Source organism: Pleurodeles waltl, chromosome 5 (genome assembly GCF_031143425.1).
Source record: "Pleurodeles waltl isolate 20211129_DDA chromosome 5, aPleWal1.hap1.20221129, whole genome shotgun sequence".
In the NCBI taxonomy this organism is placed as follows: domain Eukaryota; kingdom Metazoa; phylum Chordata; class Amphibia; order Caudata; family Salamandridae; genus Pleurodeles; species Pleurodeles waltl.
This window is the reverse complement of record NC_090444.1, coordinates 325,740,448-325,884,626: the sequence shown is the minus strand read 5'-3', so window position 1 is coordinate 325,884,626 and position 144,179 is coordinate 325,740,448.

The following is a 144,179-nucleotide window of genomic DNA, read 5'->3' as shown; positions in this document are numbered from 1 at the left end:
TGACTGGAGTCATCATATGGTCAGTGCATTGTGAATGTGTCTGCTGCAATACCCTTCTGGTTATGCATCTTGATGTCTTTGGGATCATTGTTTTGCACACTGAGCCCTATACTTATACTTTTTTAGCGCTGCATTTGTGTAAATTTTGATGCAAAAGCGGCACAAACTTGGTATTTTATAATTTTGCGCCGTTTTTGCATCAAAAAGCTGCGCAAATGCAGCGCAAAAAAAGTAGAAATATGGGCCTGAGTGAGCTGCCCTTCTGTCCTCAATAATTTCATTTTGGGTTAGCAGGTCACGTTGGAGCTAGGTAGGCAGACAAATCTCAGAGTTGAGCATGATCTGCATCTTCACCACTCCACATGAGTAAACCACAATTGAGAGTTAGCAGGCAAGGGTATTTGGATAAGTGTCCATAGGTCTGGTGTTTGGAGTTCCTGAAACAGTGCCTCCTGGGTGTTGCAGTCAGGTCACTCTCCATACTACACACACTTGACAAATGTTATCCTCCCAGCTGAGTAAACATCAATTGAGAGTTCATAATAGATGGATTTGGACAAGTGAACATTGCTTTTGTGGTTGGAGTTTGAAACACAGGGCCTATTGGACTTTGAATACAGGTCGCTCCCTCTACTTCCCACTACCACACAAATGTTATCCTCCCTGTAGGAGGGTAGCCTCTTTCTAGCCTTGTTACCCCCACTTTTGGCCTGTTTGTGAGTATATGTCAGGGTGTTTTTACTGTCTCACTGGGATCCTGCTAGCCGGGACCCCAGTGCTCATAGTGGAAACCCTATTTGTCACTGTGTGTTTATATGTCTCACTGGGACCCTGCAGTGTCCGCCAGGGTTGTAATGAGTGCTCATAGGTTGTGGCCTAAATTTGTTCCCTGTGTGGTGCCTAACTGTGTCACTGAGGCTCTGCTAACCAGAAGCACAGTGCTTATGCTCTCTATGTTTTTAACATGGTTACTGCAGCCTAGTGACCATTATCACCAATTCTGATTTGCACACTGGAACACCCTTATAACTCCCTAGTATATGGTACCTAGGTACCCAGGGTATTGGGGTTGCAGGAGATCCCTATGGGCTGCACAATTATTTTTCCACCCATAGAGAGCTCAGACAATTCTTACACAAGACTGCTACTGCAGCCTGAGTGAAATAACATCCACGTTATTTCACAGCCATTTAACACTGCACGTAAGTAACTTATAAGTCACCTATATGTCTAACCCTCACTTAGTGAAGGTTGGTGCAAAGTTACTAAGTGTGAGGGCACCCTAGCACTAGCCAAGGTGCCCCCACATTGTTCAGGGCAATTTCCCTGGACTTTGTGAGTGCGGGGACACCATTACACACGTGCACAACATATAGGTCGATACCTATATGTAGCTTCACAATGGTACCTCCAAATATGGCCATGTAACATGTCTAAGATCATGGAATTGTCACCCCCATGCCAATTCTGGTATTGGGGTGCCAATCCCATGCATCCCCGGGGCTCCAGCATGGACCCCGGGTACTGCTAAACTAGCTCTCTGTGGTTTTCACTGCAGCTACCGTTGCTGCTAACCCACAGACATGCTCCTGCCCTCCTGGGGTCTAGGCAGCCCAGTCCCAGGAAGGCAGAACAAAGGATTTCCTCTGAGAGAGGGTGTTATACCCTCTCCCTTTAAAAATAGGTGTTAAGGGCTGGGGAGGAGTAGCCTCCCCCAGCCTCTGGAAATCCTTTGAAGGGCACAGGTGGTGCCCTCCTTGCATAAGCCAGTCTACACCAGTTCAGAGATCCACCAGCCCCTGCTCTGGCGCGGAACTGGACAAAGGAAAGGGGAGTGATCACTCCCCTATCCATCACCACCCCAGGGGTGGTGTCCCGAGCTCCTCCAGTGTGTCCCAGACCTCTTCCATCTTGAATGCAGAGGTGCGAGGGCACAATGGAGGCCTCTGAGTGGCCAGTGCCAGTAGGTGACGTCAGAGACCCCTCCTGATAGGTGTTTACCTGGTTAGGTGGCCAATCCTCCCCTGAGGGCTATTTAGGGTCTCTCCTGTGGGTTTCTCTTCAGATAACGAATGCAAGAGCTCACCAGAGTTTCTCTGCATCTCTCTCTTTGACTTCTGCCAAGGATCGACCACTGACTGCTCCAGGACACCTGCAAAACCGCAACAACTTAGCACAATGACTACCAGCAACGTTGAAGCACCTAATCCTGCCTGCTTTCTCGACTGTTTCCTGGTGATGCATGCTCTGAAGGCTGTCTACATTCACCCTGCACTGGAAGCCAAGAAGAAATCTCCAGTGGGTCAACGGAATCTTCCCCCTGCTAATGCAGGCACCAAACTTCTGCATCACCGGTCCTCTGGGTCCCCTCTCATCTTGACAAGTTTGGTCCCTGGAACACAAGAGCTGGATCCAAGTGACCCCAACAGTCCAGTGATCCTTCTGTCCAAATTTGGTGGAGGTAAGTCCTTACCTCCCCACTCCAGACAGTAATCCTGTATATTGCATAAACTGCAGCTTCTAGGGCTTCTGTGCACTTTTGCAAGGAACCCTTCATGCACAGCCCATGTCCCCAGCACTCTTTCCTGCATTGCTCAACTCGCTGAGTTGACCACTAGCTTCGTGGGACCCTCCTTTGTAGAGTTGAGATGACCGCCATGCTCAGATCTCTTAAACACCTCTTCAAGTACTTCTGCGGGTGCTGCCTGCTTCTGTGTGGGCTCTCTGTGCTGCTGAGTGCCCCCTCTGTCTCCTCTTCCAAGGGGCAACCTCCTAGCCCTTCCTGGGCCCGGGCAGCACCGATTTTCCTCAAACACAACCTTTGCAGCTAGCAAGGCTTTTTTTTAGTCTTTATCCAAAGAAACAACTCTGCATCCTCCAGCACACAGTGGGACATCTTCTGTGCAAAGGAGAAGTTCCTGGCATCTTCCATTGTTGCAGAATCTTCAGCTTCTTCCACCCAGAGGCATCCCTTTTGCACCATCATCTGGGGTTTAGTGGGCTCCTGCCCCCCTGGACGCTTGCGTGACTCTTGGACTTGGTCCCCTTCCTTTACAGGTCCTCAGGCCCTGGAATCCATCTTCAGTGCTTTGCAGTCAGTTGTTGCCTTTGCAGAATCTCTTATCACAACTTTAGAGTGTTTCTGGGAAAGTGGAGTAACTTTACTCCTACTTTTCAGGGTCTTGGGGTGGGATATCTTGGACACCCTTAGTGTTTTCTTACAGTCCCAGCAACCCTCTACACACTACACTAGGCCTGCGGTCCATTTGTGGTTCGCATTCCACTTTCTTAGTATATGGTTTGTGTTGCCCCTGGGCCTGTTGCATCCTATTGTATTCTACAGTGTTTGCACTACTTTTCTAACTGTTTACTTACCTGATTTTGGTTTGTGTGTATATTTTGTGTATTTTACTTACCTCCTAAGGGAGTATATCCTCTGAGATATTTCTGACACATTGTCACTAAAATAAAGTACCTTTGTTTTTAGTTACTCTGAGTATTGTGATTCTTATGATATAGTGCTATATGATATGAGTGGTATAGTAGGAGCTTTGCATGTCTCCTAGTTCAGCCTAAGCTGCTCTGCTATAGCTACCTCTATCAGCCTAAAGCTGCTAGAACACTACTAATCTACTAATAAGGGATAACTGGACCTGGCACAAGGTGTAAGTACCATCGGGTACCCACTATAAGCCAGGCCAGTCTCCTACACTCCTTGGTGAGTAAACATCATTTGAGAGTTAAGACACAGGGGGATTTGGGCATAAGGACACTGGACTTGTGTTTGGTGTTAGAGAGACAGAGCCTCCTGGCCTTATCACTCTACTTTATACACTTGATAAATCACATCCCCACAGGTGAGTACACTTCATTTGTGAGCTTCCAAAGAAGGACATTTAGAGAACTGAGCACAGAACTGGTGTTTAGAGTTATTAAAGCAGTGCTTCCTGAGAGTATCACCCTATTATGACCGAGGTAGAAAAGCCACAGTGGAAACGCTGCCACCGCTAGACTGCTGCCACCAGGCAGCCTGACGGTGGTGGTGTTTCAAATCCGACAGGGCAGTGCTGCAAGAAGGGCTGCCCTGGGGATTATGAGCCCATTCTGCCAGCCTTTCCATGGTGGCCCCCCCTTGAGGCCCCTGCCCTGTCCATGCACTTGGCATGGGCAGGGCAGGGCAGGGAACCCCATGCACAGCCCCATTGTGCATTTCACTGAATTATGGGCAGTGAAATGCACAAAGGGTGCTGCTGCACCTGCCGCACTGCGACAGTTGCACCAGCTCCATTTGGAGCTGGCATCAATGTAAAGGCCCAGCAGGAACATCATTATACGGCCGGCGGGGGCTTCGCTGGGCAGACAGTCGATGGAAGACTAGGGTATCCGACCGTCATCAAAATGAGGGCCTATATATTAGAAATGGGGTTCAAATATGGTACACAGTCCTAGTCAGGGTAAATGACACACAATCCAAATTATCCGGTGCCCACCCTCTGGTAGTTTGGCACTGAGCAGTCAGCTTAGAAGACAATGGCCCTCATTTCAACCTCAGCGGTCTTTTTTAAAGAGTGCCGAGGTCCTGCCAGACAGAAGAATATCTGGTGGCGACCCTCCGCCATTATTTGGATGGAGAGCCACTAGCAGCCATACTGGTGGTCGGCGGTGTAGTGGAGGCTGCTCCTCTGTCACCGCCACAGCATCAGATCAGCGCCCACCAAATTACGTACCAGTATTCGGCATTGTGGTGTTCTGGTGATGGGGTGCTGGTGGAGGAGCAGCCCCCATGCATCCCGTTCCCTCCCGGAGGACCACCAAAGCAGGTAGATTGATCCTCTGACAGGGGAGGGCGGTGGGGGGTGTTGTGTGGTGTGTGCGTGAATGGGGGTTTGTTTGTGCATGTATGTTTGTGGGGGTGTGATGTGTGCAGTGGGGATATAACGTGTAGGTATGTGCATGTGTGCTTGTATGTGTGTGTATATGTGTGTGAGTGGTGTGTGCATGCTTGAGTGGGGGTGTGTTTAGGGTGGCCTATGGAGGTCGGGGGGAATGGGTGGGAAGGGGGCCCTAATACCTTTGGGGGGCATTAGAGGGGTCGTGGGTGTTGGGGGAGGACTCAGGGGAGAGGGAGGGGGAGAGGGAGACCCCAATCAGTGCCAGGGAACTAATTCCCTGGCACTGATAGTGCCTACCACCATGGATTTCATGGCGGTTCAAAATCCACGAAATCCATGGCAGTATGCGGGGTCATGATCCCGCAGGCGGCCTAGGGATGGCCGCTGAGCTGAAGACCGTTGTCTCCAGCCTGGCAGTCATTACTGCTGTGGCGGATGGTGTGGGACATTGTGTCATAATGGGGCGGTAATTACCGCCAGCCTGTTTGCGGTCCTACCACCAACATTGCAGTGTCCGCCAGGGTTGTAATGAGGGCCAATGTGTATTTCTGCAATAAGCTATACAGTAACACAGTGAAAATACCACAAAAACACACCTCACAGGTTTAGAAAAATATTTATCTGGTTAAATTAAGGTCAAAACGATAAAGATTCAATAAGCACAAGCTGAGATATCACTTTTGCAAGTTTAAAGAGTGTTAAATCTTAGAAATCAACAGTAGTCCCTTGTTTGCACAAAGTACCTGGTTTACATAAAAAATAACATGCACAGAGACCGCACAGGAGGAGCTGCATGGAAAAATAGGGTGTGCGTCAGATTTTCCGACGCGGCACAAACAATACGTCATTTATTTCCATGCTGCAAGGGGCTTTGCATCGATTTCTGGCATGCAGTCTTGGTTCCTCAATGCAATGTGCTCACCGCCAACAGACAGGTGGAAGACAATGTACCTCCCACCCTATCACAACCCGCCAATCCGCCAGCTTTTCCGGGGAAGAACCAACGCCATCAAAAGCACAGTGGAAAAAGGGAAACCACTCACCTTTCGACACTCAACGAAGAACCAGGACCCCATGAAGCCCGAGCTGCAGGTCCTGCCGATGCTGGCGTATCTGATAATACACCAGGAACACCAAAGACGGTGGGGGCGACGACCACGGTGAGTACTGCACCTAGCACACAGGGGAGGGGGGAAGAAAAAGAGAGTGACACACACAAGCAACACCCCTACCCCCACCCTCACCCACAACACCATACACACAAACACATGCAGCAACAGTACATATACACCCCGTAACCCCCTGGAAGAACGCAAGGACAAAAGGAATTGAGTGCAAATAGTGATATTTAGAAACATGCAGACAAACAATTGGAAAAAACAGTATATACAAATATTTACAATATGTACAGAAGGCCGTACACTGTCCTTTGCAAATGTTTATGGCCCAGTGGGCAAAAAAATCATGGGCGAAGCCCACACTTGACTCCTGCCTCAAAATGGAGAGAACACTGCAGGGGCATCAGGTTGAAAACACACAGGCACCTCAGGGGAAAGGGGGGGGCACCTCAGCCAGAAGATGGCACTACACTACTGTTCCTGTAGGGGGCAACATGCCCACAGCGATGTCCTGGGGAGTTAAAAGCCACAGTCTCTCAAGTGGGTGGTTTGCCCACTGCTTGGTCCTGGGGAGTGCAAAGCCACAGTCTCTCAAGTCTGTCCAGTGGGTGGGTTGCCCACTGCTTGGTCCTGGGGAGTGCAAAGCCACAGTCTCTCAAGTGGGTGATTTGCCCACTGCTTGGTCCTGGGGAGCGCAAAGCCACAGTCTCTTAAGTGGGTGGTTTGCCCAATGTTTGGTCCTGGGGAGTGCAAAGCCACATTCTCTCAATTCTCTCCAGTGGGTGGGATGCCCACTGCTTGGTCCAGGGGAGTTCAAAGCCACAGTCTTTCAAGTGGGTGGTTTGCCCACCGGTTCTGGAGGGGGCCTTGTGCCCAGTCTGCTTCATCCTGCTAAGGAAAGTGATAGTGGATGCATATCGCCACCGGTTATGGAGGGGGACTTGTGCCCAGTCTGCTTCATCCTGCCAAGGAAAGTGATAGTGGATGCATATCGCCACCGGTTCTGGAGGGGGACTTGTGCCCAGTCTGCTTCATCCTGCCAAGGAAAGTGATAGTGGATGCATATCGCCACCGGTTCTGGAGGGGGCCTTGTGCCCAGTCTGCTTCATCCTGCCAAGGAAAGTGATAGTGGATGCATTTCTCCACTGGTTCTGGAGGGGGCCTTGTGCACAGTGATGCTGCACCTGGGTTGTGGCAGATCCCATTCCCTCACCTGGTTGTCTGAAGCATGAGATGTGCAGGGAACAGGTAGCATGATACTCCCTCCCGCCACCCCCTCTACTACCTATCTCCCTATCCTCTCACTCTACCTCTCTCCCTCACCCATCTCTACAACCCCCCCTCCCCTATCTTCACAACCCTACTCCTATCTCTCTCCCTAATCTCCAAACCTCCTAACACTCACCCTCCTCCACCCTAAACCCCCTCCCCCAGCTCCTCTCACTCTACCTGTCCCCCCCCTCCCTCGCGCTTTCCCGCCGCGACCTCCTGCACGCCCCGCCCCCCAGCTCCCATTCGCCCCCAGCTGACCCCTCCCCCCCCCTCCTACCTCTTATGGCGTCCGCTGCGCGACAGTGGTAGCGACCCTTGACCCAAGGGTAGGTCGCTCCCCCTGCCGCTGCAGCTCCTCCAAGTTCCCGAGTTCCTGTGTTCCTGAGACCCACCTAACTGTAAGTACCCCCCTCCTCCCAGCCCCTCGCCCTGCCCCGCGCCACTCACCTTCTCTCCTGCTCCTGCTTCTTTTCCTCCTCTCTGTCTCTTCCTCCTCGCTCCCCCTCTGCAATCTTCTTCTGTGTTCTTCTCTTCTTCTCTTCTGTTCTTCTGTTCTTCCCTTCTGTTCTTCTGTGTTCTTCCGGTCTTCTGTGTTCTTCTTCTCTGTTCTTCTCGGTGCTTCTGTGTTCTTCTTCTCGGTTCTTCTGTGTTCTTCTCTGTTCTTCTCTGTTCTTCTCTGTTCTTCTCCTCTTCCGATCTTCTGTTCTTCTGTTCTTCTGTTCTTCTGTCTTCTGTTCTTCTGTCTTCTGCTCTTCCGGTCTTCTGTTCTTCTGTCTTCTGTTCTTCTGTCTTCTGTTCTCCTGTCTTCGGCTCTTCTACCTCCTCCGTCTTCGTCCCCCGAGCCTGCCCTCCTGCTCCTTCCTCATCCCCCTCCCTCACTCACCTCCCCCTCTCTCACCCCTAGCTAACCCGTTCGCTATCTACCTCCCTCACTCCTCCTATCTTCCTATCTCTCTAGCTCCCTATCTCACTATCTAACTCCCCCACTCTCCACCTCCTCCTACCTACCTATCTGTCTATCTATCTATTTCCCTATCTATCGACTTCTCTATCTATTTTCTCTATCTATTTCTCTATCTCTCCCCCCCTCCCGCCACCCCCTCTACTACCTATCTCCCTATCCTCTCACTCTACCTCTCTCCCTCACCCATCTCTACAACCCCCCCTCCCCTATCTTCACAACCCTACTCCTATCTCTCTCCCGAATCTCCAAACCTCCTAACACTCACCCTCCTCCACCCTAAACCCCCTCCCCCAGCTCCTCTCACTCTACCTGTCCCCCCCCCTCCCTCGCGCTTTCCCGCCGCGACCTCCTGCACGCCCCGCCCCCCAGCTCCCATTCGCCCCCAGCTGAACCCTCCCCCCCCTCCTACCTCTTATGGCGGCCGCTGCGCGACAGTGGTAGCGACCCTTGACCCAAGGGTAGGTCGCTCCCCCTGCCGCTGCAGCTCCTCCAAGTTCCCGAGTTCCTGTGTTCCTGAGACCCACCTAACTGTAAGTACCCCCCTCCTCCCAGCCCCTCGCCCTGCCCCGCGCCACTCACCTTCTCTCCTGCTCCTGCTTCTTTTCCTCCTCTCTGTCTCTTCCTCCTCGCTCCCCCTCTGCAATCTTCTTCTGTGTTCTTCTGTTCTTCTCTTCTGTTCTTCTGTTCTTCCCTTCTGTTCTTCTGTGTTCTTCCGGTCTTCTGTGTTCTTCTTCTCTGTTCTTCTCGGTGCTTCTGTGTTCTTCTTCTCGGTTCTTCTGTGTTCTTCTCTGTTCTTCTCTGTTCTTCTCTGTTCTTCTCCTCTTCCGATCTTCTGTTCTTCTGTTCTTCTGTTCTTCTGTCTTCTGTTCTTCTGTCTTCTGCTCTTCCGGTCTTCTGTTCTTCTGTCTTCTGTTCTTCTGTCTTCTGTTCTCCTGTCTTCGGCTCTTCTACCTCCTCCGTCTTCGTCCCCCGAGCCTGCCCTCCTGCTCCTTCCTCATCCCCCTCCCTCACTCGCCTCCCCCTCTCTCACCCCTAGCTAACCCGTTCGCTATCTACCTCCCTCACTCCTCCTATCTTCCTATCTCTCTAGCTCCCTATCTCACTATCTAACTCCCCCACTCTCCACCTCCTCCTACCTACCTATCTGTCTATCTATCTATTTCCCTATCTATCGACTTCTCTATCTATTTTCTCTATCTATTTCTCTATCTCTCCCCCCCTCCCGCCACCCCCTCTACTACCTATCTCCCTATCCTCTCACTCTACCTCTCTCCCTCACCCATCTCTACAACCCCCCCTCCCCTATCTTCACAACCCTACTCCTATCTCTCTCCCTAATCTCCAAACCTCCTAACACTCACCCTCCTCCACCCTAAACCCCCTCCCCCAGCTCCTCTCACTCTACCTGTCCCCCCCTCCCTCGCGCTTTCCCGCCGCGACCTCCTGCACGCCCCCGCCTCCCAGCTCCCATTCGCCCCCAGCTGACCCCTCCCCCCCCCTCCTACCTCTTATGGCGCCCGTCCGCGCCTGGCCCGCGCCCAGCGCCACGACCCCTGGTCCCCAGCTCCCCCAAGCCCCGCTGATCCGCTACGACCCCACCACCCTCCACGCCCTCAACCCAGGGCGCTCCAAAACCTGCTTCCTAGCTCACCCCAAACGCACCCATGGACCCTTCGCCTGCAACTCCTGCAAACGCATCTTCCACCACGCAACTACCACGACCACAAGCCCACGCGCCATCAACCACCTCAAGTGCATCCTGATCAACGCTCGTTCCGTCCACAAGCACGCCGTTGAACTTTGGGACCTCCTGGACTCCACAGCCCCGGACGTCGCCTTCATCACGGAGACATGGATGAACGCCTCCTCTGCTCCAGACATCGCTACCCGCCATCCCCGAAGGCTACAAGATCTCCAGAAAAGACCGCACCAACCAAGTAGGAGGAGGTGTCGCCATCATCTTCAAAGACTCCATCAGCGTCACCACCTCCACCGAAGACCCCCCCCTCGCCGCTGAACACCTGCATTTTCAGATTCGCACCGACCCAAGGACCACCCTCAGAGGATCCCTCGTCTACCGTCCTCCCGGACCTCGCGCCTCTTTCAGCGACACCATTGCCGACTTCATCTCCCCGCACGCCCTCGCCTCACCGGACTACATCCTCCTAGGCGACCTCAACTTCCATCTGGAACAAAACAACGACCCCAACACCACCACCCTGCTCGACAACCTCGCCAACCTCGGCCTCAAACAACTGGTGAACACCGCCACCCACATCGCCGGACACACGCTCGACCCTATCTTCTCCACCAGCAAACACGTCTTCTTCAGCCACACCTCTGCCCTACACTGGACCGACCACAGCTGCGTCCACTTCACATTCCGACGCGAGACCTCCCACCTCCGCACTCAACCCATCCCTCATCGACAGTGGAACAAGATCCCTGAAGAGCAACTCTTCTCCGCTCTCGCCGCCAACCAACCCACCCTCACCACCGACCCCAACGACGCAGCTCTCAACCTCACAAACTGGATCTCCAACTGCGCTGACAACCTTGCTCCCCTCAAACGCACGCATCGACAGACCAACACCAAAAAACCTCTCTGGTTCTCCGACACCCTCAAAGAATCAAAGAAAACTTGTCGTGCCCTTGAGAAGGCCTGGCGCAAGGACCACACCGCTGACAACATGACCGCCCTCAAGAACGCTACACGAGAACACCACCACCTGATCCGCACTGCCAAAAGGAACTTTTTCACCGACAGACTAGACAAAAACAGCCACAACAGCAGAGAACTCTTCAGCATCGTCAAAGAGTTCTCCAACCCCAGCGCCAGCGCCAACGCCGTCACGCTCTCACAGGATTTGTGCGAATCCCTCGCCACTTTCTTCCATCGCAAGATCAGCGACCTCCACGACAGCTTCGGACACCAGACCCAACCATACACCACTGAACCCGCTTCCCCGGACATCACCCTCAACAACTGGACCCACATCAACACGGAAGAAACCAAATCCATCATGAACTCTATCCACTCCGGCGCCCCTTCGGACCCCTGCCCGCACTTCATCTTTAACAAAGCCGACGACATCATCGCCCCGCACCTCCAGACCGTCATCAACTCTTCTTTTTCTTCTGCTACCTTCCCCGAATGCTGGAAGCACGCTGAAGTCAACGCCCTACTAAAGAAACCTACGGCTGACCCAAGCGACCTGAAAAACTTCCGCCCTATCTCTCTTCTACCTTTCCCAGCCAAGGTAATAGAAAAGACCGTCAACAAACAGCTGACCACCTTCCTGGAAGACAACAACCTGCTCGACCCTTCACAAACCGGATTCCGAACCAACCACAGCACGGAAACCGCCCTCATCTCAGTCACAGACGACATCAGAACCCTGATGGACAACGGTGAAACAGTCGCCCTCATTCTCCTCGACCTCTCGGCTGCCTTTGACACCGTCTGTCACCGCACCCTAATCACCCGCCTACGCTCCACCGGGATCCAAGGCCAGGCCCTGGACTGGATCGCCTCCTTCCTCGCTAACCGCTCCCAAAGAGTTTACCTCCCTCCGTTTCGCTCAGAACCCACCAAGATCATCTGCGGCGTACCTCAAGGCTCATCGCTCAGCCCGACACTCTTCAATGTCTACATGAGCCCCCTCGCCGACATCGTACGCAAGCACGACATCATCATCACCTCCTACGCCGACGACACCCAACTTGTACTCTCCCTCACCAAGGACCCCGCCAGCGCCAAGACCAACCTACAAGAGGGTATGAAGGACGTCGCAGATTGGATGAGGCTCAGCCGCCTAAAGCTGAACTCTGAAAAAACGGAAGTCCTCATCCTCGGCAACACCCCGTCCGCCTGGGACGACTCCTGGTGGCCCACGGCCCTCGGCACCGCACCGACCCCCGCAGACCACGCCCGCAACCTCGGCTTCATCTTGGACCCTCTTCTCACCATGACCAAGCAAGTCAACGCCGTGTCCTCCGCCTGCTTCCTCACTCTCCGCATGCTCCGTAAGATCTTCCGCTGGATCCCCGCCGACACCAGAAAAACCGTGACCCACGCCCTCGTCACGAGCCGCCTGGACTACGGCAACACCCTCTACGCCGGGACCACAGCCAAACTCCAAAACCGCCTGCAACGCATCCAAAACGCCTCGGCCCGCCTCATCCTCGACGTACCCCGCAACAGCCACATCTCCGCACACCTGAGACACCTGCATTGGCTCCCAGTCAGCAAAAGGATCACCTTCCGTCTTCTCACCCACGCACACAAAGCCCTCCACAACAAGGGACCGGAATACCTCAACAGACGCCTCAGCTTCTACGTCCCCACCCGCCCCCTCCGCTCCGCTGGCCTCGCACTTGCTGCCGTCCCTCGCACCCGCCGCTCCACGGCGGGTGGGAGATCTTTCTCCTTTCTGGCGGCCAAGACCTGGAACTCCCTCCCCACCAGCCTCAGGACCACCCAGGACCACTCCGCTTTCCGGAGACTCCTAAAGACTTGGCTGTTCGAGCAGCGATAACCCCCCCTTTCCCCCCTAGCGCCTTGAGACCCGCACGGGTGAGTAGCGCGCTTTATAAATGTTAATGATTTGATTTGATTTGATTTGATACTCCATGGAGGCAGAGCCAGACTCCATCCTGCGGTGACTAAGGCTGCAAACTGCTGGTAGTGCCGGTGCTTATGGTGGTGCTTCAAGTGGTGGGGCGAGGGTCCAGGCCCCCTCCTGCATCGCCGGACGGCTGCCCACTGGGGATGCTGCTGTTGACAGATGTAGTGGCACCAGCTGGAGATGGCGGTGCAGGTGGCGGTGCTTGCTGCGGTGTCTGCGGCAGAGATGCTGCCATTGCTGGCCATGGTGCAGGCGCTGGTAGTGGTGGAGGAAGACACAAGGCCGTCTCCCGCAGCCTCGGACAGCTGCCCACTTGGGATGATGCTGCTGACAGTTGTTGTGGCAGCTGCGGTGCAGGGAGCGGTGCAGGTGGTTGTGCGGATGGCGGTGCAGGTGGCTGTGCCTGTGGCAGTGCTTCCGCTGCACAGGTTGCAGGGCTGTCGGTACTGATGGTGGGCACCAGTCCCTCACCTGTAGGCTCCGCAGCCTGAAATTCCTTGCCTTGGGTTTTCTTCCCCTTCCCCACCTTGCCAGACACTGCTGGGACCTTGGCACTGGCAGATGCAGTTTTGGAGGAGGCCTTGCTAGGTGGGTCGTGTTTCTTGGCCGTGTTGCATGCTGTCCCCTTCTTCACCTTGGCAGGTGGTGGAATGGGTTGGTCCTTTGCAGGGGACAGTGGCACACTGGCAGCCCTGACGGGTGCTCCCTTTGATCCCCTGGGACTTGCAGGTACCAGAGCGGACGCCGACTTGGTGGGTGAGGTGCTGGCCTGGGATCTGGACACCCTGGCCTGAGGGGAAGGACAGGGGGGAGGCATAGGGAAGAGGTCAAAGTTTGCCAGGAAAAGTTTTTTAGACACACTGGGACGGGAAGATGGAGGGGGTTTGGGAAGAGGGAGTGGTTGTAGGAGTTGTACATCTGCTGAGTTTGGGTGAAGGTGCATGGGCTGGATGCTGTTGTGAGGTGGATGGCTGTTGGGTGGGTGGGTGCTTGCGTTTGTGTACTTTGGGAGGAGGGGTCACAGACACACTGGGAGAGGACACAGGGGACGTGTGCATGGTTTTGGGGTGGTGACTGCTCGTGAGCTGTGTGTTGTGATGGGCATGGTGGATAAAGATGTAGTGCATGCAGGTGTGAGTGGAGACTCTACTGGGAGGGAGGTGGACGATGAGGAGGGGGACACAGTGGAGGCAGTGGATGTTGGTGTGTTTGCATGGGTTTGGTGCTTGTGTGAGCACCTGTGAGATGAAGTGTGGTGCTTATGTTTGACTGAGCCACTTTTGTGTGTTGATTTGGGTGCATGCTGGTCTGAAGGTGTACTTGGGTTAGGGTGAGGTAGAGGGGATTGGGTCTGGGTAGTGGAAGTTGGACGGGGGAGGCTGGACACAGGGACAATGGCTGACATCAGTGCTGGGGCCAGAGCCTGAAATGCTCTCTGTTGGGCCTCCACGCCAGAATGAATGCCCTCCAGGTATGCATTTGTTCGTAGCAAATGCCTCTCGACACCCTGGATGGCATTCAGAATGGTTGACTGCCCAACAGTGAGGGATCGCAGGAGATCAATATCCTCTTCACTGAGGGCAGCAGGGCTGACTGGGGCAGGGCCTGAGGTGCCTGGGGCGAAGGAGATGCCCACCCCCCTCGGTGAGCGGGCATGGGAAACACACTGAGAGGCTGCTGTGAGGGCAGTGCTGGTAGGGGGGGTGGAGGCTGTACCTGTTGTTGGGGTGGGCACAGAGGTGTCCGTCACCACCAGGGAGCTTCCATCGGAGGAGGAGTCGCTGTCAGTGGTCTCCCCTCCTGTCCCTGTTGTGGAGCTCCCTTCACCTTACATCCAACTGTTGCCTTCACCCTCAGGGAATTCGGCCTCCAGGCCCATGTGGGATGCAGCTCCCTCCATCGCCGGTGCCTCTGATCCTCCGCCAGATGATGATAATGCACACAAGGACAGGGTGACAAAAAAAAAAAAAGGGGGGGAGACAGAGGATACACTTCGTCAATGCCAGCAACAACACTACCGTTGTCGTACACAACACACAGGGAACTGTCCTATGCACTAGGCCATGCCCAACCAGTCACTAAGGTAGTCACCAGCCCATGGGGTACAATGCCTAACACCAGCATCTGCACACCTGACCCCCACACGACCCTGCCGAGTAGGTGTTACCCACTTGTTCTATTGGGGTAGGAATGCTTCAGAGCCTGCAAACAAGGGACCTACCCTGCCATGATCGCCCTTGCCTAGGAGCACCCACAGCCCACCCCCCCCACTCATCTAGCTCCTAAAGCGCGCAAAGTCAGGATTCAGAATCTGTATTCACCCCCTTGAGGCTGCTGTGATGCCCTCAAGTGCCCATCCAACTCCGGCTAGGCCACCTCCAGGATGTGTCATGGTGCAACGGGCACCCCTTCCACGTTGGGAGGCCAGCCCCAGCTGGGCCTCCGCCGTTTTCTTGGTCCATCGGCGCAGGTCCTCCTATCTCTTGCAGCATTGGGTGCTCCGCCTGTGATAGACCCCCAGGGTCCGCACCTCCTTGGCAATGGCACACCAAATACCCTTTTTCTGGTGGATGCTGACCTAGAGGGAAAAGACAGCAGGAAAGAAAATGACTCCCCCGTCCGGACCGGCATACTCATTGCCCACCAGTTCCCACCCATGCCCTGATGCACATACACTGACCACCTCTCTTGCAGCACTCAGGCCAGGACGTCTCAGCACCCCCCAACATGTGGCTTACATCCACACCACTCAAAACATGCATTACCCACACATCATGCTTACAGTGTACTCACCTGTTTGTCTGGACGACCGTAGAGTAATGTGTACTGGGGTAGGACCCCATCCACCAGTTTCTCCAACTCCTCCGCAGTGAAGGCAGGGGCCCTTTCCTCAGACACTCTAGCCATTGTCAGTTCCAGACTCAGTTCACAGCAGCGCTTGCAGTGTAGGTCCTCTCCTGTTGACGGTCAGGCTGCAAGTGAGTGAATAGTTAGAAAATGGCAGTGACATCCGTGGTGGTGCATACCGTCACTGCCGGCGTACATCACCATTGTCTCCTGGAACCCATAGGGCCTAATGATAACCAATGCGAAGTTGTGTGGCAGTCATCGACCTCCTACTGCGACGGAGCACAACGCCAGCGTACTTACCCTATTTCCACTTGTCCCTCCTCACAGGTCAGACAGCTGCCATTTCAGGGGGGCACATGGCATGGCACCTAGCTGCGTCACAACAGACATTGGCCCATCAACTGACTCTCGACTTCACATACTGCTTCTGTGACCTAAATTCAGCAACAGTTGTGCATTCTATGTGGAAATATGACCTTCTGCTCACCGTTCTCCTCCATAGGCTACAACTGCTGAGGCAGATGATGAGATGGCGGCATCCTCCGGTGTACAGACCCCTGGTGGACCTGTCGACAATGGAGGACAGACACATTATCATCACATACAGACTTGCTCGTGCCACAATCCTCAAACTGGGTGCCCAATTGGAGCCAGACCTGATGTCAGCTATCCGCCAGCCCACTGGAATTCCCCCTTTAGTGCAGGTTCTGTCAGTGCTGCATTTCCTGGCAAGTGGTTCCTTTCAAACTACATTGGCCATGGCATCAGGAATGTCTCAGCCAATGTTTTCCAAAGGGTTGTCCAAAGTGTTGTCTGCCCTGCTGAAGCACATGCACAGCTACATCGTGTTCCCCCAGATGGATGATTTGGCCACAGTGAAAGCTGACTTTTATGCCCTGGGACATATCCCCAACATCATTGGTGCCATTGATGGTACACATGAGGCATTTGTCCCCCCCCCCCGGAGAAATGAACAGGTTTACAGAAATAGAAAAAGCTATCACTCTGTGGATGTGCAGATAGTGTTGTGCAGACTTGTACATCTCCCATGTGAATGCCATATATCCTGGCTCTGTGCATGACGACTATATCTTGAGGAATAGAAGCATCCCTATTGTGATGAGCCAACTCCATTGGCACTGGGTGTGGCTAATAGGTGAGCCCAAGGTCCCCTCACAGTATAAGTAGGTGTCTGGGTATGGGGTTGTTCCCAAGGGTTAGTGTGTGTCTAACAGTTGTCCCTCGATATTTACAGGTGACTCTGGTTACCCCAACCTCTCATGGCTACTGACCCCTAAGAGGAATCCCACAACAAGGTCAGAGAAACGTTACAATGAGGGACATGGGCGTACAAGGAGGATAATTGAGAGAACCTTCAGCCTCCTGAAGGCCAGGTTCCGGTGCATCCCTCTGACAGGTGGCTCCCTGTACTACTCACCCAAGAAGGTGTGCCAGATCAACGAGGTATGCTGTGTGTTGCACAACCTGGCCTTGATACACCAGGTGCCTTTTCTGCAGGAGGATGACCCTGGAGATGGTCTTGTGGCAGCAGTGGAGCCTGTGGACAGTGAGGAAGAGAAGGCAGATGAAGAAGATGTGGACAACAGAACAAACATTATACAGCAGTACTTCCAGTAACACACAGGTAAGAGACTGTGACACAACTTTACATTTCAGTAATGTTTTGGACATTGTACATGGCCTCCTCTTACCCTCTGTCTATGGACACTCACTGTTCCCTTTGGATTCTCTATTTTCAGATCTGTGTGCCCCATTCTGGCTCCTGCTATATGTACTGCTGCCCACCACAGGTCATCCTGTAGTATATTTCACTGAACAAATATGTTGCTTTGCTAATGTTGTACTAATAAATTTTTCTATTCATTACACTGACTACAGTATGGTATTTGTTTCAAGGGTGTTTATTTTTGTTGCAATAAGTATAGGTGTGTGTGCAAGGGGCTGGGGTGATGGTGGAGGAATGTCCAGTTAGAGTCCAGTCTATTGGTATCACAGGTGTATTGTCCAAGGGGGCATAGGATGTGGAGCAATGGCAGTTCAAGGTGGACAGGGTGACATAGTGGGACAGAAGGGTGACAATCAGGAGAGTCTTATTTCCTGGCGGGGGTCTTGGCAATGTTCTCTGTCTTCTGCCTGGATTGCAGGGACCGTTTGCGAGGTAGTTCTCCTTCTGCAGGGGGTGGGGTGTTGTTGGCCTGTTGGTCCTGTGGTGGGGCCTCCTGTCTACAAGCACCGGTGGAGGTGGAAGGCTGTTCCTCAGTTTGGCTAGTGTCAGGTGCCCTTTGTTGTGCCACTGCCTCCCTCATGGTCTTGCCCATGTCAGAAAGCACCCCTGCAATGGTGACCAGGATGGTGTGTATTTTTGTTAGGTCCTCCCTGATCCCTAGATATTGTCCCTCCTGCAGCCGCTGGGTCTCCTGTAACTTGGCCAGTACCTGGTCCATGGTCTCCTGGGAATGGTGGTATGCTCTCATGATGTTTGAGAGTGCCTTGTGCAGAGTTGGTTCCCTGGGCCTGTCCTCCCCCTGTCGCACAGCAATCCTCCCAGCTTCCCTGTTGTCCAATGCCACTGACCCCAGGTCCCTGATCGTCCTGTGTTTGTGGGGTTGCCTGGGGTCCCTGTAGTGGAGGGCACACTGCTGATTGAAGTGTCCTAGGGACAGTGACATGGGCCCGCTGGGTGGGTGCTGTGCTTGTGTTTCCTGAGGGGGGATTCTCTGTGGTGGTTGGGACTGTGGCAGGGTAGCCCACAGTCCAGAGGTCCCTGATGGGCCAGGTTGGTCTTCCAGATCCAGGCGTGCAGAGCTGCTGTCATCACTGTGGGCCTCTTCTGGGGTGGCTGGATGTAGCTGGCACCTTCCCCCGTAGGTCGTTCCACCTCTTCCTGATGTCATCCCTGGTTCTTGGGTGCTGTCCCATGGTGTTGACCCTGTCCACGATTCTCCCCCATAGCTCCATCTACCTTGCAATGGATGTCTGCTGCACCTGTGATCCGAATAGCTGTGGCTTCACCCGGATGATTTCCTCCACCATGACCCTTATTTCCTCGTCTGAAAACCTGGGGTGTCTTTGGGGTGCCATGGATGTGGTGCGAGTGATATATGTGATGATGTGTGGGGTGATGTGTTGGTGTGTATACTGTGATGTGTGTGGATGGTGTATGGGTGATGGTGTTCTGTGGCTCAGATTGAGTGGGTGCTCCTGGCTTGTGTCTCTCTCTATTGGCAATATTTTTTTTCATTGGAAGAGTTGTGGGTAATGTGGGTGTGTGTTCTATAGTGGTGTGAGTGTGTGGGTGTGGTGTGTGTATGTGTGTCAGGTGTGTGAAGTTTGAATTGTCCAATGTGGTGGTGTTTTGTAAGTGTGTGTGTATTTCGAGCGCAGTGGTGTGTTCCGCCAATGGTTTACCGCGGTTGAAAGACTGCCCCTTCGATTTGTGGGTCGTGATACTGTGGGTGTATTGCTGTTGGCGTAACGGTGTGGGTTTTGCTATTGCCAGTTTATCACTGACCTTTGGTCTGGCAGACTTGTGTGGGTATCTGTATTGTGGCAGTATTCTATATGTGGGTCATGATACCCGTGTCGGATTACTGCTGCGGTCACGGTATGTTTGCGGCCATCAGCACGGCGGTAGGCGGCGTTTACTGCCAGGGTTGTAATGCGGGCCAAAGTCTTTTTGGCCCTGAGACTTCAGAAAACAGGAAGCAAGCTCAATCCAAGCCCTTGGAGAGCACTTCTCAGCAAAGTTAAAGGGCAGCAGGGCAACAACAAGGCAGCAGTCCTTCACAGCAAACAGTCCAGATGAGTTCTTTGGACAGTCAGGCAGTTCTTCTTGACAGGTTGCAGTTTCAGGTCCGGAAGTGTCTGATTTGTGGGGGTCAGAAATGCCTTTGAAGTGGGGGAGACATCAAACAGTGGTTTCGAAGTGCAATAGATCACCTTTCAGTACTGGTCTGTTTGCCAGGGTCTCAGTAGGGGGTTTTGCAGTCCATTGTGTGAGGGTAGGCCACTAGCCTTTGAAATGTAAGTGTCAGGCCCTCTACCCTCCCAGTCCAGGAAGACCCATTCAGTATGCAAATGAGTGCAGGTGTGACTGAGTATTGTGTGTTTGTGGTTGTCTGGGAAAAATGCACAGGGAAGCTGTCAACCAGCCCAGCCCAGATGTGGATTGGAGACAGGCTGTAAGGCACAGGTGGATTTTAAGTAAAGAGAAATGCTCACTTTCTAAAAGTGGCATTTTTAAAATAGTAATATAAAATCCAACCTCACCAATAAGCAGGATTTTCTATTACCATTCTGGCCATACTAAACATGACTTGGTTACCCCTTTCTGATCAGAATCTACCACTCAAACATTATATGAGGGTAGCCCTAATGCTTTGCTATGAAAGGGGCAGGCCTCACAGTAGTGGAAAACAAATTTAGGAGTTTTCCACCACCAGGACATATAAAACACAAATGTACACGTCCTGCCTTTTACCTACATAGCACTCTGCCTTATAAGTTACCAAGGGCTTCCTTGGGTGTTACTTATATATAGAAAAAGGGAAGTGTAGGGCTTGGCAAATACTTTTAAATGCCAAGTTGAACTGGCAGTAAAACTGCACACACAGAACTTGCAATGGCAGGCCTGAGACATGGGTAAGGGGCTACTTCTGTGGGTGGCACAACCAGTGCTGCAGGCCCATGAGTAGCATTCAATTTACAGGCCCTTGGCACATGTAGTACACTTTACTAGGGACTTACAAGTAAATCAAATATGCCATCTGGGTATGAACCAATGTCACCTTGTTTGTAGGGAGGGAACATATGCACTCTAGCACTGGTTAGTAGTGATAACGTGCACAGAGTCCTAAACCCAGCAAAAACAGTGTCAGAAAAGTGGAGGGAGGCAGGCACAAAGTTGGGGGATGACCACCCTAAGGCTGTCAGGTCAAACACTATACAAATGTTATCCTCCCAAGTGAGTACACTTCAATTGAGAATTAAGACACAGGGGTATTTGGATAAGAGAACACTGGGCTGATGGGAGTTGCAGTCATGTCTATCTCTCTAGTACACATACTATACAAATTTTATCACCCAAGGTGAGTACATTTCATTTGTAGGTTAGCAAACAGGAAATAACATTTATGGACCTTCCTGGCTTTAGCAGTCATGTCAGTCCCTCTACTTCACACACTAATCAAATGGTATCCTCCCAGCTGAGTTAACTCACATTGAGAGTTGCCAAAGAGGGGTCTTTTGACCAATGAACACTGTTCTGGGATTTTGAGTTGCTGAAACAGTGCCTCCTGCGAGTTGCAGTCAGGGTATTCCATCTAGTTCACACACTTTTCCAATGGTCTCCCCTCAGGTGAGTGTACTTCATTTGGAGGCTGACACACAGTGGTATATGGGCTAGTAGCCACTGTGCTGGTTTTTGGAGTTAGCGATACTGTGCCTCCTGTGAGTTGCAGTCAGGTCATTCTGTCTAGTACACAGACTATACAAATATTCCCCCAGGTGAGTATACTTCATTTGTTAATTGATAAACAGGTGTAACTGGGCAAGTGTGCTAGTGTTTGGAGTTATAGAAAAAGGACCTGCTGGGAGTTGGAGTCTTGTCACTCACTGTATTACAAATATACAAATATTATCCCCCCAGGTGAGTACAATTAGGGGGTCATTCCGACCCTGGCGGTCCACGACCGCCAGGGCCGGGGACCGCGGAAGCACCGCCAACAGGCTGGCGGTGCTTCCTGGGCTATTCTGACTGCGGCGGTAAAGCCGCGGTCAGAAAAGGGGAACCGGCGGTTTCCTGCCGGTTTTCCCCTGGCCCAGGGAATCCTCCATGGCAGCGCTGCTTGCAGCGCCGCCATGGGGATTCCGACCCCCTTCCCGCCACCCTGTTTCTGGTGGTTCTTACCGCCAGGAACAGGATGGCGGGAACGGGTGTCGTGGGCAGTGCAGGGGCCCCCTAACAGGGCCCCACAAAGATTTTCACTGTCTGCTTAGCAGACAGTGAAAATTGCGACGGGTGCCACTGCACCCGTCGCACCCCTGCAACTCCGCCGGCTCCATTCGGAGCCGGCTTCCTCGTTGCAGGGGCTTTCCCGCTGGGCCGGCGGGTGGCCTTTTGGCGGTCGCCCGCCGGCCCAGCGGGAAAGTTGGAATGGCCGCAGCGGTCTTTTGACCGCGGGGCGGTCATTCGGCGGTGACCGCATGGCGGGCGCCGACCACCGCCCGCCGCGGTCAGAATGACCGGCTTAATGTGTGAGTTATTGAACAAGAGTCTTTGGAGGAGAGGGCACTGGACTGGTGGTTGAAATGACAGTAGCAGAACCTCCTGGGAGTTGCAGTCATTTAACATCCTGTCCTACATATACTATACACAGGTTATCCTCCGGAGTGAGTACACTTCAATTGAGAGTTAAGACACAGAGGTCCCTGGACAAGAGTAAATAGGGCTGGTGTTTGGAGTTGCAGTTACAGGGCCTGCTGGGAGTTGCAGTCATGTAACTTCCTGTACTACACGCACTATACAAATGGTGTCCTCCCAAGTGAGTCCATGTAAATTGAGAGTTACCAAACAAGGGTATTTGGACAATAGAACACGAGGCCGGTGGTTGGTTTTACAGACACAGGGCCTTCCTGGCCTTAGTAGTCATATCACTCCCTCTACTTCCCACATATGACGAATGGCACTTTCAGCTGAGTAAACATCAGTTTATTAGATGCCAGACAGTGGTCTTTGACCAAGTTAAGAGATGCAGTCAGGCCACTCTCTATACTACACACAATTGACAAATTGTATCCTCCCAGATGAGTGAAGTTCATTTGTGATTTGCCAAACAGGAGTATGTAGCAAGTGACCCAATGTGCTGTTGTCTATTACTTTGGTGACCGTGGACCGCTGTGATTCGGACTGCCATTGGCTGACCACTATGGGGGTCTGCCATGGTGACTGTGTGCTTGTAGTAAGGTCAGTATTTGGTAATAGTGCTGACGCCGCTGGAGGTCAGACCGCCTATTTCCAGGCCTCTGCACTGCTGGCGGTCTGCTTTTTTTGGTTGGTGGCCGGCAGTCCTGCCTGTGTAACTCGTAATAGTGTGGTGTAGAACACCGCGAACATGGCAGTCTTTTGATAGGCCTGGGCAGATTTCATGGAGTTCTGTGAAGTGACCAAAAAACTCCACCACACTATGCAGAGTTCCGCAAAGTGGTGGAGTGTGTTAGATCGCGCCGTTCACACTGATTTTTAGCACCGGGTGTTTGAAAAATCTGCGCGCATTTGCATCATGCACAGTGCAAGAGGGCGCAGATTCTTTTTTGCCGCTTGAGTAGATTTTCTACTCAACCGGCAGCTTCCTCAAGGCGGACAAATGTTTCTCAACACAAGTGGAATCGATCATCCGCACCCAACTGCTTAGAGAAATCTCACCAGGAGGTGGTCTGGAGTAAGATTTAACTTAACGTTAGCGAGCGCGAGCAAGGAAAACTTTCAAGCGGAGAGGAGTTCACTACCCACCCTTACTTTTTAGGACAGCTAACATGCTATCTAGTGGTCCGATCACCAAACTTGTAATGAGGACCTATGTTTCAAATTTGAATTGTAACTTATTAATATTAAAGATAGGCAAATAAATAGTATAGAATTTACAATCTATTTTATTACATCAATATTTACAATATTTTTTAATTTGATGTTAATGAAGATATAAATGAATGGCATTATTTTTCTATAATAAAATATAGCGTTATAATTAGAACTATTTTTAGGTTAAAATGAAAATATTATGTTATTTTAGGAATTTTTTTATAATTGGATAAAGTGAATTTTAATTTAAATAACACATTTTAGAAATCATTTTAAATTATAATATCTACAAATGTTTGATTGTACATTTTGTATTAGGAATTGTATTTACTTGTATTTTCTAAAGTTTATAAGTGGGATTATGTCTTTTCAACAATATATTAATTTCTTATTGTAACTAAAAACATATTTTAAAAATTACTAGTAAAAAGGGACTGCAGGCTTCTCTATTTTATAATAATATAAAGGCATAAACAGTAGGATACTTCTATGTAGGCTTTTGTTCATATGGTGTGGGAAAAAATATCTGCTAACATTAGAGGTCAGTGGGCAACTCTGAGGAGAAGTTTTGAGCTTCCCATTCTCCCCTCTTGTGTTGAGCTCTGAAGTGTAGTGGAAGCAACAATGGTATGTCAGCATATCGAGAACAAAAATAGCATCCTACAAACATATCCAAATATTTGACTATTGTAATATGTTGATGGTAAGTGTTGAGAGGTAAGTATAGATTTACATTCTCTTATTCTTCAATGTGCCTAGGTGCTTGTAATAACAAGGCAATAAGGCAAGGTGTGTTCTTAAATTGTAAATGAAGAACACCCACAATCAGGATCACCTGGTGTCTGCAATGCGAGTCCAGCAAGTGAGAGTGTTGCCAGGCTCAGCAGAACCCTTCCACTCCCAGGCATGGAACATTTACAAATGTAATCGTTGTTCATTCTGAGCAAGCTCAATTTCATTATAACAACTTTTCCTTCCTTTTATGAAAACAAATAAGGTTCAACATTTATGTCATGCTTCAACTCAATAAAATGAAATTAAAATTAAAATGTAAGAAAATCAAAAGAATACATAATCATTGAATTTACTAGCTGCCCTCCTTTAATGACAACCAAGCTCCCCTTTATAAGTATTGTCAATATTGTTGTTATTCTGTACCTCAGGAGGCAAAGAGACAGGAGCCTGTTGATGTGACTGCAACCAACTAGATCATTCACAATGATCTGCCTCACTCTGATGTATTTTCATCTTTAAATCTGCTTGTGAAGAAGTTAAACACACAAGATTCCTTATGTTCCACCATCTTTTGGCCTCCAAAAGGCGGAACCTTTGGTAACTCTCCTTACTAATAAAGGAGCAGAAAATTTTGAGAAACGTTTGCAAACCTTCCTTGGGTTTTCTATCAGTACTCAATAACCAGCTTGTAAAATATATTTTCCAAGTTGTTACCAGTGTCAAAATGTTCCTTCATTTCACCTTGTTTCTTCAATACCTGTAAATCAACTAAAGTGTCTCTAGAAACACTATTTTCACAATTTCCACTATATTTGACCAACCCTCTACATCTTAACCATTCAGAAAAAAGGGTTGATGGTTACTTTCCTACCTCTGAGTAAAGTGATCAGAAAAACACCTGTAGCTCCAAATGTTCTCGCTTATAAGTTCCTACACATCTTTTCCTGAAGTAATTGCTGTCCGGATCCCTTCATTGACTATTCTATTCATTCTCTCAACTAGAAAATTAGATGCTGATAAATACAAGGCTGTCTTAAGATATTGCATATCATTATTGTCCAAGAAGTAACACATTTAGTTGGATACAAAATGTGTACTGTTATCTGTAACAATAAACTTTGGTGAACCCTTCACTACAAACATGTTTAAGAAAGGGTATAACATTGTATGGTAATACATCAACAGGGTTAAAAGTTTGCAGGTATTTGGTAGTACTTCATATGGTCCAGAGGAATCAAAAACAACTTTATCCCATGGTTTATTAGGAAAGAGAACAGAATGAAGAGGTGTAAACATAGTTTTCCATTTTTTGACAGACGCAAGCATTCCAGGCAATTGCCAATCATGGAATTCACTTGTGTCTCTAGAAAGGGCCACCAGTAGTATTGTTTAATATGTTTGCATGTTTTATTAACTCCCAGATGACCTTGATGTGCATTATTAATAATTTCCTACCTCAATGCTCCAGGAGGAACACACAGGTCAGGACTCCAAACAATATTGTTTACCACTGATGACTCACAGGTTTCTGGGAAAAACGTTTTAGATCATCTGAAAGTTTCCTATTCTCTGGTCTTCCATTCAAAATAAAACATTTCACTAGAGTAAGCTACTTGCCACATTCATCTTGCCACACTTGTTCAGAAATACAAACACTGCATTCAACCACATCATCAAGTGCAACCACAGCACGCCATGTTTCCTACAGCAATCAGCTCTGACATTTTTACCTCCTGGTAAATGCTTGACAGTAAAAGTGCACTCTTGTAATTTGGAGAGTAAACATACAAGCCTCACTGAGGCTTTGTTTGACCCAGTACCATTGAGTAAATGCATTAGTGGCTTGTGGTCTCTGAATAACTAAACATGTTAATGGCCCAGACACAAGCTAATGTGTCTCACTCAATTGCACTATAGTGTGTTTCAAAAGATTTTAACATCCTAGAAGCTAAAGCGACTGACTGGGCCTTGCCACCTACTCATTGTCCTAGGTCAGCACCAAGACCTGTCGCGTTGGCATCTACATTGATAAAAGATTTTCAATTGTCTCGAAAAGGATGTAATGTTAGTGTTTCCACAATTAGCTATTTTTTTAAAGACTTCAGTCAGTTGTTCAGCCCAAACAAACTTTGTACCTTTTCTTAGCAAAGCTCGTAGGGGTTCTATGGTTTGAAGGTACCCATGTATAAAACCGGCATAATATTCTGCCAAACCTTAAAATGAATGTACGGCATCTTTATCCACTGGGGCAGAGCATCCTCTATGGCTTTGATCAACGAAAACTTTGGCTTGATTCCTTCTGAGGAAATTGTGTGACCTTAATGTTCTAATTCTTGTGTGCCAAATTTACATTTGTCTTTTCTAACCATCATTCCTGCATTAGACAATTTAGCAAGGACTTTGTGAAGTGCTACACTGTGCTCTTAATGATTACTACTAAAGACTAAAATGTCATCTTGGTAGGTTTGAACACCGGGTATGTCTTCCAGTAGAATATCCAACAGCTTCTGAAAGACACTAGCCATAGAGACTAGACCAAAAGGTAGTTTAAGATACTTATGTGCACCGAATGGGATAGTAAATTAGGTGAGTTCCTTTGACTCAGCCAAAAGCGGGATTTGGTGATATGCAGACCATAAGTCAATGAAGGGAAATACTTTGGCTTCACCCAGCTTTGACAACAACTCCTGTATATTGGGGAGGGGATGACAGTCTTTCAGAATACTCTTATTCAGTGAGTGCAAGTCAGCACACAGCCATCTTTCTACATATTTTTTCCTGACTATGACAATGGGTGAAAAACATTCAGCAGAATCACATCAGAACACAAAGATTTAAGTACAGCTTTAACTCTATTTATCATGCTCAATGGTAGGGGATGCACATTGTGAACTACTGGTTGAGCTCCTGATTTGAGCCGCATCCGGTGAATGAATTCCTATTGAACCCAATTTAGTCAGTAAAAACATCTGGGTACTGGTTGATTAAATGCTCAATGTCTAGTGTGTGAGAGTCTTCAGCAATACATGCAATTTTAGGTTCCTCATCAACATATTATGCAGGTGCTTAGCCTACTACCATGGGATTCCCTGCTCCAGGTATCAGGTACAGACCTATCTTGGCTAAACCTTGCCAAATGATGATGTTGCCTCCTCTGACAGCAACATATCCTTTAGTTGTTATGCGCAGTTAAATATTCCAGTCTACACTTGAAATACACTAACAGTTTCATATCAAATTCACCAAAAGCCTTAGTAGAGTTGTCAGTCTGTTTCAAGTCAACTACTTTACCCCATTTTTCATAAAAAGTTAAATCAGAAAGAATGGTAATTGGCGAACCGGAATCAGCGATAACCTGAATCTGAGCATTTCCAAATAGTGGAAGGCAAACTGGACTTTTGACCTTGTGATTAGCCACAATAGTATTGCATTCAATAGATAATATAACATTAAACAATCTTTTTTCACAAACATCCACACTTTCTAGAACATCAATGCTATTAACATGGGAGGATGTTTTACTGGTTATGCACATCACCTGGAAGTGACCCATTTTTTTCAATTTAAACATTTTTTCCTGACAGCCGGACAGTTAGGACTATTGCTGATTTTTTTAACCCTGACCTAAAGCAAATTACACTGTTTCCTCACCTTACCCCACATTTTCACAACATTAACATAGTAATAAATCTCATCAGTAGGGGTGTGTAAGGGATTAAGAGAGAGATCATCATAGATGGCTTTGGTGGATATTATAGACCTCTCGAAGCTCTTTGTCAAATCAATAGTTTCAAAAAAAGTGGATTTTCTGCTGCTGAGTAAGTGTTTCTAAATTATTTTAGAGAAACAGGTAAACATGACTTGATCCCTTAAATATATATGACAGTTAACTACACATGGCTGCTAGAACCTCAGTGCAGCCACATATTCCTTTACTCCTTCATCTGCACCTTGTTTCCTTTTAAAGAAAATGTACCTCTCCAACATTATACTTGGTTTCAAGCGTATTGTTTGCCTAAATGCACCGACGCTTCCTTATACGGGTTTCAGTCATCATTATTGTCACCTCCCACTAGTGGTGCTGGAATGGGAGATAAATTGTCAAATACCTGCTCTGCAGTGTACCCAATGCAACTAAATAAAATTGGCACTTTCTGTTCCACTGCAATTTAGCTGAGTCAATATCTACCAAGTAATTTTTAAAAAATCTGAGCCATTGACGTCATTTGATGTTTAGTTTGTCTGATTCTTGCATGAAAGGAGGAAGTACAACAAAGTGGTGAGAAGTTGCCATATGGAGAAACCAAGGCCCGTATTTATACTTTTTGACGCTAAACTGCGCTAACGCAGTTTAGCGTCAAAAAGTTTTGCGCCAGCTAACGCCATTCTGAAGCGCCATGCGGGCGCCGTATTTATTGAATGGCGTTAGCCGGGGCTAACAGACCGGCGCTGCCTGGTGTGCGTGGAAAAAAACCACGTACACCAGGCAGCGCCGGCGTTGGGGAAAATGGCGTTAGGGCGTCTTAAAATGGTGCAAGTCAGGTTGACGCCAAAAAATCGCCTCCACCCGATTTGCGCCATTTTTAACGACGCCCAGACGCCATTTACATGACTCCTGTCTTAGTAAAGACAGGAGTCATGCCCCCTTGCCCAATGGCCATGCCCAGGGGACTTATGTCCCCTGGGCATGGTCATTGGGCATTGTGGCATGTAGGGGGGCACAAATCAGGCCCCCCTATGCCAAAAAAAAAATATATATATATATATATATATATACTTACCTGAACTTACCTGAATGTCCCTGGAATGGGTCCCTCCATCCTTGGGTGTCCTCCTGCGGTGGGCAAGGGTGGCAGGGGGGTCCCTGGGGGCATGGGAGGGCAGCTGTGGGCTCATTTTGAGCCCACAGGTCCCTTAACGCCTGCCCTGACCCAGGCGTTAAAAAGAGGCGCAAATGCGGGGTTTTTTGCCCCGCCCACTCCCGGGCGTGATTTTTGCCCGGGAGTATAAATACCACGCATTTGCGTCACAGTCATTTTTCTAGACGGGAACGCCTACCTTGCATTTCATTAACGCAAGGAAGGCGTTCACGCAAAAAAATGACGCTCATTCCTCATACTTTGGCGCTAGACGCGTCTAACGCCAAAGTATAAATATGGCGTTAGTTTTGCGCCGAATTTGCGTCGAAAAAAACGACGCAAATCCGGCGCAAACGGAGTATAAATATGCCCCCAAGTGTGCTCACAAAGTATCAAAAGTATCAAAAGAAGTGATCATTCACTTACAATTTCGCCATAGACACCAGTACACTTTTCATAAAGCACTCCTTTGGTTAGGATCAGAGGAATGTGGAAGTTTAGATAAATAATACTCTCCAAGTGCGTTGTAAGCCAGAAAAGTAACACAAATAAATAAATAAATATTGCTTCTAACCTCACAACAACAGTGTGACAAGCTGTGACGAAGGTGAGGTGCTCATTGCCAAGGATACCAGTTGATAGATCTTGTTTGCGTATGTCTTGCGCTTGCAAGCATACCACAAAATTACGGGGCATATTTATACTCTGTTTGCACCGAATAAGAGTCTTTTTTTTTTTACTATAATTTGGTGCAAAACTAACTCCATACTTATACTTTGGCGCTAGACCCGTCTAGTGCCAAATTTATGGTGTTAAAGTCATTTTTAGGACGTGGAAACCTACCTTGCTTTAATGAGATGCAAGGTAGGCATTCCCGTGCAAAAAATGACTCTATGGCCTTAACGCCATATTTCTACTCCTGTGCAAAAATGGTGCATGGGAGGGAGGAGGGGTCAAAAAATGGGGCAAAGCTTGCTTTGCCCCATTTTTTCACATTTTGGTCAGGGCAGGCGTAAGGGGACCTGTGGGCCTATTTCCATGGTGGAACACCATGGAATAAGCCCACAGGAGCCCTTCCCAGGCACCAGGGACAACCGCACCCACACAAGAGGGACAGCGGAGGATGGGGGACCCCATCCCAGGTAAGGACAGGTAAGTATTTTATTTTATTTTTTAAAGTGCCATAGGGGTCCCTGAAACGGGCCCCCATACACGGCACAGGGTGCAATGGCCATGTCCAGGGGTCCCTGGTCCCCTGAGGTGGCCAGTGGGGTGGTGGGAAGGACTCCTGTCTTTTCTAAGACAGGAGTAATGTGGTTTGGATGGTTTTGTGTAAGAAAATGACTCTAGACAGGTTAGAGCATTTTTTGTTTTTACTCTAACCTGCCTAACGTCATTTTTTGGTGCAAAACCCTCTACTTCCATACCGCCAGCCCCACCCGACTAACGTCATTTTTTTTTACACTAGCCTACCCTTTGCACAGTCCTGCACCATTCCATAAATATGGTGCCCGGCTGGTGCACAGAAATGGTGCGGGCAGGTGCTAAACTTTTTGGTGCAAAACTAAGATAGTGCAGTTTTTTCCCAAAAAGTATAAATCAGGGCCTACGTCTTTTGAGGAGTTATGCTGTACTCTAATTCCAGAGTGCCCCTGGGTCTCTGTAAAATGGGTCTGCACAAAGACATTCATATTCCGGCGGAAGTGGGGCTATGGCCGCAAAGCAGGCGGAGGCAGCAGAGTTCAACAAAAATCCTCCAGAGCTAGCCGCAGGACAAAATCAGGTTGATGGGTGTGATAGATGGTGTAAGGTCGCCCTCACCAAGTTGTAATAACGAAGCAATAAGGTACTGCACGTAGTATCTGTTGTTTTTTAATTATAAATGAAGAACACCCAAAACTACGAGCATCGTGTGCCTGCAAGGAGAGTTCTGCAACTGAAATACATTGCCAGGCTAAACTGACCCTTCCGCTCCTGAGCGTGGATTATTTTCATATATAAACACGATGTTCACGCTGAGCAAGCACATGTAAACATTTCATTATAGCAGTGTGATGTTAGGAATAGTATATCCATACCTACATATTTTATTACATTCATGATTTTAAGGTTGCCGATGTAATGTATACAGCGTGGAATGTGCATGAATGAAGACTGTTTACCCTAACAAAAGCTGGCAGCCTTCCATTTGTTGCCATGGTCATCAACATTTTAAAGGTCAGTATTCTTGAGGCAACCGCATATATTTGTTTATGACATTGTGGCCCATACTTATACTTTTTTTGCACCGCTTTTGTGTCATTTTTTGACGCAAAATTAGTGCAAACTTACAAAATACAATTATATTTTGTGTTTGCTCCGCTTTTGAGTCAATAAATGACACAAATGCGGCGCAAAAAAAGTATAAATATGGGCCTGTGTACTTAGATATTTATTGTTATTTTATTTAAAAGCCTACAGGAAGTACGAGTTATTTATTCCATTTTAATGGTGAACAATTTGAGGATTCTCAAATGAGTTTAACTGAGTTATACTCAGGGCTTTCCTTATTGAACAATTAGCTTGACGGTGCTGTCCGTCACATTTAAATAAAAGTTCTTTCACTGTTAAATATTTCCATTAGGTTTCATCTGTTTCATAAAAAGAGCAAATAATAATATGATAAAACGTTTTCGTTTTTCAAATAAGCAAAAAAGGAATACAATTATAGAGGTTTTAATGAGGAATTCAATTCTTCTTCTTAGCAATTAATTCCACAAAGCTAAAAACAGATTACTTATACAATTGGTACAGTGGGTAACATATCTTTTTCCAAGCACTCTCTACTGAGGAGTAATTTTACATGAAGTAAATGATGCAGTAACACAAGAACCAACCAAAAGTCGGGAAAAAATAATAATTACATATTCACGTCACCCAGGGCTACTAGCTTTAACACAATGCAATGACTTAAAAGAAAAACAGTGCTTCTTCATTTTCCTTCTAGCAGTAGTTAGATTTAATAGAGTTAAGAGAAAATGGATACAAGGGATGCCTCAAATACAGCAAAGCTTTCCCCGTGTTTCTTGGTTCACGGCGTATACTGCTCAATATAATGAAATCTGTGATCAACTTGTGAATAGCCTAATTACAAAGAGAAGAAAAAGCCCTACAATTGGATGATATAGTGAAAGACATTTTCATTGTTCACATTTTGCCTAGAGCTAGATATTTCTCACGTTTTCCCATTGTATATTGATTTTAAATCATGACAGCAGTCAGGAGGACCTAGGTAATGGAGGCATTTATCCATTGCATTTGGTGACCATAACCTCACGTTTGGGGACCAGGGGCCAGATGTACGTAGATGCAATTTAGCATTTCCTAAATAGCAACTCCATAGAAATCTCTAGGAAGTGCAAAATGATATGTATCAAAATATTGATTTCCTAATAGCAATTCCTGCAAAGTAGGAAATCATAACTAAGAAATCCCATGCCATTTGTTACAAGGGGCTGGTTTTTCATTTCCAAAATAGTGATTTCCTATTAGGAAATCGCTGTTTTGAAAAGGCAACACCAAGGGTGGATCTGAGTAAAAGGCCCCCCATGATGCACCCCAAAAATAGTGGTGTACATGTAGGGCATATGTGTGCTCTATTGCACTTTAAAATAAAGCATCTTTGGGTGATTTGTTTTAAACTGCACATGGTCACCATCGACTTGGAGATGATGGTAATTGCATTTCCTAAATGCCCAATTCCCATTTCGGAAATGCTTTGCACATCTGAATACTTCTACTGAGTAGAAATCGTAATTTGTGATTCCCTAAATAGTTTTGTACATCTGAAAAGCCCATTAGCATTTTTCAACAACCCAAAATTGTGGTTCAGACTGTTAAGAAATGCTAAATGGCTTTGTATATCTGGCTCTAGGATTTTGTATTTATTTTTAGATTTTGAATCAGAACACTCACAAAAAATGCAGAAAAGAGAGAAAGAAGGTGGACTGGTGTTAGAAATTGGGTTTCTGGTTGGCAGAGGGATACAACCTTTCCAAGCAGCAACCACAATACTAGTCAGGGTAAGTCCGAGACACACCATATATTAACCTGTGTTCACCCTCTGTTAGATTGGCAAACATGTAATAAGGGAACCCAATGTTAACCTATCGGGAAGATAGTGTTATGATACAAATGCTTCACACATGGAAATGAAGGTCCAAGGTAATTTATTTTGTGGAAGTACCAGAACAGAAAAAGTGGTGCTTCGTATACCTTAAGGTCCAGTCACCAACTGACCACCCCAGAACTTTCTCTCAACAGCATTCTACATTCTGTGTTGGTGCATGCTAAACCCTCCGCATTCCACTTTCCATGGAGCACATGCCACATATCTTCCCCTTTTATTAATAACTACAATACAAACCCAACCTAAATTAGTTCTACTAAAACAGTACAATAATACATACAAATAACATTCTTCAGAATGATTGGGACAACACATGACAATAAAATAGAATGCAATAATATGCAGTTTCATATGAGTACATCTTCTACAATACCTGTTTACAATGCACTACAGTATGATATTCATCTTACACAATCCAAAAATTCAGTACTCAACAAACCACATACCTCTTCAGATAAACTAGTACCCTCTTTCCACTTCCACTGTATCGCAGCACATTACTATGGCCACTGCACTCCTTGCTTCTGCATCTTACACTCATTTGCATTCCGAGGACACTGATATCCCTACACCCATTGTGGTCCTCCTGGGTGTCTTCTACACCTTCACTCCCAACACATCCATGTAAACATCACACTCATCATCATGTTCCTCATCATCCATGACAAATTCACTTTTTTATTTCTTACACACTGTTATATGAAATAAATTCCCTAACTTGCCATCCCCCAACTGAACAGCACTCTTCATCACCTTTTTGATTCACAATGGTTCTGACCAACGCAGTTTTCCTTTGTCAATAAGTCCAGGTTTCTAAACACAAACATACTGTCCTGCCCTAACTTTAAGTTTCTCCACTCTTTCATTATGATACATTTTGGTGCACATCTGCTACAGCTCTGCTTTTTCTCTCATTTCACTATTCTGTGCAATACCAAATGTATTGCAACTCTTCTCTATCAGCCACTATGGCACTAAACTAGTGGTAAGTTTCCTTCCTCTCAAGAGTTCAAATTGTGATCTTCCCCATTACCTATTGAAGAGTTGTCCTATATGACAAAAGCATGCTCTGTGGTGATTTCTTCCAAGGAAGCCCTGACTTCACTGCTAATTGCATTGCTCCTTTTATAACTCCTTTAAACCTCTCCACCCTACCATTTGCAGAAGAACTGTACAGAGCTACTCTTGAATGCTTAACACCATATGTCTTAAAAAAACCTCATTGTATCAGTTAGTTGTAAACTAGTTATCCAATACCAATACCTCAGGAACTCCTTCCCTCGAAAACACATCCTCTAAGAATTTCATCATGACATCAGTAGTAATCTTGTTTACCATTTGCACCTCAGGCCATTTATCAAAAAAATCAATGAATACAATGACATAACTCTTTTTAGTTGTCAATGTAGAAAATAGCCCAAAAAACTGATAGCCAATTTCTGACATGGTCTGCCTGGTAATTTCACTGTAACCAATGGTACCTTACATGATTTGGCACTTATATCACTCACAAACATTGAAAATGTCCCCCATCTATCAACCATCAAGTCAATACCTGGCCACCAAAAATTCTCTTTGATTTTCCTATTGGTACTGGGTATGCCTCCATGACCTTTGTGACTTTTTTTTACTAACATTTCTTGCACACACCCCTTAGGAGGAATGATTTTAGAACCTCTTAACACTACCCCACTGCATAAGAACAATTCCTCCTTTAACTTCCAAAACACAGATCCATCCCCGTCATTTTGCGTTTACTAGGCAAATCTTCGGTAATGTATTGTTTTACAATTTGCATCTCAACATCCTATTCCATTCCTTTTCTGACATCACTTCCTGCCACAGATCTTCACCCATGTCCCACAACACTCCTTCATATGTGAAGGCAATGTCATATTCTAAATCCATGCGTCCTTCATCATTAGTATAATTACCAACAGGAAGACGTGATAATTGCTTGTAAGAGTTACAAATTCAATTCCAAAATGGTACATTTGTAACTTAGAGGTCAACCATGCTAATCTAGGGGTCAAATCCACCCCCCAATGGCCTTAATAAATTTACCAATGGTCTATTGTCTGTACACATCTTGAACCACCTGCCCCAATTGTACAACTTAAAATGTTGCATGGCTCAAAATTCTGCCAACAGTTCCTTCTCAATAATTCAATAACTTCTTTTAGTCAGGATCAGAGTATATGACCCAATGCCACTATCCAACTATCATTACCCTTCTTCTGAGACAATACAGCCACAATACAATAACCACTCACATCCACTGAAATCACACAATCAATATCTATCTCAAATGATTTCAAGCAAGGGGCTTGTAAAATCTGTGTCTTAATAGATGCAATACAATATGATTGTTCGTAGTTCCACACAGGCTGAGAATTTTTCTTGAGTAATTTCCATAAGTTCCCTTCGTTATTGCTGATTCTCAAAAAATCTAAAAAAAAAATATTTGCGACCCACAAATGACATTAATTAATTAATTGTTCCTTGCAAGTTGGTTCAGGAGCATCCAATATTGCTGCCACATGACTAACTTTAGGATGGATACCATCCTTTAAAGTAACATGGTCAAAGTAATCTTCATGGTGTTGTTCAAACTTGCATTTTTGCTCTTTGTTGTCAACCCCTTATCTTGGAGGATCAATAACATCTGTTCCAATGTTACATCATGCATACTCTTAACCTTCTCTAAAATCAAGATGTCATCTTGTAAATCTTAAACTCATTCCACTCCTGCCAATATTCGTGTCATTTCTCTTTGTTATACTGCAGATGCACAAGCAAGCCCAAAAAGGCATGTTTCTGTATTGAAAAGCCCCTTCAGTTGTTACAGAAGCACAATAGTGCTTAGAATCATCCTCTAATTGAATCTGATATTACGCACTAGACAGGTCGATTGTTAAAAAAAACAGTAGCCTTTCTCAGAGACAATAATAGTTCTTGTAAATTTGTCAATAAAAACGTATCAATCCAAATAGCCTCATTAAAGCACTGTAAATACAAGTATAACCTCAACTCGCCTTTAGCTTTAAGTGATATCATAACTGTGGTCACCCAGTCAGAGTTCTCAATAGGCTCAATAATCTCCTTTTCACATAACTCATTCAGCATTTCTTTGAGTTTAAACCTGTAATTTACTGGTATATTTCATAACTTTTGTCTTACTGGAATCCCATTTTCTTGCAGTATAATTTTGAATTTTAATTCCTTCAATTTACCTAAATATTTTTTAAACAGTTTAGGAAACTTCCCTTTCAAAGTCTCATATTCTATCCATTCATCACATGATTGCTGTTCCACATACACTGGTGGATCTCTATTAGGATCCAATTTGATCACCAGTTCATTAATTTGAGACAATCCTAGTATCAATTCAACTTGCTCAGCAACATACAGTATGCCATTGCATTGCCTGTGACCAAATTCAATTGGTACTTGTGCAAATCCTACAAGGGTATTTTGTGATCCATATAACTTCCAAGGTTCACGTTCAATGTACACAGTTCTTCCTGCCCAAACGTTTGTCAAAGAACGTTTAGCTAATTATTGTGTACCAGGCACAAGTGTCTACCATGGCATTTACCACACAGCATTCCATCTTTAACTTTCATGTAGGTGGGGGGGCGTGGCCTGCAGCCGATGCAGCAACACGCTTAATGCGGGGCTCCCGGCGCCGTAAGCGGAGCTCGAAGTATCCTGACCGAGCGGCGGCCCCAAGAGAATCTTCGGTTGACGCCCCATGCCCCGGAATAAGTCGGGCACAGAGAGGAGCTTCAGCCGGTGGGCAGACTGGCTCTAGTGCAGAGTTTGGGGGCTCCAACTATCGGATCGTGGTGATCCAAGATGGCGACCGCAGCACGATGAGGCTCCGGAGCGGCGTGCCTTCGCTACTCTGGACCTCTTGAGAGACGGAGCGCCAGCGGAGGTAAAAGAAAATCACTGAGGAGGTGAGTGGCGGGCCTCCCCCTGGCGAAATGATGCAACAGCATGGGGAGAGGGGGGGGAGTGCGGCATGTTAGCGGAGCGGATATGGCGCCAGGCTGGGGGCGTATCCGCGCTGAATTTTGACTCGGTCTCCTCGGCTGGTGCTCGGAGAGAACAGTGAGACCTGGATCGGCTGCTCTCCTGCTGGCTGACACTCTGGTTGGAGTGGGAGTGATTGAGATTAGGAGGCGCGGAGCGCCGGGCAATGTGGCTGGAGACTGATGACACCCACTGCTGAAGGCCCTACAAGGACTAAAGTCACTTGATGTACTTTCCTGGGCCCTCTGAGGTCCCCCGGGAGAGCTGAGAAATAACAGGCCCCACGATACAGCTGATAGGCGCGGACTTACACCTTGCCCCTCTCCTTTGGACCCCAGAATGAGAATTTAGCAGCCCTTCGGATGATAACACGCCTTCTCTGGAATATTCACCACATTATTAATATACTGAAAAATGAGTGCACACCTCTAACAGTCCACAGATAAGCGAATTGCTGATGAAACAACAAGATGGGAAAACTGAAAAAACGAGCGACCCCAGGGCAAGAAGAATCAAATATGAATACGCCCCCGGATCACACACCTAATATAATACCACCTGACAGCTTGCAGAATCAAGAAACCACGCTGGATACAATACTTCAAGCAATCAGGGAATCTTGCGAAGCATTAGAGCAGAAAATAGACACTCTCACTGTTGACCTCTCCCTCTTAAGAGATGATCATCGCAGATTGACAGAAAGAGTGGTAGCTAATGAGAAAATGCTCGAGCAGCTGTCCCCTACCCAGAAAACTTTATCCACTGACATCACTGGTCTCACCACCCGAATGAAAGTACTAGAAGCAAGGGCTGAAGATGCGGAAAATCGCACCCGTAGAAATAACCTACGACTAGTGGGCCTATCGGAAAAAGCGGAATCCTCGGCAACAAGCATGGAAGCCTTTTTAGAGAACTGGATAAGAGAAATAGTGGACCCTGAAGGTCTATCTCCCTTTTTGACAATCGAAAGAGCTCATAGAATACCAAACAGACCCCCTCCCTCTGGAGCACACCCCCGACCGGTGGTTGCGAAACTGCTTCACTTCAACGATAGAGAGTTTATATTAGCCTAAGCAAGACTTAAGGGAGACATAATGCTGTAAAACCAAAAAATCATGTTCTTCCCGGACTTCACCAAGGATACCCAATTACAAAGATCCTCCTTTAATGACTCAAAGCGACTGCTTCGAGAACATGGAATAAAGTACGCAATGCTCTTTCCAGCCAAATTACGAGTGGAGCAAAAGGGAAAGGTCCAGTTTTTTCACATCGCCGCAGCTAATATGGGACTGGCTGGAAACACTGGAATCAACTGCTCCCAAATCACTAAGCAGAAACTCTCACACATCACAAAAACCACGTGGCAGATCCAAAAAACATAGACTGGAAGCAGCTCCTCCAAGACACCAAGCACTTAAGGAAATGCGTGGAGCGGTGGATGCAGCAGCTGGTTTAAGCGGAGGGAGCATGCCTAGGACTCAATCATCAGGAATCAGATCTGATGTTGACTTGAGCTTTGGGAACTCTTCTGATTCGTCACAAGGCACTTCGGTCAGCATGCCCAAATTCACTCCGAGATCATCGGATGACCTTATCTGACTGGTAAAATCCTGGAGATCCAGGGGCAAAATCGATTGAGTCCCTTGTCAACCATCGCTGGCCATATCACTGGAAAAGCTTGAAGAGTTGGGAAACAGAGCAAATGTGGATAGCGAGGACAGGGTGTACACTGTTCCTCTGTAGTTTTTTATGTCTTAGGGCCTGTCATATAATTGCATGATGTACAGAACGGATGCTAAATGGAAATTATATGGGAAAATAACACTACTGTCCGTTCACATACTCTGTCAGAGCTCTGTGAGCCGCCCGAAGCATTAGCTCTCGGCATCTGGCTCACCACCCTACCAATAGGATGTTCACTAGAATTTTAATTGTTTGGACGGGAATAGTTTTGGAAACCCGTCCTGAGGAGAGGGAGTTGGGGGAGTGGAATTTTAGTTATAAGAGTTTCGCATCAGCCGCCATACCACTGACTTCCCTCCACACCAAAAGAAATATGCTGAGGGCTACACCTAGAAATGTTTGCGAAAGCACATTTAACTACCACATAACACACGGAGTCAATTAATATTTCTTCAAATTATAAAATAATCACCTGGAATGTAAGAGGGTTAAATAGCATGACCAAGAGATATAAGATATATAATCAGCTTAGATGGGGGGGGCCCACATAGCTCTGCTTCAGGAGACCCACCTTGTCGAGCAGGATGTTAAAGCCCTGGCGAAGAGATGGAGCCGTCAGGTGACTGCGACCACTTATTCAGCATTTGCTAGTGGAGTACTAGTATGGATCCGTCCTGGGGTGCCCTTCCAGAAAACACATGAGGTAATAGATATGCCCTGATAACTGGTAAACTGGAAGGCAGAGACATTGCCATAGGGGGTATATACGCCCCAAACCAAGATCGAGGAGATTTCCTCCACAAACTTTCATTGGAACTAGGGCATTACCGTACCGTACCTATATTAATAGGAGGAGACTTCAACTGAATAGCAGATATTAACATGGATAGATCGCATCCCCCCCAGCACATTCCCCGACTATGAGAACAGCTAAAACGTTCGCAGAATGGCAACAACAATGGCGAATCGGAGATAGCTGGAGACAGCTTAATCCTCGCACCCGTGACTATTCCTTTTACTCCACGCTACATGACTTACATGTCTGCCTTGACACCTTGCTATCCTCTCCTGAAATACAGAGCGATATATTAACCGACGAGTACCTGTGTCGCACTATATCTGATCACAACCCACTGATTATAACATTAGCTTGGGGCAGTGATAGGCCGAGTATGCCAACATGGCATCTCAGAGCAGAAATGTTAGACGATGAGGCTTTTAAACACTTAATACTCACAACAATTAATGAGTTCTTCACTATCAACTCGGATACTGCTTCCTCTAGAGCACTAGAATGGGAAGCATTTAAGACAGTAATCAGAGGAGTGTGCATTAAGGAACACATTGGGGTCAAAAAGTCACTAGAAGAGGAAATTAAGATACTGGAGGACTCCCTCAGAGATACAGAGCGTAAAAGGCCTGAAAGTCCAATTTTAACTCCCCTTCTGACTGAGACTAAAGAGAAAATTGCTGAAGCCACTGCAAAACTGGACCGCTTTGATTATAAAAAATATTTAGTTAGACAACATGCAGAGGGAGACAAAGCCGGCGCTCTTCTGGCCTGGCTTGCTAATCCATCAAAGCAACAGTCAGTAATAGTAGAAATCAAAGATGACAACAACAACAATGTATTCAGCCAGAAAGAGATAAATAATTGATTTGTTAGCTATTACTCTGATCTATATGCTAGCCCCACTGAGACACTAACACCTTCCCAATTAGAGGATTTAGAGATCCTTGACCTCCCTAGTCTGGATGAAGCAGATGGAGTGGCTCTAGCTGAGCCCATCACAATCATGGAAATTAAAACTGCCATTCAAGAGATGGCGCGAGGCAAGGTCCCGGGAGCAGATGGAATCCCCGTTGAATTTTATAACACATACTGAGAGCAATTAGCACCACGTCTATGCACCGTATACTCTGAAGCTAGGGAAAAGGGGCACTTGCCTCCATCCACAAACAAAGCTATTATAATTCCTTTATTAAAGACAGATAGACCTTCAGAGGATGTTCGGTCCCATAGACCACTGTCCATGCTCAACACGGATTATAAAATACTCAGTAGGATACTTGCCTCCAGGCTATTGCCCCATATGACATCACTGATACCCCGTGATCAATCCAGCTTTAATCCCCAGCGTAGTACCGCACAGAATATTAGACGACTGATATTGATAATTAATGCAGCCCCTCAAACCCTAACGCAGGCAGCAATCATATCTGTTGACATTAAAAAGGCTTTTGACAGCCTCAGATGGGACTACCTAGAAAAAGTACTCCTGAAACTGGGAATGGGATAGGGTTTTGTCCGCTGGACGAAACTGCTACATGTGGATACTACTCCAGGGGTCCGCACGAGCAGAACCATATCGGACCCCTTTAGGATTGGCAGGGGTACTGGGCAGGGCTGCCCCTTGTCTCCTATGCTATTTGTGTTGGCAGTTGAACCACTGGCCCAGATGGCCAGGTCCTCTAGATATTTGAAGGGTGTATTAATCGGACAGCAAATTCATCACATTGCTTTGTACGCAGATGACATACTGCTTTTCCACCAAAACCTTATGACCGATCTGACAGGGGCAATGAATATGATGGAGAGCTTTGGTAGTGCCTCTGGGCTCCGGATTAACTGGCAGAAATCTGCTGCCTTTCCGCTGCTCGAGGGATCCCCGAAGATTGATCATACTTTCGGGCTTCCATGGGCACCCACCACGTTTAAATACCTTGGTGTGAACATATGCCATAAACTGGAAGACCTAATAGAGGGCAACATACACCGAGCTCTACGAAAACTCAGATCAAATATATGACAGTTACAGGGAGAGTAGCATTACTTAAGATGATTGTACTACTGAGACTGCTATATTTTTTTCTGTAATACCCCTAACTGTTCCGAAATCAGTGTTCAAAGACATTAACTCCATATTTACGAGTTTCATCTGGGGAAGTGGCAGAAACAGAATAGCTTTACGCACCCTTCAGAGACCTACTGAGGAGATGTGCTTAGCTGCACCGGATATGGAAATATATTTCTGGGCAGGTCAACTGCAATGGTTAGCAAGATTAATCAGTAATATTTCAACTATCCAGGAACCACTGAACGAACACCTTAAGTAGCTTAATAGATGACATTCTTAATATTATTTTGAACCCCAGGGGGAAACACCAACAACTTCCATTGGAATGGAATTCAATGAGACTTTGCTGGGCACTGATTCTGAGAAACACGCATACAGTAACAGCTTATGCACCAGAGGTACCACTAATATGTCTGACATACATGACTGCAAACTCAACATTCTCAGGGATAAAAAAGCTAGCGACATTTGGTGTGACGGTATTGGGTGACTGGTACAATAATGGGAAACTATGCACCTTCACAGAATGGCTGGATCAATTTAATATCCCATCAGGAATATTCATCACATATAGCGCAATAACTAGAATTATACACAAGACATAGAAACCTGGTACGATGGAACCTCCTACAAATGCATTATTTGCTCAATAGGAGAACAAAGAGGAGCCATCTCAGCAATCTACCAAGTACTACTTAAAAACCTTCATGCGCCCTTGGATAAACTTAGATTGAAATGGCAGTCAGAACTGGACATTACAATTGAAGAGCAACAGTGGTCTAGAATTACTTCACATATATACCCTGTATCCAGAAATGCCCGATTTAAGTCAATCAACTTATATGTATATCACAGAGCATGCCTCACCCCAAAAGATATAGCAAAAATGTTCAACACCGGAGGGGGAATCTGCCCTAGATGCTCAGAACCTGCAGCCGGATTGGAGCATATGCTTTGGTCTTGAGCACAAGTAAAATCATTCTGGGAAGAAATATTAAAGCAGTTATCGATAATAAACGAAATAAACTTAACGCCCTCCCCTTTAATTGCACTACTTGGAGACTTCCCACGCCCCCCCCAAAAAAAAATAATTATGGATTTAGCTTTACTGTTAACCAAAATAGAGATCACATCGCACTGGAAAGATGTAAAAGGCCCTCTGGTACCGAGACTATACTACATTTAGAAGTAGCACGGGGAGAGCAGACTAGGGAAGTAGCTGAACAATGGGACATAATGTTAGATGGCTTGAAACACCCGGACAACACAAGGTCTGAAAAATCAGGTACAACATCGGACTCCAAAGTGGAAGATGCCTCCAATGCATAAATATATAAGTAACTGTATTTGTGAAGGAGAAAAAGGGGGAAAAAACTGTTGAATCTACAATGTGTTGATTATAAAGCATAATATATGGCGGATCGAGATGCAGATTAAGGGGTGGGTTAGAACTTAAGGTTTGAATAGGGGAATTTTGCTTATTCAGCATTAATCATAGTATTGTATTATTTTGAAAATTAATAAAAGACATTAAAAAAAGCAAAAAACTTTAATGTAGGTAATCTCACAGGTAAATCCTTGACATGATGATCACTGTCCAGCACAAGCACACTTAAGACCACTTCTTGCATACTTTCCTCCTCACCGTCCTCATGTATCAATACACAGTACCCATTGTTCCTGACAGCTCTACAAACTCCATATCATTTTGCATGTACTACAAATCTTTCCCACATCAGTATACAATTTCAAATTTGCCAAATGATCACTTGAACCACCTTATGCAAACTTTTGTGTTTTATTTTGTTTTACTTTCTCTCTACTTTCTTTTGCCATTGTAACAGCATTAACAGACACAATATTACTATTGCTAGAACCATTCCATACAGCCTTGATACATTTCTCTACTACTTCTCTGCACCTAACTACATGAGGGCCAGCTTTAAGGCTCACTTCTCCACATTAGTAAAATTTTGGTGTGTCTTTCTAGATTTTGGGCCTGATTTTGAGTTTGACAGAGGGGATTATTCTATCACAAACATGATAGGTATTCCATCCCCCGTATTACAATCCCATAACAGTCTATAGAGATCATAATATGGGGGATGATGGATTAACTCATCCAACAAACTCTAAATCAGGCCCTTAGTCTTCATCAATAATGGGTTTCTTAACACATGCTCATACAGCATGTGCTCGAACATACAAGGGACAGCTCAACCTCTGACATCTGTCACAAGTCGGTCAACAAATTCATCTTCATGCTAAACTCTAGAATGAAATTTGAACCTATCTAAATCTACATTGATCTTACTTCCATACCGTTTTTGCAGTTGTCTCTTTTGGTATACATCTGCATCATCAGGATTATCCATGGGGGCAAATTCTTAAATTTTCTAAGACCTACTGGTCCCAGTCTATGTTTTGATAAAGATAAATTTCTTTCTGGATAACATGTTTCTTCCTGTAGAACAAAAATAACAAGTGATGGACGGAATGCTGAACATTGTCAAACACTCACCCCCAGTCACAGATCTGGGTTTAATCCATCGTTCTTTTGCTCATCATGCCACCCCAGTTTGGACCCAGCCATATGCAAATCAGTCTTGACCCTGTTCCTCATGGGAACAGTCCAGCCCGAACTGCCGAGCCAGGTCCTCACTGGACCGGAAACAAGCATCCTGGGACCGGTTTCGGGGTTTCACCCCTCATCAGCCAGGCTAGCTTGAATCCAGTGGCATGGGAAGCACGGGACCCACGTCTGGGCATACCCTTCCCACTTAGGGCGACAAAGCAAAAACAACAAGTGATGGACGGAATGCTGAACATTGTCAAACACTCACCCCCAGTCACAGATCTGGGTTTAATCCATCGTTCTTTTGCTCACCATGCCACCCCAGTTTGGACCCAGCCATATGCAAATCAGTCTTGACCCTGTTGCTCATGGGAACAGTCCAGCCCGAACTGCCGAGCCAGGTCCTCACTGGACCGGAAACAAGCATCCTGGGACCGGTTTCGGGGTTTCACCCCTCAAGCTAGCCTGGCTGATGAGGGGTGAAACCCCGAAACCGGTCCCAGGATGCTTGATTCCAGTCCAGGGAAGACCTGGCCTGGCAGTTCGGGCTGGACTGTTCCCATTGGGAACAGGGTCAAGACTGATTTGCATATGGCTGGGTCCAAACTGGAATGGCATGGGCAGCAAAAAAACGATGGATTAAACCCAGATCTGTGACTGGGGGTGAGTGTTTGCATTGTCAGCACTCCATCCATCATCCTTTTGTGTTGCTACTCTTCCTGTAGAACTTCCACATCAGACTACCCATAACTCCCACTGTTTTGGTGGCTCCCCCGGTTCAGCCCAAAAAATGGTAGAGGTTGAATTGAGGCTATGTTCATTTACAAATATTCTCTACCTAATACACAGCGCAAATCATGCAAATATAGTTAATCAATTCTTAATGTTTTATCCAGTAATGACATCATGACATATATGTTCCATTGTCACTAAACAATTAAGGTGTGCGAATCACCGCTGATCTGCTCTATTTAACAATCATCCAATAACTACTGGCGTTAATCCATTTAACATTCCACCACAAAGGGTGTATGGATAGCCATTCAAATTGAGTGCAGATCAATTAAGGGTGTGTGAATCACTGCTGATCATCTCTATCTGAAAATTGTAGAATGACCGTTGAAAATTTCCTGACAATGGTAGAGGATCAATTCAATTCAGTTGGGTGCCGTGGTGTGCAAAACACTGCTAAACCACTCAATTTGCCAAAGACTGCACAATTTGTCATTAAGTATAGGTGTGTGAATTACCATCAATCTGCTTTGTTGGCCCAACCTAAAATAGCCGCCATTATTGTGAGTTGTACACAATGCTGCCTACACCACCCAGCCACATCTAAGATGGCCACAGTTGAGGGTAGTATATAGTCATGCCACAAGTGTTCATGCACAGATGATGCACAGTCCAAAATATCACCAATTGTGCTTCTCTGCACTGCTGTACCCCATTTTTCCAATAGAGCGACCCAACCAATCTGTACCACACACAGTACTGTGCACTCCTCATGAGAAAATGGCAGACTGTCAATTTGAAGATTAAAAGTAAGTTTCTGCCCGCCTCTCTGACTCTATTCTGTTTCTCATCCTCATTGCCAATGTTATTACACCAATGCTCCACACATGTAAGTGAAGGTCCGAGGTAATTTATTTGAGGAAGTACCAGAACAGAAAGAGTGGTGCTTCATACACCTTAAGGTCCAGTCACCAACTGACCACCTCACAACCTTCCCTCACCACCATTCCACATTTTGTGTTGATGCATGCGAAACACTCCGCATTCCACTTCCCATGGGGGCACATGCCACAGATAGGTCTTGCGGTAATGAAAAACAAATATAAGAGTTTTTCGCCACCTGGACATGTAAAACTTAAAAGTACATGTCCAACTTTTTAAATAAACAGCACCCTGCCCTTAGGGCTGTCAAGGGCCTCCCTTAGGGTTGACTTATATATATTAAAAAGGAAGGTTTGGGCCTGGCAAGAGGGTTAACTTGTGAGGTCGACATGGCAGTTTGAAACTGCACCCACAGGCTCTACAATGGCAGGACTGAGCCATGTTTGAAGGGCACAATCAGTGCTGCAGCTCCACCAGTAGCATTTACTTTACTGGCCCAGGGCTAATATAGTTCACTTTACTAGATACTATTAAGTAAGTTAAATATACCAGTATTATGGATGAGCCAATGTTTCCATGTTTTAGGGAAAAATCACACACACTTCAGTTCTGGCCAGCCATTGTAAAGTGTCTAGAATCCTAAAGCCAGCAAAAACAGAGTCAGCAAAACAGGAGGTCAGAATGCAAAAAAGTCAGGGGATACCACACCAGGAATGCCAGGTCTAACACGTTATCCCCGGCTGAAAGCAGGGAGAGCTAACCAAACCCTTGGGAGTTCTCTTCACTAATGTAGAAGGGCCTGGAGAGACCATCAGAATTTGCATAAAATGTTCCAGGAAGGTGTCCACCATAAAGTCTCCATGTAGGGAGATGGACCACCTTAACAGTTTGGGATTCTCGCCCCTCATCTGCCTTAACCATCTGAGAGGCCTGTGGTCTCTCTGAACCTGGAAGTCAGCACCAGACAGGTGTGGTCTTAGCTTCTTCAGCACCCAGATCACATCAGAGGCATATTCTTCTACTGGCTACAGGTTGATGCAGGCCCTATTCATTTAGCTGCCCTATCTGGCAGTCACTGACTTTGATAGTCAGACCTACCCTTTCCAGACCGTGAAGTACTCTCTTATGTTGGCACAGGTGGTCCTCACAGCTAGAGCTGAATACCTCAGTTTTGTCTAGGTAGGTGGCATCAAAGTTCCAAGTCCAGCAAGAATCTGGTTGACAAACCTCTGGAAGCTGGTTGGGGTATTCTTTAACCCAAAGGGTTTGACTCAGAACTGAAAGTGACCTTCCGGTGTACAAAACACAGACTTCCCTTTTGTCCTCTTGGTCAAAGCAATCTGCCAGTACCCAGACATGAAGTCAAATGTAGTAAGGAACTTGGCAGCTCCAAGCAGATCTATGAGCTCTGGGGATGGGGTGTCCATCAGTGTTGGTGACCGTATTGAGCCCATGGTAGTCTACACAGAACCTACGTTCAGGTGTGACACCTGAAGGGGCAGCCTTGGGGACCAACACCACTGTGCTGGACAAAGGCTGTTAGAGGCTTCAATTACCTCTAACACTAGCATCTTGGAGTCAGACAACCTATAAATCTGTAAGGGGAGAGGCTGGCACCCTCTACTGACCAATCCTGATCCTTGCAAGATAGGAGGCTAGGGAGAGCTTCACTATCCACTTCCACCCCATCATCTTGTACCAGGAACATGGCAATCTCAGAATTCTCAAAGTGCGATTTGAGGCAATTAACATGCAGAACCCTCAAAGGGTTCCTAGTAGTCTTGAGGTCCACAAGGTAGGTGACATCACTCTTTCACTCTGTTACATCATAGGGCCTAGACCAGTGGTCTCACAGAGTATATGGGTCCATGGGTGCCTTGACCCACACATTTTGGCCAGGCTGAAACTCAACCAGAATGGTATTCTGGTCATACCAGCACAGAATGTCCTCCTGGCTAGCTTTCAGATTCTCTTTGGTGATTTTCCAGAAGCAGGCTGTTTGGTTGCAAAGGGTTAGCATGTAGCTGACCACATCATGGGGTCTCTCCTGGGAGATTGCTCCTAGTCTTCCTTCATCAAACTGAGAGGTCTTCTCACAACGTGCCCACACAAAGGGGCTGAAACCAACCCCCTTCTGTAGTCTCTCCTTGCATGCAAACAGGTATGACAAGAGGATGTCCCTCCTATGCCTCACGGGTTTGGGTAGACCCATAATCATGCCATTCAGGGTGCAGTTGAACCTTTCAACCAGCCCGTTGTATTGGGGTGGTAAGGAGTTGAGAAAATGTATGTTACCCTATATTTCATTCCCAATGGCGTTCATGTAGTTTGACATGAAGCTGGTACCCCGGTTAGGTACCACCTTATTGGGGAACCCCACATGGGTACAGATCCCCATCAGTACCCTGACCACCATGGGTGCAGTCACAGTCCTTAGGAAGGAAGCTTCCCAGTTCCGGGTTGCATGGTCCACCAAAACCAGAATGAATTTTTTGCCTATGGCTGTCTTGGTGTCCAGAGGCCCAACAATGTCAATTTCCACCCATTCAAAGGGGATCCCAATGACAGTGAAAGTTGTAGGCAGTCTTGCACTTGCATCCGAGGCGTTCCTAATTTGAGGCCAATAAGAGTGGGGGACAAGCCTGTCAAAGTCTAGTTTTGTCTTAAATGACCTGCCAGTGGCACATCATGAGCCAGACCAAGAAGGAAGGCCCTGTAGCACTGGGGACCACCAAAACACATGTTGCACCAGGCTCAGGAGCCTTATGCTTACTATACAGGAGACCATTCTACCAGTAAATCAGGTGCTTGCCGAAGGTGTCACCAGCTGTCTGGGTCTCAGCCTGTTACCAAAGGCCCACAAGAGTGAGGCACTCATTCTGCACCTTGCAAAATTCCTCTCCTGGGCGGATCTCCTTCCTGCTGCCAGTTGGATAGCTCTGGTAGCTTCCCCAGCTTGGCTATCCTCCCCTGTAGGTACTGAGGTGTCTCCTCAGGTTCAGCCTCTTCTCAGAATGTAGGAGTTTCAGGAGCAGGTTTTGCACACCCCTTGCCTTTCCTCTTCTTGGCAGGACCCTAGGCCATTCTTCCAGGTCCTTCTGATCACCCTCACAAGCTGCCAAGGACCGTGTGGTCAGGCACACCCATTCAGACAACCCCAACATTCCCAAGTGTGACCTGAGCTCCACCTCCTTCCAGGTGGTATGCTCCAGGTTGTTACCAATCAGACAATCTACAGGCATGGATGGACTCACAGCTACCCTCAAGGAACCTGAGACACCCCCACTCAAAGGGAACCAGAACCACTGTTATTGGCTCTTGCAGTTTTCAACAACAACAACTTGGTGGAGCGAATTATGGACTACCTGCGCTCAAGACACCAGATGACACCTGACAGTGGTCATACTGGCTCCTGTGTCTCTCAGACCCTCCATCCTCTTCCCATTGATGGTGACCATTGATTGTACTTCCTGGTCTTTTTAGTCATATGGGTTCTCTGCACCATCTCTCCATAACCCAGGGGCACTAGGGTAACCTCTACACTGTCCCCCAAACCATCTGGAACAATCTCCTTCTCAATCACTATACTAACCAGCCCAGTGACTGACAACAGGTGGGGGGGCTTGCCCGCTTGGGACACTTGGCATCCCCCTTGTAGTGCCCTTCCTGTTGATATTCATACCATTACGGAGTTGCCTTCCCGGAAGACTTACTGTCAGAGAATCAGTTATTTTTCTTCTAAGTAGGGGGAACCGTGAACCATGGAACTAGTTTGTGACCCTTTAGACAACTCCACATTTTTATTTTTGCCCCCTTCTTCTTCTGCTGAGTACCCTGTACACCCTTGTGGTGATCCCGATTAGCCTTCTTTAGGACCCAGATGCTGACCTAGAGGTCCATCTCTCTAGCAAGCTCCCTGAGATCAGACAGCTTACTATCAACAAGGTGTTAGCAAGGATCTGGTAAACAAAGACTTAACATGTGCTCCTTTGCAATCAAGTTATACAGCCCCTGACAATCCTCTATCTTCTTGCTCTTTACCCATCCTTCAAGTACCCAGGTCTTTTGGGATAGTGTCTGACTGTCCCTGAACATTTGCATGCACTTTTCTGGGATCAGACCAAACTTCCTGATCATGGCCTTCCTCTTGGGGGATTCCTCATTCTGTCTCTCCCTTCTAGGGTCAGAAGAATGTCCCTCCCCTCACTAGGAATGTGCCGCTATAGACCAGCTCCCCAATCCTTGTGCATCTCTAAAACAAATCTCATAAACCTCAGACGATTTGCCTATTTAGTCTCTTATCACAAAGTCAGACACTAAACTCTTGGGTTTGTGGACTCTCCTGTCAGAGGGTACCAAACAAATTCTGCCACCATCTTGGCTGAATTGTGCCGTCCTGGCTTTGAAGTCCAGCTTTTTCAGGCTCAACTCCTGAGCCAACATCATCTTCCTCTCCTCCATAGCCATCCTTTTCTCCTCCAAGGCTCTCTCTGCCATATCCTTCTCCAATTTAAGCTGTTAGTATTGAAAAAGTTGATGTTGATGTGAACAATGATACATTCATACACAAAAACAAAATTGCATCACTATTATTAAATTCACCCGCCATGAACTTTCCATCAACCTGACTCAAAAATATGTGCCTCCTAGACCTGATTGACAGGTCACAGATGGGGTAGCTTGTGTTGGCAGACAAACACACAAACAGGAAACTCAGATCAATCCCACAGATAGGTGCAGCAACACTACAATGGTCCCAGGACATTGGCCTTAATAAAGGACATATGCCGAAGGGGTGCAAGCATTCCCAAAATTCCATAAAGTCAGATGCCACATGTAGTTAGGAACACTCAACCAATCAGAGTACAGCACGCACAGTAACACACCACAATCATGCACCCCTCATACCAGACATCTTGACACATTGCCCACTGGCCCTCATTGTGCCACCTGCGTTTGTTAGTAGGTCCTTATTTATGACTCCAAGACAACTGCTCACATTCTTCATTTAGAAAAGAATGTCAAACGTGTTCTATGGTGCCCAGAGAAATGTATAAAACATTGCCCAGATCCATTGTACCTTGAGCCAGTCCACAGACCCCATTTCTGTAACTGTTCTCGTAATGCTTAATTAAACCAACTGTTCCTGTTTTGCCAAATGCTTCTTGTCTTTAGGTTTTTCAAGGTAAATTCACATTCTGCAACAGAGTTTAGCCAGCTCCAACTTTAATTTCCTCTCCTCCCTCCTGTGCTCTTGGTCTTATGGGGTTAGGCCTCTAGAAGAGATGCTGCTCCCTGTCCTGAAGGTAACCTCCACTCCATTGGCTCGCTGTCACACACGCAGCTCCAGGGAATCCTGATCCATCTCCACATCATCCTCCATTATGTCATCCTCCACCTCTGGGATCACAAGTGCATCCTGGGCTGTTAACCAGGCCTTCAGTGCCTTTTGGAGATCCATCTTGCTGGTGAAGCCTTTTGTAGACAACCCAAAGCCCTTGCAGAAGTCCTTAAGCTGGGCTATAGTGCAACTCTCCAGCTGGGCCAGCTCACAGGCAAATTTCGCAGGTGTTGGCACAGATGTAGGACCCCCAGTCAGATACATGATTCTAAAGAAAAGAAAAATTGCCAATCAGTGAGAAAAGAAAAAGAAAAAATACCAGTCAGGAAGAGAAGAGAAAAAATGCCACTGAGGATCAGAGACAATAGATTCAAATAGGTCTTATGTATGGATGGTAGAGTACACCAAACTACTGTAAGGTGCTGCACAAACACAAGTCCTTGCCTCACCGCTGATCAACAATGTTGGTGATTGGGTTTCTGGTTGGCAGAGGTATGCACCATGTTCAAGCCTGAACCACTATCCTAGTCAGGGTAAGTCAGATACACACCATAAATTAACCTCTGTTCACCCTCATGTAGCTTGGCTCAGAGCATGCAGGCTTAACTTAATAGGCAATGTGTAAAGTATTTATGCTGCTCTTGAAGCAATAACACAGTGAAAACAAAACAAAAAGACTCCATTCCAAGTTGGAGAAATAGATTATATTTTATTGAGTAAAATAATGCCAAAATGACAGAAATATGTAGAAATATCTGCAAATGTGGTGCTTGAAAGCTTAAAGCACCAACTGAGGCTATCTGATCATGCTAGACCAGGATAAATCCAAAGTTCAGGCTGACCATGATAGAACACGGGCCGGATACAGGGACCAACCATGCCCAACTGAAAGAGCACGTTGTATGGAAAGTTGCGTCAACGTCGGAGATCCAATGCAAGGGGCAGAGGAGACGATGAGAAGGGCATGCATCGGTTACAATCAGCACAGATGTTAATGCAATGTCCTCGAGGTGCGGTGTCGAAGCATTTGCAATGAAAGCTATGCATTACCTGGAGCCTCATAGCCAGCAATGCAAAGGCGATGCATCAGGGCCGAGGACGATGCATCAATTCTGAGCTGCATAGTTAGTGCTGCAATTTGCCCGTTCTTAGCTGCAGCAGCAATGTCGAGGAGAGATGCAGATGTTCTCATTGGTGCAGTGATGACAATGTGTGGCTTTCTTAACCTCTTAGCTGCTGGGCCATTTCCCCCCCAGTGCTGAGCCCTTTTTTGGCTATTTGGGGTAGTTCGTGCTTAGGCCTTCCTAACTTTCTGTCCACGTAAGCTATCCATGCCAAATTTGCATCCTTTTTTTCCAACATCCTAGGGATTCTAAAGGTACCCAGAGTTTGTGGTTTCCCCTGGAGGAGACCAAAAAAATAGCCACAATAGAGCAAAAATTGGAAAAAAGGGCTACCGAAGAAGGCTTGTGGTTTTTCCCCTGAAAACTGCATCAACAAAGGGTTTGCAGTGCTAAAATCACCAGCTTCCCAGCTTTCAGGAAAAGGAAGACTTGAATCAGAAATCCACATTTTTCAAAAGAATTTTGGCATTTTTCTGAGACATGCCCCATTTTAACTACTTTTTGTGCTTTCAGCCTCCTTCCAGTTAGTGACAGAAATGGGTGTGAAACCAATGCTGGATCCCGGAAAGCTAACTATTTTTGAAAAATAAACAAACTTCTGAATTCAGAAAAGGTTCATTTGTGTAGATCCTACAAGGTTTTCCTACAGAAAATAACAACTGAAATAAAAAAATATTGAAATTGAGCTGAAAACAACAGCCATTTTTCTTTATGTTTTACTCTGCAACTTTTTCCTGCGATGTCAGATTTTTTAAAGCAATATTCCGTTATGTCTGCTGGACTGTTCTGGTTGAGGGGATATATATAAGGCTTGTAGGTTCATCAAGAACCCTAGGTACCCAGAGCCAATAAATGAGCTGCACCCTGCAGTTGGTTTTCATTCTATACTGGGTATACAGCACTTCATTTGCTGAAATATGAAGAGTGAAAAATAGGTATCAAGAAAACCTTTGTATTTCCAAAATAGGCTCAAGATAAGGTGTTGAGGAGCAGTGGTTATTTGCACATCTCTGAATTCCGGGGTGCCCATACTAGCATGTGAATCGCAGGGCATTTCTCAAATAGACGTCTTTTTTACGCACTCTCTTATATTTGGAAGGAAAAAATGTAGAGAAAGACAAGGGGCAATAACACTTGTTTTGCTATTCTATGTTCCCCCAAGTCTCCCAATAAAAATGGTACCTCACTTGTGTGGGTAGGCCTAGCGCCCGCGACAGGGAATGCCCCAAAACACAACGTGGACACATCACATTTTCCCAAAGAAAACAGAGATGTTTTTTGCAAAGTGCCTACCTGTGGATTTTGGCCTCTAGCTCAGCCGGCACCTAGGGAAACCTACCAAACCTGTGCATTTTTTAAAACTAGAGACCTAGGGGAATCCAAGATGGGGTGACTTGTGGGGCTATCACCAGGTTCTGTTTCCCAGACTCCTTTGCAAACCTCAAAATGTGGCTAAAAAAACACATTTTCCTCACATTTCGGTGACAGAGAGTTCTGGAATCTAAGAGGAGCCACAAATTTCCTTCTACCCAGCATTCCCCCAAGTCTCTCGCTAAAAATGATACCTCACTTGTGTGGGTAGGCCTAGCGCCCGCGACAGGAATTGCCCCAAAACACAACATGGACACATCCCATTTTTTGACAGAAAACAGAGGTGTTTTTTGCAAAGTGCCTACCTGTAGATTTTGGCCTCTAGCTCAGCCGGCACCTAGGGAAACCTACCAAAGCTGTGCATTTTTGAAAACTAGAGACCTAGGGGAATCCAAGATGGGGTGACTTGTGGGGCTCTGTCCAGGTTCTGTTACCCAGAATCCTTTGCAAACCTCAACATTTGGCTAAAAAAACTATTTTTCATCACATTTCGGTGACAGAGAGTTCTGGAATCTGAGAGGAGCCACAACTGTCCTTCCACCCAGAATTCCCCCAAGTCTCCCGATAAAAATGATACCTCACTTGTGTGAGTAAGCCTAGCGCCCGCGACAGGAAATGCCCCAAAACACAACATGGACACATCCCATTTTTTGACAGAAAACAGAGGTGTTTTTCGCAAAGTGCCTACCTGTAGATTTTGGCCTGTAGCTCAGCCGGCACCTAGGGTAACCTACCAAACCTGTGCATTTTTTAAAACTAGAGATCTAGGGGAATCCAAGATGGGGTGACTTGTGGGGCTCTGACCAGGTTCTGTTACCCAGAATCCTTTGCAAACCTCAAAATGTGGCTAAAAAAACACGTTTTCCTCACATTTCGGTGACAGAAAGTTCTGGAATCCGAGAGGAGCCACAAATTTTCTTCCAGCAAGCATTCCCCCAAGTGTCCCAATAAAAATGGTACCTCACTTGTGTGGGTAGGCCTAGTGCCCGCGACAGGAATGGATCACACAAGGGTCAATGGTAGTCCTTGCATGAGGGTTACTGTTAACCCTGGAATGATCCATTCCTGAAGCAGGCACTAGGCGCAGGCACACAAGCAGGGTTGTGTTTTTATCAGGACAAGTGGGGAAACACTGGGTGGTAGGAATTTTGAGGATCCCTGCACATTCCTGTAGTTTCTGTGATAAAAAAGAAAGGAAAAATAGTGGTTTTAATCAACGTTTCACTTTTGCAGGGTATTCTGGGTAAGAAAACGTTGTTAAATCCAAACACGCCACATTTACGTGGGCTGCCTTGGGTGTCTAGTTTTCAGAAATGTCTGCGTTTGGTGGGTTTCCCTATATTGCTGCCAAGCCCAGGACCAAATACTTAGGTGAGTGTCTTAAAAAACAAGGCTGTTTTGTGGTAGGTCATTTTAATGTCTCCACAATCCGTTTTGGGTACTTCCCTGTTGTGGTCACTTGCCCACTTACTAAAGCGAGGCAGTTTTTCACTGGAGACTCAGTGGAACTTGGGGCTCCCTGCAGATCCCTGGACTTCTGCTCATTGGAATGCAAGGCATATGTGTTTTTTAAGCACATTTTGTGATTTCAAGGGGATTCTGGGTGAAGGAAAATTGGTGAGAGCCAGGCAAGTCCTGCACCCTTGGACTCCCCTGGTACTAGTTTGTTAAAGTTAACCCACCACTCACACTGGTTGGTTTTAGCACCTCCAGAAATTATGGTTTCAAAGCATGAATACTTATCAAAGTATCTGAATATTGAAACCCAGCCTTCTGAAGGTGGGCCTAAAGACGCGTCCAGGCACCAACATCTTTATGGTCCATTCCCATGCCATTCACGCACAACAAACAACCCTTTCTTATCGCCAGCCACGGGCCCAATCCAAAGAATCACTGCACTCACTTTAACTCACCGCTGCCAGAGAAGGGCCTATCACATTCACACGCCACAGAACGGAATAAGCTTGACTACATTTTACCACCTGTCAAGTAACTGCCTCCTTCTTCCTTAACATTACCAAATGCATGTGTAACAAACCTTTACTAATTACTCCTGTGACAGCCACCTGAGGCTCAGGAAGACATGTTTTTCATGCGCCTTTAATACACTCTCTGTGCTAAATCCAACTCCTTCCAGTTTGTGGATGCAAGTTGGGGGTGTCCGAGTATGCCGTACAAAGTGATTCCTCGAACTGAGTGAGCATATCTACCTTTGAAACTAAGGGAGACATGCTGGGGATTTCTCATGATGTTACCTAAAGAGAAGGGCATAGGCTAACTGCCTCCTTCTTCCTTAACGTTACCAAATGCATGCGTAACGAACCTTTACTAATGACTCCAGTGACAGCCACCTGAGGCTCAGGAAGACATGTTTTTCATGCACCTTTAACGCACTCTCTGTGCTAAATCCAACTCCTTCCAGTTTGTGGATGCAAGTTGGGGGTGTCCGAGTATGCTGTACAAAGCAATTCCTCAAACTGAGTGAGCATATCTACCTTTGAAACTAAGGGAGACATGCGGGGGATTTCTCATAATGTTCCCTAAAGAGAAGGTCATAGGCTATGAATAGGGTAGTGTTTGGTACATAGGGGAGTCCATGAGAATGTAGCATATGTCCCAGCCAACATTATGTGCAGTGATGTGACTGTAATGCACTTATACAGCAAACTGAACATCTACTAAGTTCTGATGGAGGATGAACATGAAAAGAAGGTCAAACACTGACCTATACAAGTCATTCTCCTTCAGTGCTGGGATGGCACCAATGGGTTTGAATCCATAGGTGTAGATGATGTACATCTGTACTACCTTTACTATCTGCCTTCTACCTGTGCAATAACCCTGTGAAGGCACACCTACCATAAGCTTTCCTTACCCATTCATGTCTCTGTTCTCATCAGAGTCCTGGCTAATCCTGTATAATTGCCAAGTGAACCTATACTAGTTTGTGGATGCAAATTGGGGGTTTCCAAGTATGCCGTACAAAGTGATTCCTCGAACTGAGAGAGCATATCTACTGTTGAAAGTAAGGTAGACATGCTGGTGAAGAAAGGGTACTCTGTGACAATGTGGCATATGTTTTGTCCACTAGTAGATGCAGAAGGGGGAATATAATGCATGTTAATTGAATAGAACACCGACTACGTTCTGAGAGTGGATTTAGCTCTCAAGCAGTCCAAAAGGAAGTCCATGATGAAGTAGATGAAGTAAAATTCTGTGGCTCCTTGCCTAACGAAGCAGTGGCCCATGGACGTTCGGTATCCATGCACTTCCACTGAAAGGATTACCCAACGGCAGCTCAACCTCAGTCGATTTCCCAGAACTTTTCTTAAGTATGATACAACGTAAAGCAAGTAGGGATACAGAGGCCTGGTTGTGATGGACACTGGGGACAGTAATTCCGACTCTCCTGCCGCTTTCCATGCTTCGAGCACACTTTACAGCGACGACATGGACGATCCTTTCTGGGTGTTTTAGGAATGCGATCAGCAAAGTGTCGCTCCTGCAGCCTTGCCACATCCTCCAGAACATATGAGGTGGAGGCTGCTGCTGCTTCTGTAACAGCAGTGAGGCTTTCAATTACAGACAACTGGAAGTCAAGGAAAGTCATGAGTCTTCCTGTGGTTGTCTGACGGTAAACAACATACGCATTATATGTTGCCATCTGAATCAGGTGGGTAAACAGTTTCTTGTACCAAGTGCGAGTTTTACGACACGCATTGTATGGTTGAAGAACCTGGTCGTTCTTGTCCACTCCGCCCATGTACTTATTGTAATCAAGTATACAGATGGGCTTGTGGACTTCGGCCATCTGACCCCAAACCGTGATGGGAGAAGTGCTCTCATCATGAATTGTAGTGAGCACGTATACATCACGCCTATCTAAGAACTTGACTGCGAGCAGTTCGTTAGAACGCAATACAGTACTCTCTGATTTCTAGAGCTTCTTGCAAACAAGCTCCTGCGGGAATCCTTTGCAGTTACAACGAACTGTACCACAGGCCACAGTGCCAGCTTTGTAGAGCTCACTGAACAGCTCCACTCCTGTATAGAAATTGTCCACATAAAGGTTATAACCTTTGTAAAGAAGTGGCTGGACAAGTTCCATACAATCTTACCTGTGACCCCTAACACGAGATGGCAACCTACAGGGTTTAGTGTAGAATCCTTCCCTGTATACACTCTCAAGCTGTACACATGGCCAGAAGAGCTCTCACACAGCATGTACAGCTTTATGCCATAGCGAGCTCTTTTGCTCGCAACGTACTGTCTGAAAAGCAGCCGTCCTTTGAACAGGATCAAGGACTCGACTGCTACATTCTTTCCAGGAGTATAGATCTCTAGAAACCTGGCAGACAAATGTTCCACGACAGGCTGAATTTTGAACAACCTGTCATGGTCTGGATGGTCCCGGGGCAAATGCAGCAGAATTGTCATAGAAATGCAGCATGCACTGCAGTAGCAAAAAACAATCTCTGCTCATGTATGGTGCGAAGATGGGAGTTACCCAAACCGTGCGAGTTGTCCAGTAGGACTACAAGGTGAGTTTTCGCACTAACCCCATTTGGAGCGTAAGGCCCAAAAATATCTTCAACTCCGCCAGTGAAGTGGGAGTCTACTGGCATGCCCTAAAACATGGCCCTAGAGTGCCTCCATGCTCCCTCAGAAATTGGTCTGCACGCAAATTTGTTTGCTTCACAATTTTCTGGAGGAAGTCAACATCCAAAAATAGATGGATGTAGTCGACTGGCAAAAAGTTTGCAGTATCGACTTTACATCCAGCGTCACCAGTAAAAGGTGGAATTTGAGGCTGAACTAAACAGGGGGGCTGCCAAGAGAGCACTCTCTCTGTGCTTGCGGCAGCAAGCACGTGCTCTCTGGGTTCGGCTAACCCAATGTGGTCACGCTGCCCAGAATGTGCTTGCGAAGGGACAGCACGGATGTCGTCATTGTCTCCTTCAGACTCACTGGAAGAGGTGTCGTCGGATGGGACTCCGCCGACTGAAAAATCACTCCCAGAATCTGCCCTATTGTCCTCTCCCTCAGATGATGTCTCAGTGTCTGCTGTCTCAGTCTCTGAGCCTACATCAGAACTGTCCTCCATAACCCGAGTTAGGGCTTGATCAACAGTCATCCAACGAGACGCAATCTCTGCTACTGGCTAAACTGTCCCTCTAAATTACTAGCCTACTTAGAAGGCAGATAGTCACAAAATTGCTCGTGGGTATGTTTGTTGTGTACAATAGGAAATGTTGTCACCTTACCTTCGCTTCTTCTCCAATTCTGCAGATTCTCTGAAAACACTGAAAAAAACAAAAAAGAATGTATTACTTCACCTTACCACATACCCATCATCACAGCCTTCAGCGCTGGTGGCACCCAGTGCGACAGTCATTTTTGGTGCTCTGCCTCCCATTACCTCCTCTTCTAATTCCCTCAGTACCACCCAGCAATAGTGCCTCTCATATCTCCATAGTCCCCCTGGCATAACATTTGTTTTAAAGCTCAGGTAACGCTTGCCTTTACTAATCCACTCAGCTAAATACATATAAATGTATTTCCTTTGCAGCAGGACAATAAACCATCTGCGCTACTTTATGGCAACTGCCACTACAGAAAAGACATACATGCATGCATATATATATATATATATATATATATATATATATTTTGTGAACAAGAATCTCACCGCACTCCACGAGGTTCAAATTGACATGTTTATTGCCAGCAACAGCCACCTACACGTTTCGACTCTCAAGGAGTCTTGATCACGTTAAATGAGTGCCTCTTTTCTTTCATTTTTTTATACTTGCAATAAAACATGTCAATTTGAACCTCGTGGAGTGCGGTGAGATTCTTGTTCACAAAATATTTTCGAGGTTGCTCTCCTCCATCACCGAGCACCGGCAGTGGAGTGCGCTGCGCAACAATCTTTTAACCGATTTGTGTTGCATATATATATATAGTATATATATATATATATATGTATATATGTTTAGAAACAAAGTGGTCGAATGGTTGCTGGGCTGCGCACTCCACTGCCGGTGCCCAGTGACAGAGAAGACCAATCTCGAAATTATGTAATGCCGAAAAATTTCACCGCACTCCACGAGGTACAAATAAACGTGTATTTTATTGCAGTCAATAACCACCAATGCATTTTGACTCACCAAGGAGTCTTGATCACGGTCCTCGTGGAGTGAGGTGAAATTGTTCGGCAATATATATATATATATATGTATAACTTTTATGTATATGTGTGGTTTCCCTGGGGGGCCATGTGTGGCTCCCAGAAAACAACACACAAAAGAAAAACAAGCATTTACAATGCAATGGGTCTCGCATCTGCCCGAGTTAGAGCTATTAGCGTTATAAACTCCTAACCCGACTTTTCTTGCCACATAAATTGAAAATTGAAAGTTAAACACTTTCACATAAGGGAGCCGGTTCACAGCGCCCCGGCCGCCATGAGCATCAGGTGAAGAGATACACAAAAGGAAAAGAAGTTCGCTCGCAGTTAAACTTAACGGCAAAAGTGCAATTAGCCATGTACCAGGGGGGATGGCCAAGGCGGTGACAAAACCTCCCCAAGGAGGGACAAAGTTAAACCATTTACAGATGTAATCAAAGCATTTTTGAAGAGCAAGCCCGCGAACGAGTGGTAGTGATGGGCGTGAGGTGGGCGTTGTTAAAAGCCCAGATTCACAGCAACACGTCAGAAAAGCAGCGCATGCGCGCTGCAATGCTCGACCTGAAAAAAAATTATATATATATATCTATATATATATATATATATAGATATATGTATATATATCTATATATATAGAGAGAGAGAAAGCAAGACACTAACTTTACATAACTTTTTTTTTCATACATGTGTGCTTTCCCTTGGCAAAGCACTCATGTATAAAACAAAAATGGCCCCATAGATGGTCACCTTAAGGGCTGACCACCAACAATTATATTTTTTTATTTTTTTATTGTAATTTAGTTTTCCCTGGGGGGCAGATCGCCCCACCCCAGGGAAAACTAGATTTTTTTTTTTACCCCCAGGGGTCAGCCCGTGTTCGGAGGGCTGACTCCGCCATTTTGTTCTTTATTTGTAATTTAAAAAAAAAAAAAAAATATATATTCTGGGGGGCGTGATTGCCCCCCAAAAAAGTACAGTTAAAAAAATAATGTCCACGGCGGAGGGCGGTCCTTTTACAAGGGGGCCGACCCCCCCAAAGAAGATCCCTGGTGTCTAGGGGCGTTTCCTGCGATCCATGGCCAGGAAACGGTGCCATGGAGGCATCGATGCAAAGGGGAGAGGCTCCCTGGCATCTGGGGAGGCCGTTTTGGCCTTTTTTTCCCCACTGGAGTAGAAGAGGGCTCTTACCTGATCCGCTTCTGCTCCGGTGGGGAAAAAATGTGACGTCAACGCGCGGACGTCACAAAGGGGTGGGAGGGGGGCGGGATGGAGACGCAGAAGTTGTTCCGCATCTCCAACGGGAAAATAAATCAAATAAAATCCTCCAGTGCATTGCACCAGATGATTTTTGACCCCCTCCCTGGTGTCGGCCACTGGTCGTGACCCGCACCAGGGAGGGAGTGTGGGCATAGGCCAGTGGCCGACACCCGCACTTGTAGGGTTAAGAAGACAGCTGCGGAGCCCAATTCCAAGGCCTAAGGGCTGGATTGGCACCACTTGGCAGGGTAAGACTCACAGTTGGCAGAGTCCAGAAGCTATAGCAGAGTTGGATGAAGTCTTTAATGTTGCAGAGACTTTAGAACAGGAGGCATGACAACAAGCCCCTGGAGTCACTTTGGATCTGAGGATGTAGAGTTGCAGGTCCAGTTCTTCTCCCTCCCAGGCAAGAAGAGAAGCAGGTGGATGGGCAGGCACAGCAAAGTCCAGCAAAGTCCAGCAGAGTTCCAGCAGAGTGACAGTCCCTTCAGTAGCACAGCAGTCCTTCCTGGCCGAATGTCCTCATGTTCAGAAGTATACTGATTTGGTGGTGGGGCTTGGGGTCTGGGTTTAATACCCATTGGTTATTTTGAAGTTGAGGAGTCTTCAAAGAGAGGCTTTTGAAGTTCACAAAGTCCCTTCCCTTCCTTCCCTGGCTCCAGACACACTACAGGAGGTTAAGCAGCCCTTGTGAGAGCTCAGGATCCTTCCTAATCAAGTGTGAGTGTCAGGTTCTCATTTCCATTCTGTCGTGGATGCCCTATCAAGATTTAGATGGTCCACCAGCCATAACTATGCTCCCTTTCTGAGTAGCGGTCTAGAGGGACTGCACAAGAGCCCAGCTGTCATGTATTTAGAGACAGGCAGAGGCACAGAATAGTTAAAATAAGAAAAAGAGAACTTTCTAAAAATGTCATTTTCAGACTTGCAATTTAAAATCCAACTTGACCATAAGTTGCAATATTAAATTGTGAGTCCATCGACACCAACGTCAAAATATCCTTTTGGTCACCATTGGAAATTATACTTAAAAACTGTAATAAGGTAATCCCAATGTTAACCTATGGAAGAGATAGTCCTTGTAGTAGTGTAAAAAGTGTAAAGCTTAAAAGTACATGCTCAACTTTTTAAATACATGGCAATCTAGACTTGGGGCTATTCAGGGCCTACCTTAGGGGTGGCATAAGTACTAAACATTGCCATTTGAAACTACACCCACAGTTCAGTAGCCCTTCAATGGGAGGCCTGCACCTTGTTTGAAGGGCTACTGAATTGGGTGGCTAAATCAGTACCGCAGGCCCACCAGTAGCATTTGATTCACTGGCTCTGGGCATGTGAAATGCATTTTACTAGGGACTTATTAAATATGCCAATTGTGATTAAGCCATAGCTACCACGTTTTAGGGAAAGAGCATGTGCAATTTAGCACCGGTCAGCCGTGGTAAAGTGCCCAGAATAGAGGGGTGTGGCCGAGATGCCCGCAAGATGGCCGCAGCTGGCTGAAGCGCTGCATCGCCACGGAGACGTTTTTGCTTCTTTTGGCATATTTGGACACTGTGGACAGTAATTTTTAAAGGCAGAGATGGGACTATGAGGGTGTAGGAAGGCAGCCTCTTTCTAGCCTTGTTACCCCCACTTTTGGCCTGTTTGTGAGTATATGTCAGGGTGTTTTTACTGTCTCACTGGGATCCTGCTAGCTAGGGCCCAGTGCTCATAGTGAAGACCCTATGTTGTCAGTATGTTTGATATGTGTCACTGGGAATCTGCTAGCCAGTTCCTCAGTGCTCATACGTTTGTGGCCTATATGTGTTCCCTGTGTGGTGCCTAACTGTATCACTGAGGCTCTGCTAACCAGAACCTCAGTGTTTATGCTCTCTCTGCTTTTAAAATTGTCACTGCATGCTAGTGACTAATTTTACCTATTCTGATTGGCACACTGGAACACCCTTATAATTCCCTAGTATATGGTACCTAGGTACCCAGGGTATTGGGGTTCCAGGAGATCCCTATGGGCTGCAGCATTTCTTTTGCCACCGATAGGGAGCTCAGACAATTCCTAAACAGGACTGCCACTGCAGCCTGAGTGAAATAACGTCCACGTTATTTAACAGCCATTTTACACCACACTTAAGTATCTTATAAGTCACCCATATGTCTAACTCTCACTTAGTGAAGGTTAGGTGCAAAGTTACTAAGTGTGAGGGCACCCTGGCACTAGCCAAGCTGCCCCCACATTGTTCAGGGCAATTTCCCCAGACTTTGTGAGTGCGGGGACACCATTACACGCGTGCACTACATATAGGTCAATACCTATATGTAGCGTCACAATGGTACCTCCGAACATGGCCATGTAGCATGTCTAGGATCATGGAATTGGCACCCCAATAACATTCTGGTATTGGGGGGACAATTCCATGCATCCCAGGGGCTCTAGCATGGAGCCCGGGTACTGCCAAACTAACTCTCTGGGGTTTTCTCTGCAGCTACTGCTGCTGCCAACACTCAGACAGGTTTCTGCCCCCCTGGGGCCTGGGCAGCCCAGTCCCAGGAAGGCAGAACAAAGGATTTCCTCTGAGAGAGGGTGTTACACCCTCTCCCTTTGGAAATAGTTGTTAAGGGCCTGAGAGGAGTAGCCTCTCCTGGCCTCTGGAAATTCTTTGAAGGGCACAGATGGTGCCCTCCTTGCATAAGCCAGTCTACACCGGTTCAGGGATCCCCCAGCCCTGCTCTGGCACAAAACTGGACAAAGGAAAGGGGAGTGACCACTCCCCTGACTAGCACCTCCCAAGGGGAGGTGCCCAGAGCTCCTCCAGTGTGTCCCAGACCTCTGCCATCTTGACTGCAGAGGTGTGAGGGCACAATGGACACCTCTGAGTGGCCAGTGCCAGCAGGTGACATCAGAGACTCCTCCTGATAGGTGCTTACCCTTCTCTGTAGCCAAACCTCCTCTGAGGGCTATTTAGGGTCTCTCCTGTGGGTTTCTCACCAGATAATGAATGCAAGAGCTCACCAGAGTTCCTCTGCACTTCCCTCTTTGACTTCTGCCAAAGATCATCCGGTGACTGCTCCAGGATGCCTGCAAAACCTCAACAGAGTAGCAAGAAGACTACCAGCAACATTGTAGCGCCTCATCCTGCTGGGTTTCTCGACTGTTTCCTGGTGCTGCATGCTCTGAGGGCTGTCTGCCTTCACCCTGCACTAGAAGCCAAGAAGAAATCTCCAGTGGGTCGACGGAATCTTCCCCCTGCCAACGCAGGCACCAAACCTCTGCATCACCGGTCAACTGGGTACCCTCTCATCTTGATGAGCAAGGTCCCTGGAACACAGGAGCTGGATCCAAGTGTCCCCGATAGTCCAGTGGCCCTTCTGTCCAAATTTGTGGGGGTAAGTCCTTGCCTCCCCACGCCAGACAGTAATCCTGTGTATTGCATGAACTGAAGCTGCTATGGCTTCTGTGCACTTTTGCAAGACTTCCTTTGTGCACAGAGTAGCCCAGGTCCCCAGAAATCCATCCTGCATTGTCCAAATCGCTGAGATGGACTCCGACTTTGTGGAACTTCCTTTTGTTGTGCTGAGAAGACCGCCATGCTCAGATCTTCTGAATGCCTGTTCAGGTGCTTCTGTGGGTGCTGCCTACTTCTGCATAGGCTCCCTGTGTTGCTGTGAGGGCCCCCTCTGTCTCCTCCTCCAAGGGGCGACCTCCTGGTCCTTCCTGGGCCCTGGCAGCACCCAAAACCTTCAACCACAACTCTTGCAGCTAGCAAGGCTTGTTTGTAGTCTTTCTGCATGGAAACTACTCTGCATCCTCCAGCACGCCGTGGGTCATCTTCTGACCAAAGGAGAAGTTCCTGGCACCTTCCGTTGTTGTTGAATCTTTGGCTTCTTCCACCCGGAGGTAGCCCTTTTGCACCTTCATCCAGGGTTTAGTGGGCTCCTGCCCCCCCAGACACTTGCGTGACTCTTGGACTTAGTCTGCTTCCTTTAAAGGTCCTCAGGTCCAGGAATCCATCTTCAGTGCTTTGCAGTCAGTTGTTGTCTTTACAGAATCCCCTATCTCGACTTTACTCTCTTTCTGGGGTAGTAGGGTAACTTTACCCCTTACTTTTCAGGGTCTTGGGGTGGGGTATCTTGGACACCATTAGTGTTTTCTTACACTCCCAGCGACCCTCTACACACTACACTAGGCCCGGGGTCCATACATGGTTCGCATCCCACTTCTGGAGTATATGGTTTGTGTTGCCCCTAGGCCTATTGTCTCCTACTGCATTCTATTGTGTTCTACGGTGTTTGCACTACTTTTCTGACTGTTTACTTACCTGATTTGGTCTGTGTGTATATTTTGTGTATATAACTTACCTCCTAAGGGAGTATATCCTCTGAGATACTTTTGGCATATTGTCACTAAAATAAAGTACCTTTATTTTTAGTAACTCTAAGTATTGTGTTTTCTTATGATATAGTGCTAAGTGATTTAAGTGGTGTAGTAGGAGCTTTGCATGTCTCCTAGTTCAGCCTAAGCTGCTCTGCTATAGCTACCTCTATCAGCCTAAGCTGCTAGAACACTACAAATCTACTAATAAGGGATAACTGGACTTGGCACAAGGTGTAAGTACCACAAGGTACCCACTATAAGCCAGGCCAGCCTCCTTCATTGGTGGTGCAGAGGTGGGATAAGTACTTGTAACTGCTTTACCAATTTGTCATTGGTGCTTTTCATGAGAAAAGCATATACCAAATAGTTCTGAATATACATAGTAACCTATACAGTTTAACTTTCCTTCTCTAAAACTTTTTTAAAAGTTTCTGAAAACTTTCAAAAGTTTGAAAAAGTTTTCTCTGTTCTTTCAAAAGTTCCAAAAACGTTTTTCTTCCTCTATCCTAAACATTGTCTGCAGTAGAGGTTACTACCACAGTTGTCCAGGCAACATATGGGAATCTAAACTTTAAATGTTTGAGGGGTCTCTGCATTGAAAGAGATTCAGCAATTGGTAAGAATCCTACAAAAGATCTTCTCCTTAGCCTTCTCTTAGAAAGTGACCAGATTCAGTCTGGCCCATCCCAGGATAAGGAGGTAGAGGAGGGGGATACCCAGCCAGACTCAGAGGAGTCCCCTGAGGATGCTGGGGAGGGTTCTTCCAAGGACCTGTCAGCTAGAAGGCCACCTAGTGACACTGTCAGTGGGAAGGAGTCACACATTAGTAGGGCACCTTTCACTCCTAAAGGCCAGGTTACTAGAGTCCAGTCAGTTAGGGACAGGTCCAACTTTGCCAATTCCCACATAGCTTCTGTGTCTCACAATTCCCAAGCCTCCCACCCTGAGGATAACTTAATGGAAAGGGAACTCAGAAAGATGAGGTTGGAAGAGGTTGGAAGAGGCCAGTCTGAAGCTTAAACAGCAGCAGCTGGCCTTAGACAGGGAATCTCTGGATGTGGAAAGGGAAAGGCAGAGGTTGGAGTTAGTTCCCCATGGTGGCAGCAGCAGTGTTTTTGATAGCAATCATGTAAGAGAGCAAGATTCCAGAAACCTGCATAAGATAGTCCCCCCTTACAAGGAGGGGGATGACTTTAACAAGTGGTTTGCTGCACTTGAAAGGAGCTATATGGTACAGATGGTCCCTCAAAGGCAGTGGGCTGCTATCTTGTGGCTATCTTTCACTGGTAAGGGTAGTGATAGGCTCCTTACTGTCAGAGAAAGTGATGCAAATAACTACAAAGTTTTGAAGGATGCACTCTTAGATGGATTTGGATTAACCAATGAACAATACAGGATTAAGTTCAGAGACACCATCAATGAGTCCTCTCAACACTGGACAGACTTTGTAGACTGTTCAGTGAAGGCCTTGGAGGGGTGGTTACATGGCAGTAAGGTGACTGACTATGAAAGACTGTATAATCTAATCCTGAGAGAGCATATTTTGAACAATTGTGTGTCTGATTTGTTGCACCAGTACTTGGTAGACTCAGAGCTGACCTCTGCCCAAAAATTGGGAAAGAAGGCAGACAAATGGGTCAGAACAAGAGTGAACAGAAAAGTTCATTCGGGAGGTGACAAGGATGGCAAGAAGAAAGATGGTGAGAAATCTCAGGATAAACATGGGGATAAGGGTCAAACTAAAGATCCTTCTTCAAATCCTAAACACTCTTTAGTGGGTGGGGATAAATCAACTTTTTACTCTTCTTCACAATCCACACACATTAAAAAGCCTTGGTGCTATCTGTGTAAAAATAAAGGCCATAGGCCAGGGGAAAGGTCCTGCCCAGGTAAACCCCATGAGCCTATCACCACTAAACTAGTTCCCCTAGCAGTAGTGGTAATAGTCTTGGGACTGCTGGCAACAGTCAAAATAAGGGTGTAGTTGGGTTCACTTATGGTTCCATCATAGAAACTGGGGTAGTCAGTCCCAAGACAGTTTCTGTCACACCTGGTGGCATTGACCTTGCCACACTGGCTGCTTGTCCCCTTACAATGGATAAGTACAGGCAGACAGTTTCCATAAATGGTGTTGAGGCTCACGCCTACAGGGACACAGGTGCCAGTATCACTTTGGTGTCTGAAAACCTAGTGTTTCCCCCACAACACAGTATAAGATTATTGATGTCCATTACTCCAAAAGGTCCTTCCCTTAGCCATAATTCAGTTTAGTTTGGGTGGAGTTACTGGCCCTAAGCAGGTGGTAGTATCACCTAGCTCACCTGCAGACTGTCTCTTACATAATGACCTAGAGGCCTTAGGTTGGGATGAGGTAGAGTTTAATACCCATGCCGCCATGCTGGGTATCCCTGAGGAATTGCTGCCTCTCATTTCAGCTGAAATGAAAAAGCAAAGGAGAGAAAAAGGCCTGAAAACTCAGGATCCTTCTCCAACAGCAGGTAAAAAGGGCATCAAAGTATTCCCTACCCACCCTGCCATTCAGGATACCATTCCTGTGGTGGGAGAAATCTCTCAAGGGGTGGCACCTGTACCAAGGGAACCATCAGCTAGCACAGCTGTACTCCCTGAGGTAGAAGTACCTCTCTGTGGGATAACTACTATTGGTGAGAAAAAGTGCACCGTTTTAGTTAACATGGAGCATCCCTCCAAACCTCTCAGAGAAACTTTAGTGCAGCAATCCTGCACTGCCTTACAACACTTAGGACAGCAGCCCTGCCCTAGTGTGGAGCTCATAGGACAGCATCCCTGCTCCAACTTAAGAGATACAGCAACTCTGTTCTCTCTTGCAGCCATATGGACAAAGTTTTTGCCCAGCTATAGCTTTACTGAGACAGCATCCCTGTCTGGCATTCTCATCACTTGATATAGGTCCAGTGGACAATTCCCACTGCTCTAAACTTAAACATACTAATAGGAACTCTGAGAATACAACTTCACATTGTTGGCTAGCTAAAACACTTCAAACAGGGTGGTTTACATCCCCACAGGGAAGTAACTATATAGTGGATGAAAAAATGGAATAACCAATCTTTTGCAGAGCTACTTTCCAATTATCACCCCTCAGACAATAAAGACTCAACTGGCCAAGGTTAGCCTTATTGTCCTTAGTTTGGGGGGTTGTGTACGAAGGTAGCATCTTTCTAGCCTTGTTACCCCCACTTTTGGCCTGTTTGTGAGTATATGTCAGGGTGTTTTTACTGACTTACTGGGATCCTGCTAGCAAGGGCCCAGTGCTCAAAGTGAAGACCCTATCGTGTCAGTATGTTTGATATGTGTCACTGGTATCCTGCTAGCCAGGACCCCAGTGCTCATAAGTTTGTGGCCTATATGTGTTCCCTGTGTGGTGCCTAACTGTATCACTGAGGCTCTGCTAACCAGAACCTCAGTGATTATGCTCTCTCTGCTTTTAAAATTGTCACTGCTGGCTAGTGACTAATTTTAGCAATTCTGATTGGCACACTGGAACACCCTTATAATTCCCTAGTATATGGTACCTAGGTACCAAGGGTATTGGGGTTCGAGGAGATCCCTATGGGCTGCAGCATTTTTTTGCCACCCATAGGGAGCTCAGACAATTCTTAAACAGGACTGCCACTGCAGCCTGAGTGAAATAACGTCCACGTTATTTCAGAGCCATTTTACACTGCACTAAAGTACCTTATAAGTCACCTATATGTCTAACCCTCATTTAGTGAAGGTTAGGTGCAAAGTTACTAAGTGTGAGGGCACCCTGGCACTAGCCAAGGTGCCCCCACATTGTTCATGGCAATTTCCCCGGACGTTGTGAGTGCAGGGACACCACTACACATGTGCACTACATATAGGTCAATACCTATATTTAGCGTTACAATGGTAACTCCGAACATGGCCATGTAACATGTCTAGGATCATGGAATTGTCACCCCAATACCATTCTGGTATTGGGGGGACAATTCCATGCATCCCTGGGGCTCCTGCATAGAGCCCGGGTACTGCCAAACGAACTCTCCGGGGTTTTCTCTGCAGCTACCAATGCTGCCAACCCTCAGACAGGTTTCTGCCCCCCTGGGGCCTGGGCAGCCCAGTCCCAGCAAGGCAGAACAAAGGATTTCCTCTGAGAGAGGGTGTTACACCCTCTCCCTTTGGAAATCTTCCCCCTGCCAACGTAGGCACCAAACGTCTGCATCACCGGTCCTCTGGGTGCCCTCTTATCTTGATGAACATGGTCCCTGGAACACAGGAGCTGGATCCAAGTGTCCCCGACAGTCCAGTGGCCCTTCTGTCCAAATTTTGTAGATGTAAGTCCTTGCCTCCCCACGCCAGACAGTAATCCTGTGTACTGTGTGAACAGCAGCTGCTAGGGCTTCTGTGCACTTTTGCAAGACTTCCTTTGTGCACAACCTAGCCTACGTTCCCAGCACTCCGTCCTGCATTGTCCAACTCGCTGAGTTGGACTCCAACTTCGTGGGACTCCCTTTTGTTGTGCTGAGACGACTGCTGTGCTCAGATCATCTGAACACCTGTTCAGGTGCTTCTGTGGGTGCTGCCTGCTTCTGCATGAGCTCTCTGTGTTGCTGAGCACCCCCTCTGTCTTCTCCTCCAAGGGGCGACTTCCTGGTCCTTTCTGGGCCCTGGCAGCACCCACATTTTTTAACTGCAACTCTTGCAGCTAGCAAGGCTTGTTTGTGGTCTTTCTGAGTGGAGACAACTCTGCGTCCTCCAGCAAGCTGTGCGACATCTTCTGACCAAAGGAGAAGTTCCTGGCCCCTTCCGTTGTTGCAGAACCTTTGGCTTCTTCCACCAGGAGGCAGCCCTTTTGCACCGTCATCTGGGGTTTAGTGGGCTCCTGACCCCCCGAACACTTGCGTGACTCTTGGACTTGGTCCCCTTCCTTTACAGGTCCTCAGGTCCCGGAATCCGTCTTCATTGCTTTGCAGTCCGTTGTTTTCTTTGCAGAATCCCCTATCTCGACTTTACTGTCTTTCTGGGGTAGTAGGGTATCTTTACTCCTACTTTTCAGGGTTTTGGAGTGTATGGTTTGTATTGCCCCTAGGCCTATTGTCTCCTATTGTATTCTATTGTGTTCTACAGTGTTTGCACTACTTTTCTGTTTACTTACCTGATTTTGGTCTGTGTGTATATTTTGTGTATATTACTTACCTCCTAAGGGAGTATATCCTCTGAAATACTTTTGGCATATTGTCACTAAAATAAAGTACCTTTATTTTTTGTAAGTCTGAGTATTGTGTTTTCTTATGATAAAGTGATAAGTGATATAAGTGGTATTGTAGGAGCTTTGCATGTCTCCTAGTTCAGCCTAAGCTGCTCTGCTATAGATGCCTCTATCAGCCTAACCTGCTAGAACACTACTAATCTACTAATAAGGGATAACTGGAACTGACACAAGGTTTAAGTACCACAAGGTACCCACTATAAGCCAGGCCAGCCTCCTACATAGGGCAACAGGTACTTTGTTGCTGAAATAATTTTGGAGCGTGTTTTGTTGTGTTTTTTGGCTCATATGGCCCCTCCTCAGCTTTGGTGGCCGCCATTTTGGATTTAGAGAAAATACTGCATACTTTATTGTTGTAAGACGCAGGCATTCTCTGAGGCTCATTTTTCTTTTTTTTTTTAAAGAGAAGGAAATGGGCTACTCTTATCCAGTCAATTTATTTTTCTCTAATCTAATTGTTGGAGCATGACTATTAATTTTTATAATTGGGATATGGTCAGCATCCAAAGCCTCAGGGGCTATATGTGTCAATAAGAATTTTGCTAATCACAAGATTTACTGCATTGTGCATTTTTTAAACTGTAGTGCTGCACTTAAGTTAATTTTTATTTTATCTATCCGTTTTGAGTTTATTCTCTTAAACACTTATAGTATATGGAGCCTCCCTCCTCTTCTTCTCCAATGGCTTCAACTGTCTCTGGAGCCATGTCCTCGTCACAGACGGATTATAATAATACCTCTAAACGACAAAAGAAAGACCCCTCTTCTCTGACGAAATCTCCTTTGCCTCAGATCCTAGAAGATCTCATGGATGAAATAAAGCATTTGGGGCCATGTGTACGAACACTTTTTCCCATAGACACAGAATGGGTAAAAACCTTTGCTACATCTGGCCCTTTAATCCTTTGTGATGGAAACTGATGCTACACTTCAAACGATTGAAGAAAAGTGGTCAAATCTGGAATCCAGGGTCTCGGAACCTAAGCAGAGGATAAACAATATGCAGGATGAGGTTACTAAGATTGATGCCATGTCCAAAGAATTTTCACTTCTGAAGAAGCAAACTGAGGACTTGGAAAATCGTAACGGGAGTAACAATCTTAGAATTTATGGCATTCCTGAGGAGGCTGAGGGCGATGACATAATCTCTTTTCTGAAAATTCATATTCCAAAAATAGTTGGGCTCAAGGATGGTACTGCCCTTAATATACAACATGCTCATCGTGTGGGGCCCGAGTCTTCCGGTGCCTCATCACTTGATCGACCGAGAGGCATAATGGTTCTCTTTTTGGAATATACTGTTTTACTCATGGTTTTAGCAGCATCCAAGCAAAGTAAACAGATGTTGTGGTCGGGACATAGAATTTTATTTTCAGAGGATGTGGCACGTGCTACGGCTGCTCGTCGCAAGGAGTTTCTTTTGTTGCGTCCAGGGTTGAGATCTCTAAATGCTCAATATGGACTGGTGCATCCTTGCTTTTTCAAAGTGACTTATAAAGATCGTACTTTTTCTTTTGCCTCTCCTGCTGACCTGAAAAAGTTGATATGCCAATGCAAGGGAGAGGAAATGGAATGTGGCAAAACTTGATTATTCATTGTTTGTTCATATGACTGTCTCCGCTAATATATTGTCCTACGTTACTGATCACTTTTATCTTTATTTTTTTTTTTTTAAATTATTTCTTTTTACAGATACATCACGCTTCATTTGTTTCCCTAACTCCAATATGTGTCCCTTCCCTGTGTCATGTTCCGGACCCATTGTCTTCATTATGTTCTCAGCTGTCACTCAGGGGATCATTCCGACCCTGGCGGTAAAAACCGCCAGGGTTGCGGATGACGGAAGCACCGCCAACAGGCTGGCGGTGCTTCCTGGGCCATTCTGACCGCGGCGGTAAAGCCGCGGTCAGAAAACCGGGTCTGGCGGTTTCCCGCCGGATTTCCCCCGGTTGCCCAAATCCGCCATGGCGGCGCTGCAAGCAGCGTCGCCATGGGGATTCTAACCCCCTTCCCACCACCCTGTTTCTGGCGGTTTTTACCGCCAGGAACAGGATGGCGGGAACGGGTGTCCTGGGGCCCCTGGGGGCCCCTGCACTGACCATGCCAATGGCATGGGCAGTGCAGGGGCCCCCTAACAGGGCCCCAGCCTGCTTTTCACTGGCTACTGCACCCGTCGCACACCTGCAACACCGCCGGCTCCATTCGGAGCCGGCTTCAGTGTTGCAGGCCCCTTTCCCGCTGGGCCGGCGGGTGCTAACTTGGCTAGCGCCCGCCGGCCCAGCGGGAAAGTTGAAATGGCCCCAGCGGTCTTTTGACCGCGGAGCGGCCATATGGCGGTTACCGCATGGCGGGCGGCTACCGCCGCCCGCCGCGGTTAGAATGAGGGCCTAAGTGTTTTGTATAAGTCAATAGAGTGAATATTCTTGTCGTTTTCTATATTTTTCCTGATAATAGAGTCTTCGTGACTTTCTGTTTCTCCTCTTGTGAAGTTCTAGTTGTTGACCTTTGTAACTTTTTTCGTGCTTCCCCACTCTTCCATTTGATTGTCATTGTATTGTTTTTACCTTGTCTCAATATGGTTCAAGCCATTTGGCTCTTGGCCATGCACTCTGTTTTTATCACCTTTTGCTCTTTTTTTCTTTTTTCTTTTTTCTTTCTTTCCTTCCTTTTTTCTTACTTGACTAAGCTTTGGTTGTTCATCCTCCATGGCTTTTGTTACTATAGAGTCCACATATTATACACATATTATATTGAAAATGTTGCTACAGAAATATCTTTTTATTGTTTCACAAATTGGTTAAAGTTCTGCGTGTTGTTTCTTGGAATGTGAAAGGTTTACACAATCCCATTAAGAAGCAGAGAGCCCTTTCAAATCTTTCCAAGTTAAATTGCAAAGTTGCCATATTGCAAGAAAGTCACACCTCCAATAAAGATATTAATTCTTTGAAACAGCAGTGGGTGCGTCATGTTTTTTGTTCTCCTGCACTTCACAATAAAAATGGGTTTTTTATTTTATTTCATAAATCACTTTCCTTACAGATGGAGATAGAGGAGAGGGATGATGAAGGGAGGTGGCTTCTTCTTCATCTTACTATCAGTAATTTCCCATACACCTGACTCAACATTTATGGTCCTACAAGTATTGACCTAAAGGTTTGGTAACATATTTCACAGGTTTTAAGATCTTGTCCAAATGAAAATCTTATATATTGGGTGGAGATTGTAATCAAGTTATGAATCCTTTCACGGACAGACAATCCCTTTCCAGTTATATCCAGCATTCAATAAATAGTATCAATACTTACCACCTCAGTGAGTTACAACCTTCATACAAGACTTCTGTTTTCTATTGGTGGAAAACGGAAATGTATTACCATTGCATGAGACTGGAAACATTATAACCCCCCTGAGGCTGGAAACAATAGAAAGAGAAAGATGACAACATTAGTTTCTCTTCAACAAATGGGACCTTGTGTTTACTGCCACCGAAAAACAAATTATGAAAAAACACATTACAAACTGGGCAAGTGATATCAACAAAAAGGTGAGGAAAACATTTTCCACCTTATAGTGTTACTTTTGGATGCAAAAGGTTGGACATATTATATTAGTAATACTATAGTACAATATGGAGTACATCAAGACAATCATTCAACCTTCAAGCTTCTTGTCTCATCCAGGTCCGTACTCCATGGAATTTGAGTAGTGGACTGACATTTTGAGACCTGTTTAACTGCCATGGAGGCCCAGATCTTTAAACCTGAAAGAATGAAAATATTATTATTCAGTGCCCTTGTCAAAAAGGCAATCATATTTTTCAATATTCATCAGTGGTTGTCAATTATCTAGGAGAAGCAATCACTGACTTGCACAAAGAAGTTAAACAAAGACTAGAAACAAGATTTTCCAAGATAATCAACATTATTACGATTCACCATAGGTTTATCAACCATCCACAGAGATTTGTTGAGTCTTTCGAAGAATTTTTGGCACTCCTTAGAGAGCTGATTATAAAATGTTAATTTGGAGTACTGACGGACACATTAATAAAAGATCAACCCATTGTACAGACCAAAATAGTTCCTTGATGGTTGAAAAATACATCATTTATGGAGGAAGGTCAGTTATCATCTTTTGCAAAAAAAAAAAAGATGGTTCAAATTTGGAGATCAGGTTCAGGCGAAACCAGGCAGGGTGGGCATACCCAGGAGACCATAGCAAGCTAGTGAGGTGAAAAGGAACTCTGTCAATTTGGCAAGTAACCAAAGTTACAATAGAGTAATAGAGGCAATGTATCAAAACAACAGAACTAGCATGGTTATAAATCCCAAAGGAGATAGAATGTAGTGGGGCATTGTTTATGAGTGATACAGAGATTGTAAATCTATCAATGAAAAGAGGTTCCGTGGTAAACCTAGAATGGGTCCAGGTGGTGGATTTAGTGTCTTAGATGGAGTATCCAAGGAAGGCCGTGGAGACTTATAAAGAAAAAATTAGGCTAGCACCTGCTAGACTGAAAGGTTGTGCATGATAGGAACATTTTGTTAGTTTAGTAGCTTCTCAAGTAGCATATTTTGAGAAAAAGAATTACATTACGTTGTATTCTCAATTATCATTTTTTTCACCAATATTTATTTAAGATAATCGTTTTGATGTTAATCATTTATGCTAAAGGACTGTGAGAGAATGTGTTGTACTGTGAGTCCTGTATAGAGTTAGATGACACTGTGAAGTTTTAAGGCATGGGCAAAGTGGGCACTTGCCTTGAGCTCCCACCTTCTAATGAGCTCCATAAGAAAATGATTTTTCTCTGTAGCTCACTTCTTTTTATTTCTCTGTCTTAAACGTTAACATACTATTAAATATCGTTGACAACATTGAACTTCAATTATTACAATTATGGCCTGTAAAATTCAATGTGTTCAAAAAAAGGGCCCCAAAAATATTTCTTGCACTGGACCCCCAAAACCCTTAAAATGAGGCTGACATTAGACGGATAGACATTGCATTTCACTGAGGTCACCACATTCCATGCCAGTATAGTTTATCAGGTGGACGGTCAAAAAAGAGGCCTTTTTTGTATATTGTCTCATTCAAGAAATAAATATGTTATCTACGCACAGCTAACTACAATGGAGAGATTAACTGCAAATTGATTCTAATTCCTGTTGTATATGCAACACATTTGACATACTCATAAATAGAAATGGAAATATTAATTACCGGAATGGTAACCTAAAGTCATGTAATTAATGCATTATATTATCCACAACACTGTTAATTAATTAAGCGAAAAATCATTACCTCACTGTAATACAACTAATCATCACTAGTCAAGTGGTTTCTACAGTAGGCACAATCTCTGCATTATTATCCAATGCTTTAGACCTTAACAGTTTATAACAAAGTGTACAGACCTGAAGAACGTCCAGCCCATCTCCCTGCTTCCATTCCCGGCGAAGGTCATTGAGAAAATCGTCAACACACAACTCACCCGGTACCTCGAAGACAACAACATCCTCGACCCCTCCCAGTCCAGCTTCAGACGAAACCACAGCACTGAGACCGCCCTCCTCGCCGCCACAGATGACATCAGAAACCATCTTGACAATGGAGAAACATCAGCCCTCATCCCCTTAGACCTGTCGGCCGCTTTCGACACTGTCTGCCACCATACTCTGAAAACCCGCCTCCACGAAGCAGGGATCCAAGACCAGACCCTCGACTGGACCACATCCTTCCTCTCCGGAAGAACCCAGAGAGTCTGCCTCCCCCCATTCCAATCCAAAGCCACCAACATTATCTGCGGCGTACCCCAGGGCTCATCCCTCAACCCGACACTGTTCAACATCTACATGGCCCCCCTCGCACAGGTGGCCCGTCAACACAACCTCAACATCATCTCCTACTCCGATGACACCCAACTCATCCTCTCCCTCACCAAGGACCCACACACCACCAAAACCAACCTCCACGAGGGCCTGAAGGCCGTCGCCGACTGGATGAGAAGCAGCCGACTGAAACTGAACTCGAACAAAACAGAGGTGCTCATCCTTGGGCCCATCCCCTCCTCCTGGGATGACTCGTGGTGGCCAGCCTCGCTGGGCACCCCACCGACACCAACCGACCACGCCCGAAACCTCAGCTTCATCCTCGACTCATCCCTCTCCATGGCAAAACAAGTCAACGCCATCTCCTCTTCCTGTTACAACACTCTCTGCATGCTCTGCAGAATATACGAATGGATCCCAACCGAAACAAGGAAAACAGTAACCCAGGCCCTCGTCATCAGCAGGCTTGACTACGGCAACGCACTCTACGCAGGCATCCCATCCAAACACCTGCAACATCTCCAATGCATCCAAAACGCCTCCGCCTGACTCATCCTCAACATCCCTCGCCACAGCCACATCACCCCCCAACTAAGAGATCTACACTGGCTTCCCGTCGACAAGAGGATCACTTCAAGCTCCTCACCCACGCACACAAAGCACTTCACAACACCGGACCATCCTATCTGAACAGCAGACTCAACTTCTACACCCCCACCCGGCAACTCCGCTCCGCCAACCTCACACTCGCCTCCACCCCCGCATCCAGCACAAATCCTCCAGCGGCAGATCTTTCTCCTACCTCGCCGCCAAGACCTGGAATACCCTCCCATCAAACCAAAGACAGATCCAGGACCTGCTCACCTTCAGAAGACACCTCAAGACCTGGCTCTTCGAGCAGTAGCAGCAACCCCTCCCCCCAGCACCTTGAAACCCTCACGGGTAAGTAGAGCGCTTTCTAAATATATTGATTGATTGATTGATACATGCTTTGGCAGAAAGACAGACCAAAGTCAATTATCAGTTTAAAATTTCATACATCAGAACACAATTTTCCTCTTCTTGAACATTACACCACACACCTATGGGTCCTATTCTCACCTCCCTGGGAAAGTTTAGACCAACAGGGCTCTTTTATAATTTCAGTGACAGAAACTTTCCTTATGTGGACAGATGACACAAACTAGTGCACTGTTTAGGTCACGATATGCATTGTAGCAGCAGGCTCATAAATACTATACATATAATTCTCGCACAGAGTACTGTAGTTATGGAACAATCACTTTACACTTTTCATACAATGTACAGACATCAAACCTGACCAAAGAACATGGACTACCAAATCATAAGTCAGTTGTAGGTGCATTTGATGCATAACAGAATCACATCTACTCTAAACATATGCTTTAATTATGTTATACACTGCACACCTAATCGTTGGATAAAGGAAAGATGCCCAAATCGCTCTCGCTCCATGTGACTTACTTCTAGTAATAGCACACAGCTTTCTTCCTTATTTTAACAGCCTGCCATTTTGCTGATATTAAGAAACACTCCTTTGTGCTACTGATGTTTTTATTATTGGGCAGAATTAGAAAGTCATTGACCTTATTTGTCAATAATAAGGTATTCTGAATAACAAATTATCGGTGGCTAGAAACGCAAGCTGTAACAATATTTTGCAAGGGAAATATATCAGCAGCTATGGCAAAGTCACACTGCACTTGGTACAATCATGGCATTCCATATCAAGGTGCTTGACACCCTAAGGGTTCAGCAGCCTGTTGACCCAAATTATGCATGTTTTATCATAAAGGATTGCAGGGAGAAACACTCCTTAGTAGATCTTTATAATTTTATTTTGGATGTCAGACACATACTTTGCTTCTAAAAAACATTATCTTGACTGCAGACATTAAGCCTGGTCTTTTAATCTATGTCACAAGGATCCACTATTAAGGTGCCCTATAATTGACCAAGTGCTCACAATTTCCTAGCAACACTTCTCACAGTACGGCATACTTTCTATTCTGAAAGATCTCTTACAATTATATCCAAGTCCAAATGAAATCCTCACCATTTCATGTACTCCATCGAAACCTCTAGACGTAGCATAAGAACCGGACACTATATAATCACACACAACTACAGCAAATATTACATGATCTATGTCCCACGCTAGCTATAATTGATTAAGAAGTATGCCTATCTTTCAGAAGGACTTACCTTATGATTCCCTTCAACATTTACCAACCCATTACCTCATTACCTTTTGTTAATCATTTTGGTGCCACAAAATTCAAGCTACCTCTTTAACCCCTCTTAATTCTGTTCCTTTCTTCCTCTAAAATCAGACTTATGATTTATGGTCTTCCTCCCTACTCTGCTCATGCTGCTATTGCTACTAGCAGTGACCATATTGTGTACTTACAAATCATTTTTCAGATCCCCTCTACACTTGTCCCTTGTTCTATCCACCGAAATGTTGTTGCCCAATGGCACAATGCATCCGAAAGCTCTGTTCATTAGGAACCAACCAATCAGGCACCACTGCCATCTTCACACTTCTCCAAGCACTTAGGTAACTGTGCCCATATGCGCTTTACCCCAGTAACCACTAAGCATGAATGCTGGCCAATCAGCATCTTTCGACCATCCCTTCCTTCCAAGTACCAACAGGACAACCACCTGCACCAAGTCCTAGATTCCCCTCATAGGTCCCTGGGCTAATCAGGACACATCCTCATTTTCCACCACATTGACTATTCATAACTTCCTCTCATAAACCTTTTAGAGCCTGTTGGGTTTTGTTAGGGATAGGAAGGGTGTAGTGCATGCACTCTACTGCTCAGATTAGCTCTGTATACTATGTATAACATGATCTTTGCACTACTCCCAACACCCAAACTCACAGTCAAAGCACATACTTACACACATCCCATTAGAAAGACAAGAAGTGCAAACCATTAACATCTCTTTCACAAGCACTTGTACAACCAGAAGTATGAACCTTCCACTTTATGCTTAACAACTGTCACTACGGAGCAGATTGGCGCACAGTTGAGGCGGAATTGAAAATGGGGAAATGGAATATGACAGATGAACAATTGCAACAGGAAATGAAGGAGTCTGAAGAAGGGCAGGTTGATGATCATGTAGAAAGATAATTGTGTGCCACTAAAAAGAAAACAAGCCACCTTGTTCTTGTCCTGCTTTAGACTGAAAATTGTTATGTGATTGCCGTGGGAAGATCCTTCTCATGGTTGGGGGGGAGGAATGTGAAGTGAGTTTACTGTTGTATTCTTCTTGAAACTCAACAAAAGAAACATAAAAACAGCACCTATCACTCAACAATTATCTATTGACCTAACATAACTAGCGTCATCACATAACACTAATCAACGCACAGACATGGTTCTCAAAAAACAACAGTCACATACTAAACATCCTTATCCACGCTGGCTACAAATTCAGCATGTGGACTTCACTCAGAAGAGAGGAGGACTCACAGTTATCTGCATGACGGGCCACGGTCATACAATTTACCAAACATTAATCCACCCAAGTTTATCGAGCCCTAAATCCACTTTCAACAGCGCAGAAGATCTACACACCAAACCCACATTCCTTAGTGAACTTAAACCTCCCCAGTGACTTAAGCACTAAGACAATTAAAGAATCCTGCATACTCCTAAGCACCCTGACATCAAGCAGCACATCACCAAAAGTACTACCTATCTACAAAAGGAAAATGCACAACTTCTTCTTGACACCCTCGTTGTCAATTCAAGTTAAGTTCTCTGGATGGAAATTGCAAGACTAAAAAAACTCTTTCTTTTATGGTGTTTCCCAAGGGTCATCCCTCTTCCCCATCATTTTCAATCTCTACAATGAAACCCATGGGTTCATTCCCACAGGCAACAGCATTAAGATTTCTGAACATGTCAATGACACGCAAGTCCCTCTCCATTTCAGCTTGACTACAGGGGCTTAAAGTATGTCTTGTTTTCTGTCACAAAATGATGCATAACAAGCACCTAAAGCTTCGCCAGGTAGTGCTAGAGTTCCTCCTATTCACCATTAACTCAAATGTCTATAGATTGCAAATTGCATACATGAAAACAACATCGAATGCTCTGCCTGGCAGCTGGCAGAAAAAATGAAATCATACTCATAATCACCCTTAATGTATACCCATTCATGCAAAAAACAAATCACCAAGAAAAGCACAGCATGCATCAGCTCTCCCATATAAAAAAGTGAGCCCATATCTATATCAAACCATGGAGCATGTTTAAAATGAACTGGCAAAGCAAGTGGCTGCGCCAAAATTGGCAGTGCCACGCTGTGTCAGTTCTGAAACTCAGGGATGTGTTGTATTTATAAAAATATGCTGCACCCCTGTGATTCACCTAGCGCTGGGGCTAAATGTAGCTGCCAGCACCAATGCAGGCATCCTTGCACCATATTGCAAGGGTGTCTGCATTGAAGGGAAAGATTGTTTATGTGCAGGAAGGTGTCCTATCCCGCACATAAACATTCCACAATGTACCAAATCGTCATTATTTAATTATTGTGTATGTGCAGAATGGAGCACCTTCCTGCACATAAACAATCATTCATGGCAGTTTTGTTCTTTCTATGTGTGCTGCAGAATGCATCACACATAGAAAATGCAAAAACAAGAAGAAATGAAAGCATTTCTCCTCGTTGTGACAGGCTAATACGACCCCTGGGGTGGCATTAGTGAATGGCGCTGCCACAGGTTAACATATTCTTGTAAATCGGGTGCAGGGTCAAAAGCAATTGATGTTGTGCCCCTCCACCACAGAAAACTGCAATGGGAGGAATAATTACAAGTGGGTGACAAGCCACAAAAAGTGGCTTAGTGCCCCCTTGTAAATATGCGTAATGCACAGCGCCTCATTCATCTGGATGGATGCACAACCCTGATCAATGCTTTCCAAATACAACTCAGAAATCTTGAAAGGCATTCCAAGTGCCACAACATGTTGCATCTAAGGATGATTACGTTTTATCACAGCACTGAAATACTGAAGACTATACACGCCTCCCCCTTCAAACCATACTTTTTTAAATACCAACTGTATCACCTACAGGGCCATCAGACATGGACTGCTGCACGCCTTGCCAAATAAAATACCAGTTCAGGCATGCAGTGTCAACCCAGGATCCAAGATTTCACCCATTGCTCCTGAAGTAAGGCAAGAAACAAAAGATAAGAAGGCAACTCTTCACCAATATTTATCATGAATCTGGAATAGTATCCCTACAGGCATTAGAATAGGACCTATCCTCCAGCAATTAAGAAAGAAATTGAACACCTATATCTTCAAGTAACACTACCTGCTCACACATTAAAAAGGCTAATCAGCATTTTGAAAAGAATTGTTAGTCACATCTACTACTCACATAGGCCCTCATTATGACTCCGGCGGGCGGCGGGGGCCGCCCGCCAGAATTCCGCCCTCCGTAATACCGCTCCGCGGTCAGAAGACCGCGGAGGGTATTATGAGTTTTTCCCTGGGCTGGCGGGCGGTCTCCAAAAGACCGCCCGCCAGCCCAGGGAAAAACTCCCTTCCCACGAGGATGCCGGCTCGTAATAGAGCCGGCGGAGTGGGAAGGTGCGACGGGTGCTGTTGCACCCGTCGCGTATTTCACTGTCTGCAAGGCAGACAGTGAAATACATTTTGGGGCCCTCTTACGGGCTTTTGGAGACCACCCGCCAGCCCAGGGAAAAACTCATAATACCCTCCGCGGTCTTCTGACCGCGGAGCGGTATTACGGAGGGCGGAATTCTGGCGGGCGGCCTCCGCCGCCCGCCGGAGTCATAATGAGGGCCATAGTTTGGTCTCAATAGAATTGTAATTTAAAATTCTCTTTGATGGTAAAGTTGGGTTTAAGTCATTATTCTGAACATGCCACTTTTAGAATCCTAGAAACAGAAGGGACACCCTTTAGTCCCTAGAACAAGGGTACTACAGTCACTCAAGCAAGAGTCCTACCAGGAAAAATATTTTTATCAAACCAAATATGATAACGAGACATGGGAGATGTATTGACCAGTTGTCTAGATCAAATTTCCTTACGAAGGAAGAAACTGCAAACACCATTTGCTATCATTATAAATTTATATTTATTAAAAACATTAAATGAAGAAAAGAAAGGTATGGTACTCCAAATGACGGTACAGTGAACTAATGATAATAAGTGAACAAAAATAATAATCATATACACAATATGCAAATAATGCACCAAGCGCCCAAAACCCTTCGGATTACTAAATTCAGGGATTGAAACTCATGGAGCATTTGCAGGTGAAACAAGCGCGTTTCCAAAGCCACATGTGGGGTAACCGAGAATTTTCCCTCACTTTAAAGGCTGGTACCAGGTATAACTATTGGACCCTTAGACCATCTATTCAGTACACTTCTGGACCTGCAGAGTACTCCCTGAAGGACTGGCTTGCACTTCATAGGAATGCACTTCTGCTTGGAGCCTGCTTTGTGCTTCAGAGGACTGTCCTGCTGCTTTTCAGATGACTGCCCTGCTGCTTGAACCTTGCCTAGTACCCTTAGATATATGTTCTGCTGCTTGAGAGTGACTCCAAGGTCTAGTTGGCTGGCCTCCTCTGTGGACCACAGGGATGTAAAAAGCTCCAGAGTCCTTCAACCCTGCACCTGACCTTGAGTATAATGTAGAACATTATGGTAGCTATCATCTGGTTATGTTTCCAGTTACAATTTTTTTCTGCAAAATGTTTTCTGTTCACTTTGCAAAAAGCAGTTTTTAAAAAAAACACTAATAGGTCCGGCACCATAGGAGTGTTCCTCAATTATGTGGGGTAATTTTTTATCTTTACTGTCCCTCACTTACAGGCAGTGAGTAGTGGTATAAAAAAAAGAAAAAGACATCCGGTCGCCCACTCTCAATAGGGGAGATGTCCAAGTGGCTTACCTCTGACAGCCTGTAATCCCTCAGGTTGTCAGATAAAGGTTCATGCCACTTTGTAAGTAGTATCCCAACTCAAAATGGGTGGGCCAACTGAGATTTTTGTAAATAGGGTACACTGTCGCTGTTTTGTCAGAAAACCTTGCCCACCCAACTCTAAATTAGGCCCTCTGTTTCTTCAAACTGGAATTGAAAAGTAACATCTACCTATTACTGCAAATGAAAAACAAAATATATTTTACATTCACTATATGCAATTGTTTATTGTTCTGACACAGACACAAGCGCCTAATTTTTGACTCAGTCTCTGCAACACAAAAGAGAGGGAGAGCATATGAGATGGGTAATTCAATAGGAATACAATGATAGTCTTGAGGGATTAATGAATATGAGACAGGCTAGTTCAGAGTTCCTTTGCGCATACAACTCCTCTGTCATTTAATTACCTGGCAGGTGCTTAAGCCAGTAAAATAAACTTGTTACGAGTTTTCAACAGTATAGTAACATACCTTGAAATGGTATATTCCAGTTCAATGATACTCAGGAGAAGAAGAGGAGACTATTTTCCCCCTGGATTTAAATTGCCTTTTGATGCCAGAATGGATTACCTAGCATTACCCGAGGTATGACTGGATGACTGGATATAGCCAGCCTTAGTAAATGTTAAACCAGCCATGTTAATATTAGGTGATTCATTGAATGAGACTTCACAAATACAAATATACTTTATATTATTAATAGGGAACACCCACTCTAACTGAAATTAAGTGTTGCTACCTAATATAAGTCTTGCATATAAAAGCAACCATAAAATAAGCCATTTTGCTATTTTCATTGTAGATCACTTGCAATATGCTGACCCATTTTGAATTCTGAAATCCTCCCTCTGTTAAACAAAGGCTTGGTGCTGTAAATTTCCTTCTTTCTATAACCATTTCTGAGTGAATTCTGACAGGCCAAAACAGACATGAAAGACAAATATCTGTTTTATCCATGGAGAAAGACAATTTGAGAAAATCAATAAAGAATTGTGAACCCAAAATGAAAGGCAAACCGCCTGGCCAACCGTTGGTATGTGTTTTATATACTCATTTAGTCTGCACACTATTTCTTCCTGCCATTGAACTGTAATAATTATATTTAGTAAATCACCATGGCCTATCTAGCTACATTGCTATTTAGGAATTACATACAAGCTAGGCCTACACTGACTGACAGACAGCAGTTTTGCAGTGACTGCCCAACGCAATGTGCTCCTTCTTAAAATAATAGTTTCTTTGCCTTATTTTACAGTTTACCTTACACCAGTGGTTTGCAACCTGTGGTCTGGGGACCCCTGGGGGTCCGCAAAGCCTTCTCAGGGGGTCCGCAACTACTTAGAAAATTAAATAATATTAACAGATTAGGTCCACAGCATTTAGTAATGATCCAGTGGGGGGTCCCTGGATTCCCATAATGATTCAGTGGGGGTCCCCAGATTCCAGTAATGATAAAGTGGGGGTCAAAAGGCTGGGAACCACTGCCTTATACAATACTGTGTCACAAACATGACAGAGGCCCTATTCAATATATAACACGTCTATTACAGCCTATAGCACTTATGATACAGTGGAGGGGATGCTCGCCAAGTACTGAAGGAGTATTCTGTCTGCCAAACTCTAAATAAGGGCCTCTGTCTTGTAGCGTATTCTTTCCCTATAAGTAAATTACTTTGTCAACTCACATGTCTGTATCTCCTCCCTCAATTATCTTCCGTATATCTTCAGAACACCAGTGTCCTAAAGAATGTGTATAATTTCTAAAAAGTCTAAACTTTGACCAAAAGTCTAACTTTACTACGAGTAAAAGTTAGACTTCAGACAAAAACCTGGACTTTTGGTGTAAGTGTACCTTTGTGAATCAGGCCTCCTGAGTCTTGTCATGCTAAGGGAAGACAGGTAATCTACGATATGAGGTGCTTCTACTGCTCGAACAGCCAGGTCTTGAGAAGTCTCCTCAAAGTAAGGAGGTCTTTGGTCTGACGCAGGTGGGTCTGAAGAGTGTTCCAGGGCTTGGCGGTGAGATGTGAGAATGATCTGCTGCCGGTTGTAGTTCTGCAGATGTGTTGGACGGTTGTGAGGGTGAGGTTCGCAGAGCAGAGTTGCGGGTCGGGGTGTAAAAGGAGAGCCGTCTATTGAGGTATTCTGGTTCGGTGTTTTGCAGTGCTTTGTGAGCGTGGGTGAGGAGTTTGAAGATGATTCTCTTGTTGATGGGGAACCAGTGCAGGTCTCTCAGATGGCCTGTGATGTGACAGTGGCAGGGGTAATCCAGGATGAGGCGTGCAGAGGCGTTTTGGATGCGTTGTAGCCTCTTCAGGAGTTTGGCCGTGGTTCATGAACAGAGGGCGTTGCCGTAGTCCAGTTTGCTGCTTACGATGGCTTGGATGACTGTTTTTCTGGTTTCAGTGGGGATCCATTTGTAGATCTTTTGAAGCATGCAGGAGGTGTTGAAGCAGGAGGAGGAGTTGGCGTTGACTTGCTGGGTCATGGATAATGAGGTGTCGAAGATGAATCCTAGATTGCATGTGTGGTCGGTGGGAGTGGGAGCAGATTCGAGAGTGGCAGGCCACCAGGAGTCATCCTATGTGGAGAGGGTAGTGCTGAAGATGAGGACTTTCATCTTGTTGGAGTTGAGTTTGAGGCAGCTGTTCTTTATCCATTTGGCAATGGCCGTTATTCCTTTGTGGAGGTTGGTCTTGGCGGAGTCCTTGGTGAGGGAGAGGATCAGCTGGGTGTCGTCGGCATATGAGATGATGTTGAGGTTGTGGGATCGAGCGATGTTAGCGAGCGGGGCCATGTAGATGTTGAAGAGGGTCAGTCTGAGGGACGAACCCTGGGGTACGCCACAGGTGATTTTGGTGGCTTTGGAATGGAATGGGATGGGGAGGCAGACTCTCTGGGTTCTGCCGGTGAGAAAGGAGGTGACCCAGTCCAGGGCTCTGTCACGGATTCCTGCACTGCTGAGGTGTGTGTGTATAGGGTGTGGTGGCAGGCGGTGTTGAACGCGGCCGAGAGGGCCAGGAGGACGAGGGCTGTGGTTTCGCCATTGTCTAGTATGGTTCTGATGTCGTCGGTAGTGGCGATGAGGGCAGTTTTGGTACTGTGGTTGCTGCGGAATCTGGATTGGGAAGGGCCAGGGTGCAGTTCTCCTCAAGGAAGTGGGTTAGTTGTTTGTTGACAGCCTCCTCAATGACTTTTGCCAGGAAGGGGAGCAAGGAGATAGGCCGGAATTTCTTGAGGTCCTTTGGGTCCTCCTTAGTTTTTTGGAGGAGGGCATTGATCTCGGCGTGTTTCCAGCTGTCCGGGAAGGTGGCAGACTCGAAGGAGCTGTGGATGATCTTCCGTAGTAGTGGTGCAATGGCGGAGCTTGCTTTGTTGAGGATGTGGTGAGGGCAGGGGTCAGATGGAGAGCCAGAGTGGATGGTTTTCATGATTTTGATGGCGTTGTTGTGTTTGACGGGAGTCCAGGAGAGCAGGAGTTTGGTCGGTGGTGAGTCTGTGGTGTTGCCATTGGCCTAAGGTGTGCCATGGTATGCCGTATTGCAAATATGGCACATCCATGGTGTTGTTAGGTGGCGGTGGGGGGGCTAAAGAAATCTGGAGAATCAATACTGATGTGCCAGATTCTTGTAAATCTGGGCCTATATGTGACAGTAGATGAGACCACTTAGCGAAAATGCGCAGAGGAAAATCAAGGAATAGCAGAAGAATATCATACACAGAAGGAGGACAAGAACTTAACAGAACCGTAAAACATTGTTTTGTGCATCAAAGAAGAGGACTGTAATGTCAAGAAACCAAACAGATGAAGGTTGATAGAGAGGATTTAATGTTAAGTGTTGCTTCCGAATTTGTGTAGCTCACTATACTGAAACGTTTGGAAGATATTATCTGCCCAAATAAATTATTGATAAGTCGTACCTTGACAGTCAATAGAAATAATGTTGGAGCAACAGAAATAGCAGGATAATTGAATGTGCAAGGGTTACAGATATGGAGGCCATTTGTCTGGAGCTGAAAAAAGGACAGCTATTCTAAACTGAAGAAAACTATATCATTTGCACTTGAAACTCATACTGGGAATTAGGTAAAAGGTTTTTGTTGAAAGCAACAGTATTAACAACATCTCAGCAAACACACATCCATATTTAAGTATAGAGATGGAGAATTAAAATGGTAACAACATAGAATTGGTATGAGAGTTGAGTGATACTAGTTAGGCATTGTTTTAGGCATGGCAAAGTGGCATTTAAATAAGAAGTACAATTTATGTTAATATATAGGGAAAGAAAAAAACAAATTGAGAATGTGGAAGCTACAGAATAACTTTCGCCAGTGGCATTCTCAAAATAGAGTAATTTAAAACATAGCTTCTGGTTAACCTTGAGGAGAGTAGACAAAGACATGCAGTTAGATAGCTATTAATTACCAAATATAAAACAAATGTTTATAAATCTTAAAGAAGTAACAGTTTTCAGTAGGTTAGACTTGCAATCAGCCCACTATCAATTTAATTGTCATTCAGGGTTAAAGCACATAACAGCTTTCAGAATGTCATAGGGGATTTATTAATTAAAAATACCATTCCTCTAGCTATGCCACCTTCTTTTTTCTGAACAGTCTACTAATAGGTTGGAAATGTGTCCAGTATGTCCAGGATGCATTTGGAGAGGATGAGGAGAAACACAATGAAACACGACAGGCTGTACTAAAAACTGTGGAAAAAGGAAGGGCTCACACTAAATAGAAATAATGCCAACTCCACATGGTGGAATTTTAATACTTAGAACACCAAATGTCATAAAGAATCAAGCCTATATAATAACTTCGCAAAGCAATAATGGTCACAGAAATGCATGAATACAAAGAGCAGTTCACAACTTACATGGGATAACAGAAATTCAAAATTCAGGTGGCACTACAGTATAATAATAGAACCATTAAGAAAGATAACGAAAAAAAGGCATCATTTAGAATGGAATATGGAACAGAAAACAATATTTCAAAATATAAAAACGCAGTTCTTACCGGCAAAAATTGTAAAACTATTTTCTTCAAACATATATACTAACTGTTGATGCTTGTAGTTATGAACTTAGAGAAGCATTGACTCAAAGACTAAGCATAAGAAGGAAGTAATTGCCATTACTTCAAGAACTCTAACTGAAGCTGAGTGGAAGAACACTGTAGATGAAAAGTGACAATTTCATAATTATGGCCTATAAGACTTAAAGACATATTTGTGGGTCCTCTTAGGGGATACATTCTTGACTCCAGCATTCACCTTACAGTCTAACAACAAACCACTTCCGATAGTGTTGGAAGCAAGCAGAGTTGAAAAGGTTTCCCCAAACCGAAGGAGTATGTGTACAAAATAGAATATCTCCCAGGTTGGAAAAACCAGTTGACAGACTGTGTATCAAGCAGATGCAACTGCTATAGGTGGAGCAAAGGAAACAAACTATGAAACCATGGTTGCAAGTCAAGAAGTGCTAAGCAAGAATGACTGCTCACCAACAAGAGAAGAATAAAAAAGTGAACTAAAGGTAGATGACATCTTATAGGCAATTATATTGAAAAACGGACAAGGATGGAATACCCAGAAACATACATATCCAATTCAGTAGAAAAAGGCTAATGCCTGCATGACAGGAAGAGAGCAGGATTGCACCATAACTACTACTCTCCATGCGGTGGCATACTAAGTGCTGCCTACCTCTAATGCAACAATAACAAGGTGATGAATGGTATGCTTGTATTAATCTCAGCAACTGGCAATTGCTTTGGTTGCATCCCAATCCAACAATTTTTGCACACCATATCACCTCAGTTTGGACTCAGCTATATGCAAATCAGCCTTGATCCTGCTCCTCGTGGGAACAGTACAGCACAAACTGTCAGGCCAGGTCCTTTCTGAACTGGAACACAAGCAACCTAGAATCTGTTTCACCATAGTTAGGTCTTTTCAGCCAGGTCTAGCTTGGTTTCAGTGGCACAGTGAGCCCAGGACCCACGTCTGGGCATACCGTGCGCACTTAGGGTAGAGAACAATTTCACAAAATGAATGTAAATAGAAAATAACAAGCAGCTTACTACAACAATAAAAATAAACTAGAAAACTAGCAAGAAGTAATAGTTATGTAAAAGGTTCACCAAATAAAAGTAAATCTGAAAAAGTAAAAAACAGCCAATAACAAAATTTACCTAAAAAAACAAGTAACTATTGAAAAAAGGTTAGTAGCGCAGGGATAAATCAGAATTCAGATCAGAGCAAACAAAAACTAATAAACACATACTCCTGAAATAGATGAAAGTAGTTAAATGATATCGAAAAAATAAAGAGTATGGAAATAGATTACCTTAAAAAAAAGGTAGAATGATAGGTAAAGTGAAGAATTGTGGGTTGCAAAGGAAAAATACATCATGAAGAGAAGGCGTAAAAGTAAGTTTATCATGACTGAACATTAGATCAAAGTTTGTAGGGAGAACACAGAGAAGTGATTAACCCAGCAATAGCATATAGTTTATTTGATAGAACAATACAAATCTATAGTATTGCTTAGATCAGAAAAACGTACATTTATATGTTAGTACCTTAATCACATAAAGAACAATGATGTGTTGTAGGTAGTTTCTGATAATGTTCAAGTCAAGCAGACAATACCAACTACATCACTTGTATGTTGTATCACAAGGGACTTCTTAAAGCTGTAAGATATGATATAAGACATATAAACAGAAAGTCGGTTACAAAAAGGAATTCAATTTAGAACACAGGAAATGGGAAGAAAAGGAGACCCAAAGTTGTTCAATAATACAGACCAGAAAGTCCAATTTTGAGAACAAAGTGAGGTTTGTAAAAAGAAAAAGGAGGGGTTGGTCCAAGATTATTCCTTTATAAGCACAATAATTATGGGTTAGTATTATCAGAGGGAGCTAGTGAGAAAGGTCACTTTATCCATGTGCAAAAAATAAATATGTGACATTGAGTCAAAACTAGCTACCTAGTAATTATTTTAAGGCAAGGAACAGTATGCACGTGTTGAGTAAGACTAATTAAGTATGGAAGAGAAATGTGTTACAATATGGTAAGTGTAACACCACTAAAGCCCTAAAGCATGAAGTAAAATATAATCCAGGGTTGTGGATGCTCACGTTTATATGTTTATATGTAACAGAAAAGCATTGTGTGAAGATTATACAGTATTCACTCAAATAAATCTGGAGTCAGGGGACTTTAGTCGACAGAACCAGTCAAGTACATTGGTATGATGGTCTGTGTCCCTAAAAATGCTAGACATAAAATGGGTGATGGGTGTTGCTGCTAGTAACATCAAAATAAGTTTTTTTTGGATGATAAGTAAAAAAGTCATGAAGATATGATACATTATTATCCTGAGGCTTGTAAGTGATGAATACCAAATAACAGAGTAGCTGGAATAGCAACTGGTACGTCACCAAAGGTTGCTGCCTGAGAGGCATGAAATTGTTAGGAGGAAGACATATCTCATGATATGTGTTGTAAAGTGAAATAATGCTAACAAAGTTAATTCAATGATGTTTGAGAATATGTGGATTCATGTGGGAAGTACCACATCTACATTTGAGATGTCTGATTGAGGAGTTTTGAGTATCGATGGTCAATTAGAAATGGTGACTGCAGAAGAAATTGGTTATAAAACTAAATATCAAGGAATGTAAGTAATCATTTATGTGAAAGCGGAGAATTGGCAATGAGTGGGATGGAAAACATAAATGTATCAGAACATGCCAATACAAAAGCCTTCAATGTTAGATAAAAAGGCTGTTATTTGTAAGAAAGTGAATGTAATATAAAAAAATGTCTGTGCCCCTTGTCGGGTGAATCATCTGGGCAAGGCATAGAAATATAGAATGACATTTAAATAATATTTGCCCTGACAGATATCAATTGCCCGGACAAAGCATTTTATATGTTAGGATTGTCAGATCCATGTAGCAAAACAAAGAGTGAAAATTAACCTCTTTGTAATAGCCATTCCGATGGACATAATAAAACAAATATATTTATTAGGTGGAAACAATTGTTTAATTTAAACTTCAGAAAAAAGCGTAATTGAATTTTATATATTTAACCATTTATAAATGTAATTCAAAATTAGGTTAGTGCTGTAGCAGTTTTTTATTTTGTTTTACATTTAAAATAAGTATATACAATTATTGTACATTAATATTAAGCATTAATATATTTTTACTATTTGGTGTGGGTTAAATATATTTTTTACTTTTTCCTAAAGGAAGACTCCAGAGATCTCATTGTGGTAAAGCATAGGGAGAAATTCAAAATTAACATTATCAACTGGTCATCTTTAACTGCTTTTAATTCCTGAAAAACACCTGAAACTGCTGACACAATTCTTGATATTCTGTTCGAGCATCTACCATACCGTTCTGTAGAGAACTAATGTCTGGATTCTCCCCCATCTCGCCCACTTTCTAATCCGTGGAGACTAGGAGACCACAACCAAGAACACAGGGTGAATAGGAATTTAGGAATGACAAACATCAGTGCCTAGCAACCTCTCTTGGAACTGATGCCTCTCCATTTATCTCATGTATTCAAGTCCTGAAAAGAATAAATAAATAACATTTTATATAAAGCCTTGTGAACGGAACTGAACTGGACTCTCTGAACTGTCTCACACTGTCATAATGTATGACATTACATTTGGAGTTCGATAGCACTCTTCAGTTAGGTGTTCTTGTGAACATAAATATTTGCCTGCAACATATAACCTGAAAAGTTGGTCTAAATTCTGACTCAATTCTGATGTGATATCATTATTATTATATATAAGTGCAGAACGTAATCCCTTAACTTTTTGAATAATATTGAATCCCATTTATATATTCAGAAAAACAAATTGTCTGATTGTCATCCATTGACAATGTTAGTAATAGTAGCCCTCCAGGTTTCACTGAGGAAATTATGAAGAAAATGAGATGATATCATAACAAGGATATTCCAGGTGATATAATAGCATAATTCAGTCTTCAAGCTAAGAGAGACACAAGCAGACACAAATGGACATTGGAAAGCAAGATTCTCTAGGGTAAATGCCAGGATATACTAGAGTTCAAAGATGGACCCTCATTTAGATCACATTTTCATGCATGGCTCCATCATGTTGACAGAGCCATGCACCAAATTAAAAAAAATAATTGACAGGAACTGATATGATGGCGGTTCCTGCTAATGCTTTAAGAGATGCTCATCTTCTTGGTGGTCATTTGTCAATTTGCTAAAGGACACCTACCTCAGGGTCACAGGGTAATTTACTGAAGTATAAAGTGGGTCCCAGGTTCACTGTGTCACTGGAACAAAGCTAAACCTAACTAGAGAGCCCAAATAGGGGCAACACTGGTGCTATTTTGCTTGTGTTCCAATTCAGGAAGGAGCTGACTTGGCAGTTTTAGGCTTGACTGCTCTCATGAGGAGCAGATCAAGATATGATTTGTATCAATTTAACAAAGCCGACGACATCATCGCCCCGCACCTCCAGACCGTCATCAACTCTTCTTTTTCTTCTGCTACCTTCCCCGAATGCTGGAAGCACGCTGAAGTCAACGCCCTACTAAAGAAACCTACGGCTGACCCAAGCGACCTGAAAAACTTCCGCCCCATCTCTCTTCTACCTTTCCCAGCCAAGGTAATAGAAAAGACCGTCAACAAACAGCTGACCACCTTCCTGGAAGACAACAACCTGCTCGACCCTTCACAAACCGGTTTCCGAACCAACCACAGCACGGAAACCGCCCTCATCTCAGTCACAGACGACATCAGAACCCTGATGGACAACGGTGAAACAGTCGCCCTCATTCTCCTCGACCTCTCGGCTGCCTTTGACACCGTCTGTCACCGCACCCTAATCACCCGCCTACGCTCCACCGGGATCCAAGGCCAGGCCCTGGACTGGATCGCCTCCTTCCTCGCTAACCGCTCCCAAAGAGTTTACCTCCCTCCGTTTCGCTCAGAACCCACCAAGATCATCTGCGGCGTACCTCAAGGCTCATCGCTCAGCCCGACACTCTTCAATGTCTACATGAGCCCCCTCGCCGACATCGTACGCAAGCACGACATCATCATCACCTCCTACGCCGACGACACCCAACTTGTACTCTCCCTCACCAAGGACCCCGCCAGCGCCAAGACCAACCTACAAGAGGGTATGAAGGACGTCGCAGATTGGATGAGGCTCAGCCGCCTAAAGCTGAACTCTGAAAAAACGGAAGTCCTCATCCTCGGCAACACCCCGTCCGCCTGGGACGACTCCTGGTGGCCCACGGCCCTCGGCACCGCACCGACCCCCGCAGACCACGCCCGCCAACCTCGGCTTCATCTTGGACCCTCTTCTCACCATGACCAAGCAAGTCAACGCCGTGTCCTCCGCCTGCTTCCTCACTCTCCGCATGCTCCGCAAGATCTTCCGCTGGATCCCCGCCGACACCAGAAAAACCGTGACCCACGCCCTTGTCACGAGTCGCCTGGACTACGGCAACACCCTCTACGCCGGGACCACCGCCAAACTCCAAAACCGCCTGCAACGCATCCAAAACGCCTCGGCCCGCCTCATCCTCGACGTACCCCGCAACAGCCACATCTCCGCACACCTGAGACACCTGCATTGGCTCCCAGTCAGCAAAAGGATCACCTTCCGTCTTCTCACCCACGCACACAAAGCCCTCCACAACAAGGGACCGGAATACCTCAACAGACGCCTCAGCTTCTACGTCCCCACCCGCCCCCTCCGCTCAGCTGGCCTCGCACTTGCTGCCGTCCCTCGCACCCGCCGCTCCACGGCGGGTGGGAGATCTTTCTCCTTCCTGGCGGCCAAGACCTGGAACTCCCTCCCCACCAGCCTCAGGACCACCCAGGACCACTCCGCTTTCCGGAGACTCCTAAAGACTTGGCTGTTCGAGCAGCGATAACCCCCCCTTTCCCCCCTAGCGCCTTGAGACCCGCACGGGTGAGTAGCGCGCTTTATAAATGTTAATGATTTGATTTGATTTGTATTTGACTGAGTCCAACCTGAGGTGGCATTCTGGGCACAAAACAATGGGATAGAATGTGGGCTGAACAATTGCCAGTGGCTGAGATCGATTCAAAGATTCCATCCATCAATTTGTTGTTTTTTAACTATCTAAATGATGTACTTTCAGAATTCTAACAAAGTATGAGTTTACCATTAAAGGAGATTTTGAATTGTACTCACTTAAGTGTAAACAGAATATCTTTACCTGTTCCCAATCTAAAGGTAGAATCTATGAAATGTAATAAGGTAACCTAGTGTTAGTTAATGGGAGAGGTATGCCTTACAATGGTGAAATATGAATTTAGGCAGTTTTTCACTGTCATAGCTTATAAAACATAAGAGCTCATGCCCTACGTGTAAATACAATGCACCATGCCCAATGAGCTTTTAGGGCCTACTTTGGAGGTGACTTATAAGTATGAAAAACAAAGGTTTTGGCCTAACAAAAGTTTTGTTTTGCCAGTTAAAATTGACAGTTAAAAACTGCCCTACTGACTGCAGTGGCACACTAGAGAAATGTTTGAAAATCCAAACTCTTTAGTGGGTGATGAAATGAGAGCTCCAGGTCTACTAGTAACATTTGGTTCACAGGCCCTAGGTATTTATTACAAACAGCTAGGGACTTACAAGTAAATTAAATGTACCAATTAGATGCAGCTCCAATTTAGCATATTTAAATGAGAGAGCACAAGCACTTTTGCTCTGATTAGCAGCCGTGCAAAGACAAATAGTTTGATGAATACTACACCAAGAATGTAAGGTTTTATACCTTTTTTCATTTTGTTTGTTACAGTTGACTTGGAGATTAAGTTAGGCAGAGCGTCGACAGGCCAGTATAAGATTAAGGGGTATTTGGCCTTTTTTTAATGGTATAGAGTCCTGAGGTTAACAACATTTCACATCTTCCTTTTGTTTTGTGAAGTTGGTCCAGATTTGTCTTCATACTGTAGTGTGTTTTACTTTAGTGGCCTAGTGTGCTGCAGGCTAGGATGCCTTTGTTAATGTTTTTTACACTATGCCAGCATGTGTGCCCTATATATATTGTATTAAACTGGAGGTAACTTCACAAAGAAACCAATTAATACAGTCCACTATCAAGTCTATGTTCAACAAGGAGTTATTGTACCTAAGAAAAAGAGCTAAACCGTTTATGGTAAGCTGGCTAAAATGTTAGTGACTGAACCCCTACCTTTTTCTTTGGGGGAAGAAGAGGGTTTTTTGGAATTTGTAATGACCCTTTGTTCAGTCCAAGCTTGACCTATTTTTCCTTTATTGCTGTGCCAGTGTTGAAGCATCAAGTGCTGGAATTGGTTGGCAAAACAAAGAAGCAAATCACTGTATACTCCATCCACCTCAGGACAGACATGCAGACCATTGTTCAAGCCACAAGCTACATGTGCTCAGCTTCACAATGTGCCTTGTTCAACAGTGATTAGCAAAGTCTATCTTCTGATTTCACAATTGAGGATAATTGTAAAAGAATTTGGTTCCATGCTACATTAGTAATGTTCTAAATGAGGAAATCACATACAGCTTCTAGCATCCTGAAATAGTTTAAGATCAAAGTCTATGAATGGTTGCAACTCAGAGGGCTCAGAATTGGATATTTTGCTACTGATAATGACAGTAATATTGTCAAAGCCATGAATGATAGAGGGTACTTAAGAGTTCTGTCTTTAGCACATTTCATCAACTGAACAGCTCTTTCTTAAAAAGAAGTTGTGGTCAGAAACACACTAGTCACACGTCACTGAATTTGCACTTATTTCAGTAATTCCTTCAAAGCCCAGAAGTAGTTGAGAACCATTCAATGTGCAAATAGCATTTCCGTAAACCCTGATGCAAGAATTGCTAACCAATTAGAACTTTATCTTCTTCATGCTGCAACCTCTAATTAGGCAGTACAGGTCTGTCAATCATCATGTAATACAAAGATGAGGGGCTACAACTGCTAAAATTGGGATAATGGAGGATGAAAGTTGACAAAAGAAGAATACTGGAGTGCCTGATCCAGATGTTAGTGCTTTTTGAAATTTTGACATAGAAAGTTGGCTAACAGAAGAATGCAATCGGGTAAGCAATCCCCTTGTTGCACATGCTACAGGGGCATTTGCAAAAGTTGGAAACATTTGCCAGTGTAAAAGAAGAAAAAATTACTTTGGCAAACAGCTTAATCCTTCATTTGAACACAAATCAAAGACTGCTAAAATAAATTGTGTCCTCTGGAGGTTACAAATGTGCCACAATACAAAAAGATGCTGGCCACTTTCATTCCTTATTCAACAGTGGATGTCTCAATTTACAAGAATTGTGTCATCAAGAATGTTGGTGTCCTAGGCCAGTGGTTCTTAGTCTGTGGTCTGAGACCTACTGGAGGTTGACAACACCTACTCAGTGGGTCCACAACTGCTTAGAAAATTAAGTAATACAGATTAATTATGTGTATATTAATAAATAAGGAAAATAAAAATTGAACATTTTAAAAAGTTCAGTAAATGTGAAGGGATTTGAAAATGGAGGGTATTTTTTTCAGATCGATTCATTGAAGCAGTACAAGTACAACAAACAGAATATAAGCCCTCATTACAACCCTGGCGGTAAATGCCACCTACCGCCGTGCTGACGGCCACCAACATACCATGCCCACAGTGGTAATCTGCCACGGGTATTATGACCCACACAGAGAATACCACCACAATACAGACACCCACACAAGTCTGCAAGACCAAAGGTCAGTGATTAACTGGCGATAGCAAAACCCACACCGTTACGCCAACAGGAATATGCCCACAGTATCATGACCCACGAATCAACGCAGCGGTCTTTCAACCACGGTAAACCATTGGTGGTACACACCGTCGCTCTCAAAATACACACACACTTACAAAACTACACCACATTGGATAAATCAAAATACACACACCTGGCACAAATACACCCACCACACCCACACACGCACATCACTATAAAACACACACACACACACCCTACCCACAAACCCTTACAACCAAAGAAAAGAGACCAAGCACAGAGAGACAATCAAAGAGCACACAATCCCTCAGAGGCACAGAACACCATCACTCATACACCATCCACGCACATCACATTATACATCCCAACACATCGCCTCACAAATATCACTCACACCTCTCAATAATCCTCCTAGTTCGCCCATGTGTCTCATTGTAAAGTTCCTCTGCCCTTGTCCTGGGATTCCTCACTGGGGTCAGTAGCCATGACAGGTTGGGGTAACCAGAGTCACCTGCAAATATTGAGGGACAACTGTGAGACACACACTAACCCTTAGGGACAACCCCATACCCAGACACCTACTCATACTGTGTGGGGACCTTCGGCTCACCTACTAGTCGCACCCGGTGCCTCTGGAGTTGGCCCTTCACATAAGGGATGCTGCAATTTCTCAAGATTTATGCGTCATGCACAGAGCCAGGATACTTGGCATTCACATGGGAGACATGCTGGTCTGCCAAACACATCATTTGGACATTCATTGAATTATAGCTTTTTCTATTCCTGTACACCTGTTCATTTCTGCTGGGGGGGGGACAAATGCCACATGTGTCCCATCAATGGCACCAATGATGTTGGGGATATGTCCTAGGGCATAGAAGCCAGCTTTCACTGTAGCCAAATCCTCCACCTGGGGTAACATGATGTAGCTGCGCATGTGTTTCAGCAGGGTAGACAACACCCTGCTCAACGTCTTTGAGAACATTGGCTGAGACATCCCTGATGCCATGGCCACTGAAGGAGCCACTTGCCAGGAAATGGAGCACTGACAGGACCTGCACTGGGGGGGGGTACCTGTGGGCTGGCGGATAGCTGACATCAGGTCTGGCTCCAATTGGGCACACGGTTCTTGGATTGTGGCATGATCAAGTCTGTATGTGATTATAATGTGTCTGTCCTCCATTGTTGACAGGTCCACCAGGGGTCTGTACACCGGAGGATGCCACCATCGTATCATCTGCCTCAGCGGTTATAGCCTATGGAGGAGAACGGTGAGCAGAAGGTCATTTACTACACAGATAGCACATAGATAGCACAACTGTGTCTGAGTTAATGTTACAGAAGCAGTGTGTGAAATCGAGAGTCAGTATATGTGCCAATATGTGCTGTGATGCAGTTAGGTGCCATGCTATGTGTCCCCCTGAAATGGCGGCTGCCTGACTTGTGAGGAGGGACAAGGGGAAATGAGGTAACTGCGCTGACGTTGTGCAGCGTTGCGGTAGGCAGTCGAAGACCGCCACGCAACTCCTCATTGGTTATCATTGGGCCCTATGGGTTCCAGGAGCCAATGGTGATTTACGCCGGCGGTGACGGTACGCACCGCCATGGACGTCACCGCCATCGTCTACCCATTCACTCACTTGATACCTGACCATCAACAGGAGAGGACCTACACTGCAAGTGCTGCTGTGACCTGAGTCTGGAAGCAACAATGGCTCATGTGTCTGGGGAAAGGGCTCCTGCCTTCACTGCTGAGGAGTTGGAGAAACTGGTGGATGGGATCCTCCCCCAGTACACACTACTCTACGGTCCTCCAGACAAACAGGTGAGTACACTGTAAGCATGATGCGTGGGCAATGCCTGTTTGGAGTGGTGTGGATGTCAGCCACATGTTGGGGGGTGCTAAGGTGTCCTGGCCTGACTGCTGCATGAGAGGTGGCCAATGTATGTGCGTCAGGGCATGGGTGGGAACTGGTGGGCAATGAGTATGACAGTCCGGACGGGTGAGTAATTACATTTTCCGCTGTCTTTACCCTCTAGGTCATCGCCCACCAGAAGAAGGGTATTTGGAGTGCCATCACCAAGGAGTTGGGGACCTTGGGGGTCTATCACAGACGAAGCACCCACTACCGCAAGAGATTGGAGGACCTGCGCCGCTGGACCAAGAAGACGGCGGAGGGCCAGCTGGGGTTGGCCTCCCAACATGGAAGGGGTGCCCATCGCACCATGACCCCACTGATGTTTCGCATCCTGGCGGTGGCCTATCTGGAGTTGGATGGGTGCTTGAGGGCATCACAGCAGCCACAAGGGGGTGAGTACAGTTTCAGAAAGCTGACTTTGCACGCTTTAGGAACTAGATGGCTGGGGGATGTGGGCTGTGGGTGCTCCTAGGCCAGGGCAATCATGCCAGGGTAGGTCCCTTGTTTGCAGGCTCTTAAGCACCCCTACCCCAATGGTCCAAACGGCCAACTACCAGTGTGCAGGCTCCTGTGGGTGTCAGGTGTGCCGGTACTAGCGTTAGGCATTGTACCCCATGAGCTGGTGACTACCTTAGTGAGTGGTTGGGCAAGGCCTAGTGCATAGGGCAGCTCAGTGTGTGTTGTGTACGCAAATGGTAGTGGTGTTGCTGGCATTGACCATGTGTGTCCTCTGTCTATTCCCCACTTCTTGTTTTGTCACCCTGTCATTGTGTGCATAAGCATCATCTGGCGGAGGAGCAGAGGCACCATCGAAAGAGGGAGCTGCATCCCACATGACTCACAAGGGTGAATCCATGGAGGGTGAAGCCACCAGTGGGATGGAGGGATAGGGGAGCTCCACGACAGGGACAGGAGGGGATACCAGTGACAGTGACTCCTCCTCTGATGAAAGCTCTCTGGCGGTGGCAGACACCTCTGTGCCCACCCCAACAACAGGTACAGCTGCCACCCCCACTACCAGCACCGCCCTCCTAGCAGCCCGTCAGCGTGTTTCCCGTGCCTGCTCACCCAGGAGGGTGGGCATCTCCTTTGTCCCAGGCGCCTCAGGCCCTGCCCCAGTCAGCCCTGCAGCCCTCAGTGAGGAGGCTATTGACCTCCTGAGATCCCTCACTGTTGGGCAGTCAACAATTCTGAATGCCATCCATGGTGTCGAGAGTCATTTGCAACAAACAAATGCATACCTGGAGGGCATTCATTCTGGTGTGGCGGCCCAACAGAGAGCATTTCAGGCTCTGGCCTCAGCACTGATGTCAGCCATTGTCCCTGTGTCCAGCATCCCCCCTCCAATTTCCACTACCCCAACCCAATCCCCTCTACCTCAGCCTATCCCAAGCACACCTTCAGACTAGCATGCACACATATCAACATACAAAAGTGGCTCAGGATAACATAAGCACCACACATCATCACACAGGCACTCACACAAGCACCATCCCCATGCACACATACCAACATCCACTGCCTCCACTGTGTCCCCCTTCTCCTCTTCCTCCACCTTCCTCCCAGTATTGTCTCCACTCACACCTGCATGCACTACATCATCAGCCACTGTCTCCATCACCAGCACACCCCTCACAACACACCCCTCACGAGCAATCACCACCCCACAACCATTCACAAGTCCCCTGTGTCCTCTCCCAGTGTGTCTGTGAGCCCTCCTCCCTAAGTACACAAACGCAAGCATTCAGACACCAAACAGCCATCCACCTCACAACAGCCTCCAGCCCATGCACCTTCACCCAAACTCAGCAGATGTACACCTCCTACAACCACTACCTCTTCCTCCACTCCCACCCCCTCCATCTTCCCGTCACAGTGTGTCAAAAAACATTTCCTAGCTAACGTTGACCTCTTCCATACACATCCACCCCGTCCTTCCCCTAGGGCCAGGGTGTCTAGATCCCAGGCCAGCACCTCAGCCACCAAATCGGCGTCCGCTGTGGTCCCTGCAAGTCTGGGAGGATCGAAGGGGGCACCCATTAGGGCTGCCAGTATGCCACGTACAGATGGTAAGGACCACCCTTTTCTGCCACCTGCCAAGGTTAAGGAGGGGCCGGCATGCAGCAGGGAAAAGTCGCACCACCCACCCAGCAAGGCCTCACCCAAACCCAAAGAAGACAGTGCCAAGGTCCCAGCAGTGACTACCAATGTGGGGAAGGGACACAAAAGTATGGGCAAGTCACCTTAGGGCACGAAGACTCCTGGTGAGGGGCTGGTGACCACCATTTCCCCAGACAGGCCAGCAACCTGACCCACGGTCAGCACCGCTGCAACGACTGCCACCTGCACCGCCACCTGGCCCGCCATCTGCACCAGCCCCTGCACCACTGCTGCCATGTCAGTCACCAGCATCCTCCACAGTGATCAGCCATTGGAGGCTGTCTGAGACTGTTTGGTTTCTCCCTCCACTTCTACAGACACCTGCACCATGGGCAGCACTGGCAGCATCTCCGCCGCAGACCACACCGCAGTAACCGCCACCTGAACCGCCATCTGCACCGCCAAGTGCCCAGCCGTTGCCAATACATCAGACATCAGCAGCATCCCCAGTGGGCAGCCGTCCGAGGCTGCAGGTGATGTCCTGGACCCTGCACACACCACATGAGGCACCACCACCAGCACTGGCACTACCAGCAGTTTGCAGCCTAAGTCGCTGCAGGATGGAGTGTGGCTCTGCCTCCACGGAGTATCATGCTACCTGTTCCCTGCACATCTTGTGGCTCAGACACCCAGGTGATGGAATGGGAACTGCCACACTCCAGGTGCAGCATCACTGGACACAATGCCCCCTCCAGAACTAGTGGAGAGATGCATCCACTCCCCCAATCCTTGGCAGGATGAAGCATACTGGGCACACTGCCCCCTCCAGAACCAGTGAAGAGATGCATCCACTCCCCCAATCCTTGGCAGGATGAAGCACACTGGGCACAAAGCCCCCTCCAGAACCAGTGGAAGAAGGTATCCACTCACCCCCTCCTTAGCAGGATGAAGCACACTGGGCACAAAGCCCCCTCCAGAACCAGTGGAGAGATGCATCCACTCCCCCAATCCTTGGCAGGATGAAGCACACTGGGCACAAAGCCCCCTCCAGAACCAATGGAGAGATGCATCTACTCACCCATTCCTTGGCAGGATGAAGCACGTTGGGCACAAAGCCCCCTCCAGAACCAGTGGAGAGATACATCCACTCACCCCCTCCTTGGCATGATGAAGCAGGCTGGGCACAAAGCCCCCTCCAGAACCAGTCGAAGAAGGCATCCACTCACCCCCTCCATAGCAGGATGAAGCACACTGGTCACAAAGCCCCCTCCAGAACCAGTGGAGAGATGCATCCACTCACCCCCTCCTTGGCAGGATGAAGCACACTGGGCACAACGCCCCCTCCAGAACCAGTGGAAGAAGGCATCCACTCACCCCCTCCTTGGCAGAATGAAGCACACTGGGCACAAAGCCCCCTCTAGAACCAATGGAGAGATGCATCCACTCACCCCCTCCATTGAAAGATGAAGCACACTGGGCACAATGCCCCCTCCAGAGCCTGTGAAAGAAAACATCCACTTAGGAGACTGTGGCTTTGCACTCCCCAGGACCAAGCAGTGGGCAAACCACCCACTTGAGAAACTGTGGCTTTGCACTCCCCAGGACCAAGCGGTGGGCAAACCACCCACTTCAGAGACTGTGGCTTTGCACTCCCCAGGACCAAGCAGTGGGCAAACCACCCACTATAGAGACTGTGGCCTTGCACTCCCCAGGATTAAGCAGTGAGCAAACCACCCACTTGAGAGACTGTGGCTTTGCACTCCCCAGGACCAAGCAGTGGCCATGGAGCCCCTTCCAGGAGCAGTAGCGTAGTGCCATCTTCCGGCTGAGGTACCCCCCTCCACTTCCCCCTGAGGTGCCTGTGTTTTTCGACCTGATGCCCCTGCAGTGTTCTCTCTATTTTGAGGCAGGTGTCATGTGTGGGCTTCGCTTATGATTTTTGGGACCACTGGTCCACATACATTTACAAGGGACAGAGTACGGCCTTCTATACATAATGTCAATATTTGTAAATACTGATTTATTTTTATTTGATTGCTATATCTGAATGTTCCAAAATATCACTGGTTAAACTAATTTCCTTTTGTCCTTGCGTTCTTCCAGGGGGTGACCAGGTGTATATGTCATTTTGTTGGATGTGTTAGTGTGTATGGTGTTGTGGGTGAGGGTGGGGGTAGGGGTGTTGCGTGCTGCATGTGTGTGTAACTCTCTTTTACCTCCCCCCTCTCCTGTGTGCTAGGTCTTTATCGCCGCCGCCTTCTTTCTACTTTCTGGTGTATTAGTAGATACACCAACATTGGGAGGACCTGCAGTTCGGGCTCCATGGCATCCTGGTTCTTCGTAGAGTGTCAGAAGGTGAGTGGTTCCCCTTCAGTGTACTGTTTCCGCCATGCTTTTGATGTTGATGATACCACCCTGGAAAAGCTGGCAGATTGGCCTCTCATAATAGGGTGGGCGGTACATTGCCTTCCACCTGTCTGTTGGTGGTAACTCTGACTAGTGACTCGAATGGCAATGGTGGACAATGATATTGGGTACCACTGAACTTTTTTTATTTTTGGTGATCATCCTTAGGGGTTCTTGTAGCTAGTGTTCTGGGATCAATGGTACTAGCTTGGCCTTCAGCCCTGCTAGCTTATGCTTCCCACTCCTAGTGCACCACATTTACCTTGACTCTCAAGTACTATCATTTTCCTTTCTCTTTCTACAGACGTTCTCTTCTGCAATGAATTGGAACCTTCATGGTATGCCTGCTCTGCTGTTCACATATCTTCCAAGAAGGAAAATGAAAAAGAATCCAGTTGCACCTTTTGTGTAGAGTGTCATTTTTCTTACCTTTTCATAAATATGACTATGTGTCATTGCCATTTAGTACTTCAGCCTACATATCTATAACTTAGGAGTCTGTTGGCTCCTGGAAACTGAGTAGAATAACCTTAATGTCACCTTTCTTCCATGACAGATGTCACATGCCCATGGATTTTCTGAATTCTGTGTTTGTCTCTCTACATGTTTACCTAATTCCCCAACTCATCCAGTTTTTTTATACCCTAACCTTCTTCCCCCCAAGTTGTGAGAATGATAGTGCTGTTATCTATTTACACCATAAATAGATTCCACTGTTGGCAGGTGGATGTGGTGCACACCTTGTTAAACTATTACAGAGAGTTTAGAAAAATTTACTAGCTTACCCACACCACTGCCCTTATCAAGGCCAGAAAAGGAGAGCATGGTGCAAAGAATACATTTTAACAGTGGTAGGCGGCGGCTAGGTGTGTGCAGTTTTTGTCCACAGTTTATGGCTTCGGAAGAATTATTCTACCTACTGAAGAGAACCTACTTCTGTGAATTGAATGTTCATTATAATTACTTCAGTGAATTTTGTCGCTTTTACACTGTGTTGTTTGAATTGTGCTGGTTTATGCCTAGGATGTCCACTCACTCTGTTTTTCTCTTTGTTTGGTATCCTTGTTGTAGAATCTTTTTCCTGTGAAGTTTTCTCTGTTTGGTCCTTTTAGGGCAACCATCAAATAGGCCTGATGGAAAAACTGAAAACAATGCAACAATAATAAGTCTTGGGGGATGGCTGACAATACATTTTTGCTCAGCTAAGAAGAACTGGAAGCAGGGAGTGGTTTGTTGTGTAGTTGAACAGGACTTTAAAGTATGCATAATATATAAAACATCTTCTGTATTTGATTGGTTGTTGTAGTGTTCCTTCTTAGTGTTGAGGGGTGACTGAGAGTCTCATTAAGAGTATGATGGTCTGAGGACTGTCACCCTAGTGTTGTCAGTCAGACTGCTCAATTACAACCCTGGACAGTTCCATCGGAATGCACATTGTTCTGGTTGGTCCCCTCTGAGCTTCAAGATAGCACTTGGGTCCTTTAAAGGAGCAAAGTGCTATCTCTTAGCATGGTTCCAGCCGGTCTGAATAGGGAGAATGCATTATTACAATGTTTCTGCTGGCCAGACCGACATGAACATGGTAATAGGGCAGTGGGAGACGCCACCACCATGGCAGTGGCATCCTCGCCGTGAGTAGGGTGGTCCCGCTTTGGGATCGCCAAAACCTTAATGAGACCTTAAGTGTGGAGGGAAAGGTAGTCTGTAGATAGAAGAACTACTGACTGATGGAAGAGTGAGCACTCTCAGGCCGCTTCAAATTATAAAGGAAGAGACAAAGTTAGAGCATCACCTTTTTTCCAACACTGGGTCTGATTCACCAAGCTAAACTCACACTTTTTTGTAAGGATTTTGTTTTGCTATTCTCAAAATACAGGCTAATAGTAAGTTTATAAAACTGGAGAGTCTACAGACGGGGTGGAGAACTCCACACATAAAAAGTTAGACCTGTCCATACGTAAAAAACATTTCAGGAAAAATGTGGCCCATGCAGGGGCGTGAATGGGATGAGGCATAATGGAAAGTGGTACTAACTGTGGGTGGCACTAGGCAAAACACCTTATTCTAATCATTATTTAAATCACTGACAGGCCTTAACAGAATCATAGGGGAAGGAGAGCAATTGGTTCTTCGGCTTAGAAGCAAGGACGGAAAAATAATGTAACTAAAAGAGCAGTTGTAATTAAGGAGGCAAATTGACTTACCACTTGCTGCAGTAGCTGCCCCTTTCTTCAAAGTACCATCATGATGTGGGGTTGGATAGGTTCTGGACAAAAAAAAAAAAAAAAATGCAGGTATTTATTAATATTACTACCAACAAGAATATTTACACAAATTAAAAACCTAACAAATCTGAAATAATTGCTAGCCAAAGTAGTTAGTGGAGGGATTAGAGGGGAGAAATGTTAAAGAGGGAGTCAGAGGTTGAAGCCACAGTAAGAAGAAAGTGGAAAGAGGAAAAAAGGAAAGAAGACACAATGAGGTAGGCTACAGAAACAAAAGGGAATATTGAAGAAAATACACAAGCGCGAGGGGCTAACAAAGACTAACATTGACAGTGGGGTAGTTAGAAAAAAAGAAAAAATAGGAAATCATAGAAGGCCTTGATGCAAATTAACCTGCGTGAGAGTAAATTTTATATCCAATAAGATAAAGCAGTTATCACATGATTTACTAGCACCAGAGGGAGTGTCTCCTGAAGCGGTGGGTGGCTGCAGCCTTGACCTTCCTGACCCTATTCATGATGATGCTGAATGGATAAAATAAAAGCACATTTAGTTCTGTACAAGCAAATACAATTTATGCTTAACACATTTCCACATTAATTTTTCCATAATAATTTTAGACACAGCTACAGCCCAAATGCCTGAATAGATATGCACGGAATTTGTCAAAAAGCAAAATCTTGGTCTAGAAAGAGTGCTTTGGTGTAAATCTGTTCAGTATTTTTAAGCAAATATAGCTCACAAAAATGTTTATATTACACACCGCAGAAGACATGTGAGACCGACTGATCTCTAGGTGAGATCTGATTGGCTGCCAGCATATTAACAACAAAGTGGCTGCAGCCATGTTAGGACTCAATACTCAGTCCTCAGTCCTATCAAAAAGTTAGAAAAGAGGACAGGGTACTGATACCCTATGCCTGGTTTTGGAACCCTAGACGGGAGCAACAAAATATTTTGTTTCGCTGCAAATGTGTGTAGGATCTGTGGCATTTTTTGTTTTTTTATAAATGCAGGCTCGCCTCCCTTGTGCCCCGGGGTGAGTCAGAGTCTGAGGGAGAGTTAAAACATTCCTTTTGGGGATGGGACCCCTCTCACTGTAGCCAAATGTCCTAGAAAAGGAGAGGGGACTTAATTGGCCCAGGAACTTCATCCCCGGTGTAAATTTACCTTTAAAGTAAGTGGGAAGCATGGCCCCCTCCTTCAGCCTGTAAAGGACTACTTCCCCTAGGGCTGACTCAAGTGCTGTGCCCTAGGGAGCCCACCCCTGTGGGCCCAGTAGTTACTCTGCTGGCAAGAGCATTTTTAGATCTTCCATAGGTGGGAGCGGACATGCCTTCCCTGTACACAGGAACACATGCTTCTGCATAATGGGAGCTTACTTTTGTTTCCCTGCTCACACTCTTGCAGGCAGGGAAATACACATTGCTCCCTGACATTTGGGAGCAAACAAAAACAGCTGACCTTTCTGGGTGGGAGCTATGCCAGCTCCCACAGCATCTAAGATGAGTGAATGGAGTGAGCCGGCTGGGGCCCTGGGGTCCTGGGGCTTTCCCTACTGCCCCAACATATTGTTTGGTGGGTACCTTGGGTGGGCACCAGGCCATCCACCCACATGGACCATATGCCCTGTGAGATTAGGTTCCCAAGGCCACTCTAGGTGTGCCCCCCTCCCCTTCAAATTAAGTGCAACCCCTGGGGATGGGATACCTGAGGCCTATTAAGGTCTGAGGAGAGGAGAGTTGCATGACTCCCTATTCTTCTAAATGCAATTTGTCTCTGAGGGATAAGATCCCCAGGGCCTATTAATGTTCAAGGAGGGTGATTACATGCCCCCTCCCATTACAATATATGCTTTGGCCATGAGGTATGAGGTTTATCAGGCTACTATTGCCATGGGGGGGGGGCATGCATCTCATCCCTTTAAAGGCCCTAGGAGATTGGGTATCAGGGCCACCTCCCCTTTACAAATATCTTTTAGACCTGGGTGATAGGGTCTCTGGGGCCACTATTGGCTTGAGGAGAGGTGCTGTGCATTCCCCTCTTCTTAATTAAAAAAGGCCTTGGGGATGGGTCCCCTGTGTCCCTGTGACTCGGGGAAGAGGAGATGGGTACCCTCTCCCATTGATAAAAAAGCAAAGGCCATTGTGTCATCTCGCTGCGACCAGTTTTGACTCCTTAATTAAACAGGTCAGGGGAAGGGGTCTGTTAGAAATGGGGTCTATAGTTGGCAGAGGTATACACCCTTGTATAAGTAGGGACCACAATCCTAGTCAGGGAAAGTCACACATAATCCAAATTATCCTGTGCCCACCCTCTGGTAGCTTGGCACTGATCAATCAGGCTGAACTTAGAAGGCAATGTGTTAGGTATTTGTGCAATAAATCATACAATAACACAGTAAAAACATGACAAAAATACACCACACAGGCTTAGAAAAGTATTTATATTTGTATGTTTAAAGTAAGGTCAAAAAGATAAAGATTCAATTAGCACAAGTTGAGATGTTACTCTTACAATATTAAAAAGAGTCTTAAATCTTAGAAATCAACAGTTGTCTGTTGTGTACACAAAGTACCTGGTTTGTGTAAAAAATAACATGCATGGAAACCGCAGAGAAGGAGATGCATGGAAAAATAGGGAGTGCGTCAGATTTTGCGATGCAGCACAGACAATGTGTTGTTTCTTTCCATGCTGCGAGGGGCTTTGCGTCGATTTCCTGCATGCAGTTTTGGTTCCTCACTCCAATGCAGGGATCTTTTTGGCACCCAGGAACTATGCAGGGAAATTCTGGGCATATGGGAAAAAGTCATAGGCATTGTGTCGATCCGGTGGGTGATGTGTCGAATTTTCTGTCACATCGAAGGTGCTGCATCGATTTTTCACTCAGGATGTTGGGCTGCGTCGTTCCGGTTGTTCTGGTTTGACTGTGCGGCAATTTATTGGTTGCAAAACAGCTGTTTGTCATTTCTGCCCGGTTGTGCATTGATTTTCAGCACACAAGGAGTTTCCTGAGGAGATGAAGTCTTTTTGGCCTTAGACTTCAGAAAACAAGAGGCAATCAAAGCCCTGGAAGAGCACTTCTCAGCAAAGTCAAAGAATAGCAGGGCAGCAGGGCAACAGCAGGGCAGCAGTCCTTCTCAGAAAAGCAGTCCAGATGAGTCCTTTGGGCAGCCAGGCAGTTTCTCTTGACACGTTGCAGGTTCAGGTCCAGAAGTGTCTGATTTGGTGGGGTCAGGGACCCAGTTTACATACCCAAAAATGCCTTTGAAGTGGGGGAGACGTCATAGAGTGGTTTTGAAGTGCAATAGGTCCCCTTTCAGCACATGTCTGTCTGCCAGGGTCCCTGTAGGGGCGTTAGGCAGTCCATTGTGTGAGGGCAGGCCAATAGCCTTTGAAATGTAAGTGTCAGGCCCTACACCGGAAGGTCTAGGAAGACCCATTCTGTATGCAGATGAGTGCAGGTGTGACTGAGTATCCTGTGTTTGTGGTTGTCTGGGTGAAATCCACAAGGAAGCTGTCAACCAGCCCAGACATTGATTGGTGACAGGCTGTAAGGCACAGATGTATCTTAGGTGCAGAGAAATGCTCATTTTTTAAAAGTGTAATTTCTAAATTAGTAATATAAAATCAAACCTCACCAATAAGCAGGATTTTATATTACCATTCCGGCTATACTAAATATGACCTAGTAACCCCTTTCTGATAAGAATCTACCACTCAAAAAGTATATGAGGGTAGCCCTAATGATATCCTATGAAAGGAGCAGGCTTCACAGCAGTAGAGAGTGAATTTAGAGGTTTTCCACTACCAGGACATATAAAACACACATGTACATGTGTCCTGCCTCTTACTTACATAGCACCCTGCCCTATGGGTTAACTAGGGCCTACCTTAGGGGTGACTATATGTAGAAAAAGGAGAGTTTAAGGCTTGGCAAGTACATTTACATGCCAAGTCAAAGTGGCAGTATAACTGCACCCACAGGCCTTGCAATGGCGGACTGAGACATTGTTAATGGGCGACTTATATGGGTGGCACAACCAGTGCTACAGGCCCACTATTAGCATTCAATTTACAGGCCCTGGGCACATGTAGTGCACTTTACTAGAGACTTACAAGTACATTAAATATGCCAATTGGGTATGAGCCAATGTTGCCATGTTTTTAGGGAGAGAGCACATGCTCTTTAACACTGGTTAGCAGTGGTGAAGTGTTCAGAGTCCTGAAGCCAGAAAAAATGAGGTCAGAGAAAAAAGAGGAGGAAGGCAAAAAGTTTGGGGGTGACCCTGCAGAGAGGCTATTTCCAACAGGGTCCCACAAGAATTTGCTAATTTACCCACACCATCGCCCTTATTGAGGTCAGTAAATTAGACCATTTTGCAGAGAATCCAAAATTGGATCAGGGAGGGGCTGTTGCCCCTCCTCTTTAAAAAAAAGACTCTAGGGGTAGGGTTTGGGGTCTTGGGGAGGGGACTACGTCAATACGTTGGATACTGGTCCTGACCATAGTGTACCATGGGGTTGCCTTCATTCGGGAAGTTGGATACAGGGCAGTTAAAAAACACCATAAAAATTTTCTGGAAAAAAACAAAGGTTAAAGTAACATTAGGTGAAAATGTCACTGACCACATCACATTTTAACATACATACAACATTTAAATTCACTGAAATTCACCAGGGGTAGTTATCTCAAGTAACTATAACTTATGCCCTAAGGTAGCTATAACTTAAACCCTTTCCATGCACAGCTGATTACACCACATTTTACATCACTCATGACATCTTGTATGACATCATTGATAATATCGTGGAAACATTTGCAATGAAATTATTGCTGAGAAAACTGTGCAAGGCGGGGATTGTCAGAGAGTAAGATAAGGTATTACCATTGTACCTGTAGATGTTGTTCATAATTTTAATTTGAAGATTATTAATACAGTCTTAAGAAATGTGTTTTGCGATGTGAGTTGTGTTTTGGTGATTGTGTCCTTGGTGTGCTTTGTATTTTCTGTCAAGCAGAGTCTGTGTTGCATAGTATATTATGGTCTGCTGATGGTGCAATGTTAAAAATTGAGGATATTTATTTGTCATGACATTGTACAGTCTATATGAAGATGTTTGGATTTTGGAGAACTCAAGCTAGACAAACGTATTTGTGGATGATTAAAGGCAGTCCACAGGTTTCAAACTAAGTCAAGTCATGAGACCCCCTTATAGTCTATTTTTGAATGAGAACTAATGAGGAATAGTGATTTTGTTGCACAAGGATAAAGTATACTGATTCTAGGTTAGGTTATCGCTATCAAAATCCAAGCTTGGTCTATATGTGTGATGGTGTAGTACCTTCATGCACTACTTTTCTTTGTTGTAGAGAGTTCTGTCTTCCATACAAAGGCACAGGATTATAGATTTGTTATTGTTTTTGCATTGAATGCCTGAGTTTGAGATATTCCTTAATTTTTCTGTGAATATAAATTGTGAAGTTTTTGGTTCTGGGTGGAATTTTTGCAAACTCTAAGAAGTAACTCTAAGAAGTTACCTCCTTTGGGAGTACTGTACATGGAGGGTGGAGTTTGGTTTCTGACAGTGATGGCCATCTGAATTCTGAGCTCGTCTGCACTGGGAGGCTCTGGGGATGAAGCACCAGAACACAGCAACCTCTACTAGCCCAAATTATGGAAGAGGCCTTTGTGACTGTGGTACCCCCCCCCCCCACCAGGTGGCTTGGAGCCCCAAACCTTAGGTCCTGAGGCTGGGAGCAGGAGCTAAAGTTAAAGGCCTGGCTTTGACGGGCTTGCCCTCTATGGAGGTCTCTGTGGACTTTGACACCGCACAGGGCTGTGAGACGGGTCGGCACACTGCCTGCTGTCCATCACCCTGTTGGCTTATCCACGGCCATTTTGAAGGGGGCAGGGGTGACAACTGACTATTGTGCCCTGTCCATCCCCCAGAATGGCAATTGATGGTGAGGCCTCTCCCCAGCAGAAGGTAACATAGGGTGTCAGGCATGTAGCTGAGCTGGCAGGCAGGACATACAGCAGCCGACCACGGCACATCTAGGATGAGATGTGTGCACTGAGGAGCAGCTGGTGTGAGATTGAGGCGTGCCTCTACCTATCTCCTGCCCTCGTTTCACCTGCTACACATGCCTATGACCAGGTGAGCACTGGGTCTCGGCCGTAGCCCCTTGACTGCCCAAACCTATTGCAGAGCCCTACTCTGCAGCCAGTGATGTTTGCATGCTTCCACAAAGCCCCACTCACGAAAGGGCTGAGGGGCAGGTGAAGACAGGCTAGCCCTGGTTTTACCTGCATTAGGCTATGGAGTACTTGGCCACAAAAAGGACAGCAATAGGCCTTGATGCAGATATGTCTGCAGGTCATCATGTACACTGGCCTCCCCCACATTCCCCGTCATCAGTCAGAGCTCCTGCAATTCGGCACTATCTGGACTCTATCTGGCCCAGCATTCCAGTGTGGTGGGAGGCTGAATGGGGGCTGAGGAAGCTGGGCTGCCCTGGGGAAACAGTGCCGCCCTGTAAATGAGCACCTCCTTGGAGTCAGTTTAGTAATCACTGAACTACTGATGGCCTGAAGGGGGTCCCTCATCAAGGGCCCCCATGACAACAACCCCATAAATGGCATGAAACGGCCAGGGAGGGATACGCTAACCACCTACACCCTAGTGCCTACTCAAACATTTTTCTGTCCCCTTTTGACTCTTTTGCCTTGTCTGCCATTACACAGATGGAGACACCTTCCTTCCCTCCCTTCTTATTCCCACTCTGGGGCCTCTACAACACAGTGGGGTGGTGCAAGGGCCTTCAATGGTGCTCTCTTCCTGTGGCCCTCCCAGCACACCAATGCCATTACTAAGCTGATGTCCACCCTCTCTTGGGACTCTCTCTGGGAATTGTTGCTCACCTTCCTTGCAACTTGCTGCCCAAACAAGGGGGGCACTCCTGGGTTGGTCTCCTGCTGTTGCCCTACCAAAGCACACCTCACCAGACACATTGATCCAATACAATGGCATCAGGGAAGCTGACAAGACAGCTGCTCTTCAGAAAGATATTGTCTGAACAGGGTCACCACCCTCCACAGGGCCCTCAGAGGCCACAATGAACTGGATCATTAAAGAAATAATGGTGTTGGGGCACAGACTGGAGGCCATGGATGGGAAGATGACTGACCTAATGATGGAGATTAAATTAATCCATGGAGAGTTTGCTGGTTTCCACAAAAAGCTGGAGGGTCTGGACCATCACTTGTCCTACTTGGAATCCAGAGTTGAGCTGCTTCCAGATAGAGAAAAGAAACATAGCCATGCTTGACAAGATCACCGACCGTGAAGATCAGAGCTACAGGGACAATGCCTGCTTCTTCAGCATCCTGAAGAAGGCGCAGGGTGCCGATGCCAGGGGATTGCTCTGCAACTTCCTGCCCGCCCTTCGTGGGATCACCTTTTCGCCCTGGTTGGAAATGCAAAGGGCCCACAGAATCCAGCCTAGTAGTCCCCTAGTGGCAACGAACATGAGGCCCATCATAGAAGTCTGGCCTGGCAGGTCTGGCAGATACTCACAGCGGCAAGGGAGAATGGGCACTCTGACTTTGAGGACCACACGATTCGAATTGCTGCTGACTTCACCACAGCGACAAAAGAAAATCAGAGGGCCTTTTTATCTCTCAGGCTAGAAGTGCACAAGTGGGAAATAAAATTTTTCCTTTTTGAACTGGCACACATGTGGATCACTATGGACAGCAAATCCAAGGACTTCTATGACCCGCCGGTACTGCAGACCTTCTTGGATGGACTGCAGAACGGTGCCATGGATATGGCTCCCATGCTACCCTGGCTCCTCCACCAGTTGCCTCTGGGGATTGTGGACATGCAGCCTCTGGGGCCTTGGCAGCAGGACAAGGTACACAACATGCAGAAGGGCAGGGAGAAAGGACTCAAAGCTGTAGCGGAGCTCATTCAGGACAGAGGATGCAAAAAGTCCTGCTCGCCATTAAACCCAAGGCTACCTGCTGACTGATGGATCAAGAGCCAGAAGTTGTATACCTGATGCTAAGTACCTTCCAGCCCTTAGGCATGCCTGCCATTATTGATGGTTTAATGATAGATGCTTGGAATTCACTGTTTATTACCTTTGATGTGCCCGTGCCACACCCTACACAACCCCACTCCTATGGAGGAAGTGCTGTACATGAAATGCTTTTGAATCATGGTGTGTATACTTCTCTGTGAAAAACTACTCCAAATGAAGAAAAAGCTGCTATTTCCTGACATTTATACATTTGCAGTGAAGAAACTTGAGATTTTAAGGCAAGTTCTGTTTGAAATGAATCCGGGACTGAAATATTTGCAGTTAGAAGCACTGAATGATTGGAAATATGCAGCTAATGAGAAATCACATAACAAAATGTTGAAATGTCAGATTGATAAGGCTGATCATATTCAGATGAATGCAAGACTGCATTTGTTGAAAATCTACCAGTGTTAGTAAGTGTTACAAGTGTTCATTACCTGTAATTGCTAGTGACCTAAACGAAAACAAATCTAAAGAGAATAAAACTAAAAATAAAAGTGAGAGATAGAATGATTTTGGGGAAGAAGATGAATTATTGAATGAGTTATTATTGACAAGGCCACCTCTTTTTAATGAGGATAAAGTTCACATTCAAAACCCAGAGTTGAGTGAATCAGTGAAAGGGAAGATTATTCAGAGGTGGGTAAGTCACCACAAATTGATGCAAGGGTTGTAAAAAATAAGGCTCTAAAACTTAGAGTGGATTTAGAAGAAGTTGTAGATTGAGATATTTGCCGTTCTAAAGTTCAAAATTTACTTTTAATGAATTGGTGTTATTGATATTGTAAGCACAGAAGGGAGATTGATGTTCAACAAATTTCAGAGAGATTAAAGATTCAATTAGAGATGGGAGAATGTGAAAAGCAAAAATATGACTAGACTGAAAATCAACAGAAATTTAAAATGCAAAACGTTTTGAGTAGGTTTGAATGTGAAGTTGTTGAACAAGAGTTCCAATTGAGAAAAGTGCTAGGGACAGATTATATTAATGTACCTTGGAGCAGACAGGATCTTAGGACTTTTATGAATGATTTTCCAAAACTAGGAGAGAACACAGGGGTAGATAGACATGTGACTGTGCCAAATTGCTTAGGGACAATCTGAATGCATCATTTTAAATTATTGTGCATAATTACATATGGAATTATTTTTAAAATTGTATGAAGTGGCCAGAGGAAGAACCATGTAGCGATGTCCCCAGTGCCAAGCCCTCACCAATTGTCCTGCAGAAATATGCTCAAGTAATTGAGCATTTAAAAAAAAAGGTTGAGCAAAATCATACTTTGGATGGTGTAGTCCTAGATTTTTGCCAAATTTGCATTTGCATATTGTAGATCTCTGTGAACATTATGCCTGCTAACCAGTAGTGCAGTGCCTGCATGCCTCCTTAAAGCATGATTTAATTAGTATATTTCTAATTGACATATTTGACTTACCTGTAAGTCACTCGTATATGGTACAGGATGTACCCAGGGCCTGTAAGTTAAATGCTACAAGTAGAAAACAGCACATATTTTGCTGTCCTCTAGAATGGCAGTATAAACATGGTTTTAGGCCTACCATTGTAACTTAAAAGGAACAGTTTAAAACTGTATTTTAAACTGTTAAAAAATGCCTTTGACACATGTAAACCTTCCATTTAAGTATTAATATCTCACCACTACATGGGCCTGGTAGCCCATAGGGCAGGATATCTGTAATTTAACAGTAGGACTGTATAAAGTTTATGTTAACCAAGTTCTGATAGTCATTTGTGCATAAAAACTACTTTCATTGGAACAAGGTTAGTGGTTCTATAGAGAAACACTAGGTAGTGCTATCTTTGACTAGGAAACATGTAGGTATATCATTCTAGGACTCTTTAATATTTATTAAAAGTCCAATTCACTAGTGAATTGGATTTGTAATACATATTGAGGAAAGATCACATTTAGAAAGTTACCATTCCCTACTTAAAGTCTAGGTAGGCTAATTTGAATTACATCCAACTATAGCTTTCGGAGTGCTCATGCTCTGAACGAGGTGTGGCAACTTTTCCTAGCTCCGAGGCAAAAGCCAGGGTGTGGGAGGTGTTTCCTCTTCCTCTGCAGTATGACCATTTGAGCAGTATCCAGGAACTTAATTTACTTCCAAGGTCCCTAGACTGTCACAGGCAGATGCCAGGTAAGACCTAGACCTGCCTTTTCTTTGTTTCCCCACTCAGGTAGGCACCAGTCTCAGTGAGGATGGAGTTTCCCCACAAACTAGTTTGAACTGAGAGGGGGTTGGTAATATGCTGGCCACACCTCTGAGGAGTGAACATTGGCTCTACAAAAGAAGAGACAAGTTTCATAATCTTGCATTTAGGTCCACTGTGGGGTTGTTGACAGTAGGCCACACAAGACATGCTGCAGAGCAGTATAGGGTACCATTTAAATTTTTACCCAGTGGTTAGAGAGGAACTAGGAGCCACCTCACCCACAAACTGGTGTCAGTCATAAATGTACCATCTCCAGTACTCTCCTCAGAACACTGCTGGACCTAAAGAATACCAAGTGAGAAAATCACCTAAGAAGAACCATGAAGGATTGGACCTGCTTTCGCTCTTGTAATGAGGACCAAGAGGTGGACTCCAAGAGTCATAAGGTTGACCTCCTTTTAAATCTACGGGGATAAAACAAATGACTAGAGGAAGATTTCCAGCTGTCTAGTTCCAACTGGATGTTTCATGGATCCCACTGTTGGCCTCTGCTGGAATGAATCCATGACCACGAAAGTGCTGTTCCTGAAGATCTGAAACCACTGGTTGAGTCTGCCAGTACTTTCTCATACCATTCTGACAACTGGAGACTTTGAAACTCTTTGACTTTAAAGACCTCCAGAAGACAATGACAAACCTGCCAAACTGATTTTACTAAGGTGTGGAAGATGCAGGTTTCTCCCGCTCAGAGCTTTTTTACCACTGAAAATCCTCTGCAGTGAGACCTCCCAGGGATGGTGTCCCTTTTCAGCTACAGTATGCAGTCTTGCCCCACTAGAGAAATCCGAGGCCTAAAAAAATAACAAAGTGAGAACATAGACATCTTGACCTAGAAAAGGCTCCAAAAGCATAAGATCAGTAATGGACACTTCTTGGGTTCGAAATTGAAATCACTCCCACTCTGAGCATTGCCCCCAAAAGCCAATAGCTTCACCAGGTCCTCGTCCTGTTGTTCCTGGGCATTGTGGCGTTGTCCTTGGCTACAGTTTGCTGATTTACCCCGCTGAATACTTTGGATTTCAAATTCTTTAGAATAATCCCAAGGTAACCAGGCTTTTATATCCCACCCGAGCTTCATTGCAGTTAGCCTCATATTGCGCCTAGGTCCCGGTCTACAGCATCCAGCTGACCACAGTTGGCATGTAACACTTTTTGGTTGGTATTTTTATTTAAACTTTAAAATTCATATCACTTGTTGACATTATTGGATTTTTTTAAGTCATTTTATTTGCTCACATTTACTTAATTTCCTAATCTGAATTGTGATTTTTCTTGTGTTGAGTTTTGACTTTACTATTATTTCGGTTCTGCATACAAACTTTCACATTGCCCCTAAATTAAGCTTGTCTGCTCTGTGCTGTAGATAACAGGTGGCCACGTTCAAGTTAGTTTAGTGGCTTTAGTGGTTCACACTGACAAGGACTGTTTTTATTACTTAGGATGGATATTCATCCCCTTTAACTAAAAACCCATTGGTGTTCATCAGCAGAATCCCAGAATTGTGCTTTGCAGTACCATGCAGCAAAAATTAGCTTTTAGGATTTTTAATTTAGTTGTTTTTGCTTTATACTGAATTCATGTACTCCCTCAATTTATGCTCTGTGAGTTTTTGATATTATGAGTAATTTTGCGGACATTAGTTAAAGACACCAAAGTATGATATACAATATAGATAAATATATAATGAAAGATTCATACTTACAAAATCACCTATATAGACATATAACTTTTCTTTGTTTAATTTATAAATATAGTAATATACAATGTGTTTTAATAAAGTCATTATGAATTTTTGACACATATGCCATTTCAGATTTGTTTTCTTTCTTGTTTATTGAAATCTGTCAACATTGTCATATACATGTATTGTGTATAATGGGCATTCTTGCAGAATGGGGATCTAATCAACTACTGCAAGCTACATGGTCCAACATACAGTTAGGGAAGCTAAATACATGTTCTAACTGTTTATGCTCTATTGGAATAAATAATATTGTGAGTGACCTGACCCTAATGTTTGAAATGCTGTGTAATAAAAGTGTAATCAATACTCTGGTTCATTGTAGTTCACATGCAAGACAGTGCAGCACAAATGTTGTGAAGTATGCTGTGTGTCAAAGCTTTGAGACTGGTCAAAAAAGCTCATATTTGGGCCACCAAGGAACATTCAAATGAAGGCACTCCTGGCAATCATCCAGCTTTTACAATTCAAAGGCATGCCCTGACCACATATCCACATAGTAGAATTTTTTGTAATGCAGATCAGCATGGGATTCTACTCTGGGCTTGTTTGTGTGTTTGGTGTCCATCAGCATTTGTGACGTAATATACTTCCCCAATATGACTGATGGAATAATAGCCACACTTAAAATTATATAAGAGTAGTTTACTTGCAATATATGTAGACAATAAACACCTTTCTTTGTAACAGTGGTCAGGGCATGCAGGATGTTAATTTGGCTTAGGGAAATTGGGTGGTCACCCAGGGCTACACCATTCTCAGTCAAACTGTGTGACATGCATGGTGTCATCAAGCATGTCATGCTTAGCTTTGAATGAGGGAGGGGTGGCATTAGGTATTTATGTCATTGTACTATCTGAATCAAGGGTATATCTGTCTGTAAAAGTAAGCTTTCTGACAGCCAAGCCAGTGGGGAGATTGCCTTTTGAAAAATGCCAGTAGACTTGATATGAACAAGAGAGTTCATATTGTCATTTTTGTGGGCATTCTACACCATCACATTTTTGATGGTGTACTCTATCTATAAGAACCAAAGGCCTTGAGTCACAGTTTGGAAGGATGGCTATTCCATCACAACATGACAGACATCCTGTGTGCCTTCTTACAAGTACCATAATATAACTTCAATTTTGATATGGTAGATGGGATAGCCATCATGTTGTGATGGAATAAACTGCCTACGAAACCAAAATCAGACCTGGAGCATGATACTTAATTTACCACACAGCACTGAGTGATGCTGTAAGACCTGTCAGCCTTGGGGTGGCCTTCCCTCAAGCTCTAAGCCTACCCCCTTCCTGTTAGCTGATATTTGTTTTTGTTACCCTAGGACCCTGTGCCCCTTACCATTGCTAATCAATGCTAATGTGCTAAAGTGTTTGGCTTGCTCCAATTTCATACATGAGGATTTTAAAATACAATTCTTTAGAGACCAAACATGAAATTTCTATCTGTTCCTACATAGGTCATCACTTATTACATGTAACAAGCTACCCCATTATTATCCTATGAGATAGGTAGGCCACATTGTAGTAAAATGTGAATTTAGATGTTTTTCACTACCAGGACATGCAAAACGTAAAAGTGCACACCCACCTTTTTAAGCATCCTGCACCCTCCCCATGTGTGGGTAAGGGTGACAAATGTTTTAAAAAATCAGTTTTAGGCCTGTCAAAAGTGTTATTTTGCCAGGTCGAATGTCCATTTTAAAACTGCACACAGGCTGCAATGGCAGGTCCGAGACACATTTTAAAAAGCTAAGTGGGTGACACAATAAGAGCTGCACGCCCATTAGTAGCATTCAATGTATTGGCCATGTGTAACTACAGTACCACTGTGCTAGGGACATACAAGTAAATTAAAGGTGCCAGTTGGGTTTATGCCAGACTTACTATGTTTAAAGGAGAAAGCACACACTCTTTAGCATGGGTTAGCAGTTGTAAAGTGCACAGAGTTCCATGCGCACAAAAATGAGATCAGCAAAAATGGAGGAGTAAGGTGAAAAATGTATGGGAGACCACCATGAAGCTCACAGGTTTAACACCTCTTTAATGGTAAAGTTGGATTTTAAGTCACAATACTGAAATGCCACTTCAAAAAATTGCCATATTCTTCTTCTTCTTAACATTTGATGTCTGCAGCCTGTTTCCTGGGTCATACAACTGTGAACATTAGGTAGTTGGCCTTTGCGTATTCCTCCCATATACACCTACAGCAGCTAGGGCCATGATGGGGATTTTTACCTGAATGAAGAGGTGTTGTCTGACAGGGGCCCCAACTTCATGTGTTTGTACATGAAGTCTATGTGGGATGAGTGTGGGGTAACCTATAAGTTCCCCATACCCTATCACACTCAGACAAATTGGCTTGTAGAAAGATTCAATAAATGGGGCATCCTCTTAGCATGTCAGAGTTTTGCCTGCAGAGAGGTGCCACAGAGAGGATTTGGGTTTAGCCCATGTGAACTGCTCTTTGGCCATTCTTTTAGGCAGCCTTTCAGTTTGTTAAAGAACTTTACACCAGCCTTTTGTCACCCTAGACCTCTTGGAGCCTGGGCAGAAAGCAATCAAATTACATAGTCATCTGTGGGTGGAAAACTTTAGACTTTTACTCCACTTCAAAACTTGCACCAGATATTAAAATAGGACCCTCAGAGCAACTCAGTTCACATTTGAACCTGTGGAAGAATTTACAAGGCTTGCCCTGTACTTCAATGGACTTCAGTCTGCTCCTAGAAGACTACTCCAAAGTTGAACTCTGCCTTAAAACCCCCACGGACTGCCCTGGTTATTAAGGACTGCTTTGCTGCTTGAACCCAAACTACCAAGATACCAACGGGTAGTTGGTTGGCCTACTGTTCTACGTTACAGGGATACAAAAAGCTCCAACAATTTGCATCCTGTACCTGGACCCTACCTTAAGTGAATCATTCACTCTGAGTGTCGCCTACCCAGTCTGGGCTCTTGGAAGTGCTGCTAAAAGTGTTTAAGCTGCCAGAAATCAAACCATGGACCAAAAGGGGCTCTGAGAACTGATAGGTGACTAGGACCTACCTGATCCCCAATTCTCCCTAGATCCATCATTGGTCAACCTAACTTTACCATAGGTTCCACTGTGTACTTCTCCAAATCCTGTTCACCAGCTCCTCACAGAAGAGGTTCCTGGCCTCTTGTAGCCCTCATCAGCTACAGCCTGCAGCTTCAACCCTACGGAGATTTTCAGCCTTCAAAAAACTGACAAAGTCCAAATGTAGAAAACTCCACTGTGACTTCATTCAGCAGCTTCCTGATGATGACTCCTCCTCTTCAGACTCTTCTCACCCCGCTTTGCACCATTGAACTTTACCTTCTAAAACATTTTTCTTCATACTTTTTTCTAAGTCAGAAGGTAAGCCAAGCCTGGGCCAATCTACCACTTGTATCTGAACCATGCTCCATTATGGTTGGCCATAATTTTTTATTTTGCCCTGGTCTCACACAACCAGATGTCCTCAGTTGACACTTTGATCTTTTAGGTGTCAGTATTTACAAAGAGATTTAAAAATTAATAACTCTAGTTCTACTGATTGGACTTTTGTCAGTTTGGTGTCAAATATTTATAAAACTGTTCTCTCTGTTTTTAAATTGTTATGGGATTTTTCCTCTCGTTTTTTCAATGTATTGCTATTTCAGTGCTGCATAAATACTTTACATATTGCCTCTAAGTTAAGCTGACTGCTTTTGTGCCAAGCAGCAACAAGGTTAAGCAAAGGGGAATTTAGTGACTTTTGTGGTTCATCCTGATGAGGATTGTGGTTTTTGCTTAAGAAGGGTTTTCACTCCTCAATCACAATCCCTATTTCTAAAAGATCTTCTTCTTAAAATTCTAAAATCACTAGGTAATGCTACTAAATCAAACCAGTATGGGTTGTCATATTCACATAATATCTCAATAATGTTTATTTAAATTTGTGATATTTGCCATTACTCCCTCTGTATAGGCCAGAAGATCTGGCAGGCCATTGCAAAGAGAGTGCACCAACAGGGGTGTCAACATGTTTTTCAGCATCCACTGTCACAAACATTGTGAAATGATATACTATGGACATCCCTTATTGCTTTACATCAACTGGGAAGGTGCTCACAGTAGAAAAAGTGGTTACAGTGGTAACATATCCCCTACCACACCTTTGATGGGGAGCTGAAGACAAAGGCATCGAAAGAGGGGTTTCGTGCACTTAGAACATATTGATGTTGCTCATAAACCTTGTTTACAGTTTGATGATTATAATACCACATTACAAATGTGACAGATATACTGTCTTCCGTTTTACAAGTGCCATAGGATACAATATACTTGGAAGGCAGCAAATGGTATACTTGTCACATTAGTTACTGGGTTACTCAAACATACACCAGTAAATCAAGTCCTATGTGGTTTCATATTGAGGTCTATGTCAATACTAATGATGATTTCCTAATTTTCTGTCTTCAGCTTTGCATGTTAACTTGCCCATTTATTAATATGTGACTGATTATGTACATGTTGGCTCAAATAAGAACATACAATGTTTTGCTAGAAATGTTTAAAGTTTGAAGATGAAATTCTACAGTACAAACATTAAGGCTATTCTAGTTGCTGTATCATAAGTAACATAGATGGTCATTATGACATTGGTGGTCTCAGTTAAAGTGCCTGTAATACCGCCAACAGGCTGGTGGTAATTACTGCCAAATTAAGACCATGGCGGTGAGAACTCCCATGGACAGCCAATGTACCACACCATCCGCTAGGGCTTTAACACCCTACACCACGGCGGTAGCCACCAACAGCCAGGCGGTAAACAAGGTACAGCCCACCAAATTATGACACTGCAATCCACCACAATATATGGGGCGGTACCAATGCAATCAAAAGCCTGGTAGAAACACATCACAGAAGACGAAAGACTCACCAACAGAGAAACAGAGATGATCAACTCTGCCATGGAACCGAACTGCAAATCTTCCCGAAGCTCTTCTACGCCATATTTCACCTGGAACACCAACACCGACAAAGATGACAACGGTGAGTACAAACACCTAGCACACAATGGAGAGAGGGAGGATAAGGAGAGTGACACACACGCACAATACACTCCAAAAACACACATACCATACACACAGAACCAGCTGCAGATGAAAAAGAATGGCACATGACACACGTCATAATAATGCAAGGACTACAGTAAGGCAGTACTGAGAATGTATTGAATGGGAACAGCCACCAAATGAACCAATTGGATAGCAAAGAGTTGTGTACATTTGTTCAGAAAGGGCCAATGCCCAGTCCAAAGTACAAATGGCCCACATGGCCACAGGGCACAGTCCAAGGCCCAACTTGTTTCATGACAACATCCGCACAGAACTGTGCAGGGGCATCATTTTGGAAGTGGGCAGGCACCTCAGGGGGAAGAGGGATGGGATGCACCTCAGCTGAAGTCAGGAACTTGCCCACTGGTTCTGGAGGGGGCTCCATGCCCATTATCCTTTACTGGGGAGTGCAAGGTCACAGTCTTTCAGGTGGGGGACTTGCCCACTGGTTCTGGAGGGGGCTCCATGCCCATTACTCATTGCTGGAGAGTGCAAGGTTGCAATCTCTCAGGTGGGGTACTTGCCCACTGGTTCCGGAGGGGGCTCCATGCCCATTATCCTTTGCTGGGGAGTGCAAGGTCACAGTCTCTCAGGTGGGGGACTTGCCCACTGGTTCTGGAGGGGGCTCCATGCCCATTACTCATTGCTGGGGAGTGCAAGGTCACAGTTTCTCAGGTGGGGTACTTGCCCACTTGCTCTGAAGGGGGCTCCATGCCCATTATCCTTTGCTGGGGAGTGGAAGGTCACAGTCTCTCAGGTGGGGTACTTGCCTACTGGTCATGGAGGGGGGCTCCTTGTGCAGCAGTCCCTAGAGGGTGGCCTACATTCCCTCTGCTGGAGGTGAAGGATGCATTGTGTCAGCTGGAGGTGAGGGCTCCGAGACCACTGGTGGTGGTGGTGCTGGTACCCTGCCAGCCTCTGCTGGAGGTGAGGGCTACTGTGTCTCAGCTGGGGAAGGTGCCTCCTGGGCAGCTTCTGCAGGGGGTGAGGGCTGCTGTGTCTCAGCTGGGAAAGATGCCTCCTGGGCAGCATCTGCTCGGACGTGAGGGCTGCTGTGTCTCAGCAGGGGATGAGGGCCCCATGCCTACTGGTGGTGGTGGGGTTGGTGTTGGTACCCTGCCAGCCTCTGCAGGAGGTGGGGGCTGCTGTGTCTCAGCAGGGGAAGCGGCCTCCTGGTCAGCCTCTGTTGGTGGCAAGGGCTGATGTGTCTCAGCTGGAGGTGAGGACTTCTTCCCTTTCCTGGCAGGAGGTGAGGGCTTCTTCCCCTTCCTGGCAGGGGGTGAGGGCTTCTTCCCCTTCCTGGCTGGTGGAGTGTGATTCTTCCCTTTCCTGGCTGGTGGAGTGGGATCCTTCCCCTTCCTGGCTAGTCGAGTGGCATTCTTCACTGTCTTGCCTCCACGACTAGGAGGTGCCTCCACTGTCCCCGTGGACTGTTTTGCTGACGTGCTGGGCTGGGTCGTTAGGACCCTGCTCTTATGGGCAGGACGGGGGAGGGGGAAGGAGGAGGTCAAGTTGGGAAAGGAAATCTTCTTAGGGAAGGTGGGTGGGATGAGGTAGGAGGGATGGGAGTGGAGGTTGAGGGAGTGGTTGTTGGAGGAGTACGTCTGCTGGACTTGGGTGCAGGTGCATGGGAAGTGTGCTGATGTGAGGTGGAGGGCTGGTGGGTGTCTTAATGCCTGTGTTTGTGTCCTTTAGGAGGGGGAACAGACAGGTTGGGAGAGGACACTGGGGACATGTGGATGGGTGTTGTGGAGGTGTCTGCTAGTGAGGTGTGTGTACTGCTTGGTGTAGTGATGCTGGTAGTGGATGTTGAAGCAGTGCATGCAGGTGTGAATGTGGATTTGACTGTGAGGGGGGTGAAGGAGGAGAAGGGGGAGACAGTGTAGGCAGTAGATGTGGTTGTGTGTGCAACTGTCTGGTGTTTGTGTGAGTGCTTGCGGCCTGATGTATGGTGCCTGTGTTTGACTATGCCACTCTTGTGTGATGTCTTGTGTGCGGTCTCGTCTGTATGTGTGCATGGGATGGGTTGGGATTGAGGAGAGTGGGACTGGGAAGTGGTAGTTGGAGGGGGGACGGTAGGAACAGGGACAATGGCTGCCATCAGAGAGGAGGCCAGACCCTGAATCGATCTCTGTTGGGCTGCCAATCCACCGTGGGTGCCCTCCAGGAATTTATTGCATTGCTGCATCTGGGATGCCAGTCCCTGGATGGCATTCGCAATGGTTGACTGCCCTACAGAGATGGTTCTCAGGAGGTCAATCGCCTCCTCACTCAGGGCAGCAGGGCTGACTGGGGCAGGGCCTGAGGTGCCTGGGGGGAAGGAGATGCCCACCCTCCTGGGTGAGCAGACACGGGCAACTCGCTGAAGGGCTACTGGAGAAGGGTGGTGGTACAGGGAGTGGGGGCTGTACCTGCAGCTGGGGTGGTCACAGAGGTGTTCACCATTACCGGGGAACTTTCATCTGAGGAAGTATATGAGTCAGTGATGTCACCTCTAGCCTCTGCTGTAGTGCTCCCATCGCCCTCCATCCCACTGGTTCCATCGGCGTCGGTGGACTCTGCCTCCTGGGTCCTGTGGGATGCAGCTCCCTCTATCACCGGTGCCCCTGCTCCTCCACCTGATGATGCTAATGCACACATGAACAGGACAAGAGAAGGTGAAAGGGGGGAGGGAGAGAAAGGGAGCACTGGGTCAATTACAGCACCAACAGCACAGTTGGCATACACAGTACCATCACACACAGGGATCAGGATTGAGCAGTATGCATTGCACTGGCATTGAATTAGCCACAGCAAGATGAGGGCCAACCACCACCGACTACACCCCTCCTGGGACCCACTAAGCCCTGCCTCACATGGAATGCAACCTAGCTAGGTTACCTGGATTTGCTATACACCCATTACCCTTGAGCTGGATCACACAGCAATAACTGACCTGGTATTAAGGGGCACCCACTAACTCACACCCACCACCCGGATCCCATGCCACCTACCAATTATTGTTGTAGCACCCACTGTACTCACCCTCTTGTGGCTGCTGTGATGCTCTCAAGCGACCATCCAGCTCTGGTCTCCATTGGCACACACATCACCCAGTGCCCACCGTGTACACTACCATCAGACATCCCCCCCATGACATGATGCTCGCACACACATCGCCATGCATCCTTCCCACATGCCCAAGGTGTACTCACCTGTTAGTCTGGAGGCCCATACAGCAGTCCATGTGGGGTAGGATCCCATCTACCAGTCGCTCCAACTCCTCTGAAGTTAAGGCAGGGGCCCTTTTCCCGGTCACAAGGGCCCTGGTAGGTTCCAGACACAGGTCACAGCAGCACACACAGTGTAGGTGGTGTCCTGTGGAAAGTCAGGAAACAAGTGAGGATTTAGATAGAAAATGGCAGTCACGTCCGCGTTGGAATACACCATCAACGCTGGCGCTGATACCTATTGGCCACTGTACTCCATAGAGCACCATATTAGCCAATGAGGAATTGCACGGCGGTGCAAGACTGCCTTCCGCCACCACGCCCAACATTGGTGAAGTTACCTCACTTCCACCTGTCCCATTATAAAGGACAGGTGGTCGCCATTTCATGGTGGTGGACAATGATCAGATTATCCATTACTGCGTCATTCCCTAGAATAGTGCATACCTTGCCATTCCCACTGTCCCATTACATTGATGCTGTATGTACACTGAGGTGGTGGGTACATTGTTCAAATTGTGACAGCCTACTCACTCTTGTGTCCCTTGGATACCTACCAATGCGGATAAATAGGAGGCGGAGACAACCTCCCCAGTGTACAGACCTCTTGTGGACTTGGCCACACTGGAGGACAAGCACATAATATTCTCCTATAGACTGGACAGGGCCACAGTCACAGAGCTGTGTGCCCAATTAGAGCCTGACCTGTTATCAGCTATCCGCGATCCCACTGGGATCCCCCCTCTTGTGCAAGTGTTATCAGTGCTCCATTTCCTGGCAACTTGTTCTTTCCAAGTGACAGTGGGCTTGGCAGCAGGAATGTCACAGCCAATGTTCTCAATTGAGTTGACAAGGGTATTGTCTGCCTTGGGGAAACACATGTGCAGCTACATAGCTTTCCCCCAGGTGGAAGATTTGGCCACTGTGAAGGTAGGATTTTATGCAATGGGGCATATCCATAATATTATTGGGGTGATTGACTGTACAAATATTGTGTTTGCCCCAACCACCAGAATGAACAGGTGTTCGGGATTCAGAAGAGTTTCCACTCAATGATTGGGCAAATGGGGTGCCTGGCGGACCTGTACATCTCCCACGTCACTGCCAAGTATCCTGGGTCGGTGCATGGCACCTTTATCCTAAGGAATAGCAACATCACAAATGTGATGGCCCAGCTACAGAGGCACAGGGTGTGGCTAATAGGTGAGCCAGAGTCCCCACCCACTGTATGTCAGTGTATGCCTTCAGGTGTTATCCCCATAGCAATGTGTTAGGCTAATGTTTGTCCCTCAATACTTGCAGGTGACTCTGGCTACCCAAACCTATTGTGGCTCCTGACCCCTGTGAGGAATGCCAGGACAGGGGCTGAGAACCATTACAATGAGGAACATGGGTGAACCAGAAGATTAATCAAAAGGACCTTCAGCCTCCTGAAGGCCAGATTCAGGTGCCTCCATCTGATAGGTGGATCCCTGTGCAACTCACCCGGGAAGTTCTGCAAGACAGTAGTGGCATGCTGAATGTTGCACCAGCTGGCCCTCAGATGACATGTGCCTTTTCTGCAGGAGGAGGAAACTGGAGATACCCCTGTGGCAGCAGTGGACCTTGAGGACAGTGAGGATGAGGAGGCAGAGGATAAGGATATGGACAATAGAACATCAGTTATACGTCAATACTTCCAATGACACATAGGTGAGACAGTGGAACTGATCATTGCTCTGACAATTGATCTCATCTGTGTGACTGTAGCATGATGGCATTCACTTCTTTTGCATCTCAACTTACTGTCACCTATGGCTTGTCATTTTACAAATGTTGGTGATACGACAACAGTGTCCTGATGTGATTACTACAGACAGTTACAGGCCATTAATTGTATGCTATCACAGTGTTCAGATAATTTACACTAGATGTGACTGTTCCCCTAAATGCACATTCTCAAAACATAAAATACTATCAGTCAAGTTGTGTTCAAGGGTGTTTATTGTAGGGCTATAAAATTGAGGAAAAAGTGCAATGGAATGGGGTGATAGTAGAGGAAAGTCCAGGGTATTGTTCCAGTCTGTTTGTAGCACATGTCAAGTGTCCAAGGGGCCCTAGGAAGGGGAGCAAAGGCAGTTCAAAGTGGACAAGGTGACAGGGTGGGACACAAGGGGGACAATCAGGAGAGTCTCATTTCCTGGCGGTGGTCTTGGTCCTGGCAAGTATCTCTGGCTTCTCTTTGGGTCACAGGGAGCGTTTACAGGGTAGTTCACCTTCTGCAGGGGGAGGGGTGCTGGTGGCCTGTGGGTCCTGTGGCGGGGCCTCCTGTCCACTAGCTTCAGCAGAATTGGAGGGCTGGTCAATAAACTTGCTAGTGGTAGGAGCCCGCATGTGTTGTTGAGTCCCTCAAAATGTTGGGCATGTCTGCCAGCACCCCTGCTATGGAGATCATGGTGGTGTTGAGGGCCTGAAAGTCCTCCCTGATCTCCCAATGGTGTTCCTCCTGCAGCCACTTCTTCTCCTGCATGTTGTCAAGGATCTGTCCCATTGTGTCCTGGGATTGTTGGTGGGGCCCCAGGATCTTGGTGAGTGCCTTCTGGAGAGTCGGTTCCCTGTGCCTGTCCTCCGCATGATGCACAGCGATCCTTCCATTGTCCCTGTTCCCCTGTGCCCCTGTCCCCTTAACAGTGTGCCCACTGCCACAGACCCCAGGTCCCTGATTGTCTTGGGGGTGAGGTGTGGAGTGGGGTCCCTGCACAGGTGAGCACACTGCTGATTGATGTGTCATGGGGATAGAGAAGTGGGGACGCTGGGAGGGTGCTGTGGTGTTGGATGCTGATGGGGGAGACTCTGAGGTGGACTTGGAGTGGGCTGGGGTGATCGACTGTCCAGTGGTCCCTGATGTGCCAGGTTTTTGATCCAAATCCTGAAGTCCAGAGTTATTGTCATCACTGGGGTCATCTTCTTTTGGGGGACTGGATAGTCATGGCACTTCCTCTCTACTGACATTGGCTGGGGTACCTGGAGGGATGTAAGTAATGTTTTATGCTTCATGCCTGTGAGATATTGAACATCCCTAGCTTCCCCTCGATCGTTGCTGTTGTTCTGCCACCTTTGATTGTGTATGGTGATGTATTATGGGATTGTTAGTTCCCCTATGCTGTGCATGCTTTGGTGATGGGTGTCCATGCAGGGCTGGGAGGGCTGTCTGTAGGAGGCTGGCCTTGCTTGAAGTGGGTACCTTGGGTACTTAGACCTTATACCAGGTCCAGTTATCCCTTATTAGTGAAATGTAGTAGTGTTCTAGCAGGTTAGGCTGATAGAGGTAGCTATAGCAGACCAGCTTAGGCTGAACTAGGAGACATGCAAAGCTCATGCAATAACACTTATAGTTACACAGTACTTATACACAAGTAAAGACAATACTCAGTGTTACCAAAAATAAAGGTAGTTTATTTGGCTGACACAGTACCAAAAATATCATAGAGGCAATACTCCTCCTGGAGGTAAGTATCATACACAATATATACACTAGACACCAAAATAAGGTAAGTAATTAGACATAGGATAGTGCAAACAATAGGAAATGCTATAGAATACAATGGGAGAAAAGAGGTCTGGGGCAACACAAATCATATACTAAGACAGTGGAATGCGAATCACAAATTCCCCCCTATACAAGTGTAGTGTGTGCAGAATCACTGGGAGAGTAAGGATACAGTAAAGGTAAGAAATTACCCTAACCCAGAGTCCAGAAAAGCAGGAGTAAAGTACTGCAAGTTTCCTTAAGACACACTACACCTTGTGATTGGAATTATTGCAAGAACCAACCAAGTCTGTAAACAACAGACATTCCTGGACCTGAATACCTGCAAAGGAAGGAGACCAAGTCCAGAAGTCGAAAGAAGTTCCAGGAAGGACAGGAGCCCCTTCCAACCCAGAAGAGAATGCAAAAGAAGAGTCCCCGGTTGGACGCCGACTGCAGAAATGCACCCTGGGAAGATGGCAGCAGGTTCCTGCATGATGCAAAGGATGTCCCACGTCGTGAAGTTGGATGCAGGTGAGATTTGACACTGGATTCCTCCAACAAGCCTTGGTTCCGGCAAAGTTGCTTTTTGCATCAACCAGGCACTATTGGGCCCAGGGGAGACCTGGCCTGGGGGCCTCAACTCTGTGTGAGGAGGAAGAGAGGGCTCTCAGCACTTCAATAGAACCCACGGGAGTCCCAGGACATGGGGACAAAGGAGGTGCAAAATGCAGATGGTTCAGCACTACAAGGGAAGGTCCCACGCCGCTGGAGAACAACTCAGCGAGTTAAGCATCACAGGATAGAGTGCTGGGGACCTGGGCCAGGCTGTGCATGATGGATTTTTGCAAATAGTGCACAGAGGCCTCAGGAGGTGAAGAAGATGTGGTGCACAGGGTTACTGTCATTCTGGGGGAAGGCAAGGTCTTACCTCCTCCAAATTGCCACAGCAGGAACTCAGGACAGTCTGTGTCGATGGGGTCCACCCTCTGTGTTCCAAGGAGCATGCTCATCACCAGGAGAGGAGTCCAAGAGAACTGGTCGACGACTTAGAAGGTGCCTGCAAGAGCAGGGGAGTGACTCCGTCACCCCACAGGAGATTTCTTTGGTCCTTCTGGTACAGGGTGAAGACAGGGAGTCCTCAGAGCATGCACACCGTGAAAACTGTTGCAGTTGCTGGCTGGAGCTGAAGTTGCAGAGGAAAAGTATCCCTTCTGTATATGTTGTTGTTGTTACAGCTGTTCCTGAGCACGCTGTGGTTGATCCGAGGTTAGAGGATGAAGTAGTAGTTGCAGAGGATTCCTGCTGGAAACTTGCAAGCAGAATCTCAAGAGAACCCACAGGAGAGACTCTAAATAGCCCTGAGAGGGGGATTGGCTACCTTATCGGGTAAGGACATATCAGGGGGGGTCTCTGATGTCACCTGCTGGCACTGGCCACTGAGAGCCCTCCAGAGTGCCCTCACACCTTGCAAAGCAAGATGGCTGAAGTCTGGGACACACTGGAGGAGCTCTGGGCACCACACCTAGGGAGGTGATGGACAGGGGAGTGGTTACTCCCCTTTCCTTTGTCCAGTTTTGTGCCAGAGCATGGGAGAAGGGGTCCCTGAACCGGTGTAAACTGGTTTATGCAAGGAGGGCCCCATCTGTGCCCTTCAAAGCATTTCCAGAGGCTGGGGGAGGCTACCCCTCCCCATCTTGTAACACCTATTTCCAAAGGGAGAGGGTGTAACACCCTGCTCTCAGAGGAAATGCTTTGTGCTGCCTTCCTGGGACTGAGCTGCTCAGACCCCAGGAGGGCAGAACCCTGTCTGTGAGGTGGAAGCAGCTGTAGCTGCAGTGCAAGCCTCAGAGAGCTGGTTTGGCAGTACTGGGGGTCCATAGTGGAGCCCCCAGGATGCATGGAATTGGCTCCCCTATACCAGATTTAGAATGGGGGGGCAGTTCCATGATCTTAGACACCTTACATGCCCATATCCGGAGTTACCATTGTGAAGCTACACATAGGTATTGACCTATATGTAGTGGGCAGTGGGCGCGTGTAATGGCGTCCCCGCACTCACAAAGTCCCAGGAAATTGCCCTGAACTATGTGGGGGCACCTTTGCTAGTGCAAGGGAGCCCTCACACTAAGTAAATTTGCACCTAACCTTCAACAATTGAAGGTTAGACATATAGGTGAATTATAAGTTACTTAATGTTGGACTTTCTGCCTTACGCAGGGTCATCCCCAGTCTTTTTGCCTCCTTCGTCCTGGTTTTTCTGACCTCTCACTTTTGGCTCTAGGACTCTGAGCACTTCGTCACTGCTGACCAGTGCTAAAGTGCAGGTGCTCTCCCATCTAAAGTTGGTATGATTGGGTAATACCTAATTGGCATATTTAATTTACCTATAAGTCCCTTGTACAGTGGTATCTCTATACCCAGGGCCTGTAAATTAAATACTACTAGTGGGCCTGCAGCGCTGCTTGCGCTACCCACTGAAGTAGACTTTTAAACCTGTCTCAGGCCTGCTAGCGCAGGGCCTGTGTGCGCAGTTTTCTGCCACAGGGACCTGGCATCTAAACTTCCTTGCCAGGCCCAGGACTCCCCTTTTACTACATGTAAGTCACCCCTAAGGTACGCCCTAGCTAGCCTTATGGGCAGGGTGCCATGTATGTAGAAAGGCAGGACATGTGCCATATTGCGTGGCCTGTCCTGGTAGTTACAAACAGCCTAACTTGGTGTCTCACTTCTGTGAGTGCTGCCTTCTCATAGGATTGCATTAGAAATGCCCGGCCTTATGTGTAAAGGGTATTGTCTGATTTATGAGGGGTTGCGTAGGCGTGTTTGGTATGGTTGTGACGGTGATAATAAATGCTGCTTACCGGTGTGGGTGAATTTTTTATTACTATCACAGAAATGCCACTTCTAGAAAGTGCGCATTTATCTGTGCTTATGGCTCTGGTGTTTTGCAGCTTGACTCCAATCCACGTCTGGGCAGAGTGACAGTTGGGGCTTTGTGCATACTTTTCAGACAGCCTGTACACAGGGAGGGTGGAGGTGTCACAGAGGTGCATCTGCATACTGAATAGTCTTCCTGGGCTGAGAGAAGGGAGAGGCGGGGCACACCTACATTTGTAAAGGCTGTGCCTTGGCCTCACACAATAGGGTCGTTAACCCCCCACTGATGTTTGGAGCCTGCGCTGAAAGGAGAGAGGGGGCACTCCCAGAACCAGTTGTAACTGGCTGGAACCTCCTCTCCCTACCATTGTAAAACACTGTAAGAACTGACTATAAGTACAGGGGAATTTTCCCCACAATTTGGAGACTCTTTGAACTTACCTGGAACTGGACACAGACTGCTGAAAGGACTCCACAGGAACCGCCATGGACTGCTGCTGCTGTGCTGACCTGTGACCTGCCTGGTCACTGTAAAGGACTACCATTTGCTGGCATCTTCCTTGCGCTGGCCTGTTGTTGGACCCTGTCCCCCTGTGGGCCTTTTCCTTGAACTCTGCTCCCCAGGGGCAGGGTGCTGTGGCCCCTGACCCCTGCATCCATGCTTAAAGCACGAGAGGTGCTTTTCTTCACTGAATTAGGCGCTTAGGAAAGCGCTCCTTTGGGGATTCCGCTAGCGCTTGAAAGCGCTTCCCCTTTTACAGTGTGTTATCTATGGTGGCAGGAGACCGTCACCGCCGCGACCCGGGCTTCCTTTTGGCCTCAGAGAGCGTGTTGTGGTGGCCGAGATCACCACCGCAGCCCGGGGAGGCTGCTTCCACCAAGCGCGAGTGAAACGCGCTGCATCAGACCCCCGGGGCACAACCTGACGAAGATAGGAGCCAGCGTGCTCCTGATAGTGCCCCGGGGGCACCAATGAGAATCCTCCTTTGGATATTTCCACCGCCGCGGCCCAGGGGAAGGCGAATTCGCCTGCCAGTTGGGCAGGACAGCCTGGGCGCGGCTCCAGTAACCAGCGGGGAACCAGCAAGGTTGTCCCCCTGCCAAAGTGCTCCTTTTTCTGGCTTAAGGAGCGGCCGGGCCAGCCGGGAGCCCCGGCAGGCTCAGCACTCGCTCCCGGAGGAGCACGATTCATTTCTTGAGGCCCGAGTGGCCTCGTCGGAGGAGGACTGAGGCTCGCTGGGCCCCCCTCCCTCCTTATTAGGCCACAGTTTCTGAGCGGGTGGGGTGGAGGCCTCGTCGGAGGCTTCCCGTGCCGCTGGGCCCTTTTGTTGTGCTTGGCAGGCCCCAGGAGGGGCCCGTCCTTCAGCGGAGGGGGTGCGTGGTGCCCCCCTCCTCCATAACAGTATTGGGTGACCTTGGCCCCCCACATGAGGGCCGGTGGAGGCCCGGGGGCCCCCAGTGATCGTAGGCCCCAGGAGAGGCCTGTCAGTAGTGCAGAGGGGGTGTGTGCTGCCCCCCCTCTTCCCCATGACTTTAAGGAAGCCCCCTCGTTGCGCAGAGGAGCGCTCGGCCCCTTTCTTCTTTGTTTTCTAGGCACGGAAGGTGTCTGCTTCATCATTTCCAGGTATTCCTTAAAGGGCCAATATGTTCCTAATCTAAAGTTCTTTCTAAAGACTTTGCGAATTAATATATATTGCCTACCTGTTTTATGATGTTTTTGGGTGCATATGCAAATGTTCCTTTTATGGACATGCTTGCTAATATGTTTTTCTAACTTGCCATATGTTTTCTAATGTTCCTACTATGGGCATTTTATGATATTCTTATGACAAGTGCTGTGATGTAATAATGTGTTTTCCTGACTACTGCTTATGTTGCAGAATACTGAGTAACCTGTGTGTTATGTGTGACGACTGCTAGTTTGCAGAGTAACTAATGTGTAACGTTCTGACAACTGCTAAGGTAGCAGGATAGTACTGATATTTGATGGTTGGTCTAATAATTTTGTTGTGTATAATACAGTATATTTTCATATAATCTGGTGTTGTGTTTCCTTTGTGGTGGGGATATTGCGTCACGTGTGTTGTGTGTGTTGTGCAAACGCTTTACACATTGCCTCCGGGTTAAGCCTGACTGCTCGTGCCAAGCTACCAAGGGGGTGAGCAGGGGTTATCTTGGACGTGTAACTCCCTTGCCCTGACTAGAGTGGGTAACTTCTGCCTGGCTGAGGTGCATATCCTAGCCAACCAGAAACCCCATTTCTAACACTTAAGTGCAGTGAAAATGGCTGTGAAATAACATGTGCATTATTTCAGGCAGGCTGCAGTGGCAGTCCTGTGAAAGGGTTTGTCTGAGCTCCTATTGAGTAGCAAAAGAAATGCTGCAGCCCATAAGGATCTCCTGGAACACCAATGCCCTGGGCACCTAGGTACCATATACTTGGGACTTATAAGGGGGGTCCAGAGTGCCAATTGAAATTGTAAAATGAAGTCACTACCCTATAGTGACAAATTTAAAAGCATAAGCACTGAGGTTCTGATTAGCAGAGCCTCAGTGACACAGTCAAGCACTATACAGACACACACATTAGGCCATAAACTATGAGCACTGGGGTCCTGACCAGCAGATTCCCAGTGAGACAGGCAAAAACATACTGACATACAGGTAAAATTGGGGGTAACATGCCAAGAAAGATGGTACTTTCCTACACTGTCCATGCATTGGTATAGCATGCAGGGCTAGGCATTGGGGTTAGTCATATGTGTAGGTGAAGTGTGTGGGAGAGAGTAGAGTGATGGGAGTGAGTGTGAGGGTGTGAGATGGCATGCAGGTATGGGGGTGATGAGTAGTAAATGTTGACTCACCAGTGTCCAGTCCTCCGGCAACTCCAGTGAGTCCCACAGGATGCAGGATTGCCAAGACTTGCTCCTTCTATGCTATGAGCTGTAGGGGAGGAGGTAGGGGTCCACCACCAGTCCTCTGGATGGTGTGTTGGTGCCTTGCTGCCACAAAATGTACCTTCCCCCATAGGTCATTACACCTTTTCCTGATGTTGTCCCTTGTTCTTGGATGCTGTCCCATGGCATTCACCCTGTCCACGATTCTCCGTCATAGCTTCATCTTCCTGGCAATAGATATTTGCTGTGCCTGTGCTCCAAACAGCTGTGGCTCTACCCTGATTATTTCCTCCACCATGAACCGCATCTCCTCATCTGTGAAACAAGGGTACCTTTGTGGGGACATGGGTGTTGTGTGGTGCGTGTAAGTGTGTGGGTGTACGGTACTGTGGTTTGGTGTGCGTAGTGGGGTGTGTGAGGGATGTATGGGTATTGTAGGAAGTTGGCTCTGTATGTACTATTTCAAAGTAAGAAGTAGCATGCACAGAGTCCAAGAGTTCCCCTTAGAGGTAAGATAGTGGCAAAAAGAGATAATTCTAATTCTCTATTTTGTGGTAGTGTGGTCGAGCAGTTGGCTTATCATATGGTAGTGTTAAGCATTTGTTGTACACACACAAGCAATAAATGAGGAACACACACTCAAAGACAATTCCAGGCCAATAGGTTTTTATATAGAAAAAAATATTTTCTTAGTTTATTTTAAGAACCACAGGTTCAAGATTTACAAACAATACTTTAAATGAAAGGTATTTCACTCAGGTATCTTAGGAACTTTGAGTCATCACAAAAGCATGTACAGTTTTGGCAAAAATGGCAATAAGCTATTTTGAAATTGGACACAGTGCAAAAATCAACAGTTCCTGGGGGAGGTAAGTAAATGTTAGTTTCACAGGTAAGTACAGCACTTACAGGGTTCAAAGTTGGGTCCAAGGTAGCCCACCATTGGGGGTTCAAGGCAACCCCAAAGTTACCACACCAGCAGCTCAGGGCCGGTCAGGTGCAGAGGTCAAAGTGGTGCCCAAAACGCTTAGGCTTCAATGGAAATAGGGATGCCCCGGTTCCAGGGTAATTTTCGGATAAGCAGTGGGGTACAAGACTTTGCATTTGCTGGACTACTCAGCCAATACCTGATCACACGACTAAATTCCCAAAATTGTCATTAGAAACTGATTTTTGAAATTTGAGCTATTTTCCTAAATTTTTAAAAGTCCTGCTAGGGCCTTGTGTAAGTCCCTGTTAGCATTTCTTTTAGAGTTTAAAAGTTTGTAAAAGTTTGGATTTAAGTTCTAGAAGTAGTTTTTAGATTCTTAAAAAGTAATCCCAACTTTTAGAGAAATAATGTCTAGCACAGATGAGATGGTGGTGGAACTCAACCTCACCCCTTACCTGCATCTAAGGATGTCAGAGTTAAGGTATCTCTGTGAGCTAAAAAATATAAAAACTGGGTCCAACCCTACCAAAGTACAGCCCCAGGAGCTTTTGGCAGAGTTTAAAAGGGACCACCGCTCTGAGGATAATCCTTCAGATGGGGAAATTAGTGAACAGGAGGATGACTTCCCCCCTCCTGTCCTAAATAGGGAGAACAGGGTCCCTCAAACCCTGACTCCTCAAATCCTAGTCAGAGAGACTGGTTCTTCCATAGGGGAGTCCAGTACCTCTGAAAACATTGAGGGCAGCCTCAATGAAGATGACCTCCTGTTAGCCAGGAATACCAAAAGATTGGCTTTGGAGAAACAGCTCCTTGCCATAAAAAGGGAAAGAAAAGAGATGGGTTTAGCTCCCATCAATGGTGGCAGCAACATAAATAGGATCAAAGAGAATACTGACATCCTAAAAATCCCCAAAGGGATTGTAACAAAATATGAAGATGGTGATGACATCACCAAATGGTTCACAGCTGTTGAGAGGGCTTGTGCAACCAGAAAAGTAAACAGATCTCACTGGGGAGCTCTCCTTCGGGAAATGTTCACTGGAAAGTGTAGGGATCGGCTCCTCACACTCTCTGGTAAAGATGCAGAATCCTATGACCTCATGAAGGCTACCCTGATTGAGGGCTCTGGATTCTCCACTGAGGAGTACAGGATTAGGTTCAGGGGGGCTTAAAAATCCTCAAGCCAGACCTGGGTTGATTTTGTAGACTACTCAGTGAAAACACTGGATGGTTGGGTAACTGGAAATGAAGTGCATGACTATGTTGGGGTTATAATTTGTTTATGTAAGAACACATTTTAAGTAACTGCTTCAATGAAAAGTTGCATCAGTATCTGGTAGACATAGGTCCAATTTCTCCCCAAGAATTGGGAAAGAAGGCAGACCACTGGGTCAAGACTAGGGTAACCAAAACTTCCACTGTGAGTGACCAAAAGAAAGGGGTTACAAAGCCTCCCCAGGAGAAAGTGGGTGTCACTAGAAACAAAGAGAAAGAGTCCTCTGTATGCCCCCAAAAACCAGACCAGGTGGGTGGGCCCCAAGACACAACCCAAAACAAAGGTGGGTAACAGGGTAAGAACTGGGATGCCACTAAGGCATGGTGCCAAAACTGTAGACAGACAGGGCACCACACCAAGGACACTTCTTGTCCCAAAAACAAACCCCCTAGCAAAATCCCAGGGGTGACCAGTGTAGCCACTGGGGATGACTCCTCAGATGAGGAGGTCTTCATAGCCTTCAACTGGAAAAAGGGCCCAACAGGTGAGTTGGAGATTCCAGAGGGAAGTAGACACTTCCACCACCTCCTGTTAATGGAATCCCAGCCACTGCCCTGAGAGACACGTGTGCCAGTCACACTATTGTGCATGACAGGCTGGTGTTCTCAAACCAGTACATCCCATGTGAGACTGCCAGAGTAAGAGTTAGCCCAGACAGGGTCACTGATAGGCCTGTGGCTTTTGTGCCCATAGAAGTGGGTGGGACTTTTAGCTGGAGAAGGGTGTTAGTCAGTACAGACCTCCCCCTTGATTGTCTCCTTGGAAATGACTACCCAGAGGTTAGTCAGAGCCCAAGAGAGGAACTGGTCCAGTGGCAGTCTTCTCCCAAGGATTCTGGAGGTGCTACCCCTGCAGTAACTGCAGGTAGGCCCCAAAAGAAAGGAAAACAGAGTAGGAAAGGTGGACAACCTTTAGCCAAGGTTCCAGCAAGCCAAGGAGATTCTGCTCCAGTAGGGGAGGACACCAAAAATGGCACTGGTAAAGTCCAACCTGACCCACAAGAAGTCCTGGCTAGTCAGGCAACTGTTAAACCTGAGTGGGTGGCTCCTCAGTTAACAGAAGAAAGAGTCGAAGAAGGGTGTTTACTACAAGATGTAGTAACCCCCCACTCTTACACAGCAGACAGGCACCCTGAACCCAAAAAAGCCTGTAACTTAGCTCCTTCCCTGTCAGGTGAAGAGCTAAAGGTGTGGTTCTGGGCACTGACAGCTGTCAGTGGCCTCTGCTGGGTGTTAGCCTTTATGGCTGCACTATCCTTGGTATGGTTGTCTGACCCCATGCCAAATAGCAAGTTAAGCCCCCTGACCATGTTGGTCATGGTGGGGTTACTCCAGCTCTGGGTAACCTCTTAGGGTAAGCTAGGGGTGACCCTGGCTAAGATAAGATTAGCAGAGGTGGATACCTCTAACCCCAAAATAGAGAGAATGGGTGAAGACATGAAAAGCACAAACAAGAGGCAATACAGACTAGGTCCTATCACTGCTGAAGTAGGTCAGTTCCCCAGAGGGAATGACCTGAACAGGAGGATGTAAGGCAGAGTAGGCCCTGCAACAAACCAGCCTATTTCCTCAACTCTTCCTCGCCTGACAGACTAGGAAGACTCTCCCAGCTTTGGCTGAGTCTCCTGGTCTGTGGGCTGGGGGGGGGGAATTGTGTAAGGAAATGGCTCCCTGTTGCAGTTACCCCCCACTTTGTGCCTGATACTGATGCTGACTTGACTGAGAAGTGTGCTGGGACCCTGCTAACCAGGCCACAGGACCAGTGTTCTTTCACCTAAAATGTACCATTGTTTCCACACTTGGCACACCCCTGGCACACAGATAAGTCCCTTGTAAAAGGTACCAGTGGTACCAAGGGCCCTGTGACCAGGAAAGGTCCCTAAGGGCTGCAGCATATATTGTGCCACCCTAAGGGACCCCTCACCTAACACATGCACACTGCAATTGCAGATTGTGTGTGTTGGTGAGGAGAAAAAGGCAAAATCGACATATCATCCCCCTCAGGATGCCATGCACACAAAATACGGCCTGTGGCATAGGTAAGTCACCCCTGTAGCAGGCCTTACAGCCCTAAGGCAGGGTGCACTATACCACAGGTGAGGGCATAGCTGCATGAACAATATGCCGCTACAGTGTCTTAGTCTATTCTTAGACATTGAAAGTACAGTTGTGGCCATATTAAGTATATGGTCTGGGAGTTTGTCAAAAACGAACTCCACAGCTCCATAATGGCTACACTGAATACTGGGAAGTTTGGTATCAAACTTCTCAGAATAATAAACCCACACTGATGCCACTGTTGGATTTATTAAAAAATGCACACAGAGGGCATCTTAGAAATGCCCCCTGTATTTTACCCAATTGTTCAGTGCAGGACTGACTGGTCTGTGCCAGCCTGCTGCTGAGAGACGAGTTTCTAACCCCATGTGGTGAGGGACTTTGTGCTCTCTGAGGACAGAAACAAAAGCCTGCTCTGGGTGGAGGTGCTTCACACCTCCCCCCTGCAGGAACTGTAACACCTAGTAGTGAGCCTCAAAGGCTCAGGTTTCGTCTTACAATGCCCCAGGGCACTCCACTTTTGGCGGCAAGTCGAGGGAAGATAATGAGAAAAACAAGTAGGAGTCACCCACCAGTCAGGACAGCCCCTAAGGTGTCCTAAGCTGAGGTGACTCCTGCCTTTAGAAATCCTCCATCTTGATTTTGGAGGATTCCCCCAATAGGAATAGGGATGTGCCCCCCTCCCCTGAGGGAGGAGGCACAAAGAGGGTGTAGCCACCCTCAAGGACAGTAGCCATTGTCTACTGCCCTCCCAGACCTAAACACACCCCTAAATTCAGTATTTAGGGGCTCCCCAGAACCTAGGAAACTAGATTCCTGCAACCTGAAGACGGAAGAAGGATTGCTGACCTGAAGCCCTGCAGAGAAGACAGAGACACCAACTGCTTTGGCCCCAGCCCTACCGGCCTGTCTCCCCACTTCGAGAAAAACTGCAACAGCTACGCATCCCCCAGGGTCCAGTGACCTCTGAAGCCTCAGAGGACTACCCTGCATCTAAAAGGACCTAGAAACTCCCGAGGACAGCGGCCCTGTTCAACCAACTTGCAACTTTGCAACAAAGAAACAACTTTTAAAGACCACACGTTTCCCGCCAGAAGCGTGAGATTTTCTACTCTGCACCCAACGCCCCCGGCTCGACCTGCGGAAAACTAACTCTAAAGGGAGGACTCCCCGGCGACTTCGAGCCGTGATAAATACTTTTAGTATTTGTGTGGCCATTCTGAGCGCAGCGGTGTGTACCACCAATGGTTTACAGCCATTGAATGTCCGCCATGGTGATTCGTGGGTCATGATAGTGGGTGTTGTTTTTTTGGCATAATGGTATGGTTGTTTGAACCGACAGTTTAACACTGACCCTTGGGCTGGCAGATTTTTATATGTGGCAGCATTCTGTTGAATTGGTGTGTGTGTCATAATATGGCAAACGGATATTCACCACCGCGGCGGTATGTTGACGGCCGTCACTGTGGCGGTAAGCGGGATTTACCCCCAAAGTCATGATGAGGGCCATAGTGTCTGATTTCTGAGGTGGATATCCTGCCTTCCTTATTACAAAAGTTCTAGGATATAATTCACTTATTATAATGCTGACATGATACTTGTCATGTTTGTGATGCAGTACTTGTTTACCAAACTCTAAATCAGACCCATAGATGACAATACAGCTGTAAATGGCAGATGGGATATCTGATATGGCACTGCTGGTAGCAGAAACTGCTGATCTGTCCCAAGATGTCCAGTCACAAGTAGGCTTGAAGTCTCAGTCCACTTAATTCTGAATAAACTGCCTGATCACCAAATTATGCCTCTATAAATATTTAGGGGGTTATTCCAACTTTGGAGGAAGTGGTAATCCGTCCCAAAAGTGACGGTAAAGTGACGGATATACCACCAGCCGTATTACGAGTCCATTATATCCTATGGAACTCGTAATACGGCTGGTGGTAAATCTGTCACATTTGGGACGGATTACCACCTCCTCCAAAGTTGGAATAACCCCCTTAATGTTTGAAAAATTAAATTCACTCAGTACAAGGTATTCCAGCAAAACATCAATTCCTTTGAAACATGTGTTCTCTGATATGTTCATGACTTCATTAGGTTCCATCAATCAAAAGTCAAAAGTCCAGTACATTTCAGGTGCACATGACCCTTCTTCAGGAGATAATGGAAACAAAAAAAGCAATCTATATAGCATTAAGCTGTAGTAGAGACCAGTACGTCACAATTCATGAATCAATGTGCAAAGATGTTACAGATTACTTTAAGTGAAAATAATTTCACCACAAGCGTTAATGCCATTCATATTCCTCTATCACATTTGTTAGTAAAAATACATGTAAAAATAGTTGATGTTGTTAAGGGTTAACCGGATTCTGCTGGAAATATCACAATCCAAAGAGACTGGCCTGAAAGTTCGGTCTGGACTGTTCCAATGGGGAGCAGGGTCAAAACTGATTTGCATATGGCTGGGTCGATAATGGGACAGAGTGGGGAACAAAAAATTGAAGGATTAAACCCAAATTTGTGACTGGGATGAGTATTTGCATTGTTCAGCATTCCAGCCACCTTCTGTTCTTTATGCTTTTGCCGCCCTAAGTGGGAAGGGTATGCCCAGACGCAGGTCCTGTGCTCACTCTCCACTGGATTCAAGGTAGCCTGGGTGATGAGGGGTGACATCACAAAATCTTTCCCAGGATGCTTGCTTCCAGTTCAGGGAGGACCTGCCTAGCAGCTCGGTCTGGACAGTTCAATGAAGGAGAGGGTCAGGATTGATTTGCATATGGCTAGGTCCAAATTGGGGTGGCATGTGGAGCAAACAAATGATGGATTAAACCCAGAAGTGTGACTGTGGGTAAACGTTTGCATTGTTCTGCATTCTGTCACCATCTGTTTTTTTTGCTTTTGCCACCCTAAGTGATGAGGCCAGAGATGAGGTGCTGTTAGTTAGCCAGAGAACCCGGTTTAGGCTGACAAGAGTCATGTAGTGTGTAATCATACTTAGTATCCACAATCCATGTGATCCTATCTCCCAAATCCAGTAGGCTCATTACCGTAATGAGAACCAGTGTGACAGAAGCTTGTGCAGGTAGTGGACTGTTGGGAGAGCACCAGGGTCAAAAAGAGGTATGGGGGAGACCACGCCAAGGGTGGGCAGGGTCCCTCTCAGAAGAAGGGGGTAAGGGTACACAGGGGGAGTTCTCAAAAGGGCCCCAACCTAGTTCCCAGGGTAAGGATTTCCAGCTCCCCAGTTAAAAGAAACCATGGTTGGCCAAAGGGAAGCCCCGCAAGTCCTTGCAAGTGCTATGCATTGGTCCAGGTGAATCATGTGAGGGGGACCCCAAATGCCCCAGAAATACACCACACTCACTAGTGTCAGTCCCAGGATTTAGCTAGTGTTGCGCTTGGGGAGGAGTTGGTTCCAGGTGGGTGGGAGCCAGCTAAGATGACCCTTGCCTCGCTAGGGGACAGTGAGATGGTCCAGAGAACCTTCATGTCTGAGAACACTAAGAAGTACAGACAGTAGGTGACCATTAATGGACAGATGGTTGAGGCTCTGAGAGACACAGGAGCCAGTGTGACTACAGTGAGGAGTCACCCGGTGTCTGAATAGCAGATAGATCCCTGTGTCCTTCACCAAGTAGTTGCAGTGGACAACTCAGAGCACCTGTGCAGAGTGGCGCAGGTTCCCTTTGAATGGGGGGGGTGGGGTCTCAGGTTCCTTGAAGGTAGCTGTGAGTCCAACCATGCCTGTGGATTGTTTGCTTGGCAATGACCTGGAGGAATCCCCTGGAAGGAGGTGGAACACAGGTCACACTTGTAGATGTTGGGTCTGCCTGGGTGGGTATGCATTTTCACCAGGTCAATGGCAGCCCGTCAGGGTGGTCAGAAGCCCTTGAGCCTCAACGAGTGGCCCAGTAGACCCCCAAAAAGGAGAAAGGCAAGGGGCATTGAAAACCGGCCCCAGAAGTTCCCACGGTCAGGGAGGAGGTGGAGCCTGAGGGTAATGCCCCTGAGTCTACCGGGGAACAGGTGGCTGAGCTGGGCAAGGTCCCTGAGATGTCACAGTGGCAGCAGGAAGGGGTGTTGTAGTTTAGCAGCGATTAGATTAAGCATTAGCAGAAGACATCTTGTATTTAGTAA